Source organism: Schistocerca cancellata, chromosome 6 (genome assembly GCF_023864275.1).
Source record: "Schistocerca cancellata isolate TAMUIC-IGC-003103 chromosome 6, iqSchCanc2.1, whole genome shotgun sequence".
In the NCBI taxonomy this organism is placed as follows: Eukaryota; Metazoa; Arthropoda; class Insecta; order Orthoptera; family Acrididae; genus Schistocerca; species Schistocerca cancellata.
Window position 1 is genome coordinate 296,889,796 of NC_064631.1, and position 124,564 is coordinate 297,014,359.

Sequence of the window (124,564 nt, forward strand, 5' to 3'; positions counted from 1 at the left end):
TAAATCTAGAAGAAACTTTTCTTTTACGTAATAATTATAACTAGTTACAATATTGTCCGTACGTATTGCAGAGGTTGCTGTAATTCTTGTATACTGATCAAAATTGAGATTTAGCCCATTTGTGGCTACCAGGTTTCTTTAACACGTAAGTAACTAACTAACTGACTAAGTGTGAAGAAAATTTGTCATCAGTTCTTACATCTATGCTGAAGTCAGCACATATAACCACTTTCTTGTACAGTTTGTACAGCTAATATGGTACCCAGGAGTGCAATATATTGATAATTAGTATTTTATACTCTTTAAGTTCTATACAACAACTTTCAAATGTACCTTCTTCTGTCAGATGGCTAAAATTCTGTCTGTTATCACAGTCTACCGAGGAATGAACTAGTATGCAAGAGCCTCCATACCCATTGGTCCTACAAAAGCTGGGAGCCAGTTTATAGCCTCTAAGTTTATTTAGGAGACTGATATTTTCAGATTTTAGCCAGTGTTCATTAAGACATATTACTTTCACAGATTGTTTCACTTTCTAGCAAAATTTCTGTATCATAAAGCTTCCTGATCACTCCTTCAGACAGACCTCTGATGTTTAAGTGTCTGATGGGGATATTGTTTATTCATTTTTTGATATCTAATTCCATATGGCCAAACTGAGGAGCAAATCTCCCAAGTCATGAACTGTGTCAGCACATGAAATTACAACATAAAAGTAATAACAGATAAAAATAAATGCTTATGAACCCAAAAAAAAAAAAATTAGTCCATAAGTTCAAGTAAACGCAATCAACAACACAACAAGAATCAGCTTAATTTTTCAAGGAACTCACCGACAGAGTAGAAGGAGTGACCCACGAGGAAACTCTTCAGTTTTGACTTGAAAGCTCGTGGATCACTGCTAAGATTCTTGAATTCGAGTGGTAGCTTATTGAAAATGGATGCAACAGTATACTGCACACCTTTCTGCAAGTCCCACCCCAAATGCAGGTTTGATTTCTGCCAAGTATTAACTGAGTGAAAGCTGTTTATTCTTGTAAATAAGCTAATATTGTAAACAAGAAACAACACTAAAGAATACATATATTTAGAGGCCAACGTCAAATTACTCAGACTAATGAACAGAGGTTGACAAGAGGTTCGCAAACTTGCATTAGTTAATTTTCCACAAGCCATGAACTTAGGTCATGAACTGCACTATTTGAAACTGAGGCAATGTTGCACACAACATCCTTTACTACCAAGGTAATGTCATCAGCAAACAGAAATATTTTAGAGTTACTCATAATACTAGAGGGCACATCATTTATATAAATAAAGAACAGGAGTGGCCCCAACACTGATACCTGGGGCACCCCCCCATTTGACAGTACCCCACTCAGACCCCACATCACAGCCGTTATCAACATTGTGAATAATGCCCTTTTGCTGCCTGTTGCTAAAGTAAGAGGTGAACCAATTATGAGCTACTCCCTGTATTCTGTAATGGTCCAACTTCTGGAGCAATATTTGTGATCAACACAATCAAACACCTTAGTTAAATCAAAAAAGATGCTTAGCATTTGAAACTTTTTGTTTAAACCATCCAATACATCACATAGAAAAGAGAATACAGCATCTTCAGTTGTTGAACCACTTCTAAAACTGAAGTGTACATTTGAAAGAAAATTACGTGAAATAAAATGATCAATTATCCTTACATACACAGCCTTTTCAATAACTTTAGCAAACACTGTTGGCATAGAAATAGGTCTAAAATTGTCTTGGCCCTTTCTCCCTTTTTATAAATTGGCTTTACTATTGAGTACTTTAATCATCCAGGGAACTGACCATTTTTAAAGGAAAAATTACAAATATGGCTAAGTACAAGGCTAACACATGCAGCACAGTACTTTAATAGTCTACTAGGCACTCCACCATTGCCATGGGAGTCCCTAGACATCAGTGATTTAATTATTGACTCAATCTCCCCTTAGTCAGTATCACAGAGGAGTATTTCAGACATCAATATCAGAAAGGCATTTTCCAAAAGAGTTATTTGATTCCCTGTAAAAACTAAGTTTTTGTTTAATTCACCAGCAATACTCAGAAAGTGATTGATAAGTACTGTACATCTCTCTGACTTATCAGTGACAAGAATATTTTTACATCGATTTTGTGCTGCTGACCAGGCACCTCCTTCATGACAGACTATATGTTTTTAATTTTATCCTGTGAATTAACTATTCTGTTTGTGTACCACATGCTCTTTGCCTTCCTAATAAAATTTTAAGCACCTTATATTCTGTTTGAAATAGACTACTGTAGCTTGATTGAGACTGCTTCTAACATTTTGATATAATTCCCACTTTGTTCTACATGATATCCTTATCCCACTAGTCAGGCACCCAGGCTTACTTTTACTGCTAGTACCTTGATTAGAATGTTCTAATGGAAAGCAACGCTCAAAGAGCATGAGAAATGTATTCAGGAAAGCATTATATTTGTCATCCATGTTATCAGCACTATAAACATCCTGCCTGATTAGCTTTTCTACCTAGTTTGGAGTTATATATAACATTTGTTTGAGGACAAAAGCCTTTTAGTGTTAAAATTTGCACATCATTATCTGAAAGGCCATTCACCTTCTTACTAACAGAATGCCCATTTAGTAATGAAGAATAAATAAAAATATTGTCTATGGCTGTGCTACTGTGCCCCTGCACCTTGGTTGAAAAAAAAACGCAGTCTGCATCATATCACATGTATTTAGGGGATCCTCCAACATCTTTTTTGTTGCACAATCACATAAAATTAACATTTAAGTCACCACATATAACTAATTTTTGGTAATTTCTATGAAATGAACCAAGAACCCTCTCTACCTTGAACAGAAAGGGGATCTATAAACAGCAACAATTAGAAGTTTAGTTTCACTAAATTCAACTGCCCCTGCACAACATTCAAATACCTGTTTAGTGCAGTGCTATGATACACATACAGACTCAAATGAAATACTGTTCTTTACAAACATGGCCACTCCCCCTCTCCACGAAGAACTCCTTGAAAAAAAGCCAGCTGATCTGTAACCTGGTATACGAAGCCTCTGAATTGTCAAATTATTTAAGTAGTGCTCCGATATACCAATAATATCAGACTCAACATCTATAAGCAGTTCACTAACTTCATCTCTAATACCTCTTATGAAATATACTTATTATGGAAGGAAATTTGCTTCTCATCATATAGTGGAGATGCTGAGTTGCAGACATGCACAACAAAAAAGTGTGAAAGTCTTTTTGTCAAAAATAAAGCTTTTGGCCAGTAAGGCCTTTGTTAATAATAGATGACTGACACACACACACACACACACACACACACACACACACACACACACACATGCAAATGCAATTCAGACTAAATGTCTATGTTGCCTGAGTTCTATTTAAAACAGTAGAACTATTTAAAGAACTAACAATAGCGATCTCGAATTTCTCTCTCTGCTAAGAAAGCAAGTACTATTGTTAATACTTCTAAACCACAAGTAATACCAATACCATAAAAACTTCACATAATTTCTTATCTGAAACTACAAATTCAAATGACCGCTGGAACACTCAGTGAAATTAAGCACAGTAAATGAAAGTTTTACTGAAATATTTCACTACAAACAATAAGAAATGGCAGCTGGAACCTATCATACTAAATTTAATAAATGACTACATCACACAATCAGCTCTAAAAAACACAATGGGTGAAAGTTTCTGAAAGTTTATTAAACTGTTTTTTAGCCAGAAACAGCACAAGACACCATTGAAAACTACTAATTTAATAACAGAATAACGATGCCCAAACGACTTTGTCAGGACTTAAGAACCGTTATAGCATCAACCGCATGACACAAAACGTGAACATGCTGCTAATATCTGGATGAACAATTGAAAACTACTAAATTTAATATTTGAATAAAGGGCACAAACAACTTTATCAATACTTAGCTTTAGAAATGCTACAGCTACAATTGCACGCGAAAAATGTAAACAACTGCTGAGACTTCCATTAACAACATAAGCACACTCACTAATAACAGACCAGTCAAATCAATAACACAAAAACAAAGATTGAGATGAATGAAACTCCACTAATAAGTTACTTTTACAGCAAATATTAACAGCAATAATCTTTAAAATAAGTATCTGAAGCTTAAAACTTTAATGTTAATCAGAGCATTGATATCGAGGCATGAGAGGCAGAGCAGGTGCACTTGGCAGGGATTGGAGGAAGAAATATTCTGTGGTGTTATTGAAGATCTGGCCCACATTTTTTAGTATTATTCATCTCAGGACTCAGTTAATGCAAGTGGGATATGAGAAATATTTAATAACCATTGTACACCCAGCATTGTTATTTGCAAGCACTAACTTTAAGTACAGGCTTGGAGGATAGTTTCTGTATTCATCCATATGTTATGTTCTATAGACCTTGTAACGAAGGAGCACTTTTAGTAGTGTAGAATGTGTCAAGGTACATATTAACAAAAGACAAATAAATCATAGAAACATAATCTGTACACTGTATTAACAGCAGACATGATTTCTTTGTATTTGAAATAACTTTTTGTACCATGTATGCTCAATCGTGAGAAGTCTCCATTCTGCAAAAGAGGGGGAAAATAATTTAATTAAAGAGAGCTGGAAGGCTTACCATTTGCATTATGAACATCAAATTTGATCTGATAGAATTAAATCTTTTGAGCATCCACCAGCACATCTCCCAAGTGCCTTCTATTCCTGGGTTAAATATTAAAGTATTATTATTGTATCTACTAAGGCTTAATAGTTTCATTTGCATACTGGATGTTATAGGAGGAAAGGTCAGTAACCCACCCAGACTGATGACTTTCATCATGAGAAACATTACCCATGAATTTTTATGTTACTACATTACATCTTTCCTAAATACTCTATTTGTTTAATGCTTGCATTGCAGTGCCACAGATAATGATGGTCAATAGCAAAATGATAGGAGTGGGAGGGGAATGTACCACTTTACAAACATACCTTAAAAACAGATTTATTGTTAGTCTCTTCACAACTTTAAACACTTGAACACAGATGGACAGTTAAGAAAACTTTAAACAAACTCTGATAGTCAGCATTAAAGAAAATTATTAACTTTACAACTCTGATTGCTGACACTAAAATAATATTGACAATAAACAATGAGTACAAAGGATTCCAAGAGTCTTCAAGTATGACATTTCTCCCTAAAACCAATAATTACAACTCATAATTTTTCAAATGGCTGACTCAAGAAATCATTCAAGACAATAAATTAAACAACAGATGTAATCCTTGCAAATTCACTGACAGCCAAGTGATGAACAACAATACTTAAGTTGAGGGAGTGGGGGTTATGCCCCACAATACTGGTATTAATTTTACAACTGCTAGGTTCTTCAGAGGACTTGCTGGCTTTTCTCTTTGCAATAGTCCACATCTTGGTGCTACTGGTTAGAATAACTTATGACAGCTGGTACATCAACCTGTTAGCACAAGGCATAGACAAGAAGACACAGCACTTAATTAAGATGTTTAATAATGCCAATGAACATATGTAACCCCCCCCCCCCCCCCCCCGCCCCCCTCCCATACACACACAAACATGGAAAATGTGCAATGAAAAGCAATTACAAGTATTGGAATTATCCATTGGTTTTATACACCACATACCTATTTATTTCAAATTTTTAATTTAACCATATGTGAATTAAACCAATGATTGCTCCCTCCCATGCCAACTTAACAAACCAATGACTTCCAGACACTACAAGCAAGAAATAACTATTTAACCAATGCAAACAAGCACTTGACTTTATGGAAGAATTCTGGATCAACAGCACTGCAAACAGTTTAAAACAGTTACCCATATTACTCACATACTCAGTAAGTCAACAGCTAGTCCCTAAACACCTCCTGAACTTATGAGAAGCAACAGGGTCAGCCCATTAAACCATAGAATTATGAACAGTTCAGTGATCATCCACCCAGTTTATCTTCACATAATGGTTGAGTAAAATGAACTCCCTTCAAAGCACAAAATATCTAAAGTACAGTAAAACAACAATAACAGCACATGATAGGGTCGTAAATATTAACACCACACTAAATTATGGCCAGATAAAGTTAAGACATTTCTTAATAGGTGAAAGAAACTAGTACAGTAAAACATGGACAAATTACTAATATCAAGTCACTTAGACCAACTAGCTGTTTCATTACATATACACTCAGATGTATAATCAGGTCACAGAATAGTATATAATAGCATAACTGTACTTGTACTTCTGACAAATGTTCACCACTGTTTGTGAACACCAGTGCAAACTGGCCCCTCAGACTCATGTACAGAAATCTCATCAGACCCATACTGAATGACCAAGCTGACTCCACACAATCACAGCAGAGAACACACCCCTCACTGCACCTCCTGATGTTCTATCACTCTACCACCAGCAGCATGGCCTGCTGCCTTGCAGAGTATCCTTGCATCACCACAGAACCAAACTTGAAGGACTTGAGGGCAACCAATATGCAGCGCATGCTTAAATAGTCTTTCAGTCAAAGACCCTCAGACCAGCATCTGTGATCAGAAGACTAAAGCATGGATGACCATTGATATTCAGAGAGGCACTACTCTGGCCTTGTAGCCAGTTCACATGGCTCAATCCTCCCCCGCTTTAAGATGAAAAACTGGGAGTTGGTGACATAACTGAACCTTTACTCAAGTGCTTCCCATATTGTGGTTGCAGACAACTTTCAGCTGGCTAATATGTGCTCTCACAACCTTAATACCCGTTGTTTCCTGAACCAGGGATATGAATGGAGACAGCACCTTCATGCCCTCATATGACCTCCAAAAATGTGGCATCATCTTGCATGTCACCTTATCAGTGCCCTTACTCTGTGCCCAAAACTTTCTCAGATATACAAGGCTACCAATGTGCAGAGTGATGGGACTCCTATTCTTGTTGTACCAGGCAGCTTCCCTCCTGTGTCCACACAGGATGTTGCCCCTAGCTGTCTCCCACTTTCTTTTAATAGTCTCAGTACTACTATCAACTAGCAAGATGTCATTAATTGACCAAACACTAGGCAATTAACAAGGAAGGCAAATATAAGATAGGCAGGTGTTGCATGATGTGATTTGTAATTCTCAGTATTCATCGCAAACTTGAGCCTTTCAGTCAATTGGTCCCATCGAGTTTGACTGTTTGAATGAAATATGGTGAGAGAGACTTGAGGTTATGATTGACATGTTCGGCAAAGGGCAGCTGTGGGTACTATGGTGTGGTTGTTACATGGCAGATGGCACTCCCAAAAGAAAACCTTTTAAATTCTCTGGATATTAATTCCTGAGCATTATCACTCACCAACACCCTAGTTGCACCAAAAGTAGAGAAGACCTTAGATGTTGTGTTGTGACCTTGGAGGTACTTGCTTTACTCAGAAACGATCATATAAACCAAGAAAATGCATCAACAACAAAAAACAAATACCTATTTCCTTGCTTAGTATGTGGGAGGGGTCCAACATAGTCAATAAAAACCTTCTCTATGCAAGTCTCTGCTCCCTTAGAATTAAATTCACCCATTCTCGAATTAGCATTGGACCTTAGCTCTCAGACAATCCTGACACTGACTTACTAAATGCTTAATATCCTGATTCAGGCTAGGCCATGTCAAGGTCTCCTTAATCTTCATGATTGTTTTAAGCATACTCAGGTGTTCCTCACATATGGATTCATGGAAGTAGTTGAAGATGGCTGTGACTAATTGGCTGGGCAAGCAAACCTTATGCTAGCCATCATTCTTAGTTCTGTAACAAAAGATTCCTTTACTCAATGAGTATCCTGGAACTATGTCACCCACTTCAACACAGCTTTTAATTTCCCCTAACTTCAGGATGTTTTTTTGCTCATTGCCGAAATTATGAAACAGTTCACGAACTTTACCAACAATAACTCCAACAAACTACTCCTTACTCAGATCAAAAGCTGCCTCCTCAGCTTCCTCCTCAGGCTGGAACATATGACTTAGGGCATTGGAAACTTGGTTATGAGTTCTCCTAAAGTGCCAAACCTCAGAACGGAATGCAGATATTCACACTGCACATCTCACTAGCCTCCCTGTCTTTTGCATACATGCCAACACCCATTATAGCACTTGGTTATCTGTTTCTAATAAAAACGGCCCATGTTCTGAATAAAATCTAAACTCTTGAAGACCAAACAAGATGGCTAAACCTTCCAACTTGTACAGAGAGTATTTCCTTTCAGCCTCAGATAGATTCTGGCTCATGTAAACTATGGGTTTTCTCTCCTTGCCTTCTTCTTGCAGTAAAGTGGCAGCAACCCCTGCATTTGATACATCATTTTGCTGTATAAATTGCATATCAAAATTTGGAATGCACAACACTGGAGCATTAGCCAATGCTTTTTTGAAAGCCTTGAATGATGCCTGTTTTGACAGCCACCAGAGAAAAGTTTCACCCTTATAATGCAAATGATTAAATGAAGCAGCTAGTTGCGCAAAATTTGGAACAAATTTTCAAAAGAAATTCACCATTCCAATGAACCTCATGATCTCTTTCTTACTTTTGGGGATAAGAAACTTCTGCATGGTCACAAGTCATTGCTGGTCAATACGAACTCCCTCAACAGAAATTATATGGCCCAAAAATGAAATTTCCTTATGCACCAAATTAATGTAGGAAGGCTTGACCATAATTCATGCTTCACACAACCGCTCAAGTATCTGAGAAATATGCTGCAAATGATCCTGAAAATAGCCACTATAAACAACCACATCGTCAAGATAGTTGTACACACATTTGTACTTAAGATCGCCCAACACATCATTCAATAAACAACTCAACCTTGTGGTTCCTGTAGCAAGACCAGAAGGCACCCAATTGTATTCTAGTAAGTTCCAGTTCATGGTGAGTGCAATCATGGCTTTGGATTCTTCAGCCAAGGATATCCCAGATACGCCTGATTAAGATTAAGTATAGAAAAATATTTAGTGGCAGAAAATCATGCAAAACAGTAATGAAGATCAGGCAGTGGAACTGATTTGAGCCCAACCTTTTGACTGAGTGCCGTGTAGTCCACAACTGTCTGATAGCCTTGTCCCTGAAATTTGTTTACTAAAAACATAGATGAAGCTTAAGGAGATACAGATAGCCTAATTACCCCTTCAGCAAGCATCTTGTCTGTCAGCTTCCATAATTCTCACACCTTAGGAGAAAACAGCCAATACACAGTCAGACATACAGGAACCTTATCAGTCAGCTGAATGGTGTCTTCAATATGGTCTGTAACCCCCAACTTGTCTGTATGCACCCCAGGAAATTGCTCTGACACCCTTAATAAGGCCTTATCTTGCTCTAGATCCAAAAGTAAAGTTTCAAACTTGAGACTGCTAGCCTGAAAGTTACACATTCTTGATTGGCACTGATGTTGACACTACAAAAACTTAACCCCTAAATGAAATTGAAACTGAATAGCAGTGTTAGTATAATCTTACAGAAGACCAGTGTTCTTAAGCAAAACACTACCGAGAATGGCTTGCATAGCCAGCCTCTTTACAAAAGTAAACTCAATAGACCAATTCAATTCCTGAATCCTAACACAAAGAACAAGCCTTCCTACCACTAGTCAATTGAATAGACTACTTTCCCATTGTAGCTTCATTACCTTATCAAACAATTTGTTGAAACTATATTTCAACTAACATTAGTAATCAGTACCCTTAGAGACTGAACACCATTACTTAATGTCTGACCTGAGCCTGAATTCTAAATACTTTCCTCAACTAGGAATGCTACTCTGCAACAGCTGTAAACTGTCCTGCACATATCAATAATGCTTCCGCAACAAACATAGGCACCACTGACCTGCTCCACAGTGTCACTGTTGATCACAAGACTGCACCCTAGCGCTCTGCATAAGCATTGTGCTAATCCAGCTATACTACCATCACAGTCTTCATATCGATATCAAGTTCATATTCCAGGTGTGATTTGCTCAAATATGATATTCTCAGCACATTCCTGGCCTCCATACTCCACCCAGATAACATGTGGAACATACACCAGGGTTAACAAGAGCAAATACCAGTCACAACTGGGTCCTACCTTAGCACAGTATCAGAACCCCACCAATCTCCCCGAATAAGGCTCTGCTACTAATGAAATGGTAGGAGTGGGAGGGAAGTGGTAAGGTGCCAATCCACTTTACAAACATACCTTAAAAAAGACTTATTATTAGTCTCATCAAAGCTTTTAAGTACTTGAACACTGATGGTCAATTTAGAAAACTCTAAACAAACTCTGATAGCCAGCATTAAAGAACATTATTAAATTTACAACTCTGATTGCTGACAGTAAAATAATGTTGACAATAATGAATATGTATACAGAATTCCAGGAGTCTTTAAGTATGACATTTCTCCTTAAAACAAATAATTACAACTTGTAATTCCACAAATGGCAGACTCAAGAAATCACTCAAGACAAGGAATAAACAACAGAACTTGTGTGTGTGTGTGTGTGTGTGTGTGTGTGTGTGCATGTGCACACACATGTAGACGGACGGTTATACCCTAAAAAATTGGTATTAGTTTCATAAATGGTAGCTCCTTCAGTGCACTTGCTGGCCTTTCTCTTTACAATAGTCCATGTCTTGGCCTAGTGGTTAGAATAACTTATGATACCGGTAACATAAATCTGTTAGTACCAGGCACAGACAAAAAGTGGCAACTCTTAATTAATGGCAACCCCATGCACGCAGACACACACACACACACACACACACACACACACACACACACACACACACAGAAAATCTGCAATTACAAGTATTAGAATTATCCCTTGGCATTAGACACTACAAACTCATTTAATTTTACCTTTTTAATTTAGCCATCTGGGAATTAAGCCAGTAAATGATTGCTCCCTCTTTTTTAAATTTTTTATTTATTTATTTATTGTTCCATGGGACCAAATTACGGAGGAGTCTCCATGGTCATGGAACGAGTAAATACATGAAATTATAACACAATAATAGAAACAGATAAAATGAAATACAAGAAACGTATTCAGGTGACAATTCATAAATTTAAATAAAGAAAATCAACAATGTAATACTGGAATTTGCTTAATTTTTCAGCTCTTCCAGGAGCTCCTCGACAGAATAGAAGGAGTGAGCCATGAGGAAACTCTTCAGTTTAGACTTTAAAGCATTTGGGCTACTGCAAGATTTTTGAGTTCTTGTGGTAGCTTATTGAAAATGGATGCAGCAGAATAGTGCACTCCTTTCTGCACAAGAGTCAAGGAAGTGCATTCCACACGCAGATTTGATTTCTGCCTAGTATTAACTGAGTGAAAGCTGCTAACTCTTGGCAATAAGCTAATATTGCTAACAACAAATGACGTTAAAGAAAATACGTACTGTGGGAGCAATGTCAAAATTCCCAGACTATTGAATAGGGGTCGACAAGAGGTTCTCAAACTTACACCACATACAGCTCGAACAGCCCGTTTTTGAGCCAAAAATACACTTTTTGAATCAGAAGAATTACCCCAAAAAATAATACCATATGACATAAGCGTATGAAAATATGCGAAGTAGACTACTTTTCTTGTTGAAGTGTCACTTATTTCAGATACTGTTCTAATGGTAAATAAAGCAGCATTTAGTTTCTGAACAAGATCCTGAACATGGGCTTTCCACAACAGCTTACTATCTATCCGAATGCCTAGGAACTTGAACTGTTCCATCTCGCTTTTAATATGCCCATTCTGTCTGACCAAACTATCAGTTCATGCTGAATTGTGAGTTAGAAACTGTAAAAACTGAGTCTTACTGTGATTTAGTATCAAATTACGAGGGTTGTTTTTTAAGTAAGGGCCATTTTTATTTTTTAAAAAAGATACAAATACTTTTGTAAAAAGACTTTTATTTTCTGATTCTACACACTTTTACCTATTTTCCTACATAGTTGCCTTGTTTATTTAAGCACTTGTCATACCGTACAACTAAGTTTTTAATTCCCTCTTCAGAGAATTTGGCCGCCTGCTCCGACAGCCAAGAGTTCACGGCCGCTTTCACTTCATCGTCGTCATTGAAGCGCTGCCCACCAAGATGGTGTTTCAGGTACCGCAAAAGGTGAAAATCGCTAGGAGCAAGGTGGGGGGTGTATGGTGCATGGTCCAAAACTTCCCAGCCAAAAGAATCAATCAAATCCCGAGTATTTTGAGAGGTGTGAGGCCTAGCGTTATCATGCAGGAGCAAAACTCCTTTTGTCAGCATGCTGCGCCTTTTGTTTTGAATTGCTCTGCGGAGCTTCTTTAGAGTTGCACAGTAGGCATCGGAGTTGATTGTCATTCCTCGTGGCATAAAGTCCACTAGCAAAACACCGCACTGGTCCCAGAACACAGTTGCCATAATCTTGCGCTTTGACAGCGTCTGTTTGGCTTTGACCTTGATGGGTGAGGTTGTGTGTCACCATTCCATCAATTGTCGCTTGCTTTCGGGAGTGATATGGGATACCCATGTTTCATCTCCAGTGGCAGTTTGACTCAACATATCATCCCCTTCTTCCTTGTAATGAATCAAAAAGTCCAATGAAGTGGCAAATCTCTTCCCTTTGTGGTCCTCTGTGAGGAGTCTGGGTACCCACCGAGAACACAGTTTCTTAAAGTTTAGGTTTTCAGACACACTTTTGTACAAAACCGATCTTGAAACTTGTGGAAATTCCAAAGAAAGAGTGGAAATTGTGAATCTTCTGTCCTCACGAATCTTTGTTTCGACTGCAGCCACCAAATCATCAGTGATCACAGAGGGCCGGCCTGAGCGTTCTTCGTCATGGATGTTTTGACGGCCATTTTTAAACTCTCTAACCCATTTACGCACTTTACCTTCACTCATTGCATTCAAGCCATAAACTTCTGTTAACTGACGATGAATTTCTGCAGCTGATAGGCTTCTTGCGGTCAAAAAACGTATCACTGACCGTATCTCACATACGGGCGATTCAATAATCGTAAACATTATAAAGTAGCACAGCGATGCGTACACGTCAGCTACAAAGCTGCAACTTGCATCAGTGTGAACGGGAAGGATGCTGGCAAGTGGCGCGGTGGCTAGTTGCGGCGTCCGCGTGAACTACGGGACTATATGCGCGAACGGCCCTTACTTAAAAAACAACCCTCGTATTTTCCACAAGCCACAAACTTATTTCATGAACTACATTATTTGCTAATGTTTCAATATTACACACAAGATACTTCACTACCAAGCTGGTGTCATCAGCAAACAGAAATATTTTTGAATCACCTGTAATACTAGAAGGCATATCATTTATATAAATAAGAAACATCAGCGGCCCCAGCACCGACCCTTGGGGAATGCCCCTCTTAACAGTGCCCCATTGGGACTGAACATCACTACCACTCTCAATATTGTGGAGAATTACCTTCTGCTTTCTGTTCTTAAAGTAAGAGGCGAACCAATTGTAAGCTACTCCCCTTACTCCATAATGGTCCAACTTCTGCAGTAATATTTTGTGGTCAACACAGTCAATAGCCTTCGTTAAATCAAAGAAAACACCTAGCGTTCACAACCTTTTATTTAATCCATTCAAAACATTACAGAGAAAAGAGAATATAGCATTTTCAGTTGTTAAACCATTTCTAAAACCATGTCAACTTAACAAACCTATAATTTTAATGACTTCCAGATACTTCAAGTAAGAAGTAACTACTTGACCAATGCAAACAAGCCCTTGACTTAACAAAACAATTCTGGATCAGCAGCAGTGAAAATAGTTTAAGCCAGTTACTCACAGTCCTCACACATGCCATAAGTCAACAGGTAGTTCACAAACACCCCCTCAGTTTATGAAAAGCAACAGTGTCAGCCCACTTAATCATAATAGAATTACAAACAGTTAAGTGATCATCTGCCCAGCTAATCTTTATGTAATGGTTGAGTAGAAGGAACTCCCTTTAAAGCACAAAAAATCTAAAGTATCACAAAACAACAACAGCACTTGATAGTTCTTTAAATATAAACACAATACTAAATAACATCCAACTAAAGTTGAGACATTTCTTAACAGGCGAAGAAAACTTGAATAGTAAAATGTGAGCAAATTACTAATATCATATTACTTAGACCAACCAGCTGTTTCATAACATACATACTCAGTAATACAATCAGGTCACAGAATAGTGTATAACAGCGTAACTGTACTCGTACTCCTATTGTAACCAGGCTGTGGGTCATGATAATGTTTTGACCAGCCATTTAGTTACCAAACTAACAATTGGTTACTACTGTTTGTGAACACCATTGCAAATTGGGCCCTCAGATTCATGTACAGAACTATTGTCAGAATCGTACTCAGTGACCAAGCTGGCTCTGCACAATCACAGTGGACAATATGCCCCTCACTGCACCACCCACTCGCTCTCTCACTGTACTAGCAGCCACGTGACCCACATCCTCATGGAGTATCCTCATATGATGGCTGGAAAGAAAAATGGCTTGAGACCAACTGACACACCTTGCACACTGTAATAATCTTCCAGTCAAAGAGCCTCAGACCAGTGTCCCTGACCAGAAGACTAAACCATGGATAGCCATTGATAGCCAGAGAGGCACTACACTGCCTGTGAAGCCAGTGCACATGTCTCAAATTAAATCAAATGATTTTCAGTCTTCAAAAAACATCTAGACAATACAGTGTATTTGGGCCCACATGCATTCCAGTTCACTTTGGTGTTGTTGTTGTTGTTGTGGTCTTCAGTCCTGAGACTGGGTTGATGCAGCTCTCCATGCTACTCTATCCTGTGCAAGCTTCTTCATCTCCCAGGACCTACTGCAACCTACATCCTTTTGAATCTGTTTAGTGTATTTATCTCTTGGTCTTCCTCTACGATTTTTACCCTCCTCGCTGCCCTCCAATACTAAATTGGTGATCCCTTGATGCGTCAGAACATGTCCTACCAACCGATCCCTTCTTCTAGTCAAGTTGTGCCACAAACTTCTCTTCTCCCCAATCCTATTCAATACCTCCTCATTAGTTATATGATATACCCATCTAATCTTCAGCATTCTTCTGTAGCACTACATTTCGAAAGCTTCTATTCTCTTCTTGTCCAAACAATTTATTGTCCATGTTTCACTTCCATACATGGCTACGCTCCATACAAATACTCTCAGAAACGACTTCCTGACACTTAAATCTATACGCGATGTTAACAAATTTCTCTTCTTCAGAAACACTTTCCTTGTCATTGCCAGTCTACATTTGATATCCTCTCTACTTCGGCCATCATCAGTTATTTTGCTCCCCAAATAGCAAAACTCCTTTACTACTTTACGTGTCTCATTTCCTAATCTAATTTCCTCAGCATCAGCCGACTTAATCTCACTACATTCCATTATCCTTGTTTTGCTTTTGTTGATGTTCATCTTATACCCTCCTTTTGTGACACTGTCCATTCTGTTCAACTGCTCTTCCAAGTCCTTTGCTGTCTCTGACAGAATTACAATGTCATTGGCAAACCTCAAAGTTTTTATTTCTTCTCCATGGATTTTAATACCTACTCCGAATTTTTCTTTTGTTTCCTTCACTGCTTACTCAATATACTGCTTGAATAACACTGGGGACAGGCTACAACCCTGTCTCACTCCCTTCCCAACCGCTGCTTCCCTTTCATGTCCCTCGACTCTTATAACTGCCATCTGGATTCTGTACAAATTGTAAATAGCCTTTTGCTCCCTGTATTTTACCCCTGCCACCTTCAGAATTCGAAAGAGAGTATTCCAGTCAACATTGTCAAAAGCTTTCTTTAAGTCTACAAATGCTACAAATGTAGGTTTGCCTTTCCTTAATCTAGCTTCTAAGATAAGTCGTAGGGTCAGTATTGCCTCATATGTTCCAATATTTCTACGGAATCCAAACTGATCTTCCCCAAGGTCGGCTTCTACCAGTTTTTCCATTCATCTGTAAAGAATTCGCGTTAGTATTTTGCATCCATGACTTATTAAACTGATTGTTCGATAATTTTCACATCTGTCAGCACCTGCTTTGTTTGGGATTAGAATTATTATATTCTTCTTGAAGTCTGAGAGTATTTCGCCCGTCTCATACATCTTGCTCACCAGATGGTAGAGTTTTGTCAGGACTGGCTTTCCCAAGGCCATCAGTAGTTTTAATAGAATGTTGTCTACTCCCGGGGCCTTGTTTCGACTCAGGTCTTTCAGTGCTCTATCAAACTCTTCACACAGTGTCCTATCTCCTATTTCATCTTCATCTACCACCTCTTCCATTTCCATAATATTGTCCTCAAGTACATCGCCCTTGTATAGAGCCTCTATATACTCCTTCCACCTTTCTGCTTTCCCTTCTTTGCTTAGAACTGGGTTTCCATCTGAGCTCTTGATATTCATACAAGTGGTTCTCTTTTCTCCAAAGGTCTCTTTAATTTTCCTGTAGGCAGTATCTATCTTACCCCTAGTGAGATAAGCCTCTACAGTCTTACATTTGTCCTCTAGCCATCCCTGCTTAGCCATTTTGCACTTCCTGTCGATCTCATTTTTGAGACGTTTGTATTCCTTTTTGCCTGCTTCATTTACTGCATTTTTATATTTTCTCCTTTCATCAATTAAATTCAATATTTCTTCTGTTACCCAAGGATTTCTACCAGCCCTTGTCTTTTAACCTACTTGATCCTCTGCTGCCTTCACTACTTTATCCCTCAAAGCTACCCATTCTTCTTCTACCGTATTTCTTTCCCCCATTCCTGTCAATTGTTCCCTTATGCTCTCCCTGAAACTCTGTACAACCTCTGGTTTAGTCAGTTTATCCAGGTCCCATCTCCTTAAATTCCCACCTTTTTGCAGTTTCTTCAGTTTTAATCTACAGTTCATAACCAATAAATTGTGGTCAGAGTCCACATCTGCTCCTAGAAATGTCTTACAATTTAAAACCTGGTTCATACTTTGGTGTACCTGTAAAGATGTAAATGCAGACATTCAATGACAGAGATGTGGTGTTTACATGTGGCACATTAAACCTGTGAGGTGTTTGACTTTGTTTGTGACCATGCCTTTGAATGAAGACAATTCATTTTTACTTGCTTCAGAAAATAGAGAAGAATACCATGACAACAGCTTGTTAATATCATCTGTGGATGTTATGGATTTCAGTTGTGTGTCTGACCCCTCCCCTCCCCTTTTCTGTCTCTTTTCCAAAAGTGTCCTTAGAGTTTGGCTCCATCTCCCCCAGTTTTTGACCAGTTTTGCATAAGAATCTACTCACATTCCTTGATTGCAGTAACCTTTGCTGTTTAATTTGTTTGCTTTTGATAATCCAGATTCCAGTTTATAAAGATCTGTGGACAGTGAATCCCTCAAAAATTCTGTGAGGAGATTGTACCTTTTATGAGTTATCATGTTTGTAAATGAATATATTATCTCAAAACAAAGGGCACTACTATTGAACTTCACTCATGCTCTCATGAAGACAGTGGATGGAGCAAGAGTTCTAGATCTTCTAACAACCCTACCACAACGAAGGTGAGCATTTTATAACGATTGTGGTGTTGCTCACACTGCTAAATACTGCATTTTCGGGCAATAACAGTCATACTATGTGGCAGGTGTCATTAGAGCACAGTTAATAAAGTCATTTCATGTAATAATCAAAAAACTAGGCACTCATCTTTTTGTGTTTCCCAAGCTGGTCTTGTCGTAAAATCATGGCTCAATCGTTGAAAATCTAGGTGGTTATGATTACAAGCTCGGATGCAAAGAGGCCTAGGTTTTATTCTGCTATATTCAAAAGTTTTGTAGATGTGCTTCTCAAACCATTCTTGGAGATTAAACCTTTCAAAGTTAGCACAATGGGGATGTAAAAAAATAATCAGCACTCCGAATTTTAGTTACACTTCCTTTTAACTGCTTTTATTGCAATATCACGTAAACACAAAACATCACTTCACAATACAAAATGTACTTGAAAACATCTCTCTCACAGTCACTGTTAAAGTTCACATTTTATAAGCTGACTACGTTAATCGTCTTTCCAACATGACGTCCAACACTTGACCTTCTCAAGGTCCGACTCTCTAACAACTTAACAACCAACTAACTATCGCTTACGTGCCCAAAAATCAAAGTTACAAGTACATCAAAGATCATAGTGACAAAAGAAAGAATACACATAAGAATAATATCATTGCGATATAAATATATCAATGTATCACAAATGAAATCAAATCTGAATGTTGTCTCAGGAATATGTCAACTACTCTGTAGAAACACAGTAGAATATAGCTGGTATTGAGAGGTTCAGGTGAGGTGCCATAATGGTTGCGTAATTCAAGTACCATTACAATCTGAACCCTTGAACTTAGGAAGAATTGAATTTAAATTCTTCTTTGATCAACTGTTTGCCTGACAGTATTGTTGATGCTCTCATTCCTGTTCACCTGTGGAAGTGCGCCTGACAGATAAACTGGAGCATGTGTGTGGATCTTTAGAAAGTTACATTTACAGCTATACTCTGCATACCACCATCAAGTGCATGGCAGAGGGTACATCCCATTGTACCAGTTATTAGGGTTTCTTCCCATTCCATTCATGTATGGAGCATGGGAAGAAAGGTTGTTTGAATGCCTCTGTGTGTACTGTAATTATTCTAATCTTATCCTCATGATTCCTATGTGAGTGATACATAGGGGGTTGTAGTATATTCCTAGAGTCTTCATTTAAAGACGGTTCTTGAAACTTTGTTAGTAGATTTTCTCAGGATAGTTTGTTTACAACTATAATCAACAGCCTGTCAATTCCATTTTTTCCGTGTCTCTATCACACTCTCCCACAGATCAAATGAACTTCTGATCATTCATGCTGTCTGTCTCTGTATACGTTCAAAATCCCCTGTTAGAGCTATCTGGTATTGGTCCTAAACACTTGAGGAATATTCTAAAACCAGTTGCATGAGTGATTTGTGAGCAACCTCCTATGTAGACTGACTGCATTTCCTCTGTATTCTACCAATAAAATGAAGTCCACCACCTGCCTTACCCACCACTGTGCCTATGTAATCATTCCATTTCATATCCCAACAAAGTGTTACACCCAGCAATTTTTATGAGTTAACTGATTCCAGCTGTGGCTCACTGATATTATGGTCATAGCATAATATGTTTTTTGTATTGTGAAGTGCACAATTTTACATTTTTGAACAATTTAAGCAAGCTGCCAATCTTCGCACCACTTTGAAATTTTATCAAGATCTGACAGCATATTTATGCAACTTTTTTCAGACTGTACTTCATTACAGATAACTGCATCATCTTCAAAAAGTCTGAGGTTACTATTAACACCATCTGCAAGGTTATTAACATACAACATGAACAGCAAGCATCCCAACACACTTCCCTGGAACAGGCCCAATGTTACTTCTACATCTGGCAACAATTCTCCATGCAGGATGACATTCTGCGTCCTCCCTACCAAAACGTCCTCAATTCAGTCACAAATTTTGCTTGGCACCCAATATGATTGTACTTTGGACAACAAGCACAGGTGTGGTACTGAGTCAAATGCTTTTTGGAAATCAAAAAATACTGCAGCTACGTGGCTGCCTTGATCCAAAACTTTCAGTATGTCATGTGAGAAAAGTGTGAGTTGGGCTTCACATGATCAGTGTTTTCCGAATCCATACTGCTTGGCATGGAAGAGATCATTCTGTCTGAGATACCTCATTGTGTTTGAGGTCAGAATATTTTCTAAGATCCTACAGCAATTCAATCTCAAGGATACTGGATGGTAGTCTTGTGGATCACCTCTGTTACCCTTCTTGTAGATGGTTGTGACCCACGCTTCTTTCCAAGAACTGGGCACAGTTGTTTGTTTGAGGGATGTTCAGTAGATTATAGTTAAAGAGCCACAAATTCAGTATAGAATCTGACAGGGATTCCATTGGTTCAAGAAGGTTTGTTAAGTTTTAATGATTTCAGCTGTTTTTCAATATGGCTGACTCTGATACTTATTTTTACTCATTTTTCAGTGATACAAGAACTAAATTGGGTCATTTCTCCTGAGTTACCTTTTATAAAGGTACATTTGGAAACAGATTTAAGCATTTCACCTTTTGCTTTGCTATCGTCAGTTTCAGGTCCTGTCTCATTCCCTAGAAACTGGACACTAACTTATGTACCACTAATAACTTTTACATACAACTAGTATTTCTTTGGGTTTTGTGAAAGATCATTTGAAAGTGTTCTGCTACATTATTCACGGAAGGCTTCATGCATTGCTGTCTTGACAGCCAAATGCATTTCATTCAGCTTCTCTCTGTCTATAGCCCTATACTTTGTTTTTGTGCAATAACCTCTGTTTCTTTAGAAGTTTCTTTACATGGAGGATCCCTCCCATTATGATCTGTTGTATGTGGTACATCTCTATCTAATGCATGGTCAATTATTCTTTTAAACTTGAGCCATACTTCTCTACATGCTCCTGCCCTGTTCTGAAAGCTTCAACTTTCTCATTGAGACATGACACTATTGATTTTTTTATGTAGTTTACTGAACATATATATCTTTCTGCTTGTTCTAGTTGTCCTTTGTAATTCAGTGATCACTGTTACAACAGCTGTGCATGATCACTGGCACCAGTTTCAGTGTGGACATCCTCACAGAGGTCAGGTGTACTTGTTGTCACTAGATCCTACATATATCTATCATGAGTGGAGTTCCAAACTATTTGTTCTAAGTAGTTTTCTGAGAAGGCATTTAGTAACCTTTCATAGGATGTCTTATCATGCCAACCACTAACAAAACTGTGATTTTCTCAGTTGATTCTTGTATGATTAAAGTCTCCAACAATGGTTACTGTATTATGATTGGGGAAATTATGTGTAAGTGAACTGAGGTTTCCTCTAAAGTTTTTGGTCACAGATGAGACGAGTCTGGTGGGAAATATAATGATCTAGTTTTGTGTGCATCCCTGATATTGAGTTTTGGGCAAACAATCTCACATGCAACTTCAGTGGATTTGAGTTTCTTGTCTACTGTAACAAATACACCACTTTCATTTCCCTTTTGCCCATCGTTTTGATATATACTTAAATTTTCTTCAAAAATCTCACTACTATCAACTAGCTTTCCATACCTGGTATTATGTAAGCACTTCAAACTCTGGCACTTTTTTGTGAATGCTTCAGCAGTTAACCATTAGGATTTAATGCTCTCATGTGTGGGAGGCATTTCTTTTGATTTTACACTGATACTTCTTGGTTTCCTACAGCTTTGGTTATCTGTTCTGCACCCCACACATTGTCAGCTACTTAAGTAGTGGCCTGTGATGTATAGTGCACACCTGACTCATTTAGGGGAACCGTAAGTTCTCAACCCTATCGTGCATGTCCAAGTAGTGGCAACCTAGCTTGTTACAGAACCTTCAAAGTCTCTGGTTCAGTCCTTCCACTTGAATCAGAAGCAAATTACCACAATTGTTTCTAGTGATAATGCTGCAAACTGTGAGCTTTGTTGAAACTCTATGTGGAAGGCTGATATTCTCAATCTTCTCCACCTGTTGGTGGAATGACACAAGTATGATCCTGGAGCCCAGACAAAAGGCATCATTTGTTCCACCATGTGCCACAAACTGCAGTTGGTTGCACCCTTTTCCATCAATGGCAGCTGTAATAGTCTGTTCAAGATGAGGCCCCCAGCCCATGTTAGTTTAATTAACATAATTTGTCTCCCCCCCCCCCTACCTCCCCACACCCCCCTCACTGTAGGTGTTATTCATAACAGTTCACAATGATGGGGGATATGTTGATAGATTCAGACATAAGATACAATTTTTCTGTGAAAACATTATTTCCTCCTAGCCACTCTCATAACCAAATTTTTTTGAGTATTCTACAAGAAAGTTGATAAATGTAACTAAACCATATACACATTATCTACTTGGAAATTTTTCTATGGGATAGAAAGAATTGCCAAGTAGAAATGATTTCAATTTTTTTACAATTTTCATTATCTATCACCACCTTTAATTCACAGGCAGGTGGTCAAATATTTTTATTGTTGCATACTTTGCTCATTCTTGAGCAAGAGTGTAGTTATGTTGTGCATAGTGGAGGCTCTTCTGGTTTGTAGTGTTATATTTATGAATGCTACTTTAAATTGGTGTACAGCTGCTGATTCTTGACAGACAATACATGAGAGAGTAAATGTGTTTTGAGTGTTGTTTGTATCCACAGCTTTTAAACACTAGAAATATGCAAGCCTGAAAAATGTAAAGGGCACATTATTATATTGAAAATAAAACAGTCATTATTGCAAATGATGACTGTTTTATTTTCATTGTAACTGTGAAAACCAGTTTCTGTATTAATCAGTGAATGATGGAGTGGAGTGAGCTTATTAGTAATCAGACTGTGTGTGGAGAACTTGAGTAGTTGCTCCTTTCATTTTTAATGTGAAATAGTTTGCAGTATGCCACTCAGTGACATGACACATGTGACATGTTTATTTCTTAGGGTCTTTGGTAGTTATTTATTGTAAAAACTAAGCTGATTTTTCTAATTAGCCTGTTAATTCTTCAGAATGTACTTCCCCATTCTCCTTGAACTTGCTGCATCTTGAATGAAATGTTTGCTGGTTTAGTTGCTTTTGTCAGATACATCACACAAAATTTCCCTTTCTTCCATCAGAGTATAGATATAGAAGTAGAACTTACTTATATTTAGTGGCTTTTGAAACAGAGGAAGCTGTGTTCACATCAATGGAAGCAATTTTTAATAGTTTTCCTAAAGTGGCTATATCTGCAAGTACACCTTAGCACAAGTTATGAATAGAAAGTTAGACAGATTGTCCTTGTATTGTTACTGATGAACCTGTTTTGTCTGTTGGAATTATTGCATTTATAGAGGTTTTGAAACTCCATACAGATTTATGTATCATGTAACATAAGCAAATAGAATATCATGTCCATAAATGTATTAAAGAAAGCCATGTCACTTTATTCCACTAGCAATAGCACACTTACATCATTCACATATATCAGATTACTTTGGGAACTCCTCAATGTAGAAGGAAGGAAACAAACAAATGGTACTGATTGTGTGAAAAGTGGATGGCAAATTATAGTATATCAGAAGAGTTATATGGATTTATAGTTTTTCCACAAATAAGGTCACATACTAATCATGTTTAAGCTTGAAAAATGTTTTAACTTTTCGAATCTGTATCAGACCAGAATGACATGATAATGTAAGGGCCTAAAAAGGGTTATATGATAATTAGAACCTGTTTTGTAAATTGTGATGGATAATGTGCAACACCAGAAAAGTATTTTCATTCATGTGAAAAACTACTCTTCAATATTTGAGAGTATGTTACTGCAAAGACTCTATGAAGAAGCTGCTGTCTTCATCACTGGGTTTACTTTATTGGCCCAGGGCTGTTACAAAGTAGCTCAACAAACTATGAAGAGAGAGGTAATACAAGGATGGCTTTGGGGTATCACATGGAGGGTAGATTTTTAAACTTAAAATCTCTGCCTTCAGAAAGGATTATAAGAAAGTTGTGTTACAACTCTCCTTCATACATAGTGTGCAGTTATAAAAATAATAAGTTTGGAGGAGTCAGAAAACATACAGAAGGATACAAACATTTACTTCAGCAACATATCAGCCATATAAAGGAATGGAGAAAGGAGTGCATGTACTATGTCTATATTTACTTCATATATTATGAAAAGGATAGTTGATACTCACCATATAATAGAGATGCTGAGTCACAGATATGCACAACAAAAAGACTGTTTTGTCTATCTGTGACTCAGAAATTTCTGCTATATGGTGAGTAGCAACTATCCTTTTTATAACATTGTCACATTCCATTCTGGATCTTCTTTGTATAATTTTATACAAATGCAGATAGATATAAGGATCAAAGTGATTTGAAACTTGAAGGTATGAATTATTATACAACCCATTAATCATCCAAAAATACAACAAGAAGCCAATGATATGTATTGTACCAGGTACCATCTGCTGTATTCAGCAAACCAGTTGAGGATTAAAATTGTATATTTAGATTCAATACATGGTTTCTACATGATAATTTGCAGCAATTTCTAGTCATTAAATATTCTACCTGCTAGGAAAACTACAGCTTATAATTGAAAATACACATAGGAAGTGCATGGAAATCACACCTAATACTCAATTTTAGCTCAAGTTACCTTTTGGTTGGCTTTATTATTGCAAAATCGTTTGCATGTGATATGCAGTTTTAAATGTGTACCCAAGTATAGACCACTATCAGCATCCGTTTGGGTATTCAGTAATCATTTTTGTTCAATATCATACTTTTATTTAATTAAATGTAACCATTTTATTGGCAGCAATACAATGCTAAGATTGTAATCCATCCCCTCCTTACTACTTGCAGTTATTGTGCACAATGAACAAAGTCTTTTCTGAAGATTCGAGAGAAGCAAGATTACAACAAATTTTTTAGTTAACTTATCATTTCTTGCAGAGTTGGCTCCAGTTCTTCTTGTCTAGGGGTCTGATTCTTGAAGCTGAAATTCTCACATTTTAGGTCCTCATGGTTGAATTGAACTAAATAATTTTGAAGATTGTCATTGCAGAATTTTTGTTTTTGTGGTAATTTATTTTGTCACATTTTAGTATACCACACCGTCTTTTCTATTTTCACATTAACAAAGCCAAAATTACATTTTTTATCCAAAATATAACAATATGTCTGATCACATCTGAGGTAGCTTGCTACTACTTAAAATGCTGTAATAACAACATTCTAAAGGGTTTACAGTTTTTCTTGACAAATTAATTTCTGTTAGTTTCCATTTTTTATTTCATAAATGAATCCAGAAATAATCATAATAAACAGTACTAGATTGTGTAATTAATTATTAATTTTAAGTGTGCCAAATAATTTGTAATTTCAAATGTGTTTAAAAAAATTTTTTAACTGTACATTCAGAACTAGTGTTTATCAATTATAACATCCAAACTAATAATTCCTATTTGTAAATTTTAGCTTGTAATATAACATATTGTGTACAAAAATATATGAAGTTTTTCAGAAAAACAGCTGAGATATTACTGACCCGTCCAAAATTCGAAGAATATTACTGATATCGACTACTACTGTTGAGAGGAGGATGTCTCATTACAATATCCCCCTCACATAATACTGAAACAAAGTGTTTACAATATTTTGTGACCTACTATAAGGTTTGCCAAACAGTGTAAAAATGATGCCAAAAGATAGAAAGCAGATATGTAGAAGTATCTGATACATATTACAGAAAATGTAAGACAAATATCTACTATACAAGTCATAATCTACATATATGAGGAATGGGATTCAGATTTTCAGATCTGTGGAACACACTGTCACAAGACAAATGATACAAAGTCAAAACTACAACATAACAACATTAAAGTGTAGAAATAAGTGCAGGGACAATTTAAATTACTAGAATTACAAATTGTAAGTTTACATCTGTAAAGTCACACCTGCAAGATCATCAAGAAAAGAGGAAAAAAAAACTTCAGAGCCTAAGTGTATGATGAATCAGCTGACTTGAAAAATTCACAACGATGGGTACAGACCAGAAGAATATACTGAATCACAAGTAGGAGTACAGCACAAAATCAATCAGCCACAAAAACCGTAGTATGTAAGGATATGTTGACTCATGAAAGGAGAAAATAATGAAAACATATTTTGGCCTATGCTTACAATGTGGGCACCGACCCATGAATCCAAACCACACTGGGTACACAGCAGCAGAAATGTTTCAACATAACAAAATGAATAAAGTTGATAATCATATGTCAATAAGTTATGTCATGTAAAGAATATTTGTGGGAAGCCTCTAGCCCCAATCAATAGTTGCACACTCTCCTCGAGTACACGCACACAGTCATGATGACCAGGGATACCCGAAACAGAGTTAAGCATGAGTTTACACACAACTCAAGTTCCAATGAGATACTATAATTCTGTACTCAGTATAAATACAGTTAATCATAGCCATATATAATTTGAATAATGACATAATCAGGTTGCTTGAGGACCAAAATCAGTGTGTGATATCAGAAGTATATACATCTTGTTATTCAGTCTATACTTGATTTATGATCACATTTGTAAATGTCTTCCACACTATTTGCTAATTGTTCATACAAACTAATCGACACACATAGAAGCCTTTAAGATTCATTTGAAATTGATAAAAAAATCCATACTGAGTGTTGAGATACGAAAATTCATTGAAATGTATGACTACTAACCTAACAATACCTAATTTTATCAGATTCTGATAACTATTTATGTCATGATTCACAGAGTGTATTCTTGAATTTTATAAGTTTTCACATTTCTGTGTTGAACATAACAAATGATCAGTCATAGAATATCAACCTCCCACAACATTATTTAAAGTTACATAATGTCCTGGTAAGTTAATCCCCTTACTTGAAAAAAACACATTTATGTGGAATAACACTGTTCATAGCAGTGACTACTTTTCTAAACAAATAGTTCCACAAATTCTTGATGTAGGATAATTTCTTGGCTAACAATTTACAAATTTCAGTCACAAGACTGATGTAATTGACAGATGCTTGAGTACATTACCCAGCACCTATGATCTATTGTAAGTCAACTGGACCAGCAAGGGTGCAGCCACACATGAGTGTGGGAGTGGAACACACTCCAGCAGATAGGTAACTTCCAGTCTAGCTTTTACATTGAGTCGTGAAACATTGTTTTGTGAAATAAGTATGCTGTTCAATACTTCTCTCACATCACATGGTATATGTTTTGCCTATCTATATTGAAAAAATAACAGTTCACATCAGAATGGATTAAAAAGTGTTCGAATATATGGTACATTGATAAACAGAGCTAAATGCAGTGAAAAAGCAAACTAGTAAGGTAATATACACAGATGTACTAAGACACTATCTCTAATATTTACAGTACACATGAATAAAATGAGTCTTCACTCAATTTACCACAACACCCATGACTTTACCCAAAAGAGTTCATGACAATTAAATTTAATTATTATTTTCAGAGTACACAGGAATAATAATAATATTTAACACTAATAGCATTCTAAAATAAGAAATTTAGTACTAGATATTTAATGGCATTGTCCCATTTCAAAATTGCAAATGGGTCTACCCATTTAGTCATATGGCCTATATGTATGAAATTCTAAGGCACAAATCTAGTACAAAACAGAATTATATAATTGTATGAAACTGCAAATATAGTGTATATTCTCTTCCAGACTAGGGGTCACTATGCATCCATGTTCAAAGGTCTTGTCTTCTGCACTAAAAGTTAACAGTACCTGAGATTTTACCAATTTGCTTTGCTTACCAGTAGCTCCTCTTATCATTACACTTACATTGGGCAGTTCCATAAAATTCTTACTATGCTTGATCTTGTTTCTAAATTGTTCAGATATACCACATATCAAGCTACCTGTATCAATCAAACAGTTACCTTCCCACTGATAAATCTTTAATGTAAGGACACCCAAAATCTGAATCATCCTCTCTGTTGTCAGACACTTCATATAAAAGATCCCTTTCAGTTTCATCAAATGCTACATCCACACTGTCTTCACAAAGTTTTATCACCTTCACAGGTAACATAGCATTACTTCGGTTACTCATGTTGTCAGGTAAGGGTTGAACACAGTGAATAGATTCCATCATACAACTAACATTACTTGTTACAGAAAGAACACAAAACACATTATGTCAAAATTACACTTCCTGCTTAGATCCTCTTTCATGTCATTCCACCAACTGGAATACAAATTCTGACTAACCACAGCTAACTTATTCCAGAATGCACCTTTATCTATGTTATCATCAATCTGGTCAGAGACAAACTTCAAAAAGGTTTCACCTTTATTACCCAGGCTCTCAGATACCTCACCTTTATTGTTTGGATCATTACTCTGCATGACATTAATGAAAAACTGTTTTGACTGGACTGGTATTCCATGCCCCTCACTTACATACAACACTTACCATATGTATATGTTGATTGTCGGTAAAGCAGATGCCAGACTGAGATTCATTGGAAGAATCCTAAGGAAATGCAATCCGAAAACAAAGGAAGTAGGTTACAGTACGCTTGTTCGCCCACTGCTTGAATACTGCTCAGCAGTGTGGGATCCGTACCAGATAGGGTTGATACAAAACATAGAGAAGATCCAACGGAGAGCAGCGCGCTTCGTTACAGGATCATTTAGTAATCGCGAAAGCGTTACGGAGATGATAGATAAACTCCAGTGGAAGACTCTGCAGGAGAGACGCTCAGTAGCTCGGTACGGGCTTTTGTCAAAGTTTCGAGAACATACCTTCACCGAAGAGTCAAGCAGTATATTGCTCCCTCCTACGTATATCTCGCGAAGAGACCATGAGGATAAAATCAGAGAGATTAGAGCCCACACAGAGGCATACCGACAATCCTTCTTTCCACGAACAATATGAGACTGGAATAGAAGGGAGAACCGATAGAGGTACTGAAGGTACCCTCTGCCACACACCGTCAGGTGGCTTGCGGAGTATGGATGTAGATGTAGATGTAGATATATTGTCAACATCATTTACAAATAACACTGAAACTATATTATTCTTAAACTTCACAAATACCTGATATTCATCATCATCACATTCCTCCAAAATTATTTCAACAACAATGTCATTAACAATAAAGTCTCATCTCCATCAAAGTCACTTACCTCACCTACATTAATTTGCTATAAGGCACCAGTCTCAGACTTACCAACCTCAGTTATTTCACAGCTCTCATTCACATCTACCTCAAAAATACCATCTAGTTCAGATCCAATACAGTTATCACCTGATTTACATACATCAACAACATTGTTTTCCAACCAAGAGAAGATATCATTAGTACATACTATATCAAAACTCCCACTACTTTCACATTCTAGTTTGTGATTTGCACCTACACCACAATAATTAAACATAGTATCCCGAAACTTTTGATCAAGATATAAATGAACAACCTGATATTCCTTTTGTTCAATTTCAGATACATGTGTTTTATCTTTAACACTGTTATTATTGCCTAATTGTAAATTTAATTTGGGGGTCCTGTGCTTGTTATGTTTCCTTGCCCCAAAACTGTGAAACTCCATTGAGACAAACTGCCATTTCCTGAGTAGTTACTTCTATGATTGTTACTTCTATTAAAATGCCCTTGGTTGTCTCCATTATTCGTATCCTGCTGATGTTCATAATTTCGCTCTCTAGTGACACGTTGATCCTGATACCGTTATCTCTGTTTCTGTGATTACTCACATTGTGATTTCTATCATTCTCATTATTATGGTATGTACTTTTTCCTGCTGCCCTATCCAGCCTGTCAACATATCATAAAAAATTTTCAAGGCAATCTTCATGTCTGTGTACTAAATTCCACTGCAATCTTTCTGATAATCTCCCTTTAAGTGCATCAGTCAAGGTCATTTCATTAAATGGTTTGTCAAGATGTGCTAATTTTTTAAGCTGGTTCTTACAAAACTCTTTCAAAGTGCTCTCTCTATTCCTATGATTAGGACCATTCAAAAGTTCACTTTTGATTCTTCCCTGTTCAGCTTTCAACAAAAATTTATTTAAAATTTTTTTCTTGAAACTCTGATATGTCTCCCAATGACTTAAATTTAAATTTACCCAAGAGAGAGGTTTGCCTTCAAGAAATCTTTCAACAAATTCAATTTTTTGATTGTCATTCATGCCTGACACAAAACTATCTCTGCAGTGGTGCAGAAAATCCACTGGTTGAAAAATTATCTGGTGGAAAACTTTTGACAGGAGTGTTGGACTGCACAATACCACTGTTTGCATACAGAATTTGATTCAAACAAATTTCCTAAACTGCTGAAATTTTTTGATATAAAACAATTATATTAGTTTGCATATTGTTTTCTACATTTAAAATTTTTTGGTTTAAACTGGTGATATTTTGTTGGTTTTTTTCCGCTACAGCCTCCTGTTCAACTCTGAGGCCATCAACATTCTTTAATTTTTTCCCTGACTCAGCTACAAACTTATTTTCCAAAACAATAAATTTATTTTCTAAAACATCAACTTTTTCATTCATTCTTTTTAACCCTTCTGACAACCCATTTTTTAGCTCCAAAACTTGATTACTAAGTTGATCTATCTGATCTTGTACTCTGTCCAATTTGCTATTGTTATATGTCTTCATTTCCTCATTTTTGCCAAAATTAACTGCAAAATATCAGTTTTTACTGTTTCTTTACTGACTACAATTTCACTCAGCTCAGATATGTCCTGACTGGATCCTACAGCTTTCATTTCTACCTCACTTTTGCTTTCATCCCTATTCATTTTGTTAACAAGCAAACGAATCCACAAACAAATGAACTTCACTAATAGTTTGTACTTCTATTTCCTTTTTGATGTCCCTAGTTGTAGTTGTGAAGTCCTCTTCCCTTTCATTCTATCTGGTCTATCATTATTGGTAGTACATCATCAGTGTATGATTTCCTTCATTGGACAGCCTTCATTTTTTGCTCCATTTGATCAAAAATTTATTCTTACATAATCTTAAAAAATTAACAAAATCAAGCACTTTCTGCAACAGACAAAACTTTGTTACTAGTCAATTAATCCCAGACAACACCCACATACTTGTAATCTGCCCCCTCCTTCCTAGTTTCAGCTATTGTCCATGATGAGCAAAGTCTTTTCTGAAGATTTGAGAGGAGTAAGATTTCAATTAAACTTTTTAGTTTACTTATCTTTTCTTGCAGAGATGGCTCCAGTTCTTCTTGTCTAGGGGTCTCTTTCTTGAAGCTGAAATTCTCACATTTTAGATCCTCATGGTTGAATTGATCTAAATATTTTGAAGAATGTCATTGCAGAATTTTTGTTTTTACATTAATTTATTTTGTAACATTTTAGTATGTCACAAAATCTTTTGCAGTTTTACCCTAACAAAGCCAAAATTACATTGTTCATGCAAAATACAAAAATATGTCTGATCACATCCAAGGCATGCTTACTACTACTTCACTCTTCTGTAGTAGCATTCCAAAGGGTTTACAGTTTTTCTTGACAAATGAATTTCTATTAGTTTCAATTATTTTTTCACAAATGTATCCAGAAATGAACATAATAACCAGTACAAGATTTCATAGTTAATAACAGAAATTTTAGGTATGCCAAATAATTTATAATTTCAAATGTTCCAAAAAAAAAAAAAAAAAAAGAAAAAGAAAAAGAAATACTGTGCATTCAGAACTAGTATTTCTTGATTGTAACATCCAAAATAATAATTCCTATTCGTAAATTTTAGCTTGAAATATAACATAGTGTGTATAAAAATATATGAAATTTTTCAGAAAAACAACTGAGATAATACTGAGCTGTCCAAAATTGAAAAAATATTGCTGGTATCGACTACTACTGTTGAGGAAAAGTAATGATAAAGAAGGATGTCTCATTACAAGATCCACTGGAATAGTTACAAGGAACTGATTTATTAAAAAACTACATCATATACAGCTCACATCTATCCATGAGAATCATTTTACTATACCAAATTTGTGCCAAGACAGAATGACACATGACAGTGTAAGTAAATGAGAAGACATGAGCGATAATGACAAATCTGTTCCTTCAGTACACACAAATGAGAAATGTTACAAGAAAAGTAATATGTTTTGCTTCCTATGAACAGCTGCTGTTGGAGGCTTATGAATATGATTGCAATGAAAATTTTCTTGTGTTGCAGACACACATATATAATAAAAGTAAAACTAAATCCCTAGTCAACATTTTTTATCTGTAGCATCAAAAATAATACAGTAAAAAGTGTGATATAAAAAGTTCATATTTTTATCACTGCAATAAAAGTTTCATGCGTTAGTCCACTGTTCTGGGAGTTAGAAAATACCTCTTCGGCAGAAGTCCCATAAACCACAGAGAGGTCCAGTGATATTCAAACTTTATCTGAAGGCTGCTGCTGCAACATTTCTCTTATATGTATTCTTTTATAAATCCAACCAAGAAGTAACTGCAGCCAGTTTGGGTATCCACAAAGATGTCCAAGGATTTCTCAAGCTTATTTCCAAATACATGTTCAAAGTTTTCCTGGCAAATGGAATATTCTATGGATGTCTACACTTCCTCTTGTGATATTTCAGCTGAAAACCTTAAAGCCAAATACAACCCAAGAAGAAGTGTTGACATTTAGGATGCTTGGATGATGATAAGTTTCAGCTCTCTTATCTTGCAGTATGCATATAGGAACAGCATATACTGCAGAAAAATTTTTAATAATGCTAGTATACCTCAGTACCCAATTTCCCTTGCAGAAGTACTCCTGTTTGTTCTAATCAGTTCAGGCCACACATTCCATTTTCTTATCTGTGATAATGGAACACACCCTGTTGTACAAGGCTGATCTCTGACCTCATTATTTCCTGCTTTAAAACATTTCATCTCCTTCATTGTTACAATGTGTAAAAATATCAAATATATCTACAATTGATAATGTGTATTTGCCATTGAAACACATACTTTTAAAAGGAGTCCAATCACTGAATGCGAACAAAGTGTTCATTATGAACTGCTTTCTTAAAGTACTTTGATAACTTTTCTTATGTTTTGACCACACTTTTTATTATTTTCAAAATCACCTTAGCTTTTCCAAAATCACCTTACACTACAAAATAAAACACAAAACTGGCATCAGAAGATATGAAAATATGTTACATTTCGCCATCAATTAGAGACATGATATAATGAGTAGAATATGGCTTTCTGGCTTAGCAGTGTTATGTCAGTCATATAAAATTGTTCATTAGATACATAACACTGATAAGTTAGACAGCCAAATTCTACTCATTATACTATGTCTCTAATCCATGGTGAAATGTAACATATTTTCATATCTCCTGACACCATTTTTGTGGTGTATTTTATAGCCTTCAAAAATCAAAAGATGTTGAAATAAATAAGGTTGAAATGCACAATAAAATGTGAGGTCAAGATGTTGGAAAAGTTATTAAAGTGCATCCTAATGCTCACTTAGTCTCATAGCATTTTCATGCAAATTGCAGTTTCTTTCAATACCCATGGCTCACATTCTTTGTTGGTGTCACATTACTACCAGTTCAGAATTCTACCAACAGATGTGACCACCTGTCATATAAAGGAAATTCAAATCCAGTCTTGTGCAGCCTAGTTAAGCATTAATTTGGTATAGCTGTCATATACAATGTGTAGGTATAAAATAGTGGGACTGATACTGTTACAGAGTAAGTTCAAATGTGCCAAAGATGAATGAGCAATAGCTGTGAAGTGCGAAGCCTTCTCAGTTGAATGCAGCATCTCTGCTGTCTGTAGACAAAACACGGTGGCTGTGACCTCTGTATGTGTAAGAGCTGTTATCTTATTTTGTCAGAAAAATTACAAATGTAATGGCAGTGCCATGAATGGATGTGGTGTTTTACAAGCAACTTGGAGAAACTGCTCTTAAAAGCTATGTTTTACTCAAATAAGAATAACATGAAGACTGTTTATAACAAACATGAGTTTTTGAATGGTTCAAGAGTTTCCAAGATGGCTGAGAAGATTCTGAAGATGACTAATGCTCTGGACATCCTTCAACACCAAAAACAGATGGAAGTACTGAAAAAGTAGGTAATCTGATTTGACCTGACCATCAGTTAAGTATTTCACTGATTGCTGAAACTATAGGATTTGAAAAGAATGTGTAAGGCAAATTTTATGCAACTAATTTAACATGAGAAAAGTGTATGTGAAACTGGTACTGAACATTCTCGTGATCAAACAAAAAGAAGCTTGTGAAAACGCACCAGTTCATACTGCATTGTCTGCTAAGAGATTCCTAGTGAAGTGCAGCATCCCAACATTAGACCAGCCAACTATGTCATCTGGCTAGCACCATGTGACCTTTATCTTTCCCCCCAGATCACATCAGCATTAAAAAGAATAAGATTTCAGTCTGTTGAAGCAGTGAAAGAAAAAAATGGCACACTTCTTCAAGGAGCTCATAGATTATCACTTCTATCACTGTTCACATTAATGAAAAATTCACATGGAGCATTGTAGGGATAGAGGAGAGAAGTATATTGAGGGTGACAATAACTAAAAATATATTTTTCTGAAATAAAAAGCATATTCTAAAAGTAGTAAAAGTAATATGAATTGTCTTTCTTCCAGGTTCTGCCTATGGTCCTAATATTCGCCATTGGCTGAGGCCTACAGATAAACCTGCAAACATAGGACACAGTTTTGTAGCAATTAACCCCAACTGCTTTGCTCCAGATTTTGGATGCCGTATGCAAGACCTGATGACATACCTCAGAAATTTGAAACCAGTAAGTAGGAGAAAGCTATTCTCAAGTCAATCAGAATTCTAAAATATATTTTACAAATAATCATTTTAGTAACATTTATTTGCAAACTCACAGTATCAACCAGATAATCATTTATCTATCTCTCAATATGCAAATGAAATAGACAAGAAAGTCAATAGCATTGGTTGAGTGTATCCTCCATCATGCACTGTATAGCAGCTTTAGGAATATACAGGATGAAGAAAAATGTCACACTTGGAGGTTGATATGCAATTCCTGATCCAGATTCAAGACAAAAATTTATCTACAAAAGTCAGATTGGGTGCATTTTGGAAACACGTGTATGGAAACAAGGAGCGGGCAAGACTTTCATATGGTGCAGGGTATCGGAATGTACAGAGGAAAGTGTATCAGCCCATACTGCCTCACGAGCTGCCATAGCTCCCTTTGTAGACTGTTGTGACATCAAATCCACATCCACCATAGAACTATGGTTCAAATCATCATGAGATTTCCTTTTTATGTTTCAGACATCTTCTCCCTAGTTCTCAGCTTTTATAAGCAGGACATAATTTTTTTCTCATAAAATAGCATATCACATCACAGTGGCATTCTTTAAACTGCCTACTAACAGTACAGTCTTGTCAAGTTCATGTAGGACAGCTGCCCTATTGTGTACACAAATGATGAATACCTCAATATGGTTTTGGTGCTGGGTGTATCTGATAACAAAGCTACTGCTATTGCTCATGTTTACCCTCAAAGATATCATTCCCGTAAGAATATTTTTTGTCACCTGGAGCAACATATTTGGGAAACTGTAATCTTTGTTCATAAGCCATGGACAGAGGTCATCCAAAGACTAGACATACAGCAGCACCTTTGGTAAACTGTTACCTTTGTTCACAAGTAATGGATAGAGGTCATCCAAAGACTAGATGTACTCCACGAACAGAGGACACAATTCTTGAAACCGTTCACCAACCACCTTGGTGATTTACCCACGATATTGCAACACAGTTCTGGATATCTGAAGGCCTAGTTGTTGAAGTATAATGCAATGAAGAACAGCATCCATATCATTATACATTATCTCAGTACCAGTGGCCAAAAGAACACCTTAGACAAGAAGAGTTTTGTAAATGGGTTTTGCACCAAGTGTAGAATAATGAACATTTTATAAAAACATAATAAGGACTGATGATCTAGCTTCACTCATGAAAGTATTTTCAACATCTTTAACAGCCATTCCTGGTCAGAACACAACCCATATGTCACCTGCGAATGTAGCTTTCAGGCATACTTTGGCACTGACCTGTGGGCTGGAATCCTGGAAGGAGTGCATTTGGGCACTTACCTATTGCTGGACAAGAAGAGTGCGTCACTGTATCATATGTTTCTTTGCAATACTTTGCCTGACACATTAGAAAATGTTCCACTTGGTGTTTGGTGACAGCTATGGTTTCAACATGATAGTGCACTGTCACACTTTGGAATGACTGTGTAAATAACTGTTTAAATGAAGCTTTTCCAGGGAAATGGATTGGTCTTGGAGGTCCAATGATCTGGCCTCCACATTCCCTGGTCCTTAATCCACTAGATTTTTATTTGTGAGGACACTTAAAGGAACAAGAAGATAGTACACCACCCATGGGTGTACAGAACCTAATAGCTTGTGCGCATGCAGCATTGGCAATCTTGGATGGAGGTGTGCTGCATAGAGTCCAGAAATGTAGGACCCAGTGAGTGGTGAAGTGTTTACAAATGCATGGTGGTTGCTTTGAACATTTCCTATTAAGTGAGTACTGCGTGTACATGTAAGAACCAGCTCAGTGAAAATATGCCTGGATGTAAATTGCACAGAATGAAAATATTGTGTGTAGCATGATGCACAGTCTACTATAGTCTACCTACTGTGTTTTTGTACCTCATTGGATACAGATGATGTTGTATCCATTACGCACAAAATAAAGTGGCCATTTATGTCTGTAAGAGTTCCATGGTATATCTCAATGTTTAAATAAAGGTAACAATGATATAAAGAAATACACAAGGTATCGCATTGTGAGGGTGTGAATTGCGAATTGTATACAATTTGATGCTTTAACTAAAAGAAAAAGTTTGGCATGAATGTGACTCAAACATCGGCAAGCTAGCATATCCTTGCCCCATAGCATTTCCTTGTCTCACTGAGCTAATGGGGCTGCTACCTGTTCTTGGCCATGTTGTGTGTGGTTACAGCCTTGCCAGAGACCTTTTTTTCTAAAAAAAATTAACATTTCTATTAAACCTTTTGGTATGACTAGCTTTTTCTAGATACCGTTTGTCTTGAATTGAGACGAGGAGTTGCATGCCGACTGCCAAGTGTGGCATTTTTTCTTCGCCCTATATAAGTAGCTATAGATGGTATGTGTGAATGATTTGATTATGGCTAGCAGTTTTTCAACACATCTTCCAAAATATATATGAAGTGCTATGCAGCAGCGTACTGTAATGGAGTGCAATGTTCCCCTTTCCTATGCAGCACTCAGTGTCACATGTCTTGAGGTCACATAATTTGATTTGATAAATTAACTGGGGAACCTGGCACCTGCAAAATTGCTAAATATGTGTTGCAAATGGATATGCAAGAGGTGTTTAACAAGTAATGCACCACATTTCTCTTCTGAAAGCAGGTTGCATTTATTCAGGATTTCATTGCACCACATTATTCCTCAATCTTTCAGCTAAAACCCTATTTTCAACATGATCTCCATTCAATGTGACAGCCTTGCACTGTGAAGTTGTAGCAATTAAGTTAAAATTCTTGTCTGTTGTATACTTTATCTTAGCACTGTGTAGATCACCAAATGCAAATTTTGAATTATTTCTTAATTCCCTTGATACAGTATTATGTAAATTAATGTCCAAGCAAGAACATATAAATGTTATATTATCAGGGGATAGTCATGTCAACACATTACAAGATTCCCAAGAAAGCAATTGCTTCAAAGACCATGTCTATTCATATGGCAGAATATATCTGTTGGGAGACAGACCCACTAGAATCACTCCAACTAGTATAAGCTCTATAGACCATGTTATTAATAATTGTGAAAATATTGCTACAGCTGCTATTGTAAATGGTCACATCTCTGACAATCTAGGCCAACTATTAGTGCTAAAAGGAGATCCTTGTATAAAACCAAAGAAAATTTATGAATACAAAAGAAATCTCTCTGTTATCACCATTGCCAAACTGAGAGAGAGCCTTGGTCACGAATCTTGGCACCTAGTATTTCAATCCGAAGGAGTGAATAATAAATGGGATGCCTTTCTAGAAACATTATCTTATAATCTAAATAATACTATTCCCATCAGAAAGATAAATATTAATAAGAATAAGGCAAGACAGTCAAGACACGTGGAATTTGATAATCCTACCAAAGAACTGAAAGAAAAAATGGAAGAAATGTATATGATACAAAGAGAGACCAAAAACAATGAGCACAGGGATAGATACGAACAATACAAGTACCAGTTTTGCAAGCAAGTCAAAAGATCGAAGGCTGAAAAGATTAATTCGAAAACACAAAATTCATATTGTATCTCCAAGACCGGCTGGTCAATAGTAAATGAAATAAGAGACAGTAAAACAAAACTAAAAGGTAATATCAACATACAGATATCTAATAACAATATTGATGTTACCAATCCTCAAGAGATCAGTAACATTTTTAATGATTATTTCATAGATATCATAGAATCTGACTTTTGTACCACAGATAAAGTAAAGTACCTGTTGGATGTCTTGCTGAGGACAATTCTGAAGCCAATAAACTCCATGAACTTGAAATCAAATATATTTTGCAGCTCATCAGATAATGTAAAAACAAAAAAACCACTGGCTGGGATGAAGTTTCTCTATTTTTACTTAAACAGGGTGAAAACAAGCTAGCATATCCTTTGGTGCATCTAATAAATAGTGTCTTAAAAGAAGGAGTGTTCCCTGACATACTAAAATTAGCCATTGTTAAACCTCTCTACAAAAAAGGTGATAAACAACTAGTAGAAAATTACAGACCACTCGCTTTAACTTCTTTTTTTAGCAAGTTAATTGAAAAAATAATTCTGAAATATATGTTAGAGCATTATAATAAGCACAACATCCTGGGAGATTTTTCAGCATGGTTTCAGAAGTGGTTGTAGCACCATGACTGCAACTCTTCAATTTATGCTGAAAGCTCTTGACAAAATTGATGAAGGCTTGCAAATAGCTGGAGTTTTCCTAGACCTATCAAAGGCTTTTGATAGGGTTGATCATAAGGTACTTCTGTCAAAACTGGCCAGGGATGGCATAAGTGGAAAACTATTGCACCTCATCACATCATATTTAAAAAACAGAAGACAGTGTACCTCAGTCTCACACAATAATGGAGAAACATTAAAAAGTTATACATCAAGGGTCAGGAATATTAAATTTGGTGTGCCTCTGGGATTGATAATTGGTCCCTTCCTTTTTACTTGTTACGTTAATGACCTACCAAAGATAGTAAAAAATGATACCTTCATTACAATGTTTGCAGATGACACTTCAGGCCTTTGTTGGGGAAATGATATTCTTAATCTCAACATAGAGGTAAAAAAATTTATAGATATAGCAAAGGAAAAGTTTGAAAATGACTAAAAATCAACTTACAAAAAACAAATATAATCCCCTTCAGTGTTGGTGATTTGCAAACTGGTATTGATTCTCAAGATAGTAATATTTTAGGTGAAATCTGCAGTGAGTGTAAATTCCTAGGTATATGTATAGATAGCAAACAACTATGGACACTGTATGTGCAAGGCTATCATCTAGCCTATATGTTTTAAGAAGAATAGCTCTATAAGTCAATAGTAAAACAATTAGGATGATGTATTTTGGTTTAATACATCCATTTCTAGCATATGATCTTTCACTGTGAGGCAGGGCTTTCAAATCTCATGTAGACCGAGTATTTAAACTCCAGAAAAGAGCCTTGAGAATATTAGGCAAAAAAGATGCCAAAACAACATGTAAGGGATTGTTTATAGAATTTAAAATTCTGACTATCTATTCTATGTATATGTTTGAAACTGTAGAAGATAAGAAATATACATATCGTAATGCAGAAATTCATGTTCACAATACTAGACAAGTACAAAATTACCATATGATACACAGAAGACAGAATAAAACAGCAAACAGTCAATATATTAATGGAGCAAAATACTTCCATACACTGCCAAATGAACTGAAGGTAATAACTGGAGAGACATTCAAAAAACATCTAAAATCCTGGCTCATTGAGCAGTGTTTCTATAGCCTACTGTAGAAACTAAAATCTAAAGTATTATTTTGTCACATAATTTGGAGTACATTCTTAAGTTCCTATTATAAAGTAAAATTAGATTGTATACTGTTGTATTGTACTACCAACTGCTATGCATGTAATTACAAGTTTCACACAAATAAATTACAAATTACCTTACTGGGATGGCCTGTATGCTTGCATGGTTCTACTCTACCGGTTCACATAAGGGACAGCATGTTGCTGCATCAGTGACCTCCATGTCATTCATGTACTGCTTCCCATGGAGTGCACTCTTCATTGGGCCAAACTGATGGACGACATAAGGTGCAAGATTTGGGCTGTAGGGTGGATGAGGAAGAACAGTCCAATGAAGTTTTGTGGACTCTTCTAAGCTACATAGATTTGTGTGGTGTCTTGCATTATCAGGGAGAAGGAGCAGTTCATTTGCAGTTTTGTGACAACAAACACACCAAAGTCATTTCTTCAATTTCTTGAAGGTAGCAAAATACACTTCAGAATTGATCATTGTACTATGAGGGAGGACATCAAACAGAATAACCCCTAGAATTGTCATGATCAGCCACATAATGCAGAAGCAATTCCACACAGATGGTCTTCTGTTGCTCTTTATCGTCTTCTGTTAGGCAACAAGGAATCCCGCAGGCACACACCTTTGAGTACTTCAACTGGTGGACAAGAGAGACATCCAGCTGAGTAGTATGGTGTTTGATCGTGATGCATCAATTGCTTCGAAGGAGAGTGTCTGCATCTTCCAACATTGCGGGAGTCACATCTGTGTGTGGTCAGCTGCCATGCAGGAGATCGGACAACAGGTATCTATGAACTTGTTTCAGTGATGACAGAAGCCTTACCCAATGATTCACCATGCTTTTGTTGACTGCCTGGTCTCCATAGACATCCTGCAAGTGCCTATGAATACCTGTGAAGCTCTGGTTTTTTGCCAAAAGAAACTCAATAATAGCTCTCCGCTTAGAATGCACCTACATTACAGATATCATTCTGAAGGCTACATATAGCACCACCATCTATGAGAACTTCATGAAACTATGGGGGCTGAAGCAGGTTGTTGTTATTGTTGTTGCTGTTTTGGTCTTCAGTCCAGGGACTGGTTTGATGCGGTTCTCCACACTACTCTATCCTGTGCAAGCTTCTTCATCTCCCAGTACCTACTGCAACTTACGTCCTTCTGAATCCATTTAGTGTATTCATCTCTTGGTCTCCCTCTACGATTTTTACCCTCCTCGCTGCCCTCCAATACTTAATTGGTGATCTCTTGATGCCTCAGAACATGTCCTGCCAATCGATCCCTTCTTCTAGTCAAGCTGTGCCACAAACTCCTCTTCTCCCTAATTCTATTCAATACCTCCTCATTAGTTATGTGATCTAACCATCTAATCTTCAGCATTCTTCTGTAGCACCACATTTTGAAAGCTTCTATTCTCTTCTTGTCTAAACTATTTAGTGTCCTTGTTTCACTTCCGTACATGGCTACACTCCATAATTCATATGGTCAACATTGCCTCCCGTTTTGCAACATTTCTATGGAATCCAAACTGACCTTCCCTGAAGTAGGCTTCTACCAGTTTTTACATTCGTTTGTAAGGAATTTATGTTAGTATTTTGCCACCGTGACTTATTAAACTGATAGTTTCGTAATTTTCACATCTGTCAATACCTGCTTTCTTTGGGAAGCAGGAATATTCTACAGTATCCCACAGCAATTTTCCCATTTTTTAAACTGACATGGGTGTGAAAAAGTGTGTTGTATTACATACTGACCCCCCCCCCCCCCCCCCGCTGTACATCTCCTGCTTTCTCTCTACGCATTACCTCCTCCTCTCTATCCGTCTCCTCCCTACCTCTCCATCTCCTCCTCACAGCTTTCTCCATCCCTATCTCCCCCCCCCCCCCCCCCCATACCTTTCGCCCCATTTCCTCCCCTTGGTTAGAGACTGAAGTCACTTAAAATGAATAGGTAAACTGATTGGGATCATTGATATATGAGGTATAAGAGAGACCTCTCCAGCTGTTGGATCTTTGTGGATACTGGCTTCAATGACAGTACTTCATATAGTTTTAATCTTCAGATTGGTAAGATTACAAAGTTTCAGAGAATTCAGATTCTGTAGTAGTATTCTAATCATATGCTGACAAGCAATAAATATAACTTGTTTTCCATAAAACTGATATCAAGGAAGAAAATGAAACGGAACATTGTTTTGTGTACAGTTGTTTAAAATTATATAAAAGGAGAAAGAATAAATGTGTGAGGAACAATCTGGCTAATCGTTTTCATGCTTTGTTACCATAGTTAAAATTAACTGTGAGAAAGGAAAGTAAACTGCTCATTTTCACCACACAGCACAGCATTTTCTTTCTTACAGTTGGTTTTTACAGAAAACCTGTACATTCTCATTTAAATAAAATATTTAGCCTATGTCTATCTGAATGTTTTGTATATAATACAAATTTGAAGTAAATCAGCCTAGAACTTTATGAGATTACTGCTAACAGCATATCCTCTTTATATATAGGGTGAACATTAATAGAACCAACAAACTGCGTGGCTGGATTCCTAACTGGAAATAGAGAAAAAAAGGTCCTATGAACATGTGTCTGGAAATGGTCTTTGTGTGTGCAACAACAACAAATTGCCTCAGAACACAGTATAAAGTTGCATCACATCCATGTCACAACAGATGTTCAAGTGGCCTCCGTGGGATAGCAGGTGACAGGGATAGTAGCTGTAGTCATACAGTATACACATAATCGTAATTTGGCTTACACCATGTTGGTGGACCACTTACCTGGTGCTTGTACAAGGGTTTGTCTCAATACCCTGAAGAACCAACTCTGTTGTATGCACAGTCAACCACCGCTCCCTGCCTGTTCTTCTGTTTGGAAGAACCCACGATTACATAAATGCACAAAAAGGACCTGAAATGTTGCGTGATGCGATTGGTGTCTGTGAGGGTACTTGTTTTGGTATAGCCATGCTGCCTCTTGACTATTTCCATCTGCTTGGCTGTACACAAACACCATCTCAGCTTGCTCCTGATATGAATACCAGACCATTCAGATGCTTACAGTATGCTGTGTCAATCATACAGCCTGCAACACACTACTAACACATGGCACATGGCACATGGCCAAAGGAACTGTCATTCATCAGTGCCATCCACCGTGGCAACAATGCATTTCCAGACACGTGTTCATAGGAGCTTTTTTCCTCACATGTCAGAATCAGTCCCTGCAGTTTGTCAGTTTTATTAATCTTCACCCTACATAATATAGACATGTATACATTTTATATTAAAAATATGTAGCCTGTATCTGTCTGAATGTTTATTCCACATTATATATTATATAGTGATTATTATATTAAAAATATGTAGCCTATGTGTGTCCAAATGTTTATTGGATTAAAAAATAATAATTTGAAGTAAATTGGTCAAGAGTTTTCTAGTTTTCTAACAATGCTTCACTATAATACAATTATCTATATTTTTATATTATGTTCATTAAAATATATATTGCCTATGTCCATCGACATGTTTATTAGTGAATTGTGTAAAAATTATAAATAAATTGGTCAAGAACGTTTCGATATTTTTGCTAAGAATGTTTCCCCCTTACATATATACTGTATATTAATAACATAATTAGCATCTGTCTGTGCAAACATTTATTTAAACATCATGTAAAAATTTGAAGTAAAATCAAGTACTTTTTGAGAGTTTTGGTAACGGCATTAAAGAAGACTTGATTCTGTGTAGTAGTATAGATACTGCTTGTCAATGATAGGCAGATGATTCATGTGGTGTTGTTGGAAATGGCAGGAGGCATGCTACACATGTGCATCAGACTGTCACTGGGGGAGGGGTGGGGCGGGAGGGTTTAAAGTTGGCGACTACAAGGGAGAGCCAGCTGCTCTTAGTAGTGTTGCCACCATTACTGTTAACAACATAACAACATGTACAGTAATGCTTCACATTGCATGTTGACAGCATTTGGAGACAAATGAACATTTTTCACCTAGTTTTGATTTCCTCTGCTACATGCAACACCAGTAAAATCTTCAAGTTATTGTGACCACACAATAAGCTGGAAACTGACTGTATAAAAGATAGTACCAAATGATGTACACTACATGGCAGTTAAATTTAAGTGGCTTCTACTAATTTATTAACTCTATAACAATTTTGATGGACAATTCCAGTCTTGCTGTCACTGTTCACATGTTCAGATGATAATAATCCAGTCATAATTCAGTGACACACTATTTGTTGAATTCACAGTGGACATTTTACTGTTGTGTAGAAAGTTGGCAACATATTTCATATATCCAGTAAGTCAGTTTTTATGGAATAGTTACACTTAAGATGTTACGTGTTTACTACAGTGTACAAGATTTTAAGATACAAAGATTTTATCAGTACATGGTTAGTAGCCAGTTGCATACTTTGACATGAGATATTAACATTGAGACTGGACCTTACAGACTTTGAAACAAACTAACATAAAGAAACTACATGAGAACTTTCTGGTCACAGACTACATAGATGTTAAGATGTCTGATAGCACAGCCAGGATTGGTAATTTTGGAGTCTAGTGGGCTATTTATAAACTGGCATACAGATATTTGTTAATCTCAGAAACTACACAATGTTTTGAAAATTGAATGGGATAGATCTTGTTTTTTTATAGGACTATAAGACTTAACTGTTTCCTAGTTTATGAAAAATGTTTAAGGTTAGAAAAGTATACAGCACCATCTTACACTTCTGCATTGGAAATGCCCTACATAGGAGTCTGACATCCATATTGAAAATGATTTTACATAATGGTAAATGATTGAAAATATTAATTTGTGGTGTAATTAATTACTGAGTTGTGTGAACTCATTTGTAAAAAATAAAGCAACAGTGGAAACTATGATGGTCTGAACTTTCAGCCTGTATATGTGTGTGACCTGCTATTGCACCTGCTTATTTCTTTGAGGGTTCTGTGATAGATGAAAGTTAGAAGAGGGACCAACACAGCCACAAATCCACTACAGAATCTGACAGGGATTCCATAGGACCCTAGAATTTTGTTCAATTTTAATTATTTCAGTAGTTTCTCAACACCATTGACACTAATACTTATTTTACTCATCGTTTTAGTGGTACAAGGATTAAATTGGGGCAGTGCTCCTAGGCTTTCCTCTTTAAAGAAGTAATTGCTATCCTCAGACTTAGTTCATGTCTCATTTGCTAGGGACTGGACACTAATTTTAGTACCACTAACAGCCTCTACATACAATCAGAACTTCCTCGAGTTCTTGAGTTCCACTAAAGATCATTTGACAATACCATTGAAGGCATTACACATCATGCGCTGCTCTCTTGACAGCCAAATGCATTTCATCCAGCACCTCGCTATCTATAGCCCTATACTTTGTTTTACACCTATTATGCAGCAATCTCTGTTTCTCTAGAAGTTTTTTTATAGTAATTGTATACAATGGATGGTCCCTCCTATTATGAACTGTTCTAATGGGTACATATCCATCCATTGCATGTTCAACTGTTATTTTAAACTTGAGCCATAGTTTCTCTGCATGCTCCTGACCTGTGCTGAAACTTTCAAGTTCCTCACTGAAATATGACACCACTGGCATTTTATCTAGTTTACGGAACATGCAAAATCAAACATTGGAAAATCCAAGACGGAATAATAACAATATTATGAGAAGGATAGATTGCTACTCACCTTATAGAAGAGCTGTTGAGCTGTGAACAGCCAAAATAAAAAGACAGTTACACAAGTAAGTTTTCAGCTGGGAGTGGGGGACAGTAAAGTGCTACTTGTGGGAGCATACAGGGATGAGGTGGGGAAAGGGTAGGGCAGCTAGGTACAGTTATGAGGTAAGACAAAGGGGTCAGTTGCGGGAAGGGGGGGGGGGGTGGGGGGGGAGAAGTAAACAGATTGTGAATGCATTGTGCATTGGTGGAATAGAAGGGTGCGTAGTGTTGGTGTGGAAACAGGAAAGGGAATAGGTGGGTGAAGGACTGTGACTAACAAAGGCTGAGGCCAGGAGGGTTACTGGAATATATGATATATTGCAGGAAGAGTTCCCGCTCACATAATTCAGAAAAGCTGCTGTTGACAGGAAAGATACAGATCACACAGCTGTGAAGCAGTCATTGAAATGAAGAACATTGTGTTGGGCAGCCTGTTCAGCAGCTGGTTGGTCTAGCTGGTTCTTGGGCACAGATTGTTGGTGGCCATTCATGCAGACAGACAGCCTGTTGGCTGTCATCCCCACATTGAACACAGCACAGCGGTTGTCGCTTAGCTTGTAGATCACATGACTGGTTTTACAAATAGCCTTGTCTCTGGTGGGATAGGTGATGCTTCTGACCAGACTGGAGTAGGCGATGGTGGGAGGATGTATGGGACAGGTGTTGCATTTAGGTATAATCTGGGATATGAGCCATGAGGCAAGGAGTTGAGAGCAGCTGTAGAGTACAGAGGGACAAGAATACTGTGATGGTTCAGTGGGTGGCAGAATATGACAGTGGGACAGAATGGGAAGGGTAGTGTGTATGACAATCCTCATTTCAGAGCACGACAAGAGATAGTAGAAACCCTGGTAGAGAATGTGATTCAGTTGCTCCAGTCCTGGATGGTACTGATTTGGAAGGGGGATGCTCCTCTGTGGCTGGATGGTAGGAATTTGGGAGGTGGTGGGTAACTGGAAGGATAAGGCATGGGAAATATGTTTCTGTACAAGGTTTTTAGGGTAGCATATATATCTTTCTGCTTGTTTTAGTTGTCCTTTGTACTTTGGTAACCATTGTTTGCACAACTGTGTCATTTCAGTTTTGATGTGTACATCCACAAAGAGGTCAGGTCTATTTGTTGCCACTGGATCCAGTATATTTCCATCATAAGTGGGGTTCCAAACTATCTGTTCTAGGTATTTTTCAGAGAAGGCATTTAGTAGTTTCACAGGATGTCTTGTCACACTCACCACTAACAAGATTTTAATTTTTTCAATTTATTGTTGGATGATTAAAATCTTCACCAATGATTACAGTATGTATGGTGAACTTACATGAAAGTGAACTGAGGTTTCCTGTAAAGTTTTCAGTTACATCAGAAGATGAGTCTGGTAGGCGATAGAAGGATCCAATTATTGTTTTATGCCTATCCCTGTTACTAAATCTTGGCCAAACAATCTCACATGTAGCTTCAATTTCTATCTTGGTGGATCGGAGTTTCTTGTCTACTGTGACAAATAAATCTCCTGAATTTCCTGTGAGCTTATCCTATCAATATACACTTAAATGTTCCTCAAAAATATCTCTGCTACCAATTTTAAGTTTCAACCACCTTTCTGTACCTAACATTTTGTGCTTTACTGCGTTTTAGGAGCACTCCAAATTCTGGCACTTTGTTGTGAATGCTTCAGCAGTTAATCACTGGAATTTTAATACTCTCACATGTGGGAGGTATTTATTTTGATCTTACAGTGATACTTCTGCATCTCCTGCAGCTATGTAATAGATTGATCAGTTAATTCTTTTAATTTTTTAAATGTTTCCTGTAAGCTGACCCTCTGTTCTATGGCTAACCACAGGCATACAGGAAATTCAGCAATATGCTCCTAATAAGATTTAGCTTAGTAATGTAGGATTACCAAATCACCAATTTGTAGTCTACTAGTAATTTTAAAAAAATCCTGTAATTGTTAAACTGCTTAGTGGTGTGTTACTACCACACAACCACACTGAAAACAATTGAAAAATAAATTGTTTATCATGGATACAGCTGAGTTGTGTAGAGGTGCATATTGTTGTGATGCACTATTGGCATGAAGGCAACCTGCTGCTGCTGGTTACATCTCATCAGCTGACTTGAATGCATTGCTGAAGCTGGAACAGCAGTGGGTTGGGTCAAGGTGGCACATTAGGCTGCTACCAATGTGTCATAGTAAAGATGTTGGGACAGTTGGAGATCGTATGAACTGCCATTGTTACACAGACTTCTTGACTGATTAGAGTTCTTCTCAGTTGTACTTCATTGTTGTGGTCAAAAATAACTGTTAATTGATCAACTAAATATAATTTCTTGGCAGTGTTTTATAATAGCACCTACAATGCAAATTATTGGTGGCTGTTGACACTTGTCAAGGACAACAGCATATTGCTTCAGTTTCTTTTCAATAAATTCTTATTATTATTCCCAAGTTCCACTACATATGGACCCTTCACTATGGCACCAGAATGGAGCACTAATCCATTTATTTTTTGGTTTTACTCTGTCGTGTTGTTTATTATATTCTGTATGGTTGCCTGCTTCATAAAATAAACTACTACCCAGAACCATTAGTAAAATGTAGACAGTATGTTTCTTTTCTTACTAGCAGGCTCCTTCTCTTGACAGAGGCTGAAAGAAAGCTGGAAAATTTGTCTGTTTTACATATTGATCAACAAAATTCCTTCTTTCAACTCCAATCTATTTAAGCTTCCTTATTCATTTAGTTAATTGTCCTTGGATATGTACATCAGAATCATATCACAATCATTTGGATACAAATATGTTGCAAAATGAGATTACTTTTTGACAAGAAAAATGGCCAAGAACATAGGACAGAATGCAAGTTTTAAAAACTTCTTTTGTTCTTCTTCTGTGACACCACTATTGTTACTGTGAGCCCTGTTCTTCCATAACCACAACACACCTCCAATCCATGACATCTAAGAACAAGCAGCTAGAGTGCTGCAACGCTCAATATTTGACCGGTCATGGCTCGTCTGTTGACGGGGGGACCGAGTCGCTCGTGTCTGCCCCATATGACTCGGCTCGGTCACGTACTCGCCCCATGTCTGTTGTCCGGATTCCGGACACGCGGATAACCGAGCATGACCGATCACCGCTGATGTCTCACCTCGCCTCGCCCCGGCTCACTGCTCTGTACCGTACAAATCCAACGCCTCTGTCTTCTCTCTCTCTCTCTCTCTCTCTCTCTCTCTCTCTCTCTCTCACACACACACACACACACACACACACACACACACACACACACAATGTATTTATCTCTGTCTCTCTCTCTCTCTCTCTTTTAAGACAAAAGTAACGTTTCCAAGGACGGGTATGTGACACAGCTAAATTCATAAAGCATTTGGAAAGTAAAATGATATTTCAATATAATCGCGGATAGAAGACGAGTGTCATTTCCAAACAGAAGATCTATTTTTCCTTTCATTAACAGGAAACATTGAATAAGTGCTGTACCTGTAATCTAAAAGACAACCATCTTCACAAAGAAAGCATACAAAGAACATCCAATATTTACAGACGTAACTTGTCATACTTTTCACTTGTTTGCAACAGAAATAAAATTATAGTTATTGTTGACCAGTAAATCACTAACGCGTTCCGGATTTAACTGGTTGACATCTGGCACGTTAACTTCTCCATAATGCGCACCTAGATGTATTAATTGTTTGCCTAGTTCTCTGAAACCTTCACTGGAATCAGCATTAAAAGGTCTCACATCATTAGCACAGATTGCAACACACTTTGCTGTAATACTATTTTTTATTACTGCCAGTATCCCTGAAGGAGCTGTATATTTGTGAGGTTTCTTGCAACTATGTTTCTTTAAATGAGTGGTTTCCGACTGGAAACACACTAATGTTGAGCAGTTTATGCACGATACGTACCCAGTAGACGCACTGTTTTCATCTACAACTAACAGAAATGTACTCCATACTTGGCTTTTTAGACCCTCCCTTTCTTCAATGTGTAAACATTGGTTTCAATCTTACGTCTTAACTGCACTGGCTTCCTCGCACTGCATGATTACAGAGAGAGAAAAATCACAAATGAGAAGCCTATACTGGCTGCAGTCTCACACGGATAATGACACGTGTAATGTGTTTGAAGTTACATGCTACGTATTCTGTCATGGCATCTATGCTCGGTCACTAGAACTAGTGCAGGCAGCCTATCCAGTTAGGGTGTGCTCGCCCCATCTCGCATTTTGTGCTTGCTTACTCGGTCGTGCAGAACTCTACAAGCAGCCCACAGCAGGTGGTCTCACTAAACTTGTCATCTTGTCTGCAGATATGCTGTACCCATGTACCTAGCATTACTTGCACATAACAATAAACAGTTTATCTGATGATATTCCATCAGTAATTTAAGTAGCAATAAAATGTTTATTAAGTCTGAGGAACATCTTTCATTTTTTAGGAGAACTGAGAGTGCAACCCATGTTCTGTAATTTGCATGTTACAGCTCTATCACTTCACCAGAATTGTATGTTACACTACAGTAGCTACAGCCATGTTTCTCTGGAGAATATTAAAGCTTGGCATGGGGGGTGGGGGAGGGAGTGGGGTGTCATAGGCCTCAAATTTTATTGATACCATATCAAAAATAGTAACTATAGTACTAGTATTTAAAAATTTCCCTTGTCTCTGTTACCTAACCCCATATCATATTGATTCCTTTCATATTGTGTTCCAGAAAATAATATTTTTTGTTAATGAAAAATTTCCTATAGTGAATGATATTACAAACAGAATATAAAGATAGTTTTTAAAGCTCAAAATAAAGAGATGCAAAATTTTGAAGATCACCAATGATAAAATCTCCAGTATGTCCTGAAACTTGATGTATTTTTTTAGTTTCTGTGTATCTGTGAAGTCTAATCATGTATTTCACAATGATTTCCTGTGAACATAAATCTTGGAGGAGCTGGATGGAACACAGTGAGCGAATTTATCTCGTACAACTGGCGAGCCCTTATTGCTCAGCTGACGAACTATTGCCACTTTAGTCCGTATTGAACTAATACCACATTCTTCTTCACTTTCTCAGCTGCTTAATTCAATGTCAGACTCAGGATCACTATAGCCACCCTGTCCTTGAAAAAGATGCATAAACAACAGTGAAGGAGAGAGGCTGAAATTGTACATTTTTTGTTGAGTATTTGAAGCTGCACACACTGAAGAAGATATCTAGTGGCAACCAACTCAACCAAAACATGACAGCCACACTTAGATGTAGGATCAGATGCTTTCCAGTGGCCAAACATGTAACTATCAGTGTTGATATGGATATAAGGTTTTTTTTTTAATTTTTCTGAAGGTCTGTTCCTAAGTTTCCTGAGTATGCCTGGGATTATAAGTTTCTGTCAGAATAATAAAAATGAGAAAACTTGGGGTTATATGTTAAGCAGTTAATTAGATTATGTGTAACTACTAAGTAGGTGTAGCTTAAGTTAATTAATTAACTTAAAGAAAAAAATTATGAGAATCAATAAAAGAATGTTATTGTGTGCAATAACTTATGTTTACAGGTAACTGATATGTTGAGGCCCCTTTTTTACAGCATATTATTGACATCTTCAATGAAAGTTTCTGTGGGTTCTTCTTTCTGTTGACACCTTCACACAAGTTTGAAGAATATTCTGATTCAGTCTATTTCTTAATTTCATCATCAATCTGTTCATTGTCCTGATGACCTTTCTGCAATGGAAGTGGAAATGGGAACGCACAGAACACATTCAGCAAGATTACTTAGTGCTTCATAGCTGATGTTGGCCCTTAAGATGAAAGAAGCAACATCAGAAGATGACTCTTGTGATTTATTATGAGCAACATATTTAAAAGAATGAAAGTCTACAATAACAGCATAAACATTTTGAAGTCCTAACATCATCCACAGTCCTTTACAATCATTATCACTAAATTCTTTAAAACTTTCAAAGTATGCCCTTAGTTGTGTCACTTTCACAGCCTTGTCACAGAGCAATTGCTCAATTCCATTAATTATACTTTTCACTAGTCTCCTTCCAATTTTCCTAATTTATTTCTTGTCCTCCATGAACTGCAGATCTTTAACTTCCATTTTATTCGCTTTTGGTTTCTTAATATTATACAGTGCTTAATTTTCCACACTATTTTCATTGCAGTCACAGAGGCAATCAATATACCTTAAATATTACAGAAACAAGTACAAGGAGTGGTGAAATGTTTAGTTATTGTTTTTTCAAAACTTTACTTAAGTTTGAGATGGTATTAAATGTATCATCCAAAATCACTAAACCTATAACGAAACTGTAATTCATCATTTCTAACAATATTCCTCATGCCAAATGTGCTAAATCTGCACTGTCCCCCTGTGTATATTCACATGCCTCCAAATGAGCTTACAGCATAAGAATAAAGCATGAATGCTTTGATAGGAACTGAACCAGTGGATATCAACAGCCTTGAGTATTTTTAAAACAGTTTGTTCTAAAGCACACTGAATTTAATGCAAGACATTTTCTTATTTAGGAATGACATGAAAAAGTTTATAAATATCCTTAACAATATGTAATGTGCATTTTATAATAGAATATTTATTCCTACAGTTGTGACAGCAATTAACGAAATGTGCTCTGCAGTGAATGTATGGCGACTTGTGGTCTCTTTTCTCTGGTAACCACTTATGGACCTCAGTGACAGAACCATTAAATTAGCAGCACTTTGAAAGAGCAGGATGCTAATTTGCTATCAGAAAGTTCTCAAGTGTCAACAGCCTTCAGCAGTGTCATCCCCACTGGAAAATGGGGGAGAAGGTGAAGGGTTGTTAGGGTGGCAGTGCCACACCTGACTTGGTCACATTATGGCCCATTGGTAACAATGAACTGCAATTGTGATGCAAACTATTAGTTACTTTACTTTTCACTATTTTGCTGATAATATATGAGATGCTCCACTTCACACTCTCTACAGCTTAGGCCAACCATAACACCGTGTGTTTTACATGGTCAACATATAACCTCGAAATTAAATTCACTGAGATTGTGTGCCCACAGTGTTAAAACACTTGGATGAATTTTTCAAACCTAGTAGTCACTATAATGCTGCATGGGCCATTATGAGCTTAAAACATGTTTCATTTAAATAACAGAAAAAATATGTTATATCAAAAAGGAGACTTATCATATTTTTTCCATGGCAGAGTCATTTTTCTCCATTGTAAATAAATCCTTCAACTTCTTGAAAGCTCTTTGGACTCCACTGTTCAATTGAATTATACTCTTTTCTTGAGTAAATACATGAGTGGCTACACTATCTCAATGAACTTACTAACAAAATTCCTACAGTGGTTTTCTAGACCTAGGAAGAAATGAAATTTCTTCTGTGTATGTGGTGCTGGAAAATTCTTCACAAACTCTACAATCCTGGGACTGGTCCAGACTGCTTCTCAACTGATTACATGTATCAAATACTGTATCTCCCCTAGCACAAAACAGCAATTTTTCAGAATCAGCATTGGATATGCCACACAAAATTATCTGAATACTTCCTTTAACCATACCCTTTTGGAAAAACAGTAATGTTGTCAAAATAAAATATGCATTGTTTCAGTTTTAATCCCTGAAACATTCAATCTAATAAACACAGAAATGTGTCTGGTGCATTTGTTAACCCAAATAGCATATGCCAACACTGTTAGTGGCCTGACAGAGTGGTAAATGTTGGTTTTGGACAACCTTCTGTTGCTACTTTCGACTGATGGTAGTCATTAAATACATCCATTGTCATAAATTCTTACATTCTTCCAATTTATCTGATATGTCCATAATGTTCGGGATAGGGTTTACATGTAATTGTATATTTATGCAGGTACATGTTATCCCAACAAACCAGATATGCTTTTATTGCATTAGTGCTCTGTTTTGGTACATTGCTGGTGCACCCCACAGACCAGAATGTTATTCAGTGATCCCAACTCGTTACTGCTAGTTGATAAATTCCTACATCTATGATGGAACCTTATAAGGTTTCTGATACATGGGCAATTGCCAATACCAGGGCAAGTTTAGTACTTGGATGAGCGACTTAATATACACCCCAGTGCATGATTACTTGTGTTGCAAGACAGAATAAATTGTCTCTGATAGTCCTTGGAGGACTGGTTTTATGATAATTGATCCAGTAATGTATGCAACACAACTCTTAATTAATTTGACTTGTTGAATATTTTGTTTCACTATCAAGAAAAAAACTACAAGTTTCAGCCATTACATAGTATGTATTTCACAGGCAGACACTTCCAGTACACTATTAATCAATACGACAGTGTGCAGCTATTCACAATGCCCATACACAGTCGAGTTCTGACAGTAAAATAACACAACATAGGTTCCAGTTTAGATAGTTAGTGTGGTCACACCAGATTACTTGATGTAAGACACAAGTCATGTTGTGGCACAAAGACATGACCAGAATGAATATTAATCATTCATTGACTGAAAGAAGTTAGTAAAAAATAAAACAAATCACTGCTTAATGTTAACAAATCACAAGTGTCACACAGATGTGTTGATCCTATGAATATCTATGAAAAACTTCCACAGAGATGTTAATCTTGTATGAACGCACCAGGAACTTGTTACATAGTTCTTACTCATGTGATTACCATCACAGACTCTTACATAGTTGTTGCTCATGTGCTAGCCCACTCAGAACTTGTAACCGATAAAGGTACTCAAGGTACCCTCTGCCACACACCGTCAGGTGGCTTGCGGAGTATGCATGTAGATGTAGATGTAGATGTTATTCATGCAAATGCTGGCAACAGACTTGTTAACATGGTAATGACTAACCATGGACTCTTGTTCATTGTATGTTAGCTCAATGCAGACTCAACTCATTACATAGTTGTTCTCATGTGCTTATCACCCATGGACTGAAGATTTTTGGGTGGGATGGCCTATTTAAAAACTTGCATATGAATATTTCAGGATCTCAGGATATACATGTTTGTTTATATAACTGATAGGTTGAAATTAATTTGAGTTGATGAACTATATGTTTAGACAATAACTTGGTTTAAGTGGAAAGTAGTCAGTTAACAAAACATAAAAGGTTACAGAGCCGTTTTGTGTGTCTATGCCAGGTCTTAACTATTTATGGGTACAGCTGCCATATTTGAGAATATGATGCATTAAGTTGCAGACTGGCACAAGTAAAAGACACTTACGTATAAGATTTCAGCCACAGCTTTCATCAGGAAAAGAAAGAGAAACACATACTTCATTCACACAAGCAAGCACAACCCATACACCAAACTGCTGGAGTTGGTAGTCATGTGTACATGAGGTGTACTTGCTTGTGTGAATGAATGGTGAATGGTGTGTTTTCCTCTTTCTTTTTCTGATGAAGGCTGTGCCCAAAAGATGATGTTTAAGTGTTTTTTTTTTGTGCCTGTGTGCAGCTTAACATGCCATTTTTATGGTAAGTAGCAATCTATCTTTTCCTACGTTATTGATACTCCAACCTGGAGTTTCCATTATTTGATATTTGAAAATGCAATATTTTATACAGATTCTTAATTAATAGCTTAAGGTAAATTTAGACAAAATTTTCCACAGGAGAACAGTGACCTGGTACTAGAATTTGCTTATAATAACAATCTATGTGATATTTATTTATTATGGCCAGTTTCGATTTTAAGCTAAAGTCACCTTCAGAATGTGAGCCTCCTATGGTTGGTGGTGACAGCTTCTCATCTGTTCTTGTAGTAGCATGATTATGCTACCATGAGAACAGATGAGGAGCCACTTAACATTATGTGCTGTAGTAAAATTTTCAATTATTCATTACTTTTAATTAATACAGTTTCTACTGTAGTAAAACTAAATACATTAGTATAGTCAGTATATTGACAATTAACACCTGAATAATGGTGTTATCTGAGGCAGGATCCAATTTTTTTTACAGATTTGGGCACACACTACGTATACACAATGTGTATGACTAGATTTAGATGGATATTAAATGAAGAGAAGAAAAAGAAAGAAAATATAGTTACTTGTAGGAGTGCAGTAATAACAAGTGGGGTATACATCTTGCTATTTTATAAACTGGTAACATGCTTCAGTACTGGATTCAAATCCACTCTGCTGAATTCTTTCTCCAGTGAAATCTCTAAATTAGCTATCAGTATACCTTCAGATAACTCCTTGTCCATGGCTCCAATATTATCTACCCCAATGTGCACTACTCATCTCTTCTTAATTCTTGTAAGCATACTGCACTCTGGTCGACAAAACGTTGGGCCTTGTCAAGCTATTCATTTTCCTACAGTCAGCCCCTACCTCTACCCAGACTAATGTACCTGTAGACAACTGTGTGAGCAGACATTTAGAGGGCATGCAGGCAGTTAAAATGTCTCTCCTTAATCATGAGGTAAATTTTGCAGCAGTTCAGCAATCATAGCAATCTCCCCCAAATGGAACAATGTCCCATCAAGCTCTACTATGCATTATTTGAGGCCAATTTTGGCATGATTCTTAAATGGAAATTCCAGTCCCAATGTCAAGCTGTAGTTATTACCTGCATGAGTCAAGAGTTCCATCCAAGCCTGGAAGTTTTTCTCTCCTACCCTAAAATAATTCAAAACCACTATTATCAGTGAGTGTAAATTATTCTCATCTACCATGCTCAATCTGCAATGTTGTGGGTTCAGTGTTGTAGACTCCACAATGTTGATGCTTGCTATGGATATCTGTAATCCTCTTTTGAATCGAAACTTACCTTCTCTTTTCCCCAGTAAGGTGGTTATGAAAATTTTGCCACTGTTGTCACAAAAGATTTAATTGTGCTCACATTTTCAGGGAGTGCTGTATGGTGGTCATGGAGCCCACAGTTTCATTTAATAACAGTGTGTCATTACCATCTCATATCCATCTACTTCATCCTCTCACAGATATTTGGGCACACTTCCATCCCAATTTTCCTGTCTAACCACACTTCTTGCACTGTAATTCTTTACCCTCCCACAAAATATTATCATGTAATAGCAAATGGTTTTTATGTTGAAAACTCCCTTTCTACTTATTGGCCAGGTTACTGTATCAGTCTCTGTTAGTGCCATTGCAGGTGCTATAGCTTTGAAAACTCAGTTCTTACACTCCTAGACAATTTGATTGGTAACCCTGTTTGGATGTATCTGATGAACTTTGCTCTGACTCATGTAAAATGACCTTATTAGCACTATCATTTGTTATTAACTCATAGACATTAGTACTGAGCCTCCTAACTCCATCTATGAAACTCTGTATTAAGTCACATTGCCTTTGATATAACATATTCAGCTGTTCCCTATAGTATCTAAAAGTATTTTTGTGTGTGTGTGTGTAATCCTTCCCTTAGTTCCTCCCATATTCAGGCATCATTCAGCTTCTTTTCATACATGACATAAACTTAGTATTGCATGTCAACCTTAAATGTGTTGTATGGAGCAGTTTCTCATCCAGAGAACCTTACAGCTTCATGGTTGTAAGAAGGTTGTCTGAAAATCCCAGAACATCATCCTCCAATTTATGGACAGGCAAACAGGTAGCAATATTGGCATTTAGGATGGTCACCAATACCCTAGGTTAGGGTTTCTCTACTCTACCCACCCTTTATATACTTAACTGCTTGCTCAGCTCAGTATATCATCTGACCCATTTGTTCTGTCAAATGCTAGACCACCTCTTGGGTGGTCACCTTCTCGTCCTGCACCAGGCATGCAAAGCCTGTTTACTAGGAGAACGAGAAATCAGATAAAAAAAGAAAGAACACAAGACAAACTCTGTCCCAGTTGCATCAAATTCACTCACACCTTGTTCTTATTTTTGCATGCTAATTGTGCAAACACTCTGCAATTCCTAGCATAGTGTCTGGGTGAATTACACTTGTGGCACATTAGACTAGAAAACTGGATGCACAGAGCACTGTACCTAATTAAATTTTGCTGTGAACATCCAGTCTTCTTGTAGTTCTCTGTCAGTCTCCCAATGATTGTCACAAAAAATTCTAAGATCAATTTCAGATCTCTCTAACATAATCCCTAATTTCCTATTTGAGAGCCAGTCCTGCACTACTTGTTCTCAACAATCATGTACAACATGACATTTCATTGTCACCACCAGTTGTCAATGTTACATTGCTGGTTGCCTAACAGAATTGAATGTCCTGTGATGTTCTGCACTGTGAAGTAGTGTGATAGAAGCAAAGTTCAAATCAAATGGTTCAAATGGCTCTGAGCACTATGGGACTCAACTGCTGTGGTCATAAGTCCCCTAGAACTTAGAACTACTTAAACCTAACTAACCTAAGGACAGCACACAACACCCAGCCATCACGAGGCAGAGAAAATCCCCGACCCCGCCGGGAATCGAACCCGGGAACCCGGGCATGGGAAGCAAGAACGCTACCGCACAACCACGAGATGCGGGCAAGCAAAGTTCCATGGGTTCTCCAGATAGCAGTTAAATTCACATTAGCTCTTCAGATATCAGACTGTAATGTCGTCAGCAGTTTAATTCAGTGAGACCCCATTGGAGGGTGAAAGAGTAGGTGCAGCCTTGTCAGGGCAGCCACTCCAACCTCACTCCATGGAGGGCAGGAGCAAATTCAGCAATGCTCATGCTGTAACCAATTTCATTTATTGGTTCACACAGCGTACAGTGATGCTCCAAGTCCATGTCCAGCAAGCAGGGTGATGTCAAACTCTTCTTTCTTGGGATGGTGTGCTGTCACGATCCCAATCACAGCTGTAAACAGCACAGTTTGATAAGAGTCGTGTATTCTTGATGGGAAGGGAGTTCAGTGGCAACTGACACTGAATCAGTAATGGTGATGCAACCATACTTCATGGCTACAGGGTTATTGGATGAGGCAGCCAGCTTGGCAGTGGCTTGCATCAAAGGTGATGTTGTCCACCATTTATATCTGGCAGGTGGCATCTGGTGATGGTAGTCACCAAGTGGGCAGTAGCTAGTGGAGTCCTAGTCTGACCCTTTGGCCCACTGGTGCTAGAAACAGTACGATATGGGAAGCTTGTTGACAATGGTTACACCAGTGGGCAGTGATTGAGTGACAATGCTCCTTCTGACAATGAGACAGTGGCCTCCTTTACAGAAGTTGCTGATTTGGTACTCTTTGCTGGCTGTGTAGATACCCCAGGTGTCATGTTGTCATCCTGTTGTAATATTCAAGTGATATCCTAGATTTCAGTAATACCATTGATTTCTGAATGATGGTTACACTGACATACTGGGTTCTGATGGGTTGGCATAACACTGAGACAGCCACTTGAAGTAATCTGTGGTGGTTACGGGACCATCAGATGCTGGGTGACATGTAAGAGCTGGTGAGTGGTGTTACATTACTATAAGATTTCCAGAGAACAGAGACTTTCAGGACCAAACATGTATTTTCAAAATCAAACTGCAAATTGCTATTATAATATGTGTCTGAAGGCTTTTATGACTGCTGTCAACTGAAATAAAAGAATCCTGGTACATAGGCCATATAACTTTTTTTATGTGTCCTTCAGCATTTCAATCTTTTTGCTGGTGTCTTCTTCAGGAGTTCTTCAAATGGAAGAGCACTACTAGCAAGAAACTGTATCATCTTCTTTTATATAAAAAAAGAAAACTAGGTCTCTGTATGCTTGTAATGTTCTGTGATAACAGAAAGAACAACTGCACAAATTTCATGGAATGTACCTGAAAATTTAGAGCCAATAAATTGCAGAACTTAAGGATTTGTGATAGACTATTGGAATTGCAAGAGCAGCTAAATAATATCAAACAGGATATAGAAGCATTAACAAAAGTGTGTAAAGAAATTAAAACCAATCAGAATTAAAACCGGGATTTGTTCCATAACAAGGGAACACAGAAAGTAATTTCAATGGTAAGCTTTACTGTAAACAAAAAAGAGTTGTGCAGATTGGCTATGAAGTTATAGAACCAGTAAATAAGATTTTATTTGGGCCTGTGAAAGAGAAAAAGTGGAAGTGGCCTAAAAGTGCATTTGGTAAACTGTATGGTGTTTTTAAAACCAAATGTCCAACATATCTAAGAGTAAAGTAATTGTAAATCTACATAATACCATTCTTAAATTAAGGCAATGAGACATAGAATTTCAATATAAAAATAATCAACACATGGGGTTTGCTTGGTGAGCAATGGAGATGTGCATGTTGAAATTTACTGGAAGAGACAGGAAAAGAAAAAAAGTGGTTCACTTAAGAGATCAAAGGTGGAAGATGTGATTATGACTGCACTGAAAATGAAAGAGGGTTGCATGGGACCTTTAGTGATGTGAATGGTTTGTAGATGAACCAACGAAGTTCATTGTATCAAAATGAGAATTCACTTGAGGAAACTATAAAATCATCAGGAGACACAATGGCTAGCTGTTATTTACATTCAGAAGACAAAAATACAGTGCTGGTGATAGACACATTAAAAGAATAGGATAACTATAGTCCAATTAAAATTACTTGATAGTTAACACTTCACACGTTGGCGCTGCTTTCATCCAATCAGAGTGCTCAACATCGCACCCGAACCATCCGCCATTCCCAAACTGCCACAACAATTGGTCAGTTCACTTCCAATTCCAAATCCGGTATTCTTTCTTCATGTGTCTGGATCCTGAGTCATAAGTCTGGCACTGTTATTTCCTATTTAATGACACATGATAACCACACCAAAATGATGCTGATGAAACACACATTTCTTACACAGCGCAAACCATACACTACTGGATACTTCTGCACAAGACTCAACTCAGCATCACATATACAGTTATCATAATTACAGAGATTTGCTTAGGTTAGATAAGCTCCACATGACATTGTGTGAAGCTGAATTTTTGATGGCTGCAATTCATCATTTCAACTGGAGCATCACAATCATAAATATAAGCACTCAACCCAGCTCTGTGGTTTAGCATAACAGTTAATGTATTAACCTGACATGTAGAAGCAGTTAGATTCAAATTTTGTTAACTGTAGCGATTTTTTTAATCTCTAAATCTAATCAAAAGAGTTTGATTATTGTTTTGGTTGAATTACTTGTTTTAAATGACATTTTTTTAATTTCTAATTCCTGGTCACATCATTTTTGTAATCTTACTGACTATTTGCTCTTATATTTCTTCCTGTCATTCTTGTTTCAATTGTAATTTGGCTTTGTTGCCTATAATATGCACCCAAGTGCCAAAGAGGACTGGCCATCAGTTGGTAATGTGGCAGCTTGTGTAACCAGTGAGAGGATAGTTTAGGTAAACAAAGATAGTGAGAAATTACAATTTGCTTTTAGCACTGAAAATGATTTTTTTCTGTCTTGAGTTTGCTTGTAGAGGTTAGATTTAACAACCAGGAATAAAGTGATTGTGATTTTGGTTCTGCCACAGATTGCTGAGGGGCATTTTCTTCGATATGCTGCACATCACAAGGTTAACTTAAGACATATGTTTAAATTCAGGGTTACAAAATGTGTAATCCGTCACAGTTCAGTCACTGGTCACTTAAAATAAACTGTAGATAGAGTATCTTGCATTTCTGACTTACCCTGCAGTGGCCATTCTAACATTGCTGTGCATTACACTTAGCAGCAATTGATAAGTGATCCTCCATGTGTCACCTATAACCAAGTGGTAGCAGCTATTATGGCAACACTGTATAAGCAACTGACAGATGTCAGTTATCAAGTAATTTTAATTGAACGATAAGCTTTTGAAACTTAGATTTCTCACCAGGGAAGAAAGGGGGACAGGCTTTGGAAGGTTGGCAAGAACGGGCCAATGATGAGAACCTTATGTTGAGAGGGACATATTCATTATGACATCCTCCCGTCACTTCAAGGCTCACCAGACCCCATCAAGTGGAGTAGTGTAGTAGTTATGATACTGGACTTAAATTCACATGAGCAAGGTTCAAATGAGGTTCAAACGCCCATCTAATCATCCAGATTTATCTTTTTATGTGTATTAAGTAACAGGGCTGTTCTGGCAATGACTTTTAGTGCACATCGGTTTGTGTTACTGCAAACTTTTTGAGTGTCTGTAGTGTACAGTGTTATCAACATGTCACTGCACACATATTATTGATACAGAAACTTTGTAATCTACAGAAGTTTGAAAGCTATTACTACTGAAGTTACTGCAGTATTGTTGAGTAGCAATAATTGGTGATCTGAATGTTTTAGATGACGTCATTTTTATTTTTTTAAAGTGTTAGTAAATAGTGCTTCTGGAGGAGCTGCATGGATGACTGTAGCAGTTGTGGCTGGTTTCCCATGCAATCTATGGAAGTCTGGAAGCTTTTCTGGTTGTGATATGTTGGCTTCGAAAAATTTTGATCAATCCTTGTCAGCTATCTGTAAGTACTTCTTTAAAAATCTTATTGCAATGTCTATAAAATAGAGCATCAATCATCTGAAGACTGCTGAACCAAAACATCAGTTAAATGCAAGAGTTTCAGCAGGACAATGCATTTGTAGTAGAAATTCCACTGACACTGGATAGGGTTGGTGATTTTGCCCTCACTGCCAGCTGTCATTCTTGCTGTTTGGCGTTGACATCTGAACCTTCCATTGTGACAGATCATGCAGTTGTACCAACACAGCAGCAACTAAACATGAATGAGTTGAAGAGTGCAGTTAGAAGAAAAAAAATGCAAGTCTCGCTCAACTGTGATGTTAATGAATCTGGCTATCAAGTATTTATAGGCAGTGAAATACTTGCACACCAACAGTGGGCATGACCTTTCTGAAGGCATGGATACGTCTAGTGACAACAACTGTGGCAAAAAAGGACCATTCAGTGAGGAAGCTTTTCACTGCTTTGAGACAGTTATGATGAAATTAGAATAACAGGAAGAATGTGATGCTGTCCAATTACCATTTGTGAAATGTTGGAGAAATTTATCAGGTGAAAATGTGGGGTGGGGATGAAGAGAGAGAGAGAGGGGGGGGGGGGGGGGGCTCAGCTGTGAAGAAATAATGAAGTTCTGATTTTAAAGTTTCTGGCAGACTAAAACTATATGGTGGACCAGGACCTAAATCTGAGACCATTGTGTTTTGCAGGCCAATACTTTACCATCTGAGCTATCCAAGCATAAATCACAATCCATCCTCACAGCTTCATATCTACAAGTACCTGTTCTCCCAAGCTCCAAACTTATTAGAAATTCTTGTACATGCCAAGTGGGGCTACCAATACTGGAAAAAAGTTATAAGTCATTCTTGGATATCTCAGTCAGAAGAGCACATTCCCATGAAATGCAAAGGTCCAACGTGATGAAGGATGGCTATGTTGGAGACCCAGTGCTTTTATATCAGCACATTCTCTGTTGCAGAGTGAAAATTCACTTTTGAAATTTTTGACTTGGTTTCCTAAACTTAGGTAAATTTGAACTTTTCAAATTAAACCATGTTTTTTATGAGGAATGTAATACTAAGAAAATTACTACAAGCTTTGATGCCATTGCTGTGGTGAAGTTGTTAACATTTCTGCCTGGTATGCAGCAGCACCCCAATTAAAAGCTGACCACCTGAATTTATTTGTTATTTTGTATTTAAATACTTCTGGATGAAAGGGCAAATCATAAGTCATTCTTGAATATCTCAATCAGTAGAGCACTTTCCCATGAAAGGCAAAGATCCAATGTGATGCAAGCATTAAATTGTCGAGAGGTGACACAAAAGAAGAAAAAAAAAGTTGCTCACTTTCAGAGTTATCCTTTGATGAGCTAGAGTAAAATACACACACATGCGCACATGCATGCGCGCGCACACACACACACACACACACACACACACACACACACACACACACACCATGCATACACATGCCTCTGATCCTACATGGTGTTGGCTGGACTAACAGTGCAAATGCTGTATTTTGGCAGGTGGACTGGTTGTGTGGTTGTGGTGGGGGTTGTGTCAGGTGGGTTGGGTAGATGAAGAGGGAAGTGTGAGGCAGGGAAAGGGACTGGAAGTGGGTGGCTGGCAGCTTAGAGGGAGGCAGCTGGATTGCCAGCTAGGAATGTGGGAGGGAGGAGTGGCAGGTACCTAGCCTAGGCATGTAATGGATGATGGTTGTGGTGGCTGGCAGGGATTGGTGAATTCTGAGGCCAATGTGTGGACATGAACTAGGAGGGGGTGACAAGACAGAGGAAGGGGAACTGTTGGGTAGAGGATATTGAAAGAATGTGTTACCTGAGGGCAAGGCCAGGATGATTACAGGAGCAGAGGAGCTGTTGTAAGTATAACTCCCTACTGCATAGTTCAGAGAAGATGGTGGTGGAGGGAAGGATACAGATGGCTCAGGTTGTGAAGCAACCATTGAAACTGAGCATGTTGTGCTCAGCTGCATGGTGTGCCACAAGGTGGCCAATTTTGTTCTTGGCAACAGTTTGGCAGTGGCCATTCAACCTGATGGACAGCTGATTGGTAGGCATACTGTCATAAAAAACTGTGAGCATTTACAGCAGAGTTAATTTATGGCATGATTTCTTCCACAGGTGGCCCGGCCTCCGATGGGTTAGGATACATCTGTGGCAGGCCTGGAGTAGTAGGTACTGAGTGGGTAGATTGGGCAGGTCTTGCACATTGGTCTGCCACTGGCATATAATCTCTGATGATCTCTTGAGAGTGGGAGTAACACAGGGATAAATTGGTGGACAACAGAATGCCACTTTAGGAAGGGTCTTGGGTAGGATGCCATTCATTTCAGAGCAGGATGAGAGATAATCAAAGCCCTGGCAAAGGTTATAGTTCTGTTTTTCTAGTCCAAGGTGATACTGGGTGACCAGGGGACACTCCTTTGTAGCTAATTCTTTGGAGTATTTGGCAGCCAAAAACTTCAGACTAAGTGCATAAGAGTTAGCAACCATGAAAGCAGACGCTGTTTTTCAGGAGGTAATAGAGATTGTTGAATTGGCACCAATCTCCACTACGGGTTGAACTTGCCATGAGGTGTGGACTCAGTCGACTTGGTCTGTTGCCACTGCCATTAAATGGCAACCATGCATGCAACCTACACAGTTACAACCAACTTCTCTAACAAGTAAAATGATCCATGAAAAACAGACATTTGGAAGACAGAGGACAACACACCAGTCTGTTTTTACTTGTGTATACCATGGACACAGTGTATGTCATTGCAGAGTGGAACGACAGATATTTCATGAGTGTTACACCTCAAGATAGGAACAATCACAAGTCCTATTCATACCAATCATCTGCAGACAAGTATAGTTGATGTCTGGGCTGAAGTTTATTGCCATACCCTGGCAAGACCACTCCATAAGGTGCCATAGCCATTCCCCATCACCCTACAGAGGTACCAGCCACACACTAGCCTCCAAATTGAGAAAAGCTAAGTGAGTTAACCATCCATGGAAGTGAGGTCACCACAGATAACAACCCTCCATTGACAACAGTCATAAGATGTCAGAAAGCTTCACTGATGTCATCATCAAAGGCCTACAGTCTGGGCACTATTTGACTCAAAGGCTTCTCTTTATACAATGTCAGATACTTATCATCATCAGCTAAAGAGGATTATATTCCAAGACTTGAAAGGGATTGTTCTGAAGATCATAAATGGGATATATGTCCAGCCATCCAGCTGCCAGCAATGTGTACTCAAGAATAACCATCATGACAGAACACAACCTTTCAAAATTATTAATTTAACAGTATGTAATAGTGACATTATTTTTCAGATGGGACTTCTTGCAGACTTTACAAGCAGTCATAGACTGTGGAAGATCAGAGCTCCAGTTCAATGATGCTGTTCCATCAAGCACACATAACAAAGATTTCTTAGGGTGGTTGTTTGCTGTTAAGACAGTGTTACTCTGCCATCATAAATGAGAAGAGTGTCAGTGATCAATCAGGTTGTGCAGTTAAAGTGTGAAGCTTTTGTCAGCTGTAAAAAACTACTGAGGCTCGCAAAAGAAGTCTGCATGGCAGCAACAGTCATAAGCATTATGGGTTGTCGAGGAGAAGTTTGAAACACTAATTCTCACAGACAGCTACAACTCATCCCTAAAGCCAAAGGTAGCCTCAGTAGTGTAGGGACAACTGAACCAATCCAGAAAGGGTTGCTTACTGTCATTGACAAAGAACTGTACTCCAGAACCATTACAAATAATAAAAGGGAGGAACCTACTATTGAACTGTCAGTAGGACCTGGCCTGAATGAGGAAAAATGTTCGTGCAATAGCAACTCTGCATCAATTTCCAGATGCTTTCGAGTCTGGAGTGGAGAAAAGTTAGACCAAACGGTCCATGATAAAACACTATATCAATGCTGGGGATCATCCATCAATTAAACAGCACTCTTATAGTGTGTTGTGAGCTGAACGATTGATAATACAAGAGAAAGTGGAGAAAAACTTATAAAGTGCTGCCAGCTGAACGATCGATAGTCCAGGAGGAACTGCAGAAGATGTTGCAAGATGACATCAGTGAACCTTCAGAGAATCCTTGGTCCTCTCCAGTGGTTCTTGTGAAGAAGGATGGCTCATGTAATTTCTGCATTGACCACCTATAATACTTTAGATTGTTGCTGACATGTAGATTTCTTTTGTGAGCCTCAGTAGCATTTTACCGTTTATCTGTGTGTCTTGAGTGACCGCTGTAACTGAGAAAGATATCTACCCATCCCCACACATTGATAACACCTTAGACTGCTTGAGAAGAGCAGAGTATTTCACAACAATGAATATGCAGACAGGGTACTGGCAAATCTTGGATTATGAGGCTGATTGGGAAAAAACTGCCTTCATAATTCCTGACAGCCTATATGAGCTCAAAGTTGTGCTGTTTGGATTATGTAATGCTTAACTACCTTTGCATGTATGATGAACAACCTGCTTCAACACCTTAAATACATGCCATGTATTTGCAATTAGGATGACACTGTCATTTTTTCAAAGACACTTGAAGAACTTCTAAGCTGACTGACAATACCATGTTGAAGTGTGTTTAGACTGGATCCTATTACCTGAGTCGAAAAAAGTCTCCATCACCCAAGAAATAAAAATCTGTTCCAAAGAAAATAAGAGCAGTCACAGATTTTCTTACTTGTCAGCACATTTGTGATGTGATAAATTTTCTTATCAAGGAATGTCCATAATAACTACTTCAGGCAGAAGACCAATTTTCATGAAACAAGGTGCAAAAAAGATCTTTTCCTGTCCTTAAGATGGTAATAACATTTTCCCCAGTCTTGTTGACTGGGACTGCCTATCTAATTTCCATATTTTGTGTTGCTGTTCTTCATAATATTAAAATTAGTAAAAAAAATTTTGTCTGTTTTGGATGCAATAGAATTCTGTGATTACTAATTAATTAACTGCAACCAGTCACCTCTGTAGGCATTTATATTCCATCATGACATTTCAAGATGTCTGGCATCCCACCTTCAAATGTTTACAACTATTTACATGTTTGAAACATTGTTTTTTTACTAACAACATTGCAGAATTTTGTAATGGGAGTTTTTAATACAGTTATTGTAAAATGATATATGTAAAGAAACAATATTCATGGTGGGTAAATAAATGGCAACATCTAAAAATGGGGTGAACATAAAATGAATACACTTTCAAAACTGTTTTGTTTTGAGGTATCAGTTGTTGGTGTGGTACTTTTGGATAAGGGTACTATTCATATCAGTGCATTACCCCATAAACATTAACATCACAGGTGCTATAGTCTTGAATTTATGTGCTAGGAGTGCTGCTGTAACATAAATTGACAAGATGCCCATGAGCCAACTGTCAACTGCTGAAGCTCCAGAAATTGCAAGGTTCCATGTAGAAAACATCATTCTGAAGCACAAAGTACCCTCAGGTGATGATCTATGATTGTGAAAATGTTTTTCCGTCAAGGAAGGTATCAGAGGTAACTTCATGTTGCAACATCACCCACAGCATGACAACTGCCTACAACTCACAGTTGAATGATGTCACAGAATGTTATAATAACACATTAGCAAATATGCTCTCAATTTCCACTGGTGTTGAACAGAGAGCCTGGGACACAACTCTGTTCATCATGACATTCACCTACAACACTACAAGCTTCATATATTCTTTCTGCTCCATGGTCATGGGAAAGTGCTATTTTGTGGTGTATTATAGCCTCCATCACTTGTTGAATATCATATAAGAAGTCAAGGACTACGACCCATCATCAAGAAGACAATGCAGAGATGTTGTCCTCCATATATATAACACTACTATAGCCCTGAGGCACAAACCAACAATGGAAGCTTCTCACTCAAGAAAGCTGAAGACCTGAGTGGCTATCACAAAACTTCAGTGGGGAGGTGCTACCTTTGATACATATTATAGTGAGCAACACAGCCATAACACGAGGATATGCCAGTGCTGCCATTCAGAGGACTAAAAACCAGCATAGTGAGCAACACAACCATAACATGAGGATATGCCAATGCTGCCATACAGAGGACTAAAGATCAGATCTAGATCCAGGGTGCCATATTTGGATTCAGTGATATCTTCTGAACTGTACTGCATGCAGTGTGGTGTAATGGTTCGCATTACTGACTGTTGTGCTGGGGGTTGCCAGTTGAAAAATAACCACCAGAAATTATTTGTTGTTTAGTATTTATCATTTCTGTCTACCCCCATAGCTAAGTGGTCAGTGCAGCTGACTGCCATGTGTGGGACCAAGGTTAAATCCCTGGTACTGCAAGGGTTATGAATCAACACTATCAATAAACTCAGTTAACTGAGCAGTTCCCAAAGAGTGTAACTGCTTGTGAAATAATGAACATAATCTCCAGACTCAAATAAAAACATATAGTGGCTGGGATGACATTCCATATACAGTTCTTAAAGAATGCAGAAATGGACTAATGAAACCACTAACACGTTTAATAAACAGTTCAATTGACCAGAGGATCTTTCCTAACCTTTTAAAATTTCTGAGCTATAACCAGGGTATAAAAAGGGAGCAACCATTGACATAAATAATGACAGACCAATTTCAATGATTTCCAGTGTTTAGCAAGTTACTTGAAAGAGTAGTTCTAGATGAAATGGAATCTTTCTTCTCTAAATATAATGTATTAAACAATTCACAGCCCCAGTTCCAGAAAGGCTGATCCCCAATAACAAGTGTAGGCAACTCTTTCCCATGAACTGCTGAACAAATTGGATAAAGGAAACAAAGTCATTGGGAATTTTCCAGATTTGCTTAAGAACTTTGGTTGAATAAGGATAAGACTGCTGTGATGAAGTCTCAAGTGGACATTAACATCAAATCACTGTCTACAGCTGAAACATCTGATAAACATAAATTTTTAGGCAGCATTTGTTACTGATGGAACATCTTATATGAAAAGAGCATGTCAGCTGCATCTGTAAAAAATTACATATTAAAATTCCTCATAAACATAATATCTCCTCCTGCCCTTAAACAAATATACTGTGGACTAATCCACTTGCATTTGCAACATGGACTCGTCTATGGGGTGGTGTGTCCATAGTCTACATGGATAGGATATTCAGACTGCAGAAGAGAGCAGTTAAGATAATTGCTCATGTAAACAAACACCAGCCCTGTAGTGACTACATCATCAACTATAACTTACTGACTGTGTCTTCATTTTATGCCTTTCAGACAATTGTGTTTGTAAAAGGGACTGAAGAAGTAATGGTAATGTATAGAGAGAGTCATAAATGCAATACAGTAACCAGATGCAATTATTACAGGCTATTGAGTAACAAAAGAGCTACAGATCACAGCCCACTTTCAGCTGGAAGACAGTTTTAAAATGAAGACATTTATTTTTTTTTATTATTATTTTTTTCATAGAGTCAACAAAGATGATGACTTTTGCAAATGTCAGCCCTGTTCTACATGATTTTGAGAATTTCTTGTAAAATACTAAGAAAACAGATGATTGATATAAATTAAAAAAACTTCAATACAAGCACACAAAAGAGAATGTAAAGCCACAAAAGTAGGTATACAATTAAAATATGTCTAACTTCTAGTACAAATTGTAAGATCACATGCTGTCAACTGAAAATTCAGAAAGTGAGATAAACATTTCTTTGTGAGGATAATTTGAGTTTGCATCTGAAAATAGTCCCATCATGTGCACGTAAGTCTTTTGGAAATTTATTAAACCAGATTCAAAAAATGATTTATGGGTTGTGGTCTCCATATATTATTCTAACAGCATTCTTATGGAACAACATTAATCCATTGAGGTGTGTATCTGCAGTACAGCCCCATAATTCAGTACCATAATTTAGTAAAGGATATATTTGTTGTGACTCGCCGATCATTCAAAGTGCCGCCATGCAATTATGCACGTCCTCTACGTGTGGCGCTGTCTGCCAGCCATGCAGCAGCTGTGCCACCTAAGCGGCCAGCCGAGCAGCGGCCGCTAGACTTGGACTCAGTGCTTATTCAAATGCTAACGAATACACATGTCAACTTACTCTGTGACTTATATGTGTTGTTGTGTCGTTCCTAAATATATGTGTTAAACTTGAAGTTCTAACAATTGGCGACAAGGTAGTGGATTTTTCCTTTTCACCATTGACTCACAGGGTTCCATGGCTGCTGTCGAGCAACTCTTGCAAAAACTCCTTGAACAGCAAATGCTTCTGACAGTGGCGATTCGCGATTTCGTCGCAGCGTCAAATGCGGGGCGTTTCTCGTCGTTGGCTATACCTCCTTTTCCTCCTTACGACGAGACGGCAGAAGATTGGTCTGATTATGAAAAACGTATTCGACAGCACTTCTTGGCATTTCATGTCACGGACGAACAACCATGTAAGTCTCTGTTCCTTTCCTGGATTTCACCTCAAATGTATCAGTTGTTGTCGCAATTGGCTCCTTTGAAGGATCCTGCATCTTTGTCCTTCGCTGAAATGTGCTCACTTCTGTCTGTCTATTTTCAAAAGCAAACGCATGTGGTAGCCTCTCGTGTTGCCTTTTATTGTTGTCAAAAACAACCAAATCAATCCTATTGCGCTTGGTCTGCTGAACTTCACGGCCTCAGTCGAAAGTGTCAATTTGTTACTGACGTTCACAAAGAATCCTATGCCAATTCCATGGTACGGGATGCTATTATCCGGTCGGCGCCCGACAAAGAAGTTCGGCAACGTGCCCTTCAGTTGGCAAATCCGACTCTAGATGAAGTTCTCTCCATTGCGCAGTCTTTTGAAATTTCTCGCGCCGCTGGTGCGCAAATAGAAGCGTGGGGTGATGTCGGGGAAATACAACCTCTGTGCGCTGTTGACGACGTGTGCGGCGCGTCCCCGCCGGCCGACGTGGCCGCAGTGCGGTCCCACGCGCAGCCTCGGCCTAGCCGTAAACAACTCGCTAAGAAACTGCAGCAAAACCCCCGGCAACTTCCTTCATGTCCGCGGTGTTTTACAAAACATTCACGTGAGGATTGTCCCCAACGTTGGGCTGTGTGTCACAATTGCAAAAAGAAAGGTCATGCGTCTTCCGTTTGTAAATCTGACCGCATACATGATGTTCATGAACATGACGCTGATTCTGATTCTGTGTTGTCTGTCAATTACACTTCTTCCCTTTCAGGGAAGTTATTCCTCACTGTCCAAATCCTTGGTCGAGATGTTTGCATGCAAGTGAATACCAGTTCTGCTGCCACTATAATTAATTCTCAGACGTATCTTCAGCTGGGTTCTCCAATCCTGTCCCCTGTCACTCGGCAATTACGGACGTACAATAAACAGAAAATTTCTCTCTTGGGACAGTTTAATGCTGAGGTATCTTACAAATCCATCATTTGCACTGTTCCCATATTTGTAGTCGACCAGAGCAACGCAGAAAATCTTTTTGGTTTTGATGCCTTTCGCGTTTTTGGGTTCTCCATAGATGACTCTGTCAATATTGTCTCTGACGCTATTCCTTATCCTCAACTGGATTCCTTGTCGACGACATTTTCGTCCCTTTTTTCTCCTGGGTTAGGCCGTGCAAACGACTTTGAAGCTCATATCACGATCAAACCCACTGCTCGGCCTAAGTTTTTCAGGCTCGGCCCATTCCTGTGGCCCTTCGTGTTCGGGTAAAACGGGAGTTGGATCATCTCACTGTGTCAGGAGTCTTGCTTCCTGTCACTTCCAGTGAGTGGTCCTCTCCTGTCATTGTAGTTGCTAAGCCAAATGGTGATATTCATCTCTGTGGCGATTTCAAAGCCACTGTAAATGCTCAATGCCTCATCGACACTTACCCTATGCCCCGTCCTGAAGAACTGTTCGCTAAACTTGCTGGAGGCCAGTATTTTTCTAAAATTGACATGTCAGAAGCTTATCATCAACTTCCTCTCGACGCTGCTTCCCGGCAGTTTCTGGTCCTTAACACACCTTTCGGCCTCTATCAATACCAACGCTTGCCATTCGGGGTTGCTAGCGCCCCTGCTCTCTTTCAGTGATTCTTGGAACAATTATTGCTCCCTGTCCCTGGGTGTATCAATTACATGGACGACATTGTTGTCACTGGCTCCACCACTGAAGAACATCTTCAAAATCTTCACACACTTTTTCATGTCTTACAGACTGCCGGTCTTAAGTGTAATCTTCAGAAATCACAATTTTTTCAGGCATCTATCACGTACTTGGGGTTTCAACTCTCTCGGGATGGTATTCGTCCGCTTCAACAAACTGTCGCTGCGATCGATGCCCTTCCTTGCCCTACATCTGTTAAGCAACTGCAGGCCTTCTTGGGGAAAATAGCATACTATCACAAGTTTTTACCGTCTGCGGCTTCGGTGGCTCAGCCGTTGCATCGCCTGTTGCATAAAAACGTGCCTTTTCACTGGTCCGCGTCATGTGAAGTGGCTTTCCAGAAATTAAAGACTATGCTGAAACAGGCCCCATGCCTGGCTACTTATTGACCTGGCCAACATTTTGTTCTTGCCACAGACGCCTCTCAATACGGGGTCGGTGCAGTCCTTGCGCACCATTTTTCTGACAGTTCGGAACAACCCATTGCTTATGCCTCCAAAACACTCACGAATGCCCAACAAAAGTATTCTCAAATTGAGAAAGAAGCTTTGGCCATCATTTATGCTCTTCATAAGTTTGGTGTTTTTCTTTATGGCTCCAAATTTCATCTTGTTACGGATCACAAACCACTTGTTTCCTTGTTTCATCCATCAACGTCACTTCCCAACAATGCTGCACACCACCTCCAGCGTTGGGCTCTTTACTTGTCCCGTTTCAATTATGAGATTCATTTCCGACCAACGGCTCAACACGCAAATGCTGATGGTCTGTCTCGCCTTCCCATGGGTCCTGATCAGGCATTCGATTGGGATGAACTTTTGTGTTTCCACCTGGATGTTGCCGAGCAGCGGGTTGTGGACGGGTTCCCCATCACTGGGGACAGGCTGGCAGCTGCTACGGGTTCTGACCCTACCCTCTCCCGGGTTTTACGCTGTATTTAGAAGGGTTGGCCAGAATGCCTGACCACTAAGACTTCTGATCCGTTGCGGAACTACTACACTTTGCGCGACCACCTCACGGCTAGGGATGGTGTTATCCTCCTCTCCACTGACAATGCTTCGCCGCGTGTTGTGGTACCTGCATCTTTGCACGCTTCGGTCTTGCGCCTCCTTCACCAAGGGCACTGGGGTGTGTCTCGCACAAAATCTCTGGTGCGCCGTCATGTGTACTGTCCTGGCATCGACTCTGAAATAGCACACATGATCGCTGCCTGCGGCCCTTGTGCGTCACATGCCGCTGCCCCGAAGTCATCTTTGTCACCGTGGCCTTCACCTGAGAAGCCCTGGGAGCGCATTCATGCTGACTTTGCGGGATCCTTTTTAGGTACTTATTGGCTCCTCGTAATTGACGCCTACTCTAACTTTCCTTTCATTATACGTTGCACGTCACCTACCACCGCGGCAACCACCAGTGCTCTCGCCCGCATTTTTTCTTTGGAAGGCCTCCCCTCTACTCTTGTTACTGATAATGGTCAGCAATTTGCCTCTTCTGAATTTGCGGATTTTTGTGCTCGTCACGGCGTTACGCATGTCACGGCCCCATCCACAATCCAACGGTGAGGCTGAATGATTGGTCCGCACATTTAAGGCTCAGATGCGGAAACTACTGACTTCTTCTTCTGCTGCTGATGAGGTGCTTCTCCAGTTTCTGGCATTTTACCGTTTCACCCCCATGGGCAACCACAGCCCGGCTGAGCTCTTACATGGCCAACAGCCCCGCATGCTGCTTCATCTTCTGCGGCCTCCCACCTCACAGCCGCGGGTGCCTTCACTTGGCCGGTTCACCGCCGACGACCTCGTCTGGGAACGGGGATATGGCAGGTGGCCAAAATGGAGCCCAGCCCCATCTTAAGACATCGTGGCAGACGCCTGTATGAAATCCAGATGGACACGGGTGTTGCAGTGTGTCATTCGGACCAGCTTCGGCCTCGAGTGCCAGCAACGCCTGTTCCGAATGCCGCCACACCACCTTTGGCTCTACCTGACGCTCGGGATCTTGGCATCTCTCAATACTCACAACGCAGCCCTCTCACCATCATCGCGATGCCAGCACCAGACCGGACGCCACCAGGAGACGTGCCCATGCAGGAACCGGAGGACCATCCTCTGTCTGAGCAAATCTACTCGCCTCCTCCTCCAATGGACACTGACACATCGCCCATGTCTCCTGTCATATCAACTGGACTTGCCACAATGGGCAGATTGGTGCAGGGGGCCACAGCAGATTCGACCCCTACTTCTCCTATCATCTCGACCCGTTATCATCGGGGACACTTCCGTCCGTACGGGAAGCTGCCTCCTCGAGACTTTACAGCGAGTCAAACAACGCCTATGGACATTAGCCATCTCCAGGAAACCTCCATCAAGACCAGTGCAACAATTTCAAAGGGGGGAAAAGTGTTGTGACTTGCCGATCATTCAAAGTGCCGCCGCGCAATTACGCGCGTCCTCTAAGTGCGGCGCTGTCTGCCAGCCATGCAGCAGCTGCGCCACCTAAGCGGCCAGCCGAGCAGCGGCCGCTAGACTGGGACTCAGTGCTTATTCGAACGCTAACGAATACACATGTCAACTTACTCTGTGACTTATATGTGTTGTTGTGTCGTTCCTAAATATGTGTGTTAAACTTGAAGTTCTAACAATATTGTTCCAAACAGCTTTAATAGCAGGGTTTGCAACTATTTTTGCTAGAGTACTGAGCGCATATAATCCACTGTTAATGTTCCCACATACAGAGTTCATATGATTTGACCATTACAAATTTTTATCTAAGTGTAGGCCTAAGAATTTGCAACATGGACTTGTCTATGGGGTGGTGTGCCCATAGTCTACATGAATAGGATATTCAGACTGCAGAAGAGAGCAGTTACGATAATTGCTAATCTAAACAAACACCAGCCCTATAGTGACTACATTTGCTTCAATTCCCCTTATATTATTTATAGAGGTATGGTTAGAGTAAACAGTCTTAAATGATAATAACTGCAATTTGTTAACATTTATATTTAAATCTTGTTCATCAAATACTTAATTATATTTATTACTCCATCTGTTGCAGAAGATGTAAGTTCACAAGTATTATCGCCAAAAAACAACAGAGATGTGTCATCCTCTTAGCTCACTATTTTATCATTTTGTGGCTGGGTGACACAATTCGAAAAGACTAAACAGAGAAAGGGACTCCTTGTTTCACGGGTTCACTAGAAGACTGGGAGCTTACAATTTGGTTATTAATTTGATAGGTTGGTTGGTTTATTTTGGGGAAGGGACCAAACAGTGGGGTCATTAGTCCCATTGGGTTCATTCGGTTAGGGGAGGGTGAGGAAAGAAGCCAGCCAATGCCCTGTCAAAGGAACTATCCCAGCATTTGCCTGAAGCAATTTAGGGAAATCACGGAAAACATGAATCAGGATGGCGGGACACAGGTTTGAACCATCGTACTCCTTAATTTGATAGGTTAGCTTTGTGCATTGCTTTATGTCTGACTGGTAGTTGGTTAGCAGTAGTATTGCTGAATCTTGTAAGCTATACACCTGAAGTTTTTTTGTTAGTAGGTCATGTTTAAATGAATCAAATGCTTTAATAAGAGCAAGGTAAATGGCTGTTGCCAAATATGTTTCATCTAGTACACTATATAGGGTTTGTAAAATTTCAGGGATTGCTGTGATGATGCTGTGGTTTTTCCAGAAATCGTGTGTTTCAATGAGTAGATTATTTTTTGGGAAAGAGCCACTGAGTTGTGATCAAAGATTTTGCTAAATGTGGGGATTAATGAAATTGGCCTAAAGTTTTCAACCTGTTTTGTGGATCCATTCCTATATACCGGTGTAACTATGCACATTTTTAGTGAGTCTGGGTAGGTGTCTTCCCTAACCCCAGCAGCTAATGAGATAGGTAATAGGTTTAACTAATTCTTCATGACATTTCATAAGTAGGTCACTAGACACCTCTTGCCAGCCAGCTTGGTGCTTAGTCTTTAATGTGTTGATTATTCAACTTAATTCATGTTCACTTACAGTTCTGAATTCAAAGCCTATACCTTGAGGTGATGAAATGTTTATGCAACTGTTCTGGTCAACAAGTTGAGCTAGCATACCTCATAGAGTGATGAAACATTTATTAAAAATATCACAGATTGTTCTCAGATCATTTATTAATTTTTCCCTGTGCAATATGCTTATTTTTTCCGTATTCATGTCCGATGGTGCTTTCTGGTATTGATTAATGAGCTTCCAAGATTCTTTATTCACACTGTCAGATTTAATGACTAAATCACTGTGAACCTTTTCTCTGAAATTCAAAATCTCTCTCCTACACATTTTCATGGCTCTGCAATACTTTTCCTTGAGAATGATATCCTTTTTGCTATATAAGGTAAGAGGTCAAGGAAAACCATCATAATGACCAGGAGAGCGGTGTGCTGACCATACGCCCCTCCTATCCGCATCCTCAACTGAGGATGACATGGCAGTCAGATGGTCCCGATGGGCCACTTGTGGCCTGAAGACAGAGTGAAAAGAAATGTATATATAAAATATGAAGAGGTCTTGAACAGTCTGCTTTAATTTAAATAGACTGCTAGGTAATTTCAGCTTTGGATTCTTTCTAAGCATGAGGTTTTTTTAGCATCTTTAACTGGGCAACAATGATTATAATGTCTCAATATTGTTTCACAGAATTCATCCTATTTATTATTTGAGCCTTTTTACCTTATAAACGCTTTTCCATTCCTTCTGGGCCAGTTTATACTTGAGGTGCTTTGTATTGTGATAATTCAGGATTCATTTCTGTTCAATAACATTTGTTGCTTCTTTAGTATTTATATGCATGTACTTAACAGACTGACAATAGTGGTCCAATTAGTGAAATTCCGTATTGTTGTGTTTAAGGATACAGGGTACTTATAATTGGTAAAACAATCGAAATTTTTTATGACTTTATTAAATTCTATCGTCTTTCCTGATTACATTGATATATGCATTATAGGGTTTCAAATGAAAAATGACCTGTATATATACCAAATTTTAAAGTTACAGTCATGTATGCTGCGATGCCCCCTATATTTCTGGTACAGTAACCAATATTATTTCGAAAAGAACTGTAAACTTACTGTTTGCATTGATTATACGTATGATACATTGCATATGTTGGCAACAGTGCAGGTTTCTAGTGTCTGTAAATATTATCTTTGCTGGTATTTACTTTTGTTTCGCTGAAGCAGTTTGTTCACGTGTTACTGAATGTTTGTTGCCCAAGTGCTATATATATTTGTGGAAGTACATATTCTAATACAAACTATGCCATGCATCACAAAATTCAATAAAAGCAAATTCTGTGGTAACCAGTTTATAAACAAAGCAAGCCACACTGCTGAAAGTGTCCTATGTATCAGTTCTTCAGGGAAGAAACTCTCCCATGGCATCCCTCCTGGGGATTCAAATTGATGTCTTAACCATGACACTGTTTGTAGTGGATTTGTTGTTGTTGATGTGGGCATCTTATCTTCTTTGATAAAGGAAGTGGTGAAATGTAAACAATGTGATGGTGTAGGCTGTCTGGAAATATTGAAAAACAAAGTAGCAGGAAGGGTTTAGCATCAAAATTAGTTGTTCTGTGTAGATCTTGCAATAAAACTACCTCGAAAATAACTTCGAACATTGTATGTTATTCATATGATGTGAATTTGAAGTCAGTGTATGCAATGCATGCAATAGGAAAAGTGAAAAAGGCTGCTCAAACGTTTTGTGGTTTGATGAACCTTCCTCCTCCTCCCAGTATCTTCAGCAAGTACACAAAAATAGTTTTAGGTGCCTTGGCGGTTGTGTCTAAAGCACCTACAAATCATGCAGTAGAAGAAACTGTAAATATTAGTGGAACCAGGGACATTGCTGTTGAACTTGATGTGACATGGCAAAATACAAGGACATCATTCCTTGAATAGTGTTGTAAGTGCTACTTCTCTGGAGAATGGAAAAGTAGTTGACATTGAGTGTTTATCTAAGTACTGCCACACCTGCCATGGTAACACTGACGGACATATTGAACATCAGTGTTCTAAGAATTATGACAGTTACAGTGAAGTTATGGAGTGTGATGGAGATCTAAGAATATGTCAGAAGTCGGTGCCCATTTGCAATGTTAGATATACGAAGTACCAAGATGATGGGGACTCTAAAGCTTTCAATAAAATTAATGAGTTCAATGTTTGTGGTGATATCTTGGTAACAAAACTGGAGTATTGTGGACTTGTGCAAAAGACGATGGGTGGTAGATTGAGGAAGCTATGAAGAAAAATGAAAGGAAAGTTGCTATGTGATGGAAAATCTCTGTCTGGCCAAGGCAGATTGACAGAAACTGAAATAGACCCTCTTCATAGTTATTATGGACTAGCCATTAAACAAACTGAATGATGTTTCAGCAATGAGAAAAGCTGTATGGACCACCAACTTTCATGAGTTGTCCACAGTTTACAACCCTGTTCACGGACTTTGCCCTGAAGGAGCAGATTCTTAATGTGATGACCAAAATCCAAAAGAAAGTGGTAAATCATACTATCATAAGCATTCTCTTCCTGAGCCTGTTACAAATGAAATAAAACCAATTTTTAGAGACCTTAGTGACCCTGTTTTGCTTAGTACATGCCTTTATGGTGGCACTCAGAATACAAATGAAACCAGGCAGCTCCTTAGTCACTCTCAGTGTGGTTTTCGGAGATGTCGTTCAACTATAGACAACTTGACCCTGCTTGAGGTGGCCATCCAACAGGCCTTCCTACATAACCAGCATTGTCTAGGTGTATTCTTTGACATTACTAAGGTGTATGACACTACTTGGCGCTGCCTTATCCTAAATCAACTCCATCAGTGGGGCTTTCGTGGCCATCTCCCCATCTTCATTCGGTCCTTTCTCTCCCACCGCCTCTTTCGATATCGGGTTGGTAATGTGCTATCTGATTTGTACGTGCAGGAGAATGGTGTTCCTCAGGGAAGCGTTTTAAGTGTCACCCTCTTTGCCGTCGCCATTAACAGTATCACGTCCACTATCCGTAGTCCTGCCCAGTGCTCCTTGTTTGAGGACAACTTTGCTGTTTTCTGTTCTTCCTCCAGTCTTGTCACTGCTAGTCGGCAGCTGCAGCTTACGATAAAGTGATTAGAGGCATGGACTGCGAAGACGGGTTTTACCTTTTCTGCAGACAAATGTGTGTGTGTTCATTTTAATCGTTCTCGACGTCCTTTTACCTCCTCTAAATTGCATCTGAGGGACACCATTCTTCCTTTTAGAGACACTGTGAGGTTCCTGGGCCTTACTTTTAATTCCAAGTTGTGGCCCTGAAGGCACTGAATATTTTGAAGTGTCTGAGCCATTGGTCCTGGGGAGCAGATCGGACGCATCTGCTGTAGTTTTATAGGGGCTTTTGGCCGGTCACGTCTTGACTATGGATGCACTGTATATGGGTCAGCGAGGCCTTCGTATCTGTAGATTCTTCACACAGTACACCATGATGGTATCAGGCTGGCCACTGGTGCATTCCGTACCAGTCCCATCCCCAGCCAGTGTGCTGAGGCAGGGGAACTGCCTCCCGCCATCCGGAGGAAACTCCTCATGGTGCGACGGGTGTGTCAATTCCTTGCCTGTCCTACCTCCCCTGCGTACCCTACCATTGCCCGACTGCCTATGGAACGTCTCCTTTCCAGTCGTCCCAGAGCAACGAGATCATTTGGGATTCATGCCAAGCATTTGCTTGAGTCCCTTGGTGTGGAGCGTGTGGCACCCCAACTCCAGGGTTTTACCTGCCTGCCTCCCTGGTTGCTCCAGAGGCCCAGCGTCCTTTTAGACTCATCAGAGTACCGGAGGAGCTGCACTCCTGTGTTTGCTTTTACCTCCTTATTTTATGATATTTTAAACCAGCATCCCGACTATGTACCAGTATTTACGGATGGCTCTAAGCAGGGGGCCTCTGTTGGTTGTGCTGTTGTTTTCCCTGATCGAGTCATCAAGTTACGGCTTCCTGCGGCGTTTACCATCTTTGATGCCGAATTGTTTGCGATCTTGTGGGCAGTGGAGCAGATGAGATTTGTTCCCAGTCTTAAGTTTCTCATCTGTTCTGATTCTCTGTGTGCCCTTCAGACCATGCAACACTTGTGCCCAGTGAATACAGTCGTCCAGAATATCCATGATGCCCTTCTCCACCTGCAACAGCAGGGGAAGGAGGTTTCTTTCTGCTGGGTGCTGGGGCACGTGAGTATTAGGGGAAACGAAGTGGCGGATGTGGCTGCCAAAGATGCATGTTCCCTCCCTCACGTTGTTGAATGTGCCGTCCCCCTCCATGCTGTTACCTCCCTTTTGCGTTTTCGTGTTATGCATCAATGGGAGGAGGAGTGGCTCGCAGTCGGTGAAAATAAGCTGTGTCTGGTAAAGGCCACCACGCGGCCATGGCGTACGTCCTACCAGTCATGCAGGTGGGATGAGGTTCTCCTCACTCACCTCCGCTTCGGGCACAGTCCCTTAACACATGGTTTTTTACTCCAATCTGCAGTGCTTGTGGCGTCCAGATTACTGTCCGCCACATTTTACTGGACTGTCTTTTATTCTCTGACCAGAGGGCGGTGGTTTCCTTGCCACCGGATTTGCCCTCTATTTTGCAAGACGACGCAACGACTGTGGTTAAGGTCTTATGGTTTTGTGTCCTGTCCAATTTGTTGCCTCAGATTTTAGGGAGAGGATTTTAATGTGCTGCTGGGTGACTGGCTCACCCAGGTTTTAGGTACGAGGTACGCCAGTCACGATTACCTACTTGTTTCACTTCGATTTCTGTTCTCTTTTCCTTGTGTTTCCTTTCCTTTTTTAGTGTGTTTCTTCTCCTCTTGTTTTGCCTCTGTATGTGAGGATTTGGAACTGCATCAGGTCTGTGTCTTTTAGCCATTCTCCTTGTTCGCCGTCCGTCTTCGTCCCTTCACCACATGTGTTCCTGTTTCTATGCGTTTGGGCACTGATGACCACACTGTTTAGCGCCCGAAAACCTCAAAACACACACACACACACACACACACACACACATACAAATGAAAGTTTCAACCATTGCATATGAGAAAGATTATCCAAGAACGTTTTTGTAGGATTAAATATATTAAAAGTTGGTGTACTAGATGCAGTGATATGTTTCAGTGATGGAGTGATAGGAAGGTTGGAAGTCCTGAGAAATTTAGGCATAAAATGTGGTTCTAGTATGGAAGATCAATTGTTTGTGTGTGAGAGACAAACAGGTGCATGAAGCTGAAAGATTTGGTCTTCAAGTTACCAAAGAAGCAAGATGTGCTAAAAGGAATGCCAAGAGGAAGCTTGAAGATGAAGAAATGCTGCAGGATGAAGACTCATCATCAGTTTTCTGCTATATTAGCAGGTCATTTGCCTCCCCATTTTCTGCGATCCATTGCTTCTGTCTTAAGGCTGCTGTATGTTGTACCGTCCATCATGTCATCCAGAATCTGAAATATCTTCATTACTTGCTTCCTTTTCCCTTCTACATAACTTTCTAAAACTGTTTTGTCAGTCTGTCAGTCTTTCTTAATCCAATTTCTTTTTCTTCTTTTTATTACATCTAGTAACTGTATTTTCTCTCCCACTCTTCTCAGTACTTCTTCATTTTTATTCTGCCCATCCAACTTATTCTTTCCATCCTCTGCCATGCCCACATCTCAAAAGCCTCCAGCCTTTCTTCCTCAAAGTCCATGTTTCAGTGCCATACAGAAGAACACTCCATACAAGACATTTTATGAGTCTCTTCCTGAGTTCTCTGTCCAGACTACTGCATAAAATTCTCCTTTTCTTATAAAATGCCTCTTTTGCCATTGCTATCCTTATTTTAATTTCTGTGGTGCACTTCCAGGTGGTGTCTATCCTGCTTCCAAGATACTCAAAATTTTGCACCTGTTCTAATATTTCTCCATTCAGGATAATTTTTATTTATTTATTTTTTCCTAGTGCCAATACTTTTGTTTACTTTGTGTTAATTGTCATTCCATAATTTTTTCCGTTAGCTTCAATGGTGTCCACCAAATCCTGTAATTCTTTTTCCCCTGTGGCTAGAAGGACCGTCATTAGCAAACCTCAAACACCCTACTCTTCTTCCCCCAGTTGCTACTCCTTTGTCATCTAATGACCTTTGGTCAATCATATTTTCCAAGTAGAGGTTGAAAAGGGTGGGTGATAGACAGCATCCTTGTCTTACTCCTTTTCCTAGTCTGATCCAGTTTGTACTTTTTCCTCTCACTTTAACTGAGGCTTTTTGACTAAGATATAATGAGTTTACAAGTCTTCTGGTTTTCCAGTCCACTCTCTTTTCCCTCATTATAGTCGCCAGCTTGTCCCAAACCACATTGTCAAATCCCTTTTCTACATCGACGAAGTACATATATAGGTCTCTTCCTTTTTCAATAAACCTTTCTCCTAAGATTCATAGGAGCCCTGTTGCATCTCTGGTGCCCGTATTGAGTCTAAAGCCAAACTGCTCCTTGCCAAGATTCTCCTCCATTACTTTTTCAAGTCTCTTATTGATTATTCTTAACATCACTTTGGCTGCATGTGAAATGAGGCTGATTGTCCTGTGCTCATTGCATTTCTTGGCTCCTTGTTTTTTCGGTAATGGAATCATTACTGTTGTCAGAAAGTCCTCAGGCCATTCAACACTGCCATATATTTTATTATATAACCTCAATATTTCTCTTATTCCATCTTGGTTCAAGCATTTTAATATTTCTCCTAGTATCTTATCTGTACCTACCGCTTCACCATTTTTCATTGCAGCTATGGCATACTTTACTTCTTCCATTATTATGGTTGGTCCTTTTTTGTCATCACCAATACAAGTTCCAGAGTTTCTGGTTTGTGATCTGTGTCATATAGCTCTTTTAGATATTCTCCCCATCTCTGGACAACATTGTCACGATCTTTATACACCACCTCTTCATCTTTACTCAAAATTTCCATAGTAGCACTTCCTGCTCTGTTTTGATCTCTTGTCTAGTCTTTACTCTGTTGTATAGTAAGTTGTATCTTCCCTTCCTGTCCAGTTCTTCAATTGAATCACATTCCTCTTTTAGCCATTTTTTTCCTAGCCTGCTCTGTTTCTCTTCGCAGTTCATTATTTAACCTTCAGTACATCTTTCTTGCATCTTCAGTGTTCAGTGTTCTTCAGGATGAAGACTATGCTTCAGGAATGTTCTGAGGTGCAGTTTAATTGGACTCATATCTTCATTTGCAATTTCCCACAAATGGTACAAATATTTCCTAAAGTTTATAAAGCATTGCTCTAATTTTTTCTGTAACTTGCAATAGTCCATACTTATGTAGTAGACCTAAGCTTTGTTGCAGAATCAACTAAATTATAGAAAAAATAACATTTTTACTAGGAAAAAAATTATAAAAATTAAAATGTAAGATGTGATACTTTTTTATCCTTGTAGTATACATAATAGGTGGAATTAAGTAGGTCTAGAACTTCAGCCATCAAGTAATGCATATCTGGTAAACATTTGGTCTCCTTCATATGTGTAACATTGGATTAAATGGTCCTCAATTTGAGGAAGCATTTTGGAAAAACAAATTGCATCAATTTCTTTGTACTTTTTTAATATCCCTAAGCAGGTTTGAAAATATTCAAAATACTTCTAATATGTTTAGAAAGTGTGATGCATTACCTGATATCAATAAAACATCTGTAAAACATATACATTATTAACAGTGCCTGAAAGAAGTAGGTGTTGATTATTACATAATATTGAGCCCCAAAAAAGTACCCTGTATCCTTAATGCTTTTTGTAGCATGTTTATTGATTATGACATAATCTATCCTGCAGTAGTCTGTCACTCTTACCTCAGTGTCTACTGTATTTACAAAGTTGTATGGCTTCAGTATCTCTATCAACCTCAAGTTAGTCATGTCTATTTATTTATTTATTTATTTACATTTTCTTTGCATGGAGCCATCGTAATGATGGCTTTTGCAAACGTCAGACTTAACAGTATGGTTATATTTACACTTATAAAATACACTATATTCTGTAGCTGTTGCTTCTCATGGCTATTTTTTACATTTATCACATTACAACTGATATGCTAATGCCTCATGTTACAATCACTATCTTAAAATTTGTTGAAAGAATATAAACATTTTTCTATTAGAAAAAAATTTAATTTTGTTTTAAAAACATTTCCCATGTACGTTCTTAGAGAGTTTGGTAGCTTGTTATACCAAATCAAACCACTGATATATGGACTTCTATCAATCATTTTTAATGTTGTTACAGAAATAGTTATACTTTGTTCTAGTGTTGTGATCATGTACATCACTGCCCTTGATGGCTCCTGTTGGTTGACTTATAAAAAATACAACTATTTTGAAGATGTACAGAAAATATATTGTCAGATAGTTGTGCTGCACAAACACTTCACGACGTGAATCTCTATGTCCCCCCCCCCCCCCCCCCCCCCTCTCTTAATTTAATAAAATCATATCTTCAGAATTGTAAGCTAGTTGTTTGTGTAGGAAAAGAAATGTCGAGTATAGAACAAGTCAAGGTAGGTGCTCTGCAGGGATCTGTACTGGGCCCCTTTTTGTTCCTAATAATGATAAATGATCTGCCAGCATTTATCAAGTCCACCACAGTGTTGTATGCAGATGATACAACATTTCTTCATGCTAGTGATCATTTCAATAGCCTTAAAACTTGTGCAGCAATGACAATTGACCAAGCATCCTATTGGATCAAGGCAAATGGATTCCTGCTGAATGAAAACAAAACACAGCAGATGGTTTGTAGTCTTAGAGATAAGCTTCTGTCAGAAGGTCCAAGTTATGCCAAATTTTTTGGGGTATACATAGATGATAAATTATCTTGGGGTCAACATTTACAATATATTAGTGGTAAGTTGTCAAGAGATATTTACCTGTTAAGTAACTTATGGATTGTGTTCCTGAAAAATATGTTAGAACATCCTATTTCTCATTCTTTCAAAGTATAATAGCATATGGAATTATTTTGTGGGGGAACTCTAGCTGTGTACATGACATATTAGTACTGCCAAAAAAATCTATCTAACACACTCAGAGCACACAGGGACAGGTACAAAGACACCCGCATTAACATATCCAGAGCAGTTAAAGGGTTATCTCTTCTTTCTTCACTCCATTTTGTTCCGGTTCTTCAGGATTTTGCCTCTGGTTTAACCTCCCATTTTTCTACTTTTATTCTAAAATTGTTCCTTATGTCTATTTCTGCTTTGGTGATTTTGGCTAATTCCAAGTCTTTTTTAACATTTTGGATCCATTCTCCTTCATTAGCAAAGGAATCTACATATTTTACTATTCTTTTTGTTAGTCTGTGTTTGGGAGCCTCATTACAAGGCCGCAGAATTATTATTGTTGTTGTTGTTGTTGTTATTCATTTATTTTTTTATTTTCCAGCAAGATCCCAGCAAGCCAGTACTTGTACCAGGTGATCCTGAGAGGAAAAACATGAAACTTGTTGATAAACAAGGAGGAATACAATACCATGAGAACCAACTCAAGGCATCGGTTAGTACTGAATGCCTTATATAACATCTCTATTGTTAATCCTAAGGGAAACTTTTGTTGAGAAAGTATTAACTTCTATCTATTAGCTGTTCCTTCTTCTGTTAGTTGAATGATATCCTGCAACAATGGAAATTTTTGAGTATAGCCAAAACTTTATGCAAGAGAAGAAGAGAGAGAGAAGAGATAAAGCAGGAGGAAATGGAATTTTGAGTCACAAAAATGGAACAATAATTGTAGTTATACCCATAGCAACATGCCGCAGTTAAGCTGGATAATAGACCACCTATAGACCTATTTCGTAAGCCAGTTTGATGGGTTCATTTATTGGCAGTACTACTGATGCACTCAGTATAAATTGAAGACATGAACAGTAAGAAACACACAATTCAGGTTTTACCTACATCAGACTTGATTAAGCATGTTCGAGTTTGGATCTTCAGCACTATTTTCATGTGTCAGTCTGGAATTTTAGCCCATCAGCAAAACTCTCAGGGAGGCATCATTATCAGAATTTCTTTGACTTTGTCATATTTCAGTGTATTTATCCTGGTGAGATCTGCATCTGTAACTTTTAATGATGTTGCATTCCTAAGACATGATGAAAGGTAAAAATCCAAGAATGACACATTAAAGATGGAGCTAAGCTACTAAAATGTATCTTCATTGATATATATGTAAATTTTAGTAAGTAGTTGTTTAGTATTCTTTTCACTCCAGCACTATTCATTCGTCAAGATAGCTGACGTGTGTCAGAAAGGAACCTTGTGAGAAATTCAGTTAACTCACAACGAGTTTCATATCAGTAAAATGTTAGCACCATGAATTGTAGTCCACTGTTGTCAATTGCCTTAGCCAATCTTCTTGCTCTTGTCCTTCACAGATAACAGTAATGAACAGTCACAATACATGGAACCAATGCTCCCTGATCAATATTAACCTCACTCATCCTCCCCCATCAAGCGCTGTTACATTGGCTCAGCATGAAAATGTCAAGTTCTGGCAGGGTTAAGGTGAAACTTCTCATGTGCGAAATTGTATATCATTACATGTGTGATGAGAAACATTTGTAGACAAACAAGTTGCATGAAAATAATATAATAATAATAATAATAATAATAATAGTAATAATAATAATGTCCAGAGGAATGTTAGGTAATGATTCTTGCAGTCAAATGTTAAGGAAAGAAGTGTACATTCTGTAAATGCTAATTAATAATATAGTATAGCAGGCCATCTTGGATTTTCCATTATTGTTTGTTTTAATTTACTTTTCCATTTCCAACATAAATGTGCCATTCTCTTGTATCTTGTAAGTCAGAGAACATTATTCAATTCTATTGCAAAATTACAATTTTTCTGCTTATTTGCTATAAAAGTTTGTTTTCTTTAACATAAATTGCAAAATGCACATCATGCATAATGGTGGATATAGTGACTGTGTTGGGAAAAATCAGTGGTCTATCATTCACAAGTATGTGATGAACCACAACAAAACACAGACTGGATAAGTAATAAATGCAAGAGTTTAGCTATTCACTATACATGTGAAGCACTGGAAAGCAGCAAAAATTGTTTAGTTAGTATAAAAATTAGTCATACCTACGGAAAACACACACAACAAGTTAGGGAATGGATGTGCTGGAAAGAGCATAAAGACAAAATAGGGGTGGAGGGTGGGCGGGTGAGGGGGGGGGGGGAGGTTCAAGGGATGGGTACAGGTCAGAAGAAAGAGATGCGAACTTAATCCAAAGAGAGGGCTGGCACAAGGTGGTAGAGAGATACAGTATGTGGAATTAGTCTCATTTAGTGAGAATAGAGCAGAATCGATTGGAAACTGAATGGGAGAGAGAGAGGGAAGAAGGGCGGAGGAGCTATTGGGAAACTGAACCCTGGTGTATACCATAAGAACTTCCTCTTTGGAATGTTTCCCTACTTTCTATTGTCCTGACTTGCCTGTACTCTTTCCCATTTCTCTCTCTGTGTGTTCCTTCCAAAATGCTCATGCTTTTACCCTCCACTAAACACATTTGTTGTTTCTAACCCCGCAAGAGCTTTCATAACAACCTCCTCTTCCATTTATAATTAATTCTTTTTTATTTATTTATCACTTTAAGTTGACAGGAATTCTGTTAGTTATGAAGCCCAGTCTAATCTTTTGACTTAATTTAACATTTCAAACAACACATTATGTGGTCTTACTGACTCGCCACTAATAAGGTGCCTACGGGATGCATTGTCCTCAGAATGCTATACAACAGTTCAAAAAAATAATCTTAGTAGCTTTATTTCTAGAACGCGATTGACAATACATAACTCAGGAGATTTGCAAGTAGTAGTCATAAACGAGGGGTGATTTTCAATATAATTTAGAGTCCTTGATATGTGAACTGTTCAGGCAAGTTGACACACATCACTTATAACTAATGTCCATGATCTGGTGCTGATCTGTGCAGCCGAGGCTAGCAGGAGTATCACTTATATTCCTATCTTCCAGTTGTCACTCTTGGCATGGTATGGTCCAATTCTGCGCACCATTGGGCACCTTTTCTTCACCACCTTCTCTGTTCTTGGATTCCATATCTTTGTTCCGGTGCTTGTGGTTACACCAGAACATTCCTCCCCCCAAAAGCGATGGACTGTCATTGTGTATGGAGTGCGACCACGGCGAGGGATGCAGGAGCGTAGACACTTTGATGGATCAGAAGCTGTGGCTGCAGGCGACGTCCAGCTTCCGGCCGTATCCCACCATTCAGCCTGCACTCTGGCAGAAACGGTCACCGGAAAACAACCAGAAGGGTATGCGTCCACCTCTTGCTGCCATGAACCACAGGAAGAAGGCAGCGACTGCTGCAATGTGGGCGGGTCCAGCGCCATTGGTAGGACGAGAGGAGGTGTCGTGATGACACCCTCTGGTGGCTGCTGTGGCTGCACTGTCCTCTGGACCGATGAATCTAGGAGAAGAGAGACTGAAAAATCATCATGTATGTTACAGAGGCGAACCATCTGGACCTGAAACAAGATACATGCAAGCACCAAGCCAACAGACGATCCCATCCTCGTTGCTAGTTGTGGGGTGTTGCCCACTCATCACTAATAGGTTACATAAGGGATGCAGTGTTCTCAGAATGCTATGCAACAATTCAAACAAATAATATTAGTAGTTTTATTTCTAGAAAGAAATTGACAGTACTTAAGTTTGGAGATTTACAAGTAGTAGCTGCAAATGAGGGGTGACTTGGAATATAATTTAGAGTCCTTGATATGTGAACTGTTCAGGCAAGTTGACACAGGTCACTGATAACTAATGTCCACGAACTGGTGCCAATCTGCAAGGCCAAGGCTAGCAGAAGCGTCACTTATATTCCCTTCTTCCAGGTGTTGCTGTTGGTGCGGCGTGGTCCAATTCCACGCACCATCGGGCGCCATTTCCTCACCGCCTTCTCTGCTCTTGCATTTCGCTTCTTCATTCCGGTGCTTGTGGTAATGCCAGAACACTCATTGTGGTGATATCAGATTTATGTCCACAATAAGTAGCACTGAAACCATTGTGGATTTTGTTGATGCCACACAGAACTAATTAATTCACATACAGCTGGGTAAATTTCCTTCATTTCCTTTGGACTATATCTACATACATCTACATCTACATACATAATCTGCAAGCCATATTATGGCAAATTTCAGTAGTCACTACGTACCACCATTAGACATTTCCCTTCTCATTTTATTCACAAATGGAGTGAGGGAAAAAGCCTCTGTACAGGACCAAATTTCTCTCATCTTTCCTGTATGGTCCACCCTCCATGAACCATAGACCATAGCCCTGCAGCTGATGAAGAGATTGAAGAAATGTATGGTGAGATAAAAGAAACTAATCAGATACCAGTAGTTAAGGGAGACAAAAATTTAATTGTGATGGGGGAATGGCATTTGAGAGTAGGAAAAGGAAGAGAAGAAAAAATTGTAGGCGATTATGGACTGGGGGAAAAGAATGAAAGAGGAAGCCATCTGGTAGAATTTTAGACAGAGCATAGTTTAATCAACTGCTAACTCTTGGTTTAAGAACCATGAAAGCAGGTTGTATACATTTAAGATACCTGTAGACATTGGAAGGTTTCAGATTGATCATATAATGGTAAAACAGAGATTTTGGAACCATATGTTAAATTGTAAGACATTTTCAGGGGCAGATGTGGACTTTGACCACAATTTATTGCTTATCAACTGTAGATTAAAACTAAAGAAATTGTAAAAAGGTCAGAAATTAAGGAGATGGGACCTGGATAGGTTGAAAGAACCAGAGGTTGTTGAGACTTTCAGAGGAAGCAGTGCGCAATGAGTGACCGCCACGGTCACAGGTTCGAATCCTGCCCCGGGCATGGATGTGTGTGATGTCCTTAGGTTAGTTAGGTTTAAATAGTTCTAAGTTCTAGGGGACTGATGACCTCAGATGTTAAGTCCCATAGTGCTCAGAGTCATTTGAACTACGCAATGACTGGCTAGAACAGGTGAAAAGAACGCAGTAGAATACGAATGGGTAGCTTTGCGAGATGAAATATTAAAAGCAGCAGAGGATCAAATAGATAAAAAGAGAATGCCCTTAGAAATCCTTGGATAACACAGGAGATATTGAATTTAATTGATGAAAGGAGAAAATATTAATATACAGTAAATGAAGCAAACAAAATGGAATACAAATGTCTAATAAATGTTGGTGACAGGAAGTGGACAGTGGCTAATCAGGAGTGGATAAGAGACAAATGTAAAGATTTAGAAGCATATTTCACTAGAGAAAAGATAGATACAGTCTACAGGAAAATTAAAGAGGGCTTTGGAGAAAAGAGAACAAGGTGTATGAATAATAAGAGCTCAGATGAAAAACCAGTCCTAAGCAAAGAAGAGAAAGCTGAAAATTGGAAGGAGTAAATAGAAGCTCTATACAAAGGAGATTAACTTGAAGGCAATATTATAGAAATGGAAGACATAGATGAAGATGAGATGGGAGATTTGATACTGTAAGGATTTGACAAAGCACTGAGGACCTATGTGGAAACAAAGCCCAAGGAGAAGACAACACTACGTCAAAACAACTGACAGCATTGCAAGAGCCAGCCATGACAAAATTCTTCCATGTTGTGTGCATGATATATGAGACAGGCAAAATACCCTCAGACTCAAATAGACTGTAATAATTCCAATTCCAAAGAAAGCAAGTGCTGACAGGTGTGAATATTACCAAAATATCAATGTCATAAACCTTGGTTGCAAAATACTAACATGAATTATTTACAGAACAATGAAAAAGCTGGTAGAAGCCAGACTGGGGAATAACCAGTCTGGATTCCAGGGACATGTAGGAACATGTGAGGCAATACTGAGCCCATGAATTAGTTTGGAAGACAGGTTAAGGGAAGACAAATCTATGTTTATAGCATTTGTAGACTTAGAGAAAACTATTGACAGTGTTGACAGAAACACTCTCTCTGAAATATTGGAGGTAGCTAGGGTAAAATATGGGGGGAGTGAAAAAAAACTAAAACAAAACTCCATCTGAACAGATCTTAGAAGACCCTAGGATACTGACAGACCACTGTGTCATCCTCAGCCTAAGGCAAGGCCATTGGCAAGGGGAATTAAAAGCTATTTACAACTTGTACAGAAATCAGTCATGAGAATGAAAGAGAAGCAGTGGTTAAGAAGAGAGTGAGTCAGGGTTCCAGCCTATCACCATATTATCCAATCCATACATTGAGCAATCAGTAAAGGAAACAAAATAAAATTTTGGAATAGGATTTAAATTCTGGAAGAAGAATTAAAAACTACAAGGTTTACTGATGACAATGTAATTCTGTCAGAGATGGCAAAGGAGCAGGAGCAGTTGAACAGAATAGACAGTGTCTTGAAAGGAAGATACAAAAAAAACATCTAAAAAAGCAAAACAGGCATAATGGAAGGTGGTTGAATTAAGTCAAGTGATGCTGAGGGAATTAGATTACCGTATTTACTCGAATCTAAGCCGCACTAGAATCTAAGCCACACCTGAAAAATGAGACTCGAAATAAAGGAAAAAAATATTTCCCGAATCTAAGCCGCACCTGAAATTTGAGACTCGAAATTCAAGGGGAGAGAAAAGTTTTAGGCCGCACCTCCAAATCGAAACAAAGTTGGTCCATTGTAATACGAGATACAATTTAGGTCGAATGAAAGACGATACAGCTACAGTAGTTTGGTTCGAGTCGTAAGCTTAGCAGTTAAGCTTTACCAGGTAGCCATTGCTATGCATCAGGCGCTCCGTCCATATTTATACGGGTACCCTTCCTTTTTCACGTGCTTCATCTGGTTTGAATCGATTGCTTATTTTGCTTTGATCTGATAAGTGCTGTTTTCTTTGTTATAGGTGTTTACGTCACTCTAAGCTGAAAATGCATTACTGTACTGTGTCATGCATTGCTTGTCGCATTCTGATAGTGCATGTTCACGGCCTGTCGCCGGTCGCGGCATGACTTGCTTTTGTGCGCGCTACCGCCGCTTAAAAAAAAAAAAAAAAGAGGAATCGTCTCTTTAGCGAAACAATGGCAAGAGACTGCAGTTTGTTGTTACTTACACTGCTGCTTTCTTTGATAATGATCAACAAGAACCAAATAATAGACTGTGTATGATAGAACATGTTCTGAACGAGAGTTAGGCGCAAATTTTTCTCCGTTTGAAAATCTTTGCGGTCGCTTCTTTAGTACATCAAATTCTGCACAGAAATTAGTCATCTTGCATTTAAAATTTAGTCAGTTGCCGTGCTTCATTTCTGACTATATCACTATTAGGCATAAGAATAATACGAATATAAACATGACATGATACGTATATTCTTCCGCGTTTGCTGTTGTTTCACTCTAGTTTCGTAGTTTATTAGGCAGACAGGATTTAAATGAGAGCAGCAAACACGAAAGAATACATGGCAAAATGTTTATTTTTGTATTATTCTTATGGTGAAGAGAATACTGCATGTGATCCACATTTCATCAGGTTCCTATTAGCAACCATCTCTTCTCACGGGTAGGAAAAAACTCGGAACGTAGAGTTGGCCATATTGACAAACATCCCTAACAGTCTTGCCAGTCGGATTTTCGTAGTACATTGAAATTCTGCTACATTCGAAGATGAACAATACAAAATTTGTATTTACTTCGTTGGACAATGTATGAAAATGCAGTGGTCGAAACTCGGGGCGAAAAAAGGTTTTGGCGCCAGTATTTATGTTTGTGCCCACAAAGCATGCTTGTGTAGCGCTACATATATTCGACGGCAGAAGTTAGTTGTGGCGGCACCTACCAACATTTTTCAGAACTTCCGCTTGCTTTGCACTCGATTCTAAGCCGCAGGCGGTTTTTTGGATTACAAAAACCGGAAAAAAATTGCGGCTTAGATTCGAGTAAATACGGTAGGAAATGAAATGCTTAAAGTAGTAGATGAGTTTTTTTATTTGAGCAGCAGAATTACTGATCATGGCTGAAGTAGAGAGGATATAAAATCTAGGCTGGTAATGGCAAGAAAAGTGTTTCTGAAGAAAAGAAATTTGTTAACATGGAATGTAGATTTAAGTGTTAGGAAGTTTTTGTATGGAGTGTAGACACATATGGACATATGGAAGTGAAACATAGACAATAAACAGTTTAGATAAGAAGAGAATAGAAGCTTTTGAAATTTGGTGCTACAGAAGAATGATGAACATTAAGTGGGTAGATCACATGACTAATGAGGAGGTACTGAATAGGTCCAGAGAGGCAAGAAATACTTGGCACAACTTGAATAAAAGAAGGGATTGGTTGATATGCATTGGTGGGAATTTGGGTGGGGGTGGGGGGGATGGGGGGGGGGTAACAATGTGTGGAGGGGGTGGGGCGCTAAAGATGAATTTGTAAGCTGATTCAGAAGGATGTAAGTTGCAGTGACTATCCAGAGATGCAGAGGCTTGCACATGGTAGAGTAGTATGGAGAGCTGCATCAAATTAGTCTACAGTCTGAAGACCACGACAACAACATCTTTATGATTCTTATGCAAAATGTACGTTGGTGGTCATAGAACCATTCCACAGTCTAAATTTCCTCAATACTTACATGCTCATCAAACCTATTGATGATTAATCTAGCAGTACAACTCTAGATTGCTTTGATGTCTCTTTTAATCTGACCTAGTAGGGATCCCAAACACTCAAAAAGTACTAAAAAATGAGTCACACTAGCTTTATATATGCCATCCAGTTTGTGGATAGCTACACTTTCCCAAACTCTCCCAATAAAATATTACCAAACTGACATGCTCATGTGCCTATGTCAGGCAGCGCGCTACTATTGCTGCATTCAAATGTTACTGGGTATTTTACCTACTCGTGCATTAACTTACATTTTTTTTTACATTAAAAGCAAGCTGCTATTCATAACACCAGCTAGAAATTCTTACTAATCATCTTGTATCTGTCTTCCTATACAACACAGCAACAGAAGCAAACAGCCACAGATTGGTGCTTATCCTGTCCATCAAGTTATTTATGTATGCAGAGATAAGAGTTATTCTTTTGTCACTTCACTGTGGTTCTCCTGATAATACCCTTTTCTATGATGAATGCTCATCATTGAAGACAACATCCTGGGTTCTATTACGAGGGTCATCCACAAAGTAAGTTCTGTTTCTATTTCTATCCACAGGAGCACTACAATCGCAGCTCTGAGCATGCATGGCAGTTACTTTGACTCAAGTAGAAGACACGTACACCATTTTCAGATCACTTCTGCCAACGTGTGCTTTGCAGTGCTTCTTTATAATGTCAGCTGTAATTGAAAATGCGTGTGAAATCAGATATGTGATTCGTTTCCTAAATGCAAAGAAAGTTAAACCAAAGGAAATTCATTGACAAATCTGTGAGGTTTACAGACAAAATGCTATGAGTGATTCAATGGTTAGAAAAGGGGTCAGACTGTTCAGTGAAGGACATGATCAAGTGCACGATGAAGAATGATGTGCTGCTGGGTGACTGGCTCACCCAGGCTTTAGGTAAGAGGTCCGCCAGTCACGATTACCTACTTGTTTCACTTTGATTTCTGTTCTCTTTTCCTTGTGTTTCCTTTCCTCTTTTAGTGCGTTTCTTCTCCTCTTGTTTTGCCTCTGTATGTGAGGATTTGGAACTGCGTCAGGTCTGTGTGTTTTAGCCGTTCTCTTTGTTCGGTGTCCGTCTTCGTCCCTTCACTGCATGTGTTCCTGTTTCTATGCGTTTGGGCGCTGATGATCACACTGTTTAGCGCCCGAAAACCTCAAACCACACACACACACACACACACACACACACACACACACACACACACAACGATGTGGACACCAGTCTCTGCTTACTGATGAACTAGTTCATACAACTGAAGAGAAGATTAAGCACAACCGTAAGTTTACACTTAGTGCCCTTGCTATGGAAGTTCCGCAAATCTCAGGATCACTAAAAAAAAAAAAAAAAAAAAAAAAAAAAAAAAAAAAAAAAAAAAAAAAAAAAAAAAAAACGGCAATCAATGGAATGGAGGCACACTTCATCCCCAACTAAGATTAAGCCTAAGCAAGTCTTGACACCTCAAAACGTCATGTGCACCTATTTTTGGGACAGAAAATGCATTTTGCTGATAGATTTCTTACCACGAGGCCAAACAATCAATGCACATGGTTTCTGCGGGACCATTAAGAAATTGTGCTGCGCAATACAGAACAAGTGCTGAGGATTACTGTCAAAAGGCGTTGTTTTTTTCCACGATAATGTCCGACCTCACACAGCAAATGTGACCAAACAACTCATACGGGAATTTCACTGGGATGCGTTTGATCATCCTCCGTACAGCCTGGACCTCGCTCCTAGCGACTTTCATCTCTTCTTACACCTAAAATCTGTCCTTGTTGCTCAACACTTCAATGATGATGATGACCTGAAAGAACATCTTACCACATGGTTGAATACACAGGATGCAACCTTCTATGAAGAAGGCGTACATAAACTTGTGCCACACTATGACAAGTGCCTACAAAATTTCGGAAGCTATGTACAAAAGTAGTTTAACAGTTGTAGATTTTTGTACAGTAAATATTTTTTTCTGTATCTGTACACATTCCTTTTATATAACCAAACAGAACTTACTTTGTGGACATACCTCGTATTTAAAATGTTTCTGAGGCACTAACATATCTGGGAACCTAAACTATATGCTCGGACCCTCATCAACATTCTGCAACGGGGCACCATGTCAAATGCTTTCTAGAAATCTAGGAAGATGGAATCTTACTGCTGCCCTCCACCCTTGGTTTGTACGATATCATGTGAGAAAAGAGCAACCTGAGTTTTGCACAAATATTGCTTTCTAAATCTGTGCTGATTTGTTTACAAAAGCTTTTCTGTCACAAGGAAATTTATTATATTCAGACACAGATTATGTTTAAGAATTCTGCTGCAAACCAATGTTAAGCTGATTGGCCTGTAATTATGTGGATCCATTTTTTTTTACCTTTCTTATACACAGGAGTCACCTGCACTTTTTTCCAGTTACTTGGGAATTTGCACTGGGCAAGAAATTCATGGTAAATGCAGGCTAAGTAAGGGGCCAATGCCACAGTGTACTCTCTGTGAGACCAAATTTGGTTTACACCTGGACCTGATGACTTTTTTGTTTTCAGTTCTTTCAGTTGCATCTGTACATCATGGATGACTATTTCTATGTCCCCCAAGTGGGACTCTGTACAACAGTCAAATGATGGTATATTTGTACAGTCCTCCTTTGTGAATGATTTCTTAAACTTGAAATTTAAAACTTCAGCTTTGCTCTTTTCTATTGCCATCCAAGATAGTTTACAACTGACTGGACAGAAGCCTTTGACATGCTTAGGAATTTTACACATGACCAGAATTTCCTCAGGCTGTTGGCAAAATCTTTTGCTAATGTGTAACAGTGGAAGTTATTGTATACATCATGCAATGATCTTCTTATGGACACAAAAATTGCTACTAAATTTTCTCTGCCAACATTTGTGCATTCAATTTTTGAGAATGTAATTTAATTGAATAGATAAAAAAAAAATCTACTCACCAAGCAGTGGCAGAACACACACATAAAAAGAGGGTTGTAATCAGGCAAGCTTTTGGAGCCATTGACTCCTTCTTCAGGCAGAAGGGTTGAAGGGGAAGGAATAGGGGTAGAGGAAAAGGAATGGAGAGGTCTAGGAAAAGGAGTAGATTTCAGAAAAGTCACCCAGAACTGCAGGACAGGGGAGACTTACCACACGGAATGAGAAGGGAGTCTCCCCTGTGGAGATCAGTCAAGTGTAATATGTAGTTACTTATTTATCCCTACATAATTAATAGATGAGGCTCAGACTGGCCATAAACAGTAGTTCATTCAACATTGAAGTGCTAGTTAAGTGTTTAAACTGAAATTTTTGGTATGGACTACATTATTAACAGCAGCTTCTACCCACCACCAATTCTTCAAGCAGTTTTGACAGACACTGGTGCTGAGGCTAACTGCACTCATAAAAATAGATATGCTAAGATAAAAATTGATAAGCTACACATTGTGTGTATGTTGCAGCAAAATTAGCACACTTTTTTTCACCTATGGATAAAAAATATCTACTTAATTTTTGGATCATAATTGCTTGATCATGATTTATTGGTTATTATGACTGTTCAGATTGTGTTCCACATACTAAAGTGTTATTTGAAGCTCAATAAACGTTTGTAGCCAACAGTCTCATTCATCATCACTGATATTTGCCACACATACTATTCATCCATGTGAATGCACTGGCGTGTCTCAAATGAAAGTTCATTGATATTGTGAACATATTGGCTTACCCACCTCCCGCTGTCATGTATCACTTGTCTTCTACTGACTCCTCGTTACCTTCTGAATGCTTGAACGTATTTACTGTATTAAATTTCACTCACAAAAATCTTTGGCAGATTTCAGCTTCTGTTCCTTCAATTTGAAAAAAAAAATTAATTAAATAAGTCATATTAATACAGATCTTCCCATTCAGGTAGTCATTTCAAATTTTATTGACTTATTGGGTCAGATTGTGAAGAAACCACCTAAGTCTAAGATATGCATTCTCACAAAGATGCCTTGTCACTGGCTGTCAGTTGAAATATGAATGAAAGAGCACCTAGCAGCAGAAATTAGTTAAGTTATAATATTAGAATTCACAGATAATATGTACCGCCCAATCTCACTTCTGACAGCTTTATCCAAAATTCTTTAAAAAGTAATCTATTCAAGAGTGGCATGACATATGTATTTGTCAAAATGAATTGGTTGGACTGTCAGTGAGAGAGCTCCATGAGTTCCTGTTGCTAATAAGGCGAGTACACCGATCGTTTATTACATATTTTTACAAGCTTCAAACAGGAGCGACTTATTTTCAGTTATCTGTGTAGTTACTAGTTTTTTTTTTTTTTTTTTTTTTTTTTTTTTTTTTTTTTTTTTGTAATTGCTTGCATATTTGAGTGCTTACTAGGGACACTCTTTTATTTTAATAACAGTGTAGCATAGAGTACCGTTGTTGTTATTGACGCTTGTATCAACCCTCGTATCGTACAGGCTTTTGTTGCTTGCGAGATCATGGTGGAGCTCACAATCTGTAGCATCATCAACAGAACCGACTGTGGTCCTTTGGTGCATAGCCAAGTGGAGGGTCTGACTCAGAGCTTCAGGAGGTTCTGTGACTGTGAAGGCTGCAGATCCCTTGACTTGTGCCATCGGGTGGTGGGTTTTCGGGTTCCACTTAATAGGTCAGGAGTCCATTACACACAGGAAGGGGCTACACAGGTAGTGGGGGCTGTGTGGAAGGGACTGGGCAGTTTTTTTAGGTTTGAGGGTCTCACGAAACCACAGAAAGGGCGTCTGTTTAGAAGGGGCAGGTAAAACACGGTAAGGTAGTTGTAGAACCGATCAGTATTGTAGTTGTAAATTGTCGTAGCTGTACTGGAAAAGAACCAGAGCACCAAACCCTAATAGAAAGCACTGAAGCTCAAATAGTTATAGGTAAGGAAAAATAAGTTCAGCAGAAATTTTTTCAAACGACATGACAGTGTTCAGAAAGTGTATATTAAATATAGTTGGTGGTGGAGTATTTATTGCTGTCAGAAACAGTTTACCTTGTAATGAAACTGAAGAAGATAGTTCCAGAAAAATGGTATGGGTAGAGATTATACGTGACAATCGGACTAAACTATTAATTGGATTGTTTTACTGACCCCCTGACTCAGAAGATACACAAGCATCAAAAACGTTTTGCATCACCTCGGTTCCGAGAGTTCTGGAACCTGTACAGAAAATTGGGAACAGAGATCAACATAAACATTATTTCCGCCCCTTTTATTGTTCATTAAAACCACACATTGCATGTTGTACCACCATACAGCGAGATCTTCAGAGGTGGTGGTCCAGATTGCTGTACACATCGGTATCTCTAATACCCAGTAGCATTGAGGGCATGCCTGTATTCATCGTGGCATGCTATCCACAAGCTCATCAAGGCACTATTGGTCCAGATTGTCCCATTCCTCAATGGCGATTCGGCATGGATCTGTCAGAGTGGTTGGTGGGTCACATCATCCATAAACAGCCCTTTTCAATCTATCTCAGACATGATCGATAGGGTTCATGCCTGGAGAACATGATGCCACTCTATGAGCGATTTCATTATCCTGAAGGTAGTCATTCACAAGATGCACACAATGGAGGTGCGAATAGTCATTCATGAAGATGAATACCTCGCCAATATGATTGCAGTATCGGTCGGAGGACAACATTCACATATCACACAGCTGTTATGGCACCTTCCATGACCACCAGCTGTGTACGTTGGCCCCACATAATGCCACCCCAAAGCAGCAAGGAACCTCCACCTTGCTACACTCGCTGGACAGTGTGTCTAAGGCATTCAGCCTGACCGGGTTGCCTCCAGACACGTCTCCAACAATTATTTTTTTGAAGGCATATGTGACACTCATCAGTGAAGAGAATGTTGTGCCAGTCCTGAGTGGTCCATTTGGCATGTTGTTGGGCCCATCTGTACCATGCTGTATGGTGTCGTGGTTGCAAAGATGGACCTTGCCATGGACATCGGGAGTGAAGTTGCGCATCATGCAGCCTACTGCACACAGTTTGAGTCATAACATGACATCCTGTGGCTGCACAAAAAGCATTATTCAACATAGTGGCGTTGCTGTCAGGATTCCTCCGAGCCATAATCCGTAGGTACCTGTCATCCACTGCAGTAGTAGCCCTTGGGTGGCCTGAGCGAGGCATGCCATCAACATTTCCTGTCTCTCTGTATCTATTCCATATCTGAACAATATCGCTTTGGTTCACTCCGAGACGCCTGGACACTGCTCTTTTGTTGAAAGCCCTTCCAGGCACAAAGTAATAATTCGGACCACAGTATTGACCATCTAGGCATGGTTGAACGACAGACAACAAGAGCTGTGTACTTCCTTCCTGGTGGAATGTTTAGAACTGATCAGATGTCAGAACCACTATATTTAATAGGTGCTGTTCATGCAAGGTTGTTTACATCTTTGGGTGCGTTTAGTGAGATCTTTGAACAGTCAAAGGGACTGTGTCTGTGATACAATATCCATAGTCAACGTCTATCTTCAGGAGTTCTGGGAACTGGGGTGATGCAGAACTTTTTTTTATGTGTGTAGTTGCTGAACAGTTCAAAGAAAACTTGAGTCTCATTTCAGATAGGTACCCCATTCATACAATTTGTTTAAAACCGGTGGCAGGCATGAAACATCATCCGAAATTGTACTGAACGCTTTCTCAGAAAATTATTTTGAACAATTAGTTCATGAGCCCACTTGAAGTGTAAATAGTTGCGAAAGCATACTTGACCTCTTAGCAACAAATAATCCTGGACAAATAGGGAGTATCATGACGAATACAGAGATTAGTGACCACAAGACAGTTGCTGCTAGGCTGGATACAGAAACACTTACAACCATCAAAAAGAAACGCAAAGTACATCTATTTAAAAAAGCTGATAAAAATGGTCCTAACGCCTTTTTAAGAGATAGTCTCCACTCCTTCCGATCTGATCACGTAAGTGTAGAAAAGATGTGGAATGATTTCAAAGATATAATATCAACGGCAATTGAGAGGTATATACCACATAAATTAATAAGTGATGGTACTGATCCCCCGTGGTACACAAAATGGGTCAGATCACTGTTGCAGAAGCAGCAAGAAAAGTATGCAAAATCCCCAAGACTGGCAAAGTTTTGCATAAGTTCGAAATATAGCGTGTACTTCAATGCGAGATGCTTTTAATAATTTTCACAATGAAACTCTGTCTCAGAATCTGGCAGAAAACCCAAAGAGATTCTGGTCAGAAATAAAGATCACCAGTGGCAAGACACAATCAGTACCTTCACTGCGCGATAACAACGGTGAAGTTACTGAGGACAGTGCCACTAAAGCAGTTATCAAACTCGGTTTTCTGAAACTCCTTCACAAAAGAGGACGAAGTAAATATTCCTGAATTCCAATCAAGAACAACTGCCAAGATGAGAAACATAGAAGTACTGTACATATCCTCGGTGTAGCAAAGCAGCTTAAATCACTTAGGCCTAATAAAGGCAAGAGCTCCGGTCCATAGTATGTGGATACAACAGCTCCATATTTAGCAATTATATACAACCACTCTCTCACAGAAAGTTCCGTACCTAAAGACTGGAAAATTGCTTAGATCACACCAATACCCAAAAAGGGAAATAGGAGTAATCCGCTGAATTACAGGCCCATATCACTAGTGTCGATTTGCACAGATTCAGAAAAAATCGTTCTCGTGAAACACAACTAGCTCTTTATACTCATAAAATAATGAGTGCTATCGACAACAGATGTCAAATTGATTCCATATTTTTAGATTTCCTGAAGACTTTCGACACTATTCCTCACAAGCGTCTTCTAACCAAACTGTGTGCTTATGGAATATCACCTCAGTTGTGCGACTGGATTTGTGATTTCTTGTCAGAGAGGTCACAGTTTATAGTAATAGACAAAAAATCATCGTGTGAAACAGAGGTAATATCCGGTGTTCCCCAAGGAAGTGTTACAGGCCTTCTATTGTTCCTGATCTATATTAACGACATAGGAGACAATCTGAGTAGCCCTATTATATTGTTTGCAGATGATGCTGTCATTTACCATCTTGTAAAGTCATCAGATGACCAAAATGAACTGCAAAATGATCTAGATATCTGTATGGTGCGGAAAGTGGCAATTGACCCTGAATAAAGAAAAGTGTGAAGTTATTCACATGAGTACTAAAACAAATCAGCTACATTTCGATTATGCGATAAGTCACACAAATCTGAGGGCTGTAAATTCAACTAAATACTTAGGGATTACAATTACAAATAACCTAAATTGGAACGGTCATATAGATCATATTGTGGGTAGAGCAAACCAAAGACTGTGATTTATTGGCAGAACACTTAGAAGGTGCAACAGCTCTACTAAAGAGACTGCTTGCACCATGCTTGTCCTCCATATTCTGGAGTATTGCTGTGCGGTGTGGGATCTGCATCGGATGGGACTGACGGATAACATCGAAAAAGTTCAAAGAAGGGTGGCTGGTTATGTACTATCGCGAAATAGGGGAGATAGTGCCACAGACATGATTGTGAGTTGGAGTGGCAACCATTAAAAAAAAACGCGTTTTTCGTTGTGACGGGACCTTCCCATGATATTTCAATCACCAGTTTTCTCCTCTGATTGCGAAAACATTATGTTAGCACCCATTTACATAGGGAGAAATGATCATCATGATAAAATAAGAGAAATCAGGGCTTGCACTGAAAAATTTAAGTGCTCGTTTTTCCTGCACGCCGTTCGGGTGTGAAATGGTAGAGACGGTTTGAAGGTGGTTCACTGAACCCTGTGCCAGGCAATTTATTGTGAATAGCAGAGTAATCACGTAGATGTTGATATAGGTGTAGACTAACAAAATGTCAATTTGATTTTCAGAAAGGCATTTCAACAGGAAATGCTATATATGCTTTCACTGATCAAATATGAAAGGCATTGAATAACAGAACATCACCCATTGCGATATTTTGTGATCCCTCAAAGGCTTTTGATTGTGTGAATAATGAAATTCTTCTGTATAAGCTTAAGTATTATGGTATGAGTGGGACAAAACACAAATGGTTTAATTCATATTTAACTGGAAGAATGCAAAAGGCTGAAATTAACAGTACAGATAGCCTGCAAAAATTAACAGAGTCCTCTAATTGGGGAGGTATCAAGAATAGTGTCTCACAGGGTTCAGTCCTGGGTTCCTTGTTGTTCTTAATATATATTAACGATTTGCTGCTCTATATTAATGAAGATGCAAAGCTAGTTCTTTTGCTGATGATATAAGTATAGTAATCACACCCAACACGCGAGAATCATTTGAGGAAATTGTAAATAATGTCTTTCAGAAAATTGTTAAGTGGTTCTCTGCAAATGGATTCTCGCTACATTTTGAGAAAACACTAGATTATTGCATTGATAAGAAATTGAATTGGAAGAACCACATCGATGATCTGCTGAAACGGTTAGGTTCAGCTACTTATGTTATTAGGGTTATTGCAAATTTAGGTGATAAATGTATCACTAAATTAGCCTACTATTACTGTTTTCATTCACTGCTTTTATGTGGCATCATATTTTGGGGCAACTCGTCATTAAGAGACTAAGTATTCATTGCACAAAAGCGTGTAATCAGAATAATAGCTAGAGCCCACCCAAGATCACCTTGCAAACATTTATTTAAGGTACTTGGGATATTCACATTAAATTTGCAATACATATATTCACTTATAAAATTTGTCATTAATAACCCATTCCAATTCAAAAATAACAGCAAAGTGCATAGCTACAACACTAGAAGAAAGGATGATCTTCTCTATTTTGGATTCATTCTCACTTTGGCACAGAAAGGAGTGAATTATGCTGCCACAAAAATTGTTGGCCATTTGCCAAACAGTATTAAAAGTCTGACAGATAGCCAACCAACATTTAGAAGCAAATTAAAAGAATTTCTGAATGACAACTTCTTCTACTAAAAAGATGAATTCTTAGAAATGAAGTAGTAACTGAAAAAAAAAATTATTTATTTTGTGTAAGGCAAACTTATTTTAAAGTGACACGTTTCACATCATTACGAAATGTCGTATTCATGATGTATTCAACAAGGATTAATGTATGTATGTAACTCAATGTAAATGATTGGGAATGTGATCAACAAAAGCACTTATTTTCTAACCATGTAATGTATTTATGCTCAGAATGGTTACTTAGGAAATTGATTACCTTCTTCATTAACTTAAAAATTAAAATATAAAATCTTTCTTCTTTTTTCAGCTGGGACTTGCTCAGGAGTTATGTGTAGAACCAATGAAGACAGTACCTATGAAGACATGTTAGCAAGTTTCTGAAGTCATGTACTTAAGGATAAAGCTTGACAAGGAAAAAAAGACCAACGTGGAGTCAGAAGAGAGTGCTAATTGTGTTCATTTTTATGATCAGCATGAAATATTGAAATAATTTCACTTGAATTTATTATGTTATCAAGTTTGTATTATTTGTTACAGTTTTTGGTGTCCATTAAACAACTTTATGTCAGTGTATTTCCAAGTATTTCATAAGTTGCACCCATTGCATATATACTATGTTTTCTTGTAGTTATGAACACATTTGACACTGGAATTATCATCTCTACAGTGCCTTTGGGAGTAGCCTATAATATACACTCCTGGAAATTGAAATAAGAACACCGTGAATTCATTGTCCCAGGAAGGGGAAACTTTATTGACACATTCCTGGGGTCAGATACATCACATGATCACACTGACAGAACCACAGGCACATAGACACAGGCAACAGAGCATGCACAATGTCGGCAGTAGTACAGTGTATATCCACCTTTCGCAGCAATGCAGGCTGCTATTCTCCCATGGAGACGATCGTAGAGATGCTGGATGTAGTCCTGTGGAACGGCTTGCCATGCCATTTCCACCTGGCGCCTCAGTTGGACCAGCGTTCGTGCTGGACGTGCAGACCGCGTGAGACGACGCTTCATCCAGTCCCAAACATGCTCAATGGGGGACAGATCCGGAGATCTTGCTGGCCAGGGTAGTTGACTTACACCTTCTAGAGCACGTTGGGTGGCACGGGATACATGCGGACGTGCATAGTCCTGTTGGAACAGCAAGTTCCCTTGCCGGTCTAGGAATGGTAGAACGATGGGTTCGATGACGGTTTGGATGTACCGTGCACTATTCAGTGTCCCCTCGATGATCACCAGTGGTGTACGGCCAGTGTAGGAGATCGCTCCCCACACCATGATGCCGGGTGTTGGCCCTGTGTGCCTCGGTCGTATGCAGTCCTGATTGTGGCGCTCACCTGCACGGCGCCAAACACGCATACGACCATCATTGGCACCAAGGCAGAAGCGACTCTCATCGCTGAAGACGACACGTCTCCATTCGTCCCTCCATTCACGCCTGTCGCGACATCACTGGAGGCGGGCTGCACGATGTTGGGGCGTGAGCGGAAGACGGCCTAACGGTGTGCGGGACCATAGCCCAGCTTCATGGAGACGGTTGCGAATGGTCCTCGCCGATACCCCAGGAGCAACAGTGTCCCTAATTTGCTGGAAAGTGGTGGTGCGGTCCCCTACGGCACTGCGTAGGATCCTACGGTCTTGGCGTGCATCCGTGCGTCGCTGCGGTCCGGTCCCAGGTCGACGGGCACGTGCACCTTCCGCCGACCACTGGCGACAACATCGATGTACTGTGGAGACCTCACGCCCCACGTGTTGAGCAATTTGGCGGTACGTCCACCCGGCCTCCTGCATGCCCACTATACGCCCTCGCTCAAAGTCCGTCAACTGCACATACGGTTCACGTCCACGCTGTCGCGGGATGCTACCAGTGTTAAAGACTGCGATGGAGCTCCGTACGCCACGGCAAACTGGCTGACACTGACGGCGGCGGTGCACAAAGGCTGCGCAGCTAGCGCCATTCGACGGCCAACACCGCGGTTCCTGGTGTGTCCGCTGTGCCGTGCGTGTGATCATTGCTTGTACAGCCCTCTCGCAGTGTCCGGAGCAAGTATGGTGGGTCTGACACACTGGTGTCAATGTGTTCTTTTTTCCATTTCCAGGAGTGTATATATCTCATCCAGATTCATCTCATTTTAATACCTTCACATTTACTTCCCAAAAGAGAACAGTGGTAAGAGTGACAAATTATAAAGCAATGCTGGTGAAAATTACATTCAGATGTGGACACATTCTGATATATAAGGGTTTCCTTAGACAGGATTCGCAAATAGCATTCATATGAGACTTCATTTGATTTCCCTTCAACTCTGCAAATGGGGTAGCCAAAAATATTTTCAAAAAATTTCATCCGCATTTTTCATTGTCAGGACATCACAGGAAGATAGGGGGAGCAATAAACTGGGTGATTAATGGACATAATGACTTGTTAACGTTTATTATCTTAGCATCACAAGTTGTTGGAACCAGTATCTAACAATTTCATGCTACAGCGAAAATTAATTCATATTTAAACAGCCTGATCCAACAGTCTTCATTAATAGTGTTAACAGCAGCTTTCGCTCTGTTCTAAAAATGTTCATCCATGGCTTAGAGGCTAACAGTTATGTATAAAAAAAATACTTAAAAAAAACAGGCAGCATTAATATCAGGGCAAGGTAGCAAAGACACAGTGCCTATACATGGGTCCTCTGAAGGATGGGCAACTAAATTCTATTCTTTTTACTGACATATAAGAATCACATCAATTTTTAACAAAATAAAACTACAAGAATGGAGGTAAAAACTTCGATACACTAGTCAACAAGTTCAAAACATGTGCTTGCATGGAATAAATGATTTTGTGAAGGTCAGGGGTCACTGAAAGACAGCAGTCAGCCAGGACAGGCTCCATGTGTCATTATACCTCCTGTCAGTGCTGGAGTGGATGCTGCTATCAGAAATGACTGACAGTAGATGGTGGAAGACATTTGGCTCACGCTGGTCATCAGTCACATTATAGCTCATACCAACATAACAAAGCATATTATTAAATTCTGGAAAATCTGTGCACCGTGGGTTCCCCACAGCCTGATGACATGTACACACTGCCAATGGAAACATTTTTCTGTTGGAGACATCATTTCCTCCTGTGTTTTGCAAATGTTTCCATTGTAGTTTCTTGTCTCTTGTTCTGTTCATACAAGTGGGAATCATATCTTGTAGTGTTTTTGCATCATCAGCAATTTTATTTGTCTGCTATGATGTCTAGTGATGAGGAAACTGTAATGATATGTAGTGCTTCACTATATAATACTGGAAGGTGAATGAAAGCAAAATGAAGGGCATTGTCAATATCATTGGCGGGCAAAATCATACTATAGAAAAAGTGCCTGGAACAATTTCCTACAGGAGTTGAATATGGAAAATGGCTCTGATTTCTATAACTTCACTCAGATTTCATCTACTGCTTTTGAATTTCTGGCAAATATGGCAGCACCATTTGTTTAGAAAAAAAAAGACACAAATTTCAGGGTAGAAACTGCAGTCAACCAAAGACTTGTTGTTATTCTTTGTTTTCTGGCAACAAGAGATACATTTCAGGGCTTAGTCTATTTATTTAACATTTCAAAGCAAGTCATATCTCAAGTAGTACATGAAGTTTGTGCAGTATTAGTGATAGTGCTGAAGGATTACAGAAATGTAAGTAAATGAGAAACATAATTAAATAAGGACATTACATGATTTTTATTCTTTAGGAATCACCTCACATATATCATCAAAAATAATTTCTTGCACTGTGTTGTCTTTCTTTAATAATTGCGTGGCAGCATGATGTGCCTCACTGTTCTACTTCCCAACTACTCAGCTTACTTTTCAAGGTGGAGGGATTGACATTGAAGGGCCAGCATTGTCCTCTTCATCTTCAATTTCTCTAATCAAAAATCAGTCTGCCAAAACCTGAAATCAAATTTCTTTCTTTTAGATGCCAGCGACTGAAACTGGGATAAAATTGCATGTGTTTTCTCACAGATGCATCGTTAACCCCATTGTGTGGCAGCATTTGATGGGGAGTACATAGTCGTACTGTGCCCTGTTGCTAGTTGGGGTGAATTTTGTTATTACAAATGGTAATTTAGTATTGTGCTGCTTGCTGTCATTAACACCTTCTATAACTTTTCGTATATAGGTATTGGCTGGCAAGGAAGAGTTTCCAATGGTGGTCTGTTCAAGAACATGAGCATAAATGAACTAACTTACAAAACGAACCTGAACTTGCCACAAGCTGAATGCTTATCTGGAGTGACAAATGTCTTACCATATGTATCTGTGGTAGATGACACTTTTCCACTGCAGGAAAGTATTATGAAACCATACTCAGGATGGCATGATAAAGGTTCGAAGGAAAGAATTTTTAATTACCAATTGTCAAGGACACGAATGGCTGTCAAAAACACATTTTACTTTAAGTGGTTAGCTTTTGTGTATTCTGAAAACCTATGTTGCTGCAATCAGAGAAAGCACAAACAGTCACACTTACAGAGGTGGGTCTCCACAATTTTTTTTGACAAAATGCTGGGATCAGGAAGAAATACAGCCCACAAGGCAGCTTGGACTCCTATGATATAGAGCCCAGTGAGATTATCCAAGGTACATGGACACAAGTTGATAGTGCATCAATTTTTACTGGACACATGAATACGTCACAGAAAGCTTCTAACACAAACAAATTCAACATTAGTTTAGATATTGTTTTTTAGCCTACAGAGAAGTGTACCATGGCAAATTAACTATGGATTTTTGCTACTGTACAATATAAAATACAAATAAAGATAACCAAGAATAATCTTTGCACCTCTTTTTCCACAGTGTCTGTTGTTTCCTTCTGTTTGTGAATTGCAGCGGCACATGTCCAAACCAGTTTCTTCTGTACACAGTGTTGGCAATACTGCCCAATGACTTGCTTGCCACAATCTTTCCATTTTCTCATCAGTGGGACAAGAAAAGCTTCTCTCTCTCTCTCTCTATCTCTCTCTCTTTTTTTCACTATCTTTGCCTCTATGAAAAGTTGCAGCAATTCTAAGCATTGCGTGATCTTTTTTGTTGCTATTTTTGTATTCCTTACTTCTAATGTTCCAGAAACATTCCTCCTCTTTGCACAATGATAACACTTCTGCAATCTGCTCCCTTGTGTACTCCATTTTCCTCAGAAAAAATTGATAATGCTACCACAAAACAACATGATACCAATGAAAACAGTAAATGGTACAACACAACATGTAAACATATATGCTACCACCATACAGAGGTGATGTGTGGTAGCTGGCCAGAAACATCATTTTCTATGATCTGTATGACACTGCTATGGGTAGATGTTTCCGTGTTTTGATCAATTTGAAAACATGTTTCCGAATGGCGTCCACATTAAACAATCAGAAACATGTTTTGAAAACAAGCTTCGAGCTCAATGTGGATGCAATTTGACAGAGGAGTAGAATTTCAAGAGAATATTGATATCACAAGGCCTATAGCCTCATGATTATATCATGATGAGAATATTTTTTCTTGTCCTGTATTATTGCAGGCTATGAAAGTGGTGTTATCATTTTCAGCTGAAGGAAAAGTGAGCATATGGAGACCCCTCACAAAAAAATAAATAAATAAAAATAAAAGCCATGAACTACTGCATTGTCCCACTGCTCATTTATTTTCTGGAACACAGTGCCACAATTTAAGGCACTGCCATACATGGACGCTTTGCACAAATTAGTGCATTTGATCAAGTCCAGACAACTGGGAATTTTGATGGATGGTATCATTTTGTTGCTGGATAATGCCCATCCACCCACACATTGGCAATGTTATTTTAATTATGCTACAGATGATTCACTGGGAAGCCCTTACACATACTCAATACAGTTCTGATCTCTCCTCGTGCAGTTTCCTTATTTTTGGAGCCCCGAAAAAAGACTTTAATGCCCATTGATTTGCTTTGGAGAAAGAAGTGCATGTCTGGGTACAATCATGGTTCCATAGTGACGGTGATCCTCCCTCTACTGCTATTTAAAAAAACTGAAACATTAAAATTCCAAGCAAGTGCAATTTTCTAGCATTTGTCACCAAATATTTGCTGCTACTAAATAGGTGGGATGGAAAGTAATCAACACCTGGGTGTTGCTGCTCCTCATCAAATTTGTGATTCACTGAACAACATAGCTTGCTGAAATAATCATTTTCACATCTAAGGATATGATTAGGTTGTTTTTAACAATTTGTACACTACATGATTAAGTTTCTTCACCATTTATTTTATTTTCTTCATTTCATATTTCCACATGTCACACATTAGTTACCAATCTGATACAATTCACTCATTTGAGCATGACAATTTCATATCAGTTTCAAGACAGTTACTTCACAACTCAAGCTACAATTCACCAACTTCTTATAAGTACTTGATACAAACAAAACCAACAATAGCGCAGGCAAAAAGTCGCAGTTCAGCAATATTAATATGCATAGATCTTTCATATAAAAATAGTTTCATATATATACAGTAACTAAAAACTTCTTTTACAAATGTTTCATTATAAATTATACAAATATGAATAATGACAATAATTTTAAAATATTGTTACAGTTTCAACATAAACTGTAGATAAATCTTGTGTCAGTTTAATATACTGTATTATTTCTGTTTATTAAAAAAAAATATAAGAATGAATTATATTACTAGATTTACGATTTTGAATCCATTGGATTATGTCGAATTTAATGAGAGCATCCTATTCTACAATATAACAGAGATAGGAGGACTGACTATTTCCATTACAATAGCCCACCAAGAATTTCATAGGCACGTAATCATCATCGTTTAAGACTGATTATGCCTTTCAGCGTTCAGTCTGGAGAAAAGCCCCCCTTATACAGTTCCTCCATGATCCCCTATTCAGTGCTAACATTGGTGCCTCTTCTGATGTTAAACCTATTAGGCTACTTCAAAATCATTCTTAACCAAATCCAGGTACCTTCTCCTCGGTCTGCCCCGACTCCTCCTACCCTCTACTGCTGAATCCATGAGTCTCTTGGGTAACCTTGCTTCTCCCATGCATGTAACATGACCCCACCATCTAAGCCTGTTCGCCTTGACTGCTACATCTATGGTTCATGGTGTGGGTTCCTGTAGTCATGTCCTAGTTCATGAACCTCGGGCAATGTACGAGTGGCCAAGTAAGTGGTCCCGACAGTCGGGATACCAGTTACTTTGGAATAAGGCTGGGCATCTTGGACATATTCTGAGTCATGGTCACCTTTGTGCTCATACAGCAAAGACTACCAAATCCACCGGTTAGTCCCTCAGCCGTTAGGGGTAAAACCCAATGGGACTCTGGGCAAGTAAGGCTAGCAACCTGCTTCCCTGGTAGTTTAAATATGATGCTGGCAACAATCAGAGCATAGGCACGTAAATTCTAGCAAAATTCTGATGCAAAAATAATGGAACTGCTCAAAGCTAAAATTTTGAAAAATATACAGCTAATTAAATTTTTGTAAATATATTGTTTACATGTGTTGTAGCTGCGGTAATACACAAGTAACATGATTAATATAAATTTGAATAAGCATACTGATTTTTTTTATTAGTTTGTAATATCCCATATGTTCAAGTCAACAAAATTTTTAATTCAATAACAATGTGTTTACTATACAAGTGAGCAGCAAAAGTGGTGGCTGGCGGGGTAAGTGTAGGTCACACCCCCTCTATCTTTTCTGTATGTTTCCACAACTCACGTTATCGTTGCATATCTGAATTGCCCCAAATCTGTTTCATTTGGCCCACATGTGTCAAGCCAAACCCAGGAAACTATGCCATCAGACAATGCATTCTGACACAAGTATACTCAGTGCATTACATGGCACTCACTTGAAATTGATATGATTCTTGACATCAGCAATATGCACATTGAGGTAATGATTTTAGAATCAGAAGTGGAAAATGATAATCTGAAATAATTTATTATGGCTGCAATTTTTTTAAATTACTTTGTGTTCACTTTATTGGAAGTATAATAAGACTCACAACACAGATTATGACTACAGAAGTTTCTGTGCTGCTATGATAACTGACCACAAAGATTTTTTTCATATATAAACTCTTACATAATTCACATTATTTTTTTATGATTGCTAAACCATAGAAACATGTAGAGTAAAGGCTTGAATTCAAATCATTTGTTGTATAGATTGTAGTTTAGTACGGTAATTGATCGACTGTGCATACCACAACAAATGTCAGCACATTTCAGAATAAAAAATTAGTCTTTTAAATTCTTCATCTTCTTCATGACTATATTTTATTTTCATTATTTTGTGTTCACTTTATTGTCAGTATAATAAGACATACAGCACAGATTAGAAACTACTTAAGTTGCTGCATTGCTATAACAATTGACCATACAGATACGTCTTTTATATATAAACTCTTAGATAACTCACATTATTCTTTTTATGATTGACAACCCTTACAAATACACAAAGTAAACAATGTGTTTTACCTGTTCTTTCAGCATCACCACTTAAAATACAATGTTTGTTTTCAGTAAATCTAAATCATAAGTTTCACACTTTTAGTTAATCACACAGTAAGCAGTTGTTAATTCACATTTTTCTAGAACAAATAAGTTATGGTCATTGTTTCACAGTAGCGTTTCTAAATTTCTCAAACATTGATCTTCGAAGAGCTTTGGTCAATATGCCTACTAATTGTTCTTCTGTAAGGGTGTATACGGGGACAAGGAAAAAAAATTCCCGGCTTTCTCCCGGATATCCCGTTTAAAAAAATATGCTTTTTCCCGGGCGAAAATACACCTTTTCCGTGCTACATGACAGTACGTTTTCCGTAGATTTTCCCTCGCAACTGTAAAACTTATCAATCCTTGGAATGGTTAATGTTTTATACAATCGCGTAGATCTTCCCGGAAAAAAAAGAAAAGACGGGGCAGAGACGTTTTGGAAAGACCTTTGTTTTGCAGCAACATATACGCTGCATATTTTCGTATTACGAAAGTATAAATTCGAATTGCACCAAACACAACGCGTTAGTTTCCGGAGCGTTGAAACCGAGGTTGGTATGTCCTTTTGTAAACGAGTCATATCTCAAGCCACGAAATCTCGCCAGACGACGACAGCAGCTACAAGGAACATAGAATAAAAAAGCAGCTATTCAGAGCATAGGACACGTGTTTTAGTCAGCCAATAGCACCATCACTTTTTACATAGCGCGAACACACAAGAGGAAAAGTTAACGGTTTACATTAATGTACACAGTACCGTATATCTACAAGAAAAGCTAAGCTTTCACATATAATATTGGTCTCTAAGATTAACACGCTACAACAGAAGCTAAGCTTTCACATGTAATATTGATCTTTTTTTGCGTGTGTTATACTTTAAGATACATCACACAAATATGCCAGTAAATTTAAAATTATGACATAAATGTCTCGCGGCTGGAAATTTTTGTAAGTGGCTGGTCCTCAAACTGTTCAGTTTTGAACGCTCTGTGATTTAGATATCCATCCCTCTTTCTCACACGTTACATAATTCATCTTGGGTAAAAAGAAATTTACTTTGAAAGTAACGCTTTTCTAACCACCGTTCGCAATATTACCCGGAGACTGTTAGAAACAGGTTCGATTTACGAGTTGCCAGAGAGCGCCAGAAAACAGACATTATTGTGCGTGTGCAACTGCAGTGGTGTAGGAAGCCCGCATGTTCGTGTGTATAAAGCACTAAGAGAGCTTAGATTACACCATCAAAGAAACAGGGCATCAGACGATACTCCAAAGAGCATCGGAATTTTGTAAACCATACTAAAATGCATAATTCAGCTTGAAGTGCAAATTGGCTTTTTCCAGATTCACGATGAAGCAGGTCCCATCTGATATTAAGCTTTTCATTGTGGTTTTTGGAATGTAAATTTTCTTGGAGTACCAGTACTATGCGATCTCATTTTTGGTTCTTTATTATGGCATAATGCCATACATGGCAAAAGATGATAACGTGCACTTGAAATTCAGCGAACAGTTGGAACTAGCCAATACTGTAGAATGAAACACTTCGTTTCAAATAAAATGATCGCCTCAGCGGAAAGATTAATCAAGCAAAATTTCTTTAGCGAACTTGCAAAAATATTGTTCTGCAAGGCGATTAATGCTTGACTGCTACTAACTTGGAAATAAAATAATAATATATTTTTGCCCTCCGTAATCATGTGAATGTATGTATTTTAATTCACTTGATAGCTCACGGCCACAGAAATCCGTTTTGTTTTCATGTGACGTGGGAGCTGTAAACGAAGAGAAGCAGCGAAATCACTTAACGTAAACATGGGTCACGTGCAGGTTAACCCCCTCCCCACTACAACTCAAACAGCCAAACTATAAGTAGGGCCGTAGCGGGGAGCGGGAGAAGGTACTGCTTATACGCGAGTCAAATGCGCATGCGCAACACACCGCTGGCAATTGGTCAAACGAACCTAATGTGAACAGTTGTGACGTCATGCTCATAGGAAGCAGTTCATTGTTACGAAGAATTACAGTCTGCGCCCTACGGCCTTTTTCTTTTTTTTGCTATTTGCAGACGCTTGTGCGTGCACGGGGTTTCGTTGTAAATTGCACATTTCCTTTGCCACTAAAATTTTTTTCCCTTTCGTTTATATTTTATTGCTGCAGTGTCATTCTCCAGTAGCAGGATACAATAATGATCTTTGCTAGAAAATCAATTCTGCAGTCAAAATTACAAAAATTTAACCGAAAGCTAAAACAATGAAAAATTCCCGGAATTCCGAAAAATTCCCGGGTTTTTCCCGTTTTTCTCCCGGATGAAAAAATTCCCGGGTTTTTCCCAGATTTCCCGGTTGTCCCGGGTCGTATACACCCTGTGTACAACAACACTGCGTTTTTGCCAAAACAAAACATTTTCTGTACTGTACACTAACATAGTGAAATTTCACATCTATATGTATGCTTTATCTAACTAACTATCCTGGTCTGATCTTTTGAATAGCACTTTGATTATCCATGAAGAATGGTGTTCAGCTTTCTTCTGGTTTCTTGATAACTCTTGTAGTAAGGCCATGATATGCTTTATTTCTTTGTGCATTTTGGTACTGAAATGTAGGGGAAAGAAGGCTAAAGTGACCACTTTGGGAAAAGTAACCACTGCTTCTTTTATGCCTTCAGCGGTGTTGCTTTCTACTGAGAAGTGTCCAGGCTAGGTGTACTTGACACCATTAGTGATGTTGACAATGGAAGCCTGCTCTGTTATCTTTCTGTAAAAACATTTAGGTTTTTCAATCGTTTGATATAAGGTAAGTAGCTTGTATTACTTTAACTGTTTCACTTTTATGTAGATCAATAAGTTTTTACAGTATCACAATTCTTGTAATGCCTTTTAGCTTACAAATGTAAGCCACTGTCACTTCCTTGTATTGTTTCGCCTGTGAACCACTGATATCGACGTGGTGTCCGATCAGGAAAATTGGTAAGGCTATAAATCGGGAAAAGTTGCCAAGGTGGCCACTTTTCCTGACAGATGGTCACTATTCCAAGACGCCCACTTTTCCTGATGGATGGCCACTATTCCTGACAGTTCATTTTATCCCAATGAGATTTAGGTAATTCCATATTTTATGCATAGTAGAACAACTGAAATAAAAACATTACAAATTGATTTATACAAAAAAATATTATCCATTATTCTACTCTTCTGCGAGGGTTTGCAAGAGCTTCAAGATGCCAGGAAAATACACCTGGAAAACAGGGCAACAAACATGAGACCCTGTTGCGATACGAATGGCAATTGCAGCAATAAGGAATGGTAACATGCCTTTTTCAGCAGCAGCAAAATAATTCAATATTCCACATATCATACTAAAACAGAGAGTTCTAGTTGGAAAAAGAAAGAAAGTCCAATCACCTCTGTTTAGAGAAAACTAAAAATAACTTGTTAACACTTACAGCATTGTTCCTACAGTTTGTGATCCATTACAAACTTGTAGAACTAGATTATCTGTACTCAGTGATTAGTCATTCCAGTGCATTCTATAAATATTTTTGAAGCTATCCTCTTTGAAAGTAGGTGGGCATTCGTCCCTTTTCCAATAATAGATTCTCTTATGGGGAGTTTGGAAAGAATGTCACAGTAATATAGGTTTACACAGCTATTTATTTTTATTTATTTTACTAACCATTTGAAAACATTGATATTTATTAAGTAAAACATCATAAGAACAACAATATAGTGATACAATATAAAAATTAAGCCTGTATGTTTTGTGAAGCAAAAATACATTCCAAACAAACGACATATCCTGGATTCTGATGCTTATAGGTCAAATGCCGAAATTTAGAGAGTGAAAATCTTTCCTTGGCTTGACAATTTATGGCAGATGAAGATTTTTAAAGTGGTGTAGCCACCATTCCTTAAAATCAATAATATCTTTATGTTCAATAATCTTCACTAGAAATAAATTCAGTGTTTTTCTTGAATTAACTATCATTTCAACGTACTGTTTGACGAAGTAGATTCTATCTTGTTGTCATATGACTCTCTTAACTATGGCAAAATTCCTATCACGTTGGAGTAAGGAGTGACCTCAAACAGGAAAGTAATGCTGAATTATTTGAAATTTCCCAGTCATTGCAAGATGCATCAGGTACCTTACAACAGTGTTGTTTTTATTTTGCCCACCACAAGAATCACTGAACACATGTAGTTCTTTCACTGAGCCACGTAGTCCACTTGTGTAGTCACTGAGAAATGTGCACACTTTATTGGGACCTCGATTGCCTTGTCCTTTTGTCGTTCATGATAGCAGTAAAACTGTGCTGTATTGTCTTCCAGGTTATGGATTCCAAATACAAAAAGCCACAGATTTCATAAGTAGAATATGTCCTGTAGAGGAAGACAAGGAAGGGCAACATTTTGCATACAATCAAGCATTAGGCCGACTCCATCATTTCCTTTCAGCACACAGTTTTATTACCTCTTGTTGTTTTTTATAAAACTTAGATGTTCATAGCTTGTGAATCATCAATTCCGTGACAGCCACTCGTTTTGCAACTTCATTCAGGAACGGAGATTTAATTTTAGCTAGAAGCTCCTCACAGGCAGAACATACATATACTTGTGGGCGACTGAATGTATAATGGAAATTTTAAGTGATGTATTTGAGATAATAGTCATACTTCACTGTTAATTGTGGGTTTTTATCGTAAAACATCTTTTTCACATTTAAATTAGAATCCAAATATACAATACTTTTGCCACTGTAGTGTGACTGGTGGGTTGGGAAAGATCGAATATGAGCATCAATCTTAGCAATGACATCAGATCCAACCGTATTCCCCCTGTTAATTTGCTTTCCTCTAGAGTCATCTGGGGACTCGCCACTAAGAAGGAGTGATGTTAAGCATACAACAGCGTTATCACTCACAGCAGTGAAACTGCAAAATGCTTCGTGACATACCTGCATCCTTTCGATCTGTTTCATGACAAAGAATCTGTATGTGCCTTTCTTCACAAATGTCAGATTTTCTTTTCTGCTCCTTCTCCTTTGTACTGGTGAACGCTCTATCAGTCCCATTAAATACAGATCTTTCTCCCTTTTAGTTTTACTATCGTACAATCTCCAAATCATTTCCATTTGAACCTCATCATGAAATGTTCAAAACACATTTCTGAACAACTGCAATAAAACAGAATGTTGGAGCATGATACACTATGCCTCACTTAAATATTTAGCAGTAAAGTGAATCAAATATCACATGAAAACATCTATATAGAACTTACTTGCATGGTGGACCAGAATGTTTTGCTCGAAAAATTAATCCTTTAGAGGTTATGTATTCCTGTCCTATAGTGATGTAGCTCTCTTGAATCTTTCTTTAACATAGTCATCTATATTTCTTACAACTTTTCTTCTCCCCTGCACTTTTTCAATTTCAGGGTCACTTCCACCCATTATGCTACGAGACTACAAAAAGCAACTTACGTAAACACATTGACAGTAATTTGGGACAGTAAAACTGAAACAATGTGTATAAATTCCACTTAGTAGCATTGTTGTTACATTCTTTACCTGACATCTGGTGATGCTGCCTACACTAGTGAATGGAAAACAGAAGAATATCCGGACATTCTTCTCTATTCCACTAATTACAAACTTTAAAAGGCTGTACTTTCCGTATTATTTCTGATTTTTCTTCCCGTTTCCTCTCATTGATGAGTGGACAGCTCCAAAATTAAAGGTATATCTGAGCTAATTTCGAAAAAGATGGACTTTCTTCCTTTTTCAATCAGTGATTCAATAAGAACATGCCTTTTTCAGCAGCAACAAACCAATTCAATATTCCACATAATATACTAAAACGAAGAGTTCTAGGGGAAAATAGAGATGCAGTTGGCAGTAAAAAAGTTATGGCCAAGTTAAGGGCAGTGTTCAGTAAGGAACAAGAGCAAGAAATCCTTAATTACATTTTTGAAATGGGAAAGCAATATTATGGAATTACAGTGAATCCTGTGACGTTCAGCATCCCCTTTGGCAGAGCGTAACAAAGTACCACATTGTTTCAACAAAGAATCTGAATAGAAGGTAAAGACTGGATGGCGTGTTTTAGAAAATGGCATCTTAGTTACTCTTAAGGTAGATTCAACTTGTTGGAACGTCACTGTCACGTAACCGTCACGTTTTTGAGCATCAATGGTCAGAAGAATTCCTGACAAGGGAACCTCCCCATCGCACCCCCTCAGATTTTGTTATAAGTTGGCACAGTGGATAGGCCTTGAAAAACTGAACACAGATCAATCGAGAAAACAGGAAGAAGTTGTGTGGAACTATGAAAAAAATAAGCAAAATATACGAACTGAATAGCCCATGCGCAAGATAGGCAACATTAACGATAATTTGAGCTCAGGAGCGCCGTGGTCCCGTGGTTAGCGTGAGCAGCTCCGGAATGATAGGTCCTTGGTTAAGTCTTCCCTCCAGTGAAATGTTTACTTCCTTTATTTTCGCAAAGTTATGATCCGTCCGTCTCTGTTCACTGTAATAAGTTTAGTGACTGTGTTTTGCGACTGCACCGCAAAACCGTGCGATTAGTAGACGAAAGGACGTTCCTCTCCAATGGGCACCGAAAACATTTGCTCGCAAGGTCATAGGTCAACCGATTCCTCCACAGGAAAGCACGTCTGATATATTCTATGCGACACTGGTGACGGCATGTGCGTCACCTGACAGGAATATGTTGTCGAACCACCTAACTTGTACACTTGGCGAATGGGTAGAAAGTTTCTTCTACCTTGCCCGATTTAGGTTTTCTTGTGGATGTGATAATGACTCCCAAAAAAGTGATGAAAACATAAGAGTTTGTCACATAAACTGCAACAAATGAATGCAACAGTTTCACAGTCGCACAGTTTTCCCTGTGCTCTGTCAAAACATATGTTTTTAACGTTTTCAAATTTTTCCGTGTGTAGACCGTCAAATCCTGCATGTGTCCAAGCAAATCTGAACATGTCCTGGAATTTTGGAGAGCGAAGTTGATCATTTTTGAGTGCTTGAACTTTGATAATTGTGTGAAAATAAAAAATTAAAACTTTTCACTCGAGGGAGGATTGAACCAAGGACCTTTCGTTCCACGGTTGCTCACGCTAACCATTTTTTTTTGTTTGACAAGTGCTACGATCTTTTTTGCGAAACAAGAGAAGTATAATAGCCTAAAGAATTTAAAAAAGTTAACAAAAATTATGACCGGCAGTAATCTCTGAGAAACTTATTCATAAATTTTAACGAACACTCATGGTCGAATAACAACTAGTATGGCATCGCTTCAAATACCAGGGATTATATGGTAATTGCATGATACATGTGACAGCGAGGGAAATATATCAATAAAGGTTAAGAAATTGAAATTTATGAAAGCCATCTTAATGTGTTCAGGTTTTTAAAATATACACTGTATTAGGTTTTTGTTTTACAAACAGCAGACCAATATTTCCAGAATGAGATTTTCACTCTGCAACGGAGTGTGCGCTGATATGAAACTTCATGGCAGATTAAAACTGTGTCCCAGACCGAGACTCGAACTTTATTTTTTTTTGTAACCATATATATTTATTTAAATATATTAACAACGATACATTAAAAAAAGACATTTTATTCTATTAATCTATTATATTCCTAGTGTTGGTTAATATTGCTGTCATTTTATATGTTTTCGTTTTTATATTTTCCTTTTTCGTTTTTCTCTTATTGTTGTTCCTTAAACCCTTTTACATGGCCATTTGTCGTCTTTTTTTTGAGGGGGTAGACATTGCAGGACAGGCATAGCAGTTTATATTTGGCATCGATGCATTGATTTTGAGTTTATGTTTCTGTATGTGATGCACTTGTGATGCCACAGGCACATTGTGTATTCTGGTTTGATCTCTTCCTCTAGTTACACTGTTAAGTGGGACAGTATGAGGGAAACGTCACCATGATAGGTGGAGCAGAAGTGGAAGAAACTTTATTTACATATACTATAGAATATACCTAAATTGAAGAAGAGAGAAAATTTTGTCATATTATATATGAGAAGCAGAAAGGATAGTGTGAGTAATCAATAGAATTTTATAGGCACAAAGTAAAGGAAATCATTTTAAAAAAAAAATATTTAATAATAATAATGAGTAGTTGGCACTTTCCACTAAGTAATGCTTGTTTCTTATTCAGTATAGTACAAATAATGGAAGAAAAGTTAATTAAAAAAAACTGGTAGTGCTACTGTGCATACTTTTGACACTGTTTTGGCTGCGAGCATGACAGATGTTTGGTGAGAAGCACTTTGTATCACTGATTTCACTAAGAAAAAAAACTTTATACTAGTATACTTCACTATTTGATGCGAGAAGAGAAAGCACTTTATCTTTTGTGTTGCACTTGTTCACTATCACTGCACACGTTATTCTTGTGGTGAGTGTGGTGAGGGTCACAGGCTGGGAAGGACTCTGGCGATTGCTGTCTGCAGTGGAATCTGCAGGAAATTTTTGAAGTTCTCGTGGTATCGCCTGTGCTGCTGGGCCGTCTTGTTCTCCTCCCAGAGGTCCATCAGGAAGGCCAGCTGGTCGGTCTGCCTCCGCGCTACGATGGCGTGTGCCGTCATGGAGAGGGTCCAGAGAGTCGCCAGTCGCTTGGGCCGTGGAAATGGGTTGCAGTCTGGGGCGGTGATTGCTTCCACTGTGATGCTTCCCGGCGCCGTTCTGTTGATGTGGGCCACCATCTGCTGGCACGCTTCCCAGATGTTGATGGCATTCCCGCACATGAATCGGTGCTCGAGAGTGTCGGTCATGCCACATACGTCACTCTTGTCACTTGCGACGAGTTTTATCTCCGCCAGTCTTTGGTTGGTTGGTACCGTTCTGTTAATTATTTTGTACGATGTCTCCTTCGCATGTTTAGGCAACACGTTTTCCGAGACGTTCCCCCATATTTGTTTCCAATTGTATTGCGGGAGTTTGTGTTCAATTTTTTTTTTTTTGCCGGGTTCCCCCTGAGGGCCCAGTATATTCTCTTGGCTGTTCTGTGGCTGGGGTTCGCCACGGTGTCCAGAACGTAACTTTTGTTGGCGTAGTGCAGCCTGACGTGTCGCATTCTGAAGGGAATGTGCCTCGTGTCGACCGGCGCTTATTGTGATACGGGCTTGTATCTTCCAATTATCTTGGCTGTGACGCTGTCAGGGTTTTTGTCCTGGATGGCGAGCGTTCGTTTCAGTAGAAGGGCTGCACATTTGGTCTTTATATCAACTAGACCTAGTCCCTCTTCTTTCGTTGGCAGCGAGCACGTTGCTTGCGCCACTTTGAATATATTTCGACGCCACAACAGTGCTCGACGCCACAACAGTGCTCGCGCAATTTCTGTCGGGATGTTTAAGATTTGCTCCAGGTACCAAGCTTTCGACAGGATCGTCGTGTTTATCAGTTCTGTTTTCTGGTGGATTGTTAGCTTCCGCTTCGCGTGCTGTCTGGAGAGACCTCTTATGGTGTGTAGCATGTCCCTCCAGTTGTATGCGGCCATTCTAAGTGGACAAGACTATATATATTCCAAGAACTTTATGGCTTTCTGCTGTTTTATACCAATGGCTGTCTGGTTTGAGTCGTTGAATCCCTATCGGCAGTAGCACTGTTTTTCTGGGGTTGGTTTGGGCGCCTGACGCTTTTTGGAATGTATTCATGATGGTTTCTACTCTCCCAATATCTTACTGGTCTTCAATAAAGATGCCTAGGTTGTCAGCGTAGGCTATACATGCTGCATGCTACTGCTTTGCCTCCTACGGAGAAGCCTCTGATGTTGTTTGTGAGTTTCCGCAGCAGCGGGTCCAGTGCTATAGCGAATAGAGCCATTGACAATGGACAGCCTTGCCTCACGGATCTGTCCAGTTTTGTTTCCCAACTATTGATTATTACTGTCGATCTCGCAGTACTTAGTATCTTCTGGATGATTGTGATGAATTTTTGCCCAAACCCGAGTCTGTTTAGTGTCTCTACGAGATATTTGTGGTCGATCCTGTCGAAGGCTTTGTTGAAGTCCACCGAAATTATGGCACCTGCGCTTCTGGTGGTGGCTGCCTGTGCTATTATGTCCCTGTAGGTGCATGTAGTGTCAAATATATTTTTCCCTGGTACCGCACATGTTTGCCACGGACTGATGACTTTCCTCATCACCGATTTCAGGTTGTTTGCGATGCATTTCGCTATTATTTTATAGTCGGCGTTGAGGAGCGTAATCGGACGAAACTCTTCAATGCGGCGGGCGGCTCTCTTCTTAGGGATGAGTGTTATGGTCCCTTCGGTCAGCCCAGGTGGAATTTCCGCCCCATCGAGTATCTCGTTCACCATTTCCGTGAATTGCCCTCCTAGCACGTCCCAATATGCGAGGTAGAACTCGAGCGGGATGCCGTCGGCTCCGGGTGCTCTTCCTCTTGCGCTGGTCCTCATCGTTTCTTTGATTTCATCCACGTCGACATTTTCTGTCAGCAACGCCCTGTCTGCGTCTGTGAGCACGCTTCTCGTCTGCTGGGGGATTTCAGCAGTTGCCACGTCGTCTGTCGTTTCTCGACGGAACATGTCTAGGAAATAGTCCTCGATGTGTTTTGCTAACTCCGTTTTCGTCGTAGGCGTCTTTCCCTGCTTGTCCTGTAGCTCACTTACGCACTTTCCTGCGCCTCTCTCCCTTTCCCTATTTAGGTGGTGCATGGTGAGTGGCTCTTCATCCACCTCGCCATATGTTTTACTTCTGGTGAGGACGCCTCTTATTTGCTGTTTCTTTATTTGAAGGAGTTTTGCCTTGATTCTCCTCACACGCGGCAGGTATTGCTGGTCGTCTGCTGGTGCGTCGAGTGCGTCTTTCAGGCACTGCTGGTAGAACTCGGCCGTGGTTCGCCTCCGGAATGACTTTTCCGCGCTGTATCTTGGTTCAAATGGCTCTGAGCACTATGGGACTTAACATCTATGGTCATCAGTCCCCTAGAACTTAGAACTACTTAAACCTAACTAACCTAAGGACAGCACACAACACCCAGCCATCACAAGGCAGACAAAATCCCTGACCCCGCCGGGAATCGAACCCGGGAACCCGGGAGTGGGAAGCGAGAACGCTACCGCACGACCACGAGATGCGGGCTACGCTGTATCTTACAAACAGGCTGCGCATTGTCGGCTTCGTTCGTGACAGCCACCACTCGGTCGTGCTGCTGTAGCGCGCGCGCTGTGCCAGGCATTCTTGCCACGTTTCCACTATTTGCTTGCGCAGTTCCGCGTCCTGCAGGTGTTCCGTATTTAGCTTCCACGTGCTTCTTTCTCCTTTTTGGAGATGCAGGCCGCATTCGTAGCTGCAGTGGTCCGAAAAGATGACAGGATAGACTTCGACGTGCGCTACATTTTTACTTGCTGCTCTGCTGACATACACTCCTGGAAATGGAAAAAAGAACACATTGACACCGGTGTGTCAGACCCACCATACTTGCTCCGGACACTGCGAGAGGGCTGTACAAGCAATGATCACACGCACGGCACAGCGGACACACCAGGAACCGCGGTGTTGGCCGTCGCATGGCGCTAGCTGCGCAGCATTTGTGCACCGCCGCCGTCAGTGTCAGCTAGAGGTGGGCCAAACGGTTATTCTGGAGTAACCGTTATCACAGTTCCAGTTATTCTTTGATAACCGTTATCGTTAACAGTTATTAATAACTGCCAAGTTATTTTTCGCTAGCGAATACCGATAACTCCGACAGTTAAATAACGACATACACTCCTGGAAATTGAAATAAGAACACTGTGAATTCATTGTCCCAGGAAGGGGAAACTTTATTGACACATTCCTGGGGTCAGATACATCACATGATCACACTGACAGAACCACAGGCACATAGACACAGGCAACAGAGCATGCACAATGTCGGCACTAGTACAGTGTATATCCACCTTTCGCAGCAATGCAGGCTGCTATTCTCCCATGGAGACGATCGTAGAGATGCTGGATGTAGTCCTGTGGAATGGCTTGCCATGCCATTTCCACCTGGCGCCTCAGTTGGACCAGCGTTCG

The 124,564-nt window shown here is 38.7% G+C and overlaps 1 long non-coding RNA gene across 1 annotated transcript; it reads left to right on the forward strand.

The window, feature by feature from the left end:
* Positions 1-34,425: 34,425 nt before the first annotated feature.
* LOC126088555 (uncharacterized) lies at positions 34,426-104,351 on the forward strand. The gene is made up of 3 exons (XR_007519965.1): positions 34,426-34,545; positions 85,698-85,808; positions 104,247-104,351. It is a non-coding gene; the product is annotated as an uncharacterized LOC126088555 (long non-coding RNA).
* Positions 104,352-124,564: the final 20,213 nt, after the last annotated feature.